This window comes from Osmerus mordax, chromosome 4 (assembly GCF_038355195.1).
Source record: "Osmerus mordax isolate fOsmMor3 chromosome 4, fOsmMor3.pri, whole genome shotgun sequence".
NCBI lineage: Eukaryota > Metazoa > Chordata > Actinopteri > Osmeriformes > Osmeridae > Osmerus > Osmerus mordax.
In genome coordinates this window covers 17,449,659-17,586,651 of record NC_090053.1, presented here as the reverse complement: position 1 = coordinate 17,586,651, position 136,993 = coordinate 17,449,659, and the positions used below count along the sequence as shown (strand labels likewise).

At 50.0% G+C, this 136,993-nt stretch overlaps 7 protein-coding genes across 14 annotated transcripts in view; 1 reads left to right on the top strand and 6 right to left on the bottom strand.

Moving 5' to 3' along the window:
• bcar1 (BCAR1 scaffold protein, Cas family member) overlaps positions 1 to 25,651 on the bottom strand; it is a 53,275-nt gene extending 27,624 nt beyond the window's left edge. The window contains 1 exon segment of the mRNA XM_067235427.1: positions 25,314 to 25,651. Coding sequence (XP_067091528.1) covers positions 25,314 to 25,325 — 12 coding nt within the window. The 5' untranslated portion in view covers positions 25,326 to 25,651.
• Positions 25,652 to 27,098: 1,447 nt separating this feature from the next.
• On the bottom strand, positions 27,099 to 39,103 carry cfdp1 (craniofacial development protein 1). Of its 2 annotated transcripts, XM_067235172.1 has the most exons (8): positions 38,852 to 39,103; positions 38,707 to 38,798; positions 38,214 to 38,340; positions 37,652 to 37,886; positions 37,355 to 37,485; positions 36,748 to 36,879; positions 29,126 to 29,284; positions 27,099 to 27,541 (listed from the first exon to the last, which is right to left on the bottom strand). In XM_067235172.1, exons 2-8 carry the CDS (start codon positions 38,771 to 38,773, stop codon positions 27,451 to 27,453), a joined length of 942 nt encoding a protein of 313 aa, XP_067091273.1. In that variant the 5' UTR covers positions 38,774 to 38,798; positions 38,852 to 39,103; the 3' UTR covers positions 27,099 to 27,450. The 2 variants fall into 2 exon arrangements, with proteins under 2 accessions (XP_067091273.1, XP_067091272.1); XM_067235171.1 differs by having other exon boundaries at positions 38,707 to 39,102.
• Positions 39,104 to 39,532: 429 nt separating this feature from the next.
• tmem170a (transmembrane protein 170A) lies at positions 39,533 to 41,215 on the top strand. The gene is made up of 3 exons (XM_067234862.1): positions 39,533 to 39,738; positions 40,326 to 40,496; positions 40,595 to 41,215. Exons 1-3 carry the CDS (start codon positions 39,597 to 39,599, stop codon positions 40,723 to 40,725), a joined length of 444 nt encoding a protein of 147 aa, XP_067090963.1. The 5' UTR covers positions 39,533 to 39,596; the 3' UTR covers positions 40,726 to 41,215.
• A 2,248-nt stretch (positions 41,216 to 43,463) lies between these two features.
• carmil2 (capping protein regulator and myosin 1 linker 2) lies at positions 43,464 to 67,259 on the bottom strand. The gene is given in 40 exon segments (XM_067235561.1): positions 43,464 to 43,908; positions 44,047 to 44,151; positions 44,498 to 44,602; positions 44,976 to 45,338; positions 45,416 to 45,487; positions 45,970 to 46,006; positions 46,386 to 46,490; positions 46,815 to 47,571; positions 48,445 to 48,545; positions 51,315 to 51,368; positions 51,370 to 51,734; positions 54,034 to 54,100; positions 54,217 to 54,306; positions 54,424 to 54,511; positions 54,829 to 55,004; positions 55,205 to 55,318; positions 55,472 to 55,600; positions 55,705 to 55,797; positions 55,979 to 56,072; positions 56,322 to 56,390; positions 56,481 to 56,653; positions 57,244 to 57,298; positions 57,407 to 57,503; positions 57,921 to 58,002; positions 58,174 to 58,243; positions 58,386 to 58,490; positions 58,686 to 58,762; positions 59,026 to 59,103; positions 59,358 to 59,467; positions 59,561 to 59,647; positions 60,045 to 60,139; positions 60,847 to 60,935; positions 62,889 to 63,038; positions 63,559 to 63,629; positions 63,758 to 63,855; positions 63,996 to 64,117; positions 65,472 to 65,531; positions 66,332 to 66,382; positions 66,853 to 66,947; positions 67,176 to 67,259. Coding segments are annotated over 40 exon segments (5,115 nt in total). The 5' UTR covers positions 67,213 to 67,259; the 3' UTR covers positions 43,464 to 43,579.
• Positions 67,260 to 67,715: 456 nt separating this feature from the next.
• Positions 67,716 to 77,950, bottom strand: ctcf (CCCTC-binding factor (zinc finger protein)). 3 transcript variants are annotated; one of them, XM_067235571.1, is made up of 13 exons: positions 77,833 to 77,950; positions 75,670 to 76,050; positions 75,342 to 75,536; positions 74,878 to 75,214; positions 74,536 to 74,706; positions 74,191 to 74,324; positions 73,679 to 73,799; positions 72,239 to 72,388; positions 71,942 to 72,102; positions 70,832 to 71,014; positions 70,527 to 70,671; positions 70,129 to 70,392; positions 67,716 to 69,996 (listed from the first exon to the last, which is right to left on the bottom strand). In XM_067235571.1, exons 2-13 carry the CDS (start codon positions 76,039 to 76,041, stop codon positions 69,770 to 69,772), a joined length of 2,460 nt encoding a protein of 819 aa, XP_067091672.1. In that variant the 5' UTR covers positions 76,042 to 76,050; positions 77,833 to 77,950; the 3' UTR covers positions 67,716 to 69,769. The 3 variants fall into 3 exon arrangements, with proteins under 3 accessions (XP_067091672.1, XP_067091673.1, XP_067091671.1); XM_067235572.1 differs by lacking the exon at positions 77,833 to 77,950 and adding an exon at positions 76,714 to 77,710; XM_067235570.1 differs by lacking the exon at positions 77,833 to 77,950 and adding an exon at positions 76,338 to 76,700.
• Positions 77,951 to 80,589: 2,639 nt separating this feature from the next.
• ripor1 (RHO family interacting cell polarization regulator 1) lies at positions 80,590 to 123,219 on the bottom strand. 5 transcript variants are annotated; one of them, XR_010876610.1, is made up of 23 exons: positions 101,054 to 101,175; positions 94,461 to 94,584; positions 93,796 to 93,945; positions 93,518 to 93,596; positions 93,288 to 93,311; positions 93,078 to 93,131; positions 90,379 to 90,531; positions 89,819 to 89,882; positions 89,461 to 89,504; positions 88,878 to 89,003; positions 88,602 to 88,750; positions 88,251 to 88,380; positions 85,372 to 86,340; positions 84,486 to 84,634; positions 84,066 to 84,231; positions 83,639 to 83,774; positions 82,834 to 82,995; positions 82,527 to 82,685; positions 82,013 to 82,209; positions 81,620 to 81,703; positions 81,313 to 81,403; positions 80,885 to 81,086; positions 80,590 to 80,782 (listed from the first exon to the last, which is right to left on the bottom strand). XR_010876610.1 is itself a non-coding variant. In XM_067235566.1 (22 exons), the coding sequence occupies exons 2-22, from the start codon at positions 94,556 to 94,558 to the stop codon at positions 80,989 to 80,991; spliced, it is 3,282 nt and encodes a 1,093-aa protein (XP_067091667.1). In that variant the 5' UTR covers positions 94,559 to 94,584; positions 123,116 to 123,219; the 3' UTR covers positions 80,590 to 80,988. The 5 variants fall into 5 exon arrangements, 4 of the variants coding, with proteins under 4 accessions (XP_067091667.1, XP_067091666.1, XP_067091665.1 ...); XM_067235566.1 differs by lacking the exon at positions 101,054 to 101,175 and adding an exon at positions 123,116 to 123,219 and having other exon boundaries at positions 80,590 to 81,086; XM_067235565.1 differs by lacking the exon at positions 101,054 to 101,175 and adding an exon at positions 110,316 to 110,522 and having other exon boundaries at positions 80,590 to 81,086.
• A 943-nt stretch (positions 123,220 to 124,162) lies between these two features.
• On the bottom strand, positions 124,163 to 128,219 carry zgc:158868. The gene is made up of 6 exons (XM_067235578.1): positions 127,726 to 128,219; positions 126,905 to 126,959; positions 125,938 to 126,131; positions 125,061 to 125,222; positions 124,795 to 124,905; positions 124,163 to 124,414 (listed from the first exon to the last, which is right to left on the bottom strand). The coding sequence occupies exons 1-6, from the start codon at positions 127,864 to 127,866 to the stop codon at positions 124,301 to 124,303; spliced, it is 777 nt and encodes a 258-aa protein (XP_067091679.1). The 5' UTR covers positions 127,867 to 128,219; the 3' UTR covers positions 124,163 to 124,300.
• Positions 128,220 to 136,993: the final 8,774 nt, after the last annotated feature.

Here is a 136,993-nt window from a genome sequence, read left to right as displayed (position 1 = left end):
AGTCAGTCAGTGAGTCAGTCAGCAAGTAGAGTAGTGTGTTTAGTTACTGTAATGATCTTGTTTTGAATCTGAATTTTGGTAGTCAGACATTCAGTCAGTGATTCAGTCAGTGATTCAGTCAGTGATTCAGTCAGTGATTCAGTCAGTGATTCAGTCAGTGATTCAGTCCTGTTTCATGGCCCATCATGAGGCATTTCAAAAAGCTTATGACAATCCTTAAGCAACACAAAAAATGCACCACATACACACAAACATACACACCCATATTCTCAGCACGCAGTTTCTTTCAGACTGACTTGGCTTTGTCCCTAAGGGAAAGCTTAAAACCCACACAAATACACACACAGACAAACACATACAAACACACACACATACTGTATATTCATCTTGTAGAGGATAAGACTGCTATCTGTAATTTTCAGGAAACCCCCTTATGGGACAACTGTAATCCAGGAAAAGCACACACAACACACACCTATACACACACACACACTATACACACACACACACTATACACACACACACACACACACGTGTACCTCCCTTCCACCCAGGGGTAACAGGGTTGATCTGTTCAGACTTCCTATTCATTTCCATAGATAATTGCATTTGTTTATTGTGTGATTTTGAATATTTCATTTTCTATTTGTTAGTCTTATCTGCAAAGCTTGTTAATTCTGCGGGATGATTAAAAACCACAGAGTGAATAGCCTAATCAGTGCTAGCTCACAAAGCCCTCGGTCTCTGTTGGGGTCCTCAGCTACACACTCCTCCTGTTGGTCTCTTCTCCACCTGTCTGTCTGTCTCTCTCTCCCCCTGTCTGTCTCTCTCTCCACCTGTATTCTGTCTCTCTCTCCACCTGTCAGTCTCTTTCTCCACCTGTCTGTCTGTTTGTCTCTCTCTCTCCGCCTGTCTGTATGTCTCTCTCTCAACCTGTCTGTCTGTCTCTCTCTCTACCTGTCTGTCTGTCTGTCTCTCCACCTGTCCTGTCTGTCTGTCTGTCTGTCTGTCTGTCTCTCTCTCTCTCTGCCTGTCTGTCTGTCTCTCCACCTGTCTGTCTGTCTCTCTCTCCGCCTGTCTGTCTCTCCACCTGTCTGTCTGTCTGTCTCTCTCTCCACCTGTCTGTCTGTCTGTCTGTCTCTCTCTCCGCCTGTCTGTCTCTCTCTCCACCTGTCTGTCTGTCTCTCTCTCCGCCTGTCTGTCTCTCTCTCCACCTGTCTGTCTGGTCTGTCTCTCTTTCCGCCTGTCTGTCTCTCTCTCGACCTGTCTGTCTGTCTCTCTCTCCACCTGTCGGTCTCTCTCTCCACTTGAGACAGGTATTAGAGGGTTGAGATTAGACAGGTAGGAGAGGGTGGTGGGGTGAGACAGGTATGAAAGGGTGGAGGTTAGACAGGTAGGAGTGACCGGGGGTGAGCCAGGAAGGAGAGACTGGGGGTGAGCCAGGTAGGAGAGACTGGGGGTGAGGTAGAAAGAGGGGGCTCCAACTCTGATTCTACATTGTAAAGGGTTCTAGAAAGATCTGCAGCCACACTGCAAAAACTGCTATAGTGACAATGACATCACATCTCTCTCTCTCTTTCTCTCTCTCTCTCTCTCTCTCTCTCTCTCTCTCTCTCTCTCTCTCTCTCTCTCTCCCTTCTCTCTCTCTCCTTCTGTCCCTCTCTCTACTTCTATCTCTCGCAATTCAATTCAATTCAGCTTTATTAGCAGGACAGTCACTACAACCATATTGCCAAAGCACAATAACAGATAACTATACATCAACAAATTGTAATTTGTAAGACAGTGAAAACAAAATCAAAACTAGATCAAAACAAAATCAAAACAAAAATAACTAAAGTGAATAGTACATAGTGAAATGGACAATACATATAATTAAATAGAAGGTAAAATGTTAAGGCCCTCGTTTATGGCACTCTTTAAGAAATCGTTCCAGATAGGGAGGCTTTGTCCCTCCCCTAAGAGTACTTTAATCTTTTCATCATCGGGCAGTGTGGTGAACGATCGTATAAGGGTTTCAAATGTATTATAAAGAAATGCTGACTGGTATTTCTGTAATGTTGGCAGTGTAGTAGAAAGTGCATCTCTGTCTCTACCTCACCTGTCGTACAGTGACCACATACTCTGGATTCTTTTGGTAACCAGGTTTTTTTGTGTCTGCCTTTTTCAATGGCTAGACTGTGGTCACTGATCCTGTACTTGGTCAGGATATGTCTCTGTTTTATATCTTTGACAGTATAAAGATATTTAGCCTATTCATAATCTCTGTTTAGGACCCGATAGCAACTTAGTTTGTTTTGTGTTTTGGTTTGGTTGTTCCAATGTTCCAGATAAGCCTTTTTGGTTTGTTGAACAATTACTCTCCTTCTGTCTCTCTCTCCTTCTTTCTCTCTCTCCTTCTCTTTCCAGTGTTTCCCCTACCATTATATTAGGGGGGCCCTAATATACTATAACTCCTGAATATATATACCCTGGTTTTTCTATCACGTACCAGAGCATACCCTAGAAAGCTGCCGGCCCTACATCAATCATGAACACTGTACACACTCGTTCCACACCCAGATATGGATCTGTGACAACAACAAAAAACTCGAAAGCGTTCTACATGATGGATAACTCATCGGCTTCCAAGCGACACATGAACCCGGCTCGTACCAGGAGCCTGCCGTAGCCATGACAACAGATTACGGGGACTAATGAGAGAGCGAGAAGGGAGGGCTGAAGGGGAAAGGTCAAAGGTCGCAGACACATAATGAGATGTGCTGCGATGGTTGCTGCATTTCAAAGGCCTCCTTCTCCACTGACAGAACGTCAGTGTCAACAGTTCCCAGTCTTCAGGGAGACAGGAGAGAGGAGATGAGAACAGCCTGCAGGTCACTCTCTACACTGACTACATCCCATCAGACGGAGCGACACTCGACAATCTACAGCATGGTTGGCTTGAATACTTCAAATATTTGGAGGATGTACGCACAATTAGTCTGATAACGACTTCTGTTCTGGAAAACCAGAACCAGAACAGAAGTTCCGGAGATGTTCACCAGAGTTGTGGAGATGTTCACCAGAGTTGTGGAGATGTTCACCAGAGTTGTGGAGTGAGTGAATGTGGCTCACGCTCTCAGCCTCTGTCAGAAACCAGGCAACCCAGCACCCCAACCCTACCTCCTGTCCCAGCTCCTCCAGAGACACATTCATCAACCGGAATATGTGTGGAAGAGGTCCGTTTCAGAAGATATGTCATGAGTTCAGACTGAGGGGTCGGAGTGAAAGAGGTCTTCCCTCTTCTCTGCACTCCCCACCCTCTCTCTTCTTCTCTTCCTCCTCCATCCCCCTCCACCTCCAATGACCTCCACAGGAAGAAATAGCATGAGTTGAAGATGTCAATCAGAACGCAGTGGCGCCTCCCTGTGGTGGGCAGTGGGATGGGCAGTTTGTTCGCTCCCAGTGAGACAATGATTGTTGGGAAGATGGTGAGGGCAGCAGAAGAATAGAGAGAGAGTGGGAGAGGGAGAGAAAGAGAGAGAGTGGTCTGATTTACACCAGACTCAGAGAAGATATCGATGTACCAGGTCCAATATTTCGTCACCACTGTAAACATACTCACTCAAACAAACAATATACACACATTTACATTTAGCAGACGCTCTTATCCAGAGCGACTTACAGTAAGTACAGGGACATTCCCCCGAGGCAAGTAGGGTGAAGTGCCTTGCCCAAGGACACAACGTCATTTTGACACAGCCAGGAATCGAACCGGCGACCTTCTGATTACTAGCCCGACCCCTCACTGCTCAGCCACCTGACTCCCTGCCCACACACACGTGCAATCGTAATCACTTTAAAACCACCCACAAAACATGCATCGGTCGAGGAGGCCAGGCCGGAACGTGAGTCAAGCAAGTTATCCTACATCTACACACTCTTCTCCTGGACATCAAAGTTACCCTACTGTTATTATGGGATGCTTAATGTTGCTATGGGCTTCACACCATGCTTTATCTAGAACCCTCTCTTGAGCCAGCACTCCACTCCATGCTGTGGGTCACCTACCTCTGCTGGCACCCCCTGCAGGCAGTCAAAGATCTTACAGAACACCTGGAGGAGGGGGAGGGTCACGGTGAGATCACAAAGACATCAGAACCTAGCACAGAGAAGCACCCTGCCAGCTTGTAGCAGCCCTGAGAGGTGTGTGTGCATGTCTGTGTGTACTTGTGAGTGATTGAGTGTGTGTGTGTGTGTGTGAGTGTCAGGGTGTGTGTGTGTTAGTATGTCTGTTTTCCCCTCAGTGTCTCACTCAGGTAGTCCTCTGGTGGTGGCTGCCGTGGTAACGCGGTCTTCAGAGCACGTTGAGGCAGGTCTCTCTGGTTCCACACAAAACTACTGCTGTTGACACAGCTGCTGTTGTGTCTTCCTCCTTCCTCCTTCCCCTCTCCCTCTCTTTCCCCCCCCTCTCCCCCTCTCCCTCTCTGTCCCCCCCCTCTCTCTCTCACTGTCTCTCTCACTGTCTCTCTCACTGTCTCTCTCTCTCTCTCTCTTGCTCTCTCTGTCTCTCTCTCTCTCTCTCTCTCTCTCTCTCTGTCTCTCTCACTGTCCCTCTCTCTCTCACTGTCTCTCTTTCTCTCCGTCTCCAAGACTTGCTGTAGGCCCTTCGCCCAAAGATATCCGTAATTTCTCTCTCTCTCTCTCTCTCTCTCTCTCTCTCTCTCTCTCTCTCTACTCTCTCTCTCTCTCTCTCTCTCTCTCTCTCTCTCTCTCTCTCTTCACTGTCTCTCTTTCGCTTTCTCACTCTCTCTCTCACTGTCTCTCTCTCTCTCCTTCTCTCTCTCTCTTTCTCTCTCACTGTCTCTCTTTCGCCCCCTGTCTGTCTGTCTCTCTCTCTCTCTCTCTCTCTCTGTCTTTCTCTCTCTCTCTGTCTCTCTCTCTCTCCCCTCTCTCACTCCCACTCTCTCTCACTGTCTCACTCTCTCTTATAATGTATTCTATTTTGTTATTCATTCATATATTTGTATCCGCCTGATTGAATAACAGACATCTGTTGGGCTGTATATTATCTTTGTTTTGTCCCTATTTCACTGTAAACATCGTCCTCTGACCTTCATACCTCAGAGATCTCTCTCGGTGCCACTAAACCGTGTGTCTAAACCGGTCATCGAGTATTTGGAGACTCTCTTCCAATCCGCTGGTGGCTTGATACTTCGAAAACCAGAAGCTGAAACTGATAGTCATATCGTTCAAGCGGAGACACAGAACTTTCTCCCACATCCTTACAAGGGATTCTCACCACACAGACTATGTAATCTACAGACCAACTCTAAATGCTCTTCAGCCTGACAAACACACTGTGTGAGTGTGTATGTGTGTGTGTCTGTGCTGTGTGTATGTGTGTGTGTGTTGTGTCTGCAGCCAGCCAGTTTGCACCACAGTGGTGTTTGGAGCTCCAGCCCTGCAGGTAATAGAACTCAGCTCTGTCCAATCAACATCACCCTGGAGAGAGGGAGGGAGGTGGGGGAGGGAGGAATACACAGAGGGAGGGATAGAGGGAGGGAGACAGAGAGGGAGATTATAGAGAGAGAGAGAGAGAGGGGGGGGGGGGGGGGGGGGGGAATATGTATAGATACAGGAGAGGAGAGGCAGAGGGCCAGAGGCAGGAAGCAGTAGGTGGAGTTAAAACTCAGGAGCATTGAAGCCTCTGCAGTCCTGTGGAACCACAAAATCACAACCATCAGCAGTCTGTAGATGGTATCAGACACCTGGCAGCAGCTAGCCATCCATACCTCTACTGTTGAGCGCCACCTCCAACTGCTGCACATCTCCAACAGACCCTGATCCTACGCAACTCTCTTACCACTGACTGACCAATGACATTTCACACATATTCCTTTATCTTTCAGTCTGCTCTTTATCTCTAGCTCTTCCTCTCTCTCTTTCTTTTTCTCTCCCTCTCCCCCTAACTCGTTCTGTCATCCTGTTTCTTTCCCTTCGCACGCGCCTTGTCTCTGATTCTCTTACCCGCCATTCCTATAAACACTGCCCCCCCCCCTTTTCTCTATCTCTCTCTTGAGATACCGACATCTCAGACACTGCTCAGTGATTTGTCCAGCTAGCTCGACAGCATAGCGCCTGGGCAGGGTCAGCCAGTGCATACACACATTGAACACGCACACTACATCCCAGAGTACAAACATGCACCAACCCCTAGGAATAAAGTCATGCAGGCACACAATGACACATATCGTTCTGAATCAGCATCAAACAGGAGAGGAGAGGAGTGGGGAGGGAGGGAGGGGGAGGAGAGGATAGGAGAGGAGGGGAGGAGAGGAAGGGAGAGAAGGGGAGGAGAGGAGGGGAGGGGAGAGAAGGGGAGGAGGGGAGGGGAGGGAGGGGAGGAGGGGAGATGGGGAGGAGGGGAGATGGGGAGGAGGGGAGGGGAAGAGAGGAGAGGAGAGGAGGGAAGGGGAGAGGAAGGGAGGGAGGGAGGGAGGGAGGGAAAGGAGAGAGGAGAGGAGGGTAGAGAGAAGAGGGGAGGAGAGAGGAGAGTTTCTCCCTGGAGTAGAAAGCAGACCGGGACTCTTTTTATATCCTCCGAAGTAGAGTAGGCTAATTAGAACACCAGTTCTACTTTGCACCATCGCTCCCGTCACAACCCAGACTAGCCTCACACAGCCTGGACTGTCTCAGTGCTATACAGCCTCAGATCCCATCCACACTGAAGAAACAGACAGGAAAACACCGACTCTCAAGAGAGGAGGGGTAGACAGGAGAGGAGGAGAGGAGGGCTGGAGATGAGGAAAGGAGAGATGGAGAGGAGCAGAGATGGACAGGAGAGGGGAGAGAGAAGGGCTGGATGGGGGAGGAGGAGAGGAGAGTTGGAGAGGAGGAGAGGAGGAGAGATGGAGAGGAGGAGAGGAGAGATAGAAAGGAGGAGAGGAGGAGAGATGGACAGGAGGAGAGGAGAGATGGATAGGAGAGGGTACAGATGCTGCAGAGGGGTGCAGGAGGGAGTGCTGGAATAATATTAGTGATCGCACTCCCCACACTGTCAATCAGCTGTCAATTCCAGCCCTCATTGGGACCTGGGGCCTGGGGGAGGGGCATGGAGAGATAGGGGGGCTGACAGAACCATGGGTGTGAGGTCACAGATAACACCAAGGTCACCTATTCTCAGAGGAGGACAGTGGAGACATCCATCAGTGTGTGTGTGTGTGTGTGTGTGTGTGTGTGTGTGTGTGTGTGTGTGTGTGTGTGTGTGTGTGTGTGTGTGTGTGTGTGTGTGTGTGAGAGAGAGAGAGTGTGTCAGCCTTAGAAGTAAATAAACTGTGACAGCTGTGGGGGCACATAGCTAGAGGCAAAAAAGGAGGGGTTAAATACCTCTATGGGTGGTCATAACATACACCATCTGACTGACACACACTTGGGTATTGAGGATTAGATGAGTGTGTGTGTGTGTGTGCTTTAGATCAGTCATGGTAGAAACATCTGATCCCACAGCCCCCTATAGCCAATCATTACCACCCGTGGCTAATCAAGCAATCAGGATCTGAGAGTAGCAATGGGGTGTGAAAATCCGACCTGCTTTCAAAATCCTAACACATCCTCAATTACATTCCAGAGCATCGCTCTTCCTCTAATGTCTATTACTGCTATTCTCCTTTCCTCTCTCTCTCCCACTCTTCCTCTCTCTCTCTCCTTCCCTCTCTCTCTCCCACTCTTCCTCTCTCTCTCCTTTCCTCTCTCTCTCTCCCACTCTTCCTCTCTCTCTCTCCTTCCCTCTCTCTCTCCCACTCTTCCTCTCTCTCTCTCCTTCCCTCTCTCTCTCTCTCTCTCCCACTCTTCCTCTCTCTCTCTCCTTCCCTCTCAAGTCAATTCAGTTCTAGAATGCTTTATGGGCATGAATGAGTTACATATGAAAACATATGAATTATGATACACTTACATTTGGGAAAAAACACATGTATATGTATATATCTACCAAGAACTGTATAATGCGTAGATGACACCAGGGGGCATTAGTGAATTACTATACCCCTCGATACCCATCAAGACCCTTCCTACTATATCCATCCCTGCCCGAAGCCCAGACTCCCCATACACCCCTGACCTGTTCATGTACTTGAATCCAGTCATTTCAGGTCAGCTCTAACCTCGTTCCACCAGCACACACACACACACACACACACACACATACCCTCACACAGCAGTAAAGCAGGATGACTTGATCGTGGAGACGGAGCATTAGAGGGTTGCTGGTGAATTGAAGCCTAATCTGGTGTGAGACATGAGAGACCGGAGCATCTAGTTGCCTCCTAGCTGCTGCAGCCATGCTCCACCAACTATCTCTCTCTCTCTCTCTCTCTCTCTCTCTCTCTCTCTCTCTCTCTCTCTCTCTCTCTCTCTCTCTCTCTCTCTCTCTGTCTCTCTCTCTCTCTCTCTGTCTCTCTCTCTCTCTCTCTCTCTCTGTCTCTCTCTCTCTCTCTCTGTCTCTCTCTCTCTCACTCTCTTTCTCTCTCTCTCTCTCTCCTCTCTCTCTGTCTCTCTCTCTCTCTCTCTCTCTCTGTCTCTCTCTCTCTCTCTCTCTCTCTCTCTCTCTCTCTCTCTCTCTCTCTCACTCTCTTTCTCTCTCTCTCTCTCTCTCTCTCTCTGTCACTCACCTTTTCTCTCTTTCTCTCTCTTTCTCGCTCACACACACTGTGCTCTCCCTTAGTAAACGTGCATTCCAGTGTGCTGTGACCTTTACACAGATAACATTCTGCTACACCCTATTTCCACAGCGATTAGCTTGTTACAGTTTTTCACAATTGCTAAAACACATTCTTGAAACAGTCACCCATTTTCTCAAAACTGTAAACACAAAACCTCATCTTCAAGCACTATTTACAAAACCTCTGAATCCTCTTGCAAAATGAAAATTTCGCCTCAAAACAGTTTTACCTGTCCTCAAAATCAAACTTTTGCCTCAAAACAGATTTACCTGTGCTCAAAATCAAACTTTTGCCTCAAAACAGATTTACCTGTCCTCAAAATCAAACTTTCGCCTCAAAACAGATTTGATGAACGAAAACATGTTCTATCATAGTAGCTCAACATTTATCAGAAATTACTACTCTGCTTTGCTCTTTGCAATTTTTCTTGTTCTTTCTCCTCCTCGTACCCCTATACAGTACTGTACCCTGCATCTCACTACTCACAACTCACTCTTGTTCTTTGTTGATATGAACCTGCAACCAGTCTAAATCTATTGAGCAGTCAGTACTGTTACTGTAACAAATGGAAAGTACAATGTTCAGGGCCATACCATGTGTTCATTGTACAGTATAGAGCCTACAATGTACTGTACTACAGTATACAATACTATACAGTAAAAGGGACAAAAATCAAAGGAGTAAACATGTGATCAATGTGCTTCTTCTTGTCTTTGGGCTGGGTCAGGCCAGAGCACTTTGTCGACATCACAAGCAAAATATTCTCCCACCTTCAACAACCTGTTTGCTCTCTGAACTGGCTTATATTGGTTGTGTCACATCATTTGAAACAAGTTAAATCAATTTTGAGTGGTTGTGTTTTGTCAATGACATGTTTTCTCTATTTGTATTTGATTGTTGCCATTTGTGTTTACCAGTATGGATGACATGTGCATTAGAGTGCAGAATGTGTTTTGAGAATGAGAATGTGTTTAGAGTGTTGCTGAAAAGTCTAAGTGAGATCTGCAAATTGTGTTTTACCATTTGAAATGGTTTAAGGTATTGACAACAGACTGCACAATTAGCTACATGAGTTCAGGCAACTGAAAACCATGTTTAGCCAATGGGTTTTAGTGTTTTAGCAATTGAGAAAAACTGTAATGTGTGAACTGAGATCTGATAGAACTATTAGCTCCCATGGTAAATTGATACTATGTGCGTTCATGTGATGTCGTGTATTTGTATTATGTGTGTGTGTGTGTGTGTGTGTGTGAGAGCTAGGAGTTCATAGTAGCCTATCACACCATGACTGGCACCATTGTTGCCACAACCCTAAAACCAGCCTACATGCTAATCCAGATTACCATGTTTAGACCTGGCTCTCTGGAGCACACACACACTCTCTTTCCCTCACTTTCTATGTATCTCTCTGTATCTCTCTTTCTCTCTCTGTCCCCCCCCCCTATCTCTCTCTCTCTCTGCCCTTGCACCGTTCACCCTCCCAGGCTTGCAGAGGAAGACTCCGTTCTCCTGTGAGCCGACCTCTGCCCAGTCTAGATTTCCTCCAACAGGACGGCTCCAACAGGCCAGGCCGAGCCGAGCCGGGCCAGGCCGAGCCGGGCCAGGCCGAGCCAGGCCGGGCCAGGCCCTCTAGTTAGTTCATCCCCTGCTCTCCCGACGTGCATCCCTGCCTGGCGCGGGGCAGCGAGGGCTCTCGTGCCACTGAGAGGCCCGCTCAGCAGACATGTCACAGCACATAAGACTGCTCCGAACACGCGTGACCTACATTCACTTAATGGACCTGAGGGCTGTGCGTGAGCACTCATACAGGCTGCAGCACACACACAAACACACGCAAATTAAGTTAAACACACACATGAACACACACGCACACACACAGAATAGTTTTCCTCAGAATGTATGTCAGGGACCTAACTGTTCAAAATGTTTCAATGGGTTCGTCCAAAAAAAGCTTTGAATTATTTTGGGCTGTTTGCTTTTTGACGCTTGTGCTTTGTCTTTTATATTTATATACTTTTGTCCTTTTTATGCCACTACTTAGCTGTAGTTGCCATGACACCAGAATGTCATGTTCCAGAACGGCCCGGTGTTGTACTCGTCACATGACAAGAAATCTCTTTCACTTGACTTTGACGCGGAAACTAGCTATCACACAGCATGGCGACAGACAAGCAGAAAGAGAACTATTATTATAGCGAGAGAGACCATTATTATACATATGTAATATACATATACGTATATCAGTTATCATAATGGTATGGTATATGTAACTTGGCATTACTATAATAGTTTGGGATTGATGATAATTCAGTTCTATGATGTGTACATGTGCTTCACCTTCACTGTGGACTGCTTTGGCAACCTGAACATTCGTGCCAATAAAGCTTGTTGAACTGAACTGAATAGAGAGCTGTTGTCGTCCAGTCTGCCTCTATGGAGGCAGGACGTCTACCTCAGAGTCAGGTCTCTGGTGTGGCAAGGTTCACGTGCTGCTGACGCCATGGAGGATAAATCAACAAAAGATTTCAACACCATTCAGCTCTCTCTCACTAACACACAAGAGCGCCGCACACAGTCTCTCTCTCTCTAACCTGCTCACACACACTGTCTCTCTCTCTCTCTCAAACCTGCTCACACACATAGTCTCTCTCTCTTTCTGTCTCTCTGTCTCTCTCAAACTTGCTCACACACACAGTATTGCTCTCTCTAACCTGCTCACACACACTGACTCTCCCTTAAATGTGCATTCCAGTGTGCTGTGACCTTTACACAGATAACATTCTGCTACACCCTATTTCCACGGCGATTAGCTTGTTAATGTGTGAACTGAGATCTGATAGATCTATTAGCTCCCATGGTAAATTGGTACTATGTGCGTTCATGTGATTTTCTGTATTTGTATTATGTGTGTGTGTGTGTGTGAGAGCTAGGAGTTCATAGCAGCCTATCACACCATGACTGGCACCATTGTTGCTACAACCATAAAACCAGCCTACATGCTAATCCAGATTACCATGTTTAGACCTGGCTCTCTGGAGCACACACACACGCACACACTTACACACACACGCACACATGCAAACACACACACACACTCTGCTTGTTGCACCTCCAGTATAACCCTCCTACTGGGCTCTCTGGTCTGTCTCCAGAGACCCTGTTCAGCCTGGGTTCTGGAATGTTCCATGGTTTCCTGAGTGTTCTGGGCAGGGACAGCCTGGCCCCAGTGTGTTCCTATGGGGATCAGCAGAGATGCTCGAGACAAGACAGGAAGTGGAGATCACAACACTGGTTCTTCATCCTGACTCTTACATTACCTGCCCAGTGAATATACTGTTCAAGCTCAAACCACTGCTACTGTATCTACAGTCAAACCAGGCCCTGTTATTGTTACCAAATGAACCTCCAGCCCCCTCCTCCAGTTCTGACTGGAGCTACTGTAGATGAACAGTGACTGGACTAGAACAACTGTGTGTCTAGCCTCCTGCTACTGCTGAGAATGTTCCTACACAGAGAACCAAACATCCCAGTGGTTATTTAACAATGGGGATGAAGACAGGAGTCAGGGAGTGTGTGTGTGTGTCTCTCTCTCTGTGCATGTGTGTGTGTGTGCTGCTGGAGGAAGATTTCCCAGAGGAGACACCGTGGAGATTGCAGCTCGGCGGGGCTGTCTTATCTGCTCCGATCCCCACTGACTGGCAGGTGAGACCAGATAACACACACACCACACACACACACACAACACACACACAACACATGACTGATCAATGCAGATGTCTGGTATTAGTCTAGTTAGGCAGTGATGGGAAAGGCCAGGCTAGCACAGCATGCAGGGCCAGGAAACACAACTCTCTTCTCACACACACACACACACACACACACCTTCAACACATCTGTCCATCCACACACACACATTAAGCCCCGACCACTCAGTCATCATACGCAGACAGGAAAGATCGTGAATCTGCTAGCATAGCCCTGCGCATAACCACATCACACACACAACCACAACACACGCACACAACACACACACACAACCACAACACACCCACCGTCAGCAGAAATCACACACCCAGGCTGAGGTGTCAGCACAAACACACGTGATATCATTGAGGAGGTCACGGTTAGCGTTACAGCCATCCACCCTGGCTCAGACCGTGTCCACTTTACAGTCTCATCACATTAGCAATGTGCTCTGGGTAACACTTGAATTTTTTCATGTTATTGATTTGCAGACGCTTTCATCCAAAGCGACGTACAAATAGTGCACGTGGAAAGTACAGCAGTAGATCAAGGATCTGAAGCACTTCGAGTCTTCGAGATGATGTAGAGTGGAGGCGATGTCTGTCTCTCTGTCTCTGTCTCTCTCTGTCTCTCTCTCTCTGTCTCTCTCTCTCTCTCTCTCTCTCTCTCGCTCTCTGATGTCAACACGGCAGTTCGTTAGACTACAGTACCTTCACAGTGAGTGCATCCAGTTGTTTGAGAGTGCCTTCCTTGTTCGGGGGAGATCAGCCCTCACATACATACATCTCTGAGAGATCTTGACCCTGCCATCCAGACAGGTACATCTCTGAGAGATCTTGACCCTGCCATCCAGACAGGTACAACCCTGAGAGATCCTGACCCTGCCATCCAGACAGGTACAACCCTGAGAGATCTTGACCCTGCCATCCAGACAGGTACAACTCTGAGAGATCTTGACCCTGTCATCCAGACAGGTACAACCCTGAGAGATCTTGACCCTGCCATCCAGACAGGTACAACCCTGAGAGATCTTGACCCTGCCATCCAGACAGGTACAACTCTGAGAGATCTTGACCCTGCCATCCAGACACATATATCTCGGAGAGATCTTGACCCTGTCATCCAGACACATATCTCGGAGAGATCTTGACCCTGTCATCCAGACACATATATCTCTGAGAGGTCTTGACCCTGCCATTCAGGCACATATATCTCTGAGAGATCCTGAGTCTCCCATCCAGACAGCCAGGCCTCCCAGGACTCTTTATTTCCTGTTGATCCTTTCATCTCCTAATGGAGGGAATCTACTGGGATTCTACTGGGATTCTACTGGGATTCTAGAGAGATTCTACTGAGATTCTATCGATATTCTACCGATATTCTACCGATATTCTACTGGGATTCAAGAGAGATTCTAGTGCGATTCTACTGTCATTCCACAGGGATTATACTGGGATAATATTGGGATTCTACTGAGATTCTACCCATTAAGAAGATGCTTTGTGAGAACAGGCGCGGCTACAGTTCCCCTGTTCCTCCGGTCTGGATAAGGACAGAGACAGGAACCACTATAGAAGTATTATAACAGTATCATAACCGTATCGTAACACACATGTGGCCTTCGAACAGACCGACACCTCAGGCGCGTGTGTCTGATACTTCGATACTTCACTGGGCCATGACAGGTTTCTCACGTCCGTGTTGAACGACCTGCTGAGAAAACGCTCCAGGCAAAAACAACCATGGAGCCGTTTATTTTGAGCCTGCCGTCCCCAGTTTTCAGACAGGGCTTTAGAAGGGACAGCGACATGAGCACCCATGCAGGTAGGTGTGTAACCAGAGAGACCCAGAGACAGAGGGGCTACTGTCTGACCTTTGACCCCACCTACAGACACGGACTGAGGTAAAAATACCCCCACCGTCCCTGCTCCAGCCTCCCACCCTGTCCCTCAAGGCTAAAGAGGATATTTAAGGAGCTGTTGCCCGGAGACTGCCACCTCCCTTACCCACACCACCACACACACACACACACACCCACACCAACCCCCCCCACACACACACACACCCACACACACACACACACACACCCACACACACACACACAGCTGAAGAGAGACGGGAGTTGAAACAAATTCAAACTAATGCAGTTGCTTGAATACACACACCGCAGCAAAACCTTCAAACCGATCCAGTTTCAGGGCTGTCTATTCTTGTCGAGGCTAACGTGTTCACATATCCCATCCCATAGTGACTGTTATGGTAACGGTTGCGTAACATCTGCTGTGGTGTGTGTGGTGTTATCTGGGATAAGTCAGCACTCTCTGTGTACTCTACGGCAGTTACACCATCTAAGGACCCTGAGTGTGTCTCAAGCGTGAACTAGAAAAAGGGAAACAGGCGCTCAAAGATGGTGTGGTTGGCTGGGTTCTCAGGCAGCGCTGAGGGGCTGGAAGCTTCGTAAAACAGAGCTGGTTGTAGAGCCTGAGGCCTGGGGCTTGGCTGGAGGTAGGGTTGGGTAGGGGCTGGAGGTAGGACAGGGTAGGGGCTGGAGGTAGGGTAGGGTAGGGGCTGGAGGTAGGGTAGGGTAGGGGCTGGAGGTAGGATAGGGTAGGGGCTGGAGGTAGGGTAGGGGCTGGAGGTAGGGTAGGGGCTGGAGGTAGGATAGGGTAGGGGCCGGAGGTAGGGTAGGGGCTGGAGGTAGGGTAGGGGCTGGAGGTAGGGTAGGGGCTGGAGGTAGGATAGGGTAGGGGCCGGAGGTAGGGTAGGGGCTGGAGGTATGGTAGGGGCTGGAGGTAGGGTTAGGGTAGGGGCTGGAGGTGGGGTAGGGTAGGGGCTGGAGGTAGGCTAGGGCCTGGGGCTAGACTAGCACTAGCAGGCTAAGATGGGAGGAGGGTCATTGATGACAGGAAATCAATATACTGCAGACTGTTTCAGTTTAGCCCAGAATGGCCCAGATTCATCTGGTTTAGTAGTCTGTGTTTTCAACCCCTGCTGGAAACATACCCTTCTAGAAAACTCTCCATTCCTGGATGAGAGAAGTCCAACCAGACAACCCCCTACTGTGACACACAGCCTTCTCTCAACTTACCTGCGCTGTTCAGGGAGGTGTGTGTGGAGATGTATTGTTGGGCATACGTTGGGTCCAGGAATCCTGTGAGTTTCCATTTCCTACATTTTTAGAACACGGCTTCACTCAGAAGCAGCATTCCGTCTACACTACACTACAGACATGTCGCCGCGGTGATGCCATGGTAACAGACTTTTAGACTGAGAGCGCCATGGTAACAGACATTGTTTACGTCTCCTCAGAAGCTGAGAAAAAAAAAAAAACCCAGAAGCCATCACAGTGTCAGCTAAGGAACGTTGAGTGTTCACGGTCTCTCTCCACTGAGCTAGTCTCTCTCACTGCTTCAATGTCTCTCTCCATCTCTCACCCACCCAGCTCCCCTCCCCACACAGAATCTTCCAGTAAATAGGGGTATCACACTTTTCTACTCATTTTCTTCCCTCTCATTTCCTTTTATGCTTTCATCTCGCTCCCTCCCTCCCCCCAGCCCCTCAGCACCTCTCCATGTGGAATGACCTCTGGATGAGGAGTAAATTGCTTGGCCTCTCGGTTCAAAACCAATCCAGAGGAGGTTTTGAAGGTGGCAGCTGGACAGATTAAGCCAGAGGGGGGCGAGGTGGCGGCGGTGAGAAGGTGGGAGAGGGCACTGGTGGGGTGGGGGTAGGGGTCTGTCCGTTAGTCAGTCAGTCAATCTGTCTGTCTGTCTGTCCTCTGACCAGGCTTCTAGCCTCGTCCCAGGAGAGCCCGAACCCTCTACCTGCCTGCCTGACCCCTGAACCCTCTCAGGTACCAGCTTGTTCCAGTGACCCCAGACCTGTCGGATCACTGAAGCATGTGGAATGTTTGACTCATACAGCTTCAGCATGGGTGAAAACCCAAGCCAAAGGTTCCACTTTGTGGAACAACAAATATCATCTTGATTCTTGATTCTTGAATCTAGTACTGTATAATAGGAGAGCTGGTTGTTAGACTGAATCTGGTCTTCATGTCAGGCTGCTCATCTGCAGTTGGGATTTAGGGTTAGGGTTAACCCTCTAATCCCGGCTTGAACCCGGCATTAACCAATATGTTCTAGATGCTGCAGTAATCCTAGTGGTTTTTAAAGAGTGTTAAAGAAGATCTTAAAGACTGAATTAAACAACCGCAGTTAAAGCTAGAGACCATCCAGACATCCTAACATCCTAAGAGTGTGTAGCGTAGAATATGATATTTTGTGAGCGTGATGTAAAGCTAGTGCACAAACTGTTTGTATGTGTGTTTATTGGTGTGTTTGTGTGTGAGAGTGTGATCTTGAAACTTCCAGATGAAAAACATTAATGTTTACTGATGAGCCGTGTGGTCTCCCTGGAGACGCGCGCTAACACACCCACCTGCCCCACAGAGACATGCTCTGCTGTTTACGGTGCATGTGTGGCTGCAGTCGTGGGGGTCACTCATAATGTTCCTCGCCTGACAATCTCGCAGAAAAGCGGATTCTCATGGTGGAATCGGTGTTGACGCGAGGCTCTGGAGCGTAGTACCGCAGCAGAAGTGGAAAACCCAGTTTCTAAATCGATTTTCCCCCAGATCAAGCCTCTTTGTTGTGGCTAAACGACTTTCTTCCTTCCAAAGCCGCAGTAATGATGCGAGGAGTCCTTTCATAACCCCTCCCGGCCCAGCGTATAATCAACCCTGCCACTGGCCGCTCGCTCTCGGAACGCTCTGGAAATCATCTGACGTTGGGATAACGTCGAGGCAGGCTCAAGGGGTGAGGCAGCAGGGGCGAGGCAGGCTCAAGAGGTGAGACAGCAGGGGCGAGGCAGGCTCAAGAGGTGAGGCAGCAGGGGCGAGGCAGGCTCAAGAGGTGAGGCAGCAGGGGCCAGCCAGGCTCAAGGGGTGAGGCAGCAGGGGCGAGGCAGGCTCAAGGGGTGAGGCAGCAGGGGCGAGGCAGGCTCAAGGGGTGAGGCAGCAGGGGCGAGGCAGGCTCAAGTGGTGAGGCAGCAGGGGCGAGGGAGGCGGGGGGGAGGAGGAGGAGGCGGGGGAGGCGGGGGGGGAAGAGGAGGAGGCGGGGGAGGCGGGGGGGAAGAGGAGGAGGCGGGGGAGGGGAGGAAGGGAGGTCTGACTAAAGGTCAGTCCACTTCTGCCCTCGCTGAAATAGACTCTCCATTAAGGAAATATTGTTCTCTCTCTGTTGCCCTCTCCTCCTCCTCCTCCCCCTCCTTGCACTCTTCCTCCTCCCCCTCCTCCTCCCCCTCCTCCTCCTCCTCCTCCTTGCACTCTTCCTACTCCTCCCCCTCCGAGAGAAAGAGAGAGGGAGAGAGGGAGTGATGGAGAGAGAGACAGACAGCGATTAAGAGATCCTCTGTCTAACTGTCCATCTCTAATTGCAGGGCCAAAACATAATAAGACTGCCATGACATGTCTATCACCATTAAATTCATGACGTCCTCACCCATTATCATAAGTGCTGCAATCTGAACCCCTAACTGCATTCCTTCCCCAGGACAGTACTAGAGCACCTAGCCCAGACTGAGACAAGCGCTTACCCTTACAACCTTCACAGGATGCTCTAAACTGTTATAGGCTTCTATAAATCGTTATAATCTGTCATAATCCTCCAATCTCCTGATCGTTCCCACATGGCTGATGCATGTTAATCTATTATTCATGGGCAAGGCGCTCTGGGAGATGTAGTGTTAGTAGGAGCAGCATCTGTAACCTTCACGCCAGAAGCTGATCAAAATGTGCCTATACACACAGGGCTAGAATGCAGCAAGACCACGGCTAGACTAAGGCTAGTGCACAGCTACAACATAGCTAGAACGTGGTAAGAACACAGCTGGAACATAGCAAAAACATGGCAAGAACACAGCTGGAAAGTACATTACAGGCTTTTCACCAGAGATTACAGTCTGGTGTGATTACTGACTAGCATGACGGTATTGGCGTCTGGGTTGGTCTGTGTGTGTGTGTGCGGGTGTGTGTGTGTGTGCGGGTGTGTGTGGGTGTGTGTGCGGGTGTGTGTGTGCCCTCCTGTTGAGGGTCATCAGAGGGGTTTAGAGCCGGGCAGATTAGGACCGTACCAAGATCAGTGTGAGGGCTTCCTGATAAACAGCACACAGCTGAGAGTACTGGGATGCTGTTCTCCCCTCCTTCCACCCTCCCTCCCTCCCTCCATTCCCCCCCCAGTCTCTCATTTACATCCTTCCACATTCTTCTCTGTCATTCCCTGATCCCCCTCCATCTCATTCTCCTCCCCACTCATCCTCCTTCCCCATCCCCCCTTTATCCTTCCTCTCCCTGTCCTACACCCTCCCCCCCCTCCCTCGCTCTCTGGTTGACCCTGTCACCAGCGATCCCTCGTCATCCTGCCAACCGCTTTGCAATTCAGATGATGATCAATCCAGCCGAATCGACTGGCCAACCGGGAGCTAGTGTCCACGCAGGCCCACCCCCAGCCATCCCCACCCCCAGCCATCCCCACCCCCAGTCCCACCCGCCGAGCACTGGCGGCGAGGCGGAGGCAGTAAGTCTCCCGCCACCGAGATCGATGGGCGGCCATTAACGCTGCAACATCGCAGATCAGACGGCTGATTTAGAAGGGCTGGGACAGTCTGGCACAGGGGAGAGACCAGACACATGCCTTCAAACACACATGCACACACTCACACTTACACACACACACACACACTGGGGACATGGAACAATACGCCTTCACACCCACATACACAGCGGACACAGACATACGCACCTTCACACACACACACACACACACACATGTACACACTCAGACATACACACAGGGGACATGGAACAACACACCTTCACACACACACACACACACACACAACAGACACACACCTTCACACACACGTACACCCACTGGGGACATGGCCAGACGCATACCTTTACACACTCCTTCACACACGCACATATCAATTTCAAAATGTGTCTCGATTCCACTACATCACCCCAGGAAGGTTTCGACCAGGGTATTCAACCATGCGTTTCCCTGTTAGCTGACTCAAGCCGCTACTGTAGCACAGGGACGCCGCGAGAACCGAGGGCCATGTAAACAGCCTGCATACCTGGGATCTATTCCAGAGTAGTGTTAGTGATCCGGAGGATGGATTTCAGCCACTCCATCTCCGTAGCACACAGCAGCTAGATCCTGTATGTTGCGTCTGGTGTGAATATCTACCGTGTATACATACTATACGTACGTGTATGTATCCATAGCGTAGTATATGTGTTTATACACTAGGTGTGAAACCCGACAGAAAGACAAGCCGTCTCACGAAGTGGCAGATAGAAAAAAAGTTGCGAAGGAAAGGAAAGGGCTGAAGAAGGGACAGGAGAGAAGGAGGTGTAAGAATGAAAGAGTTGGCAAGTAAGACAGGATGGGAGCGAAAAGGAAAAACAAGACATCCAGAGATGGAGGGAGGGAGAGAGAGAGAGAGAGAGCCGCCAGAGAAGACTGTGTGTGCAGTCACCAGAGAGAGCCGAGAGAATAAATAAGAACAACACAATCCCGGCTGCTGCTGCGCAGTCGCACACACACACGCATGTTGTACGCAGGCAGGCACACGCACACACAGGCGGGCACGCACTTGCATTCACACATAAACACACGCGCACACAAACACTCATGCACGCACACACACTTGAAACTAGGAGAACATTCGAGTACAGTACAGTGACATAGAGATTGATGGAAGCACAGCAAAGGAATGCAGGGTTATCCTGTCCTAGCTCCATGACTCCCAATTATCATAGCTCACATAGCACTGACCCTCCCACACACACACACACACACACACAGCACATCAACATGCTTCTTCTTCTAGAACACACGTACGCACCCCATCCAACACTCCATCTTCCTTCAGGACAAACTCCTCTCTTTATCTCCTTCTCTCTTGTCTCTCAGACACATACACACACACACGCACACACAAACACATACACACACATGAACACACATACATACACACACACAAATGTCTACACACATACACAGAAATCTACACACACAGTCTCTAGGCAGAAGCAGCAGAATGAATGAGCAGATTCTTGTGGGACCATTACAGCAGGAATGTTCTGGCATGCAGAGACAGCTCTCCTACTCTGTGTTCTGGGAGAGGGAGGACGAGGAGCGGTGTACATGAACACACACACACACAGTTTAAACGCCCAAAATCCATAGAACCACATGATTGACAAAAAGCAATCAATGCGTTGGTATAGCTTAAGATGGGAGGAGGAGGGTGTGACAGGCTCAAACATCATATCAACGGCCTGTCTTTGGTCGGGATAGCTGTCAGTCTAGGTCGCTCACTGACTGACTGACTGATTTGTTGTCTGACTGGGACCTGATGGTCTACTCTATAAGGAATGAGACACACTGAGGTATAAATATTAATGCCTACATTGATATTCATATTTCTACCTGCCGCTGTTTGTAGTGCAAATATTATCACTTTTGCTGAGCTGTCTGCTGCAAACAAATGGAGCTGTCATCCAACTGCTGGATTAAGATGCTGCCGTGTGTGTGTACGTGTGTGTGTACAAGGTGTTACGCGTTGACTGTATGCGTGTGTACGAGGTGTGTGTGTTTGTGTCTGTGTGTATGTGGCACGGTGGTGCTTTCCCTCTAAACACTGATAAAGAAAGCCTGAAATCTTCTGATAGCAGTCACAAGGGAGTATTGCGTGTGTGTGCGTGTATGTGTGCGTGCCTGTATGTCGGCGTGTGTGTGCCTGTATGTGTGTGTATGTGTGTGTGTGTATGTGTGTGTGTGGAAGTTAATTTGTGTTGCTGTGAGTGACTTGTGTGCCTGGTCAACAGACTGTAACACCGGCCTGATGGACAGGTGGATGGCCTCCTGTTGCCCAGGCAACCCTCCGAGGCAACAGCGGTGTGAGAGGGGGATTCTGGGATGCAGGAGAGAGGGAGGTAGAAGGGAGGGAGGGGGTCACCGGTCTGCATGCATGTATGTATAAGGCTCACGTGCACTCATGGAATATTACATGCATGAGTTGCCGACTGTACATGGAAATCGTAGGCGTGCATGCGGGTAACTGCACGCCCTTGTGAACCACACATAACGACCCATGTATATTTAAATACATGCATGATCACAATTTAAATGCATGCATTATTTAAGAGCTCACCCTAGGCTGTTTATGTTCTAGTTTGGTCTTTTCAACTGTGTTTACTGTGCTCCCCAGCTGTGTGTTCAGGACTGAGAATGGAGCTGACCTTGACATCCACCAGGGTGACTTCCACAGATCAAACTTGACGGATAACCTGCATGACAGCAGGAACACCGCAAACTGTTGAACTGAGGGATTTGTGAACATTCTTTCTTTCAAAATTTGAATCCAATAACCACAACATTAAAACCGTAGATATACAACATGGCCTTAGAAAGGGTTTGGCCTTTGGTGTCCAATAAACCGAGGCCAGAGCAGATCCCTAAATACACACACTCAACGTGACTGGAGAAAGAGATGGATCATCTGTATTGATCTGCGTGCTACAGTAAATCTCAGGACAATGTCAGATGGAGGACTGAGATTGACAGTAGGATGGGGTAGGACCCTCCAGAGTAGATCAGGATGGGGGTAGGACCCTCCAGAGTAGATCAGGATGGGGTAGGACCCTCCAGAGTAGATCAGGATGGGGTAGGACCCTCCAGAGTAGATCAGGATGGGGGTAGGACCCTCTAGAGTAGATCAGGATGGGGGTAGGACCCTCCAGAGTAGATCAGGATGGGGGTAGGACCCTCCAAAGTAGATCAGGATGGGGGTAGGACCCTCCAGAGTAGATCAGGATGGGGTAGGACCCTCCAGAGTAGATCAGGAGGACAACAGCAGGTTTCTCGTCCCAGGTCTGCTGCTCAAATTGCTGTCAGAGATCTACTGTGTCCACCAACCCTCTCCTCCTGAGAGACAGCTGCTGTCAGATATCTACTGTGTCCACCAACCCTCTCCTCCTGAGAGACAGCTGCTGTCAGAGATCTACTGTTTCCACCAACCCTGTCCTCCTGAGAGACAGCTGCTGTCAGAGATCTACTGTTTCCACCAACCCTCTCCTCCTGAGAGACAGCTGCTGTCAGAGATCTACTGTGTCCACCAACCCTGTCCTCCTGAGAGACAGCTGCTGTAAGAGATCTACTGTTTCCACCAACCCTGTCCTCCTGAGAGACAGCTGCTGTCAGAGATCTACTGTGTCCACCAACCCTGTCCTCCTGAGAGACAGCTGCTGTCAGAGATCTACTGTTTCCAACAACCCTGTCCTCCTGAGAGACAGCTGCTGTCAGAGATCTACTGTTTCCACCAACCCTGTCCTCCTGAGAGACAGCTGCTGTCAGAGATCTACTGTTTCCACCAACCCTGTCCTCCTGAGAGACAGCTGCTGTCAGAGATCTACTGTGTCCACCAACCCTGTCCTCCTGAGAGACAGCTGCTGTCAGAGATCTACTGTTTCCACCAACCCTGTCCTCCTGAGAGACAGCTATTTGTGTCCCCTGTAGTGGACCGGTTGGTTTGGGTCTGGTAACTCTGCAACCTTACCTCCCTTTGTATTTATTTATTTTGTCCAACTGAGACAACCTGGGCTTTCAGATGATGTCATACGTGTGAAGGACCTCATTCTAGTTACGGTAGTTTTGTTGTTGTTGTTAACTTTTAATTTCTATAAGTTAAAGATGTGTAATCGATGTGTAATAAAAACAAATTAGAAATATATGTTGTTGCGACATTTATTTTCCATCTTGTGTTCTAGCCAAATATCCAAACACGTCAGTCATGTGAAACGTTAACATGTTTTCATGGGTATCAGGTGCCTAGACTGTTCCTGGTCTTGTTTGCAGGACGTTTCTCTGGAGACCTCCCCCCCTCCGCTGGACGAACCACTTCCTGGACGTCTCAGTCTGACGTCCGTCTGACGCCAGTGGCAACCAGGTGAGAGGTATCAGAGAGCGTCGCCATAGCGACAAGGGCCGGTGCGGGCCGACCGAAGCTGATGATGATGCTCGTCATCCAGAGGACAGCTGTCGCCATGGAGCATCATGGGAACGCCAGTCTGCCAGCAGTTTCTCTCTCTTTCCCTCTCTCTCTCTTTCTCCCTCTTTCTCCCTCTCTCTCTCTTTCTCCCTCTCTACCTTTATCCCTCTCTTTTCGGTAAACTGCTCAGCTGGAAATCTGGCCCTATGAACAAACTGTACACACACACACACACATACACACATACACACACGATATCTACACATTCAAACAGCCCAAGACAAACATAAAGGTGAAGCCACAGCCGGCAGGCTGTGAGGGACTGATTAAACATTCACACCTGTTCATGGGGACAGGCAGTACAGCTGGCCAGCCACAACATACACACAGGACTAGAACTCTACACACACACACACAAACATACACTAGACACACAGCACTACAACTCTACACACACACACATACATACAGCACTAGAACTAGACACACATACAGTCACAGCAGTAGACACACACCACACTACAACTCTAGATAGCCACAACACACAGACAGACAGACACACAGAATAACTGACTGACTGAAATATGTTTTGTTTATATCATAAAGGGAACAATTTTGCAATCTTAATATCCATCTCTCTGCGTCTCTCCAGCTCCCTCACACACACACACACCATACATGTTCCAGCCTGTTTCTCCAGATAGCTTTGAGCAGGAGTCAGGATGGTGGAGCATGCCAGCATTAACAGAACATAGCCTGTCCAAGGTCTCAGTCTGCTGGATTCTGCTTCTCCACACACACACACACAACACACACAGCCCAGCACACACACACTCCAACACAAACAACCCACACACACACTCCAACACACTCAACCCACACACACTCCAACACATTTAACCCTATACACACAACCCACACACGCTCCAATACACACAATCCAACACATGAACCAAACACACAATCCGACGCACACTGCTCAACACACACTGCAACTAACATACGCGGTTTATCACACAACACCCAGTACCAGATCACTACAGAATTAGAGCAGGCTATTCAACTTCAGCCCCATGAGTGTCAAATGGCTCATCTGACACACCCTAACATTTTGATTGTTAACTATGTATGATATAAGTAACATTACAGACCATTTAAAGCTGGCTCTGTAATAAGCAGTAGGCAGTTGTAACAATGTTGTGATACATGTCACTCAGCAGTATCCTAATTTAGTCATGGTTTTATAATTGTAGGGCCACAAGAGGACTTTTTACATTCAAATTATACTGTAGCCAACTATGCCTTTGGCTATGATTACTGGGTGTTCTATTTTGTGTGACTATTTCACAGACAAACAAAGTTGTTTTTCAACGCAAGTCTGTTTTTCACAAATCAAATAAACAAAGTTACATACAAGATATAATAAGTTCAGCGTCCTGGTACAGCTGGCGGCTTCAGTGCTGCATGTCACAGTCTCGAGAGCCCTGCATGTGCGCGTCAGAGCGCGTTCACGGAGCGGGAACGATTTTTCTTTTTTTAAGCACCATCGATTTAAATGTAGAATGTTAAATTGAGATCAATCGGAGTGTCACTGAACCTAACGTTCCGAATCAGGGTTCACCGCCTTATATTTCCAATTTCACGGGCACCGAAAGACAACGGTTGGGTGGCCGAGAGAATGGGTTATGCTGCATCCTCGACCACACACTGCTGTTCAATGACTCCAAAGTTTATATCTGAAAATCACGCACACCTGGCGATATGGCTGCATTAACCTACATTATGGAAGTAACGTAATCTTTAAATCACACTTACCGGGACTGACATCTTGTTCTATGACTGAGCAAGCGAGCTGTCCTATAGGCTACGCTTCCTGGCAATGAAGCTCCGAGTTACAGTAGCCGTTCTCTGGATCACAGGGCTACTTCTGTCACCAGGAAAAAACAACGTTTCTCTTCTTTTTTTCCTCGGTGTCTTTACTCCATGCTGAAGCTTTCCCGATAGAATTCCTCTCCGTCCTTGTCCGTTGTCCGATCAGGGGGCTGTGGGCTGGTACTGCTGAATGTTGCGAATATGGTGGGGTTTTCCAAGCTAGGAGTAGCCCACCAAAAGCGACGCAGTCCACCTCATATGAGCGGCCACCGCTCCGAGTCTTCTATATTGCTGTCAACCTACCCTCCTCTCCTCTCTTTCTCTCCTTCACAGCAAATATAAAACCTCTCCCAGTAGCCTACTCTAACGTATGGGAAACCAGTAAATGTGTATTTAAGAATCTATCAACGACTCGGAAAGAGAATGTTTCGCATTGAGCGCCAATAAGAATAAAAAATCTTTCCTCTCTAGTCTTGCGGCTGCGCGTGCGGCTGCTGCTAGACCTCTGCTCGCTCTGCCGTTCTAACGGAATCATCAAGTTTGGCTTAAAGGGATGGTCTCCGTTCCTTCGTCCTAAGATGACGAGTGTGTAACATACAGATGTTTTCTCGACAATCTGTTTGTTTTCGGATCAAACTTGTCAACGGATGCGTTCCACTCACTTCAAAGGGATGAAGTGTTTTTGAAATTGTGATTTGGTGACGGTTCCTAAAGATTGCAGTTTAAAGGGGATGTCAGGAATTCGTGTCGGATGGATCGCCTACATGACTGCCCTCTGCACATGCTCCCACAGTCCACAGAATCGATGGAATCGAAAAGAAAACGGTCAAGTTACTCTGAGCCGGGACTGTGTGAAGTTTGACAGATTGTGTGGGTCTTGATATTGTCCCTGAGGTGCGCAGTGGTAGAGGAGGTGAGAGGGGATTATGGAGGGAGTAGGGAAGTAGAGATTAAATGAGAGGGCGTTATATATATGCACCAGGCAGGGGAGAGGTATGAACGGTATTTGTTGCTTCTGAGGGGCTCAGTGTGAGATTGTTTATAATTATCCTGCCAACCTTTGGGGCTATATCCTACACACACACACATGCCATACACACGCATACACACACACAGGCTCCAGCTTAGTGTGAAGGCTTCAGGACAGATGACAGACAGCTCCAAATGCCTAAGAGTAACAAAGTCAGACAGACAGACAGACAGACAGACAGACAGGCAGACAGGCAGGCAGGCAGGCAGGCAGGCAGGCAGGCAGGCAGGCAGGCAGGCAGGCAGACACACACAGACATGTCAGTTCATCAGGTCACCTACACAGAAGATGAAATACTAATATTAACGAGTGTCTGAATATAAAGCAGATCCTCTACATAGTTCAAGTGTGTATGAGGTTTTATGCTATATATAGAGACACAGAGGGAGAGGGATAGAGAGAGGGAGAGACAGAGGGAGAGAGAGGGATAGAGAGAGAGTGCAGGAGTGCAGAAGCAGTTGAATAAAGATGAGGATGACTAGTCCTCCGAGTCCTTGTGAGCACCCTGAGTGTGTGAATGAGTGAGACTAAGTGCCTGAGAGCGGCTGCGTGTGTGTGTCAGCGTGTGTGTGTGTCAGCGTGTGTGTGTGTGGGCTAAGAATAGCAGGTCAGCATCAACTGCTCCATACATCAACAACAGCTTGTCTCCATTCTTGCACAGAGAAGATGTGCAACAACAAAGCAAAAAACACAGTAAGTACAAAACACAGGGAGTTTATTCAACGTATTCCAGAATCTCCTGTCACTGAAACAGTCAGGGGCCAGCATGACATCAACAAAATAACAGAAAGAAACTCCTTGCTGCGACGTTATAATAACTCACACAAGCCAGGAGGCCTTTCATTAGAAAACCACCACTAAAAATACAGCTCCACAAATCGCCTGCCCAGTCATGAATGAGTGTGTGGGTGTGTGTGAAAGATTGAGTGTGTGAGTTTATGTGAAAGATTGAGTGAGTGTGTGAATGTATGAAAGATTGAGTGTGTGAGTGTGTGTAAAAGATTGTGTGAGAGTATAAGTGTGTGAGTGATGCTCCCATCTGTCGACTGGTCATCGTTTCATGTTGCCGAGTCGTACTTTCTTCTCCTGCTCAAACTGGCGTTGGTCCACTCTCTCCAGGAAATTCTTCCTCTCCACGTAGCTGAAGACACACACAGGAATAACGATCAGTAACATCACACACACACTGAACATAAACACACACACGGTTCTGCATTCGTTCCCTGTACTGTTGGGTGTACTGGGTGAGAATATCCATGGCTGGTCCTAGTCTCTTTCTGTCTGGAAAGAAATTGTCTCTCTGTGTACGTGTTTTGTTTGCGCGTGTGTGTGGGGGGGTACTGACTATGTTTCAGTGCCCCCCCCCCCCCCCCCCCCACCACCACCACCACCAGGTGTTACAGGCTGCAGACATACTAGACAGTTCTTTACCACCATGTTACACAACCTTCTGCTTTAGTGTCAAGGTGCAGGTATCCAGTTCAGGTTAAACACCGCATCACCTCTCCCTCCTCCAACGCCACCATCAGCCCTTTCTCCCCCTCCTCCCTCCCTCCCCATCTCTACCTCCTCCTCCCTCTCCATCTCCCTCCCTCCCCCTCCACCCTCCCTCAGCCCAGGCCCTCCTCCCCTGTGGGAGCCTAGATCCTGGGTAGAGCCTCCGGGCGTGGTCCCTCTCTGGTCTGAGGGCTCTGCGGCTCCATGTGTGGCCCAGCCAACCTCAGCCAACCCCAGCCCGGCTCTCCTCCTTCTCCACCCAGCCCAGCCCAACCCAACCTAGGCCTGGCTGCCTCCTTCAATCCTCCTCACAGTGAAGATGTAGTAGACTCTCCCAGGCCCCAGGGCTACTGCACCAACACTCTCCCATCCCTCCCTCCCTCCTTCCCTCCCACCAATTAGTTAGCCGCATTTCTCCTCGTCTTAGAAAGATAGATACAGGCACAGGGAGATAGTTAAAAAGGAAGAGAGAGAGAGAGAGAGAGAGAGAGAGTGAGTGAGAGAGGATAGAGAGAGAGAGGTTAGAGAGACATAGAGAGAGAGATGTGATGGTAGCTGGGAGGTTCAGTGAGACAGTCCCCCAGATTTCCAGCAGATCCTTGATCTCCAGTCTGTAATCTGGTAGCTATATTCTACTGGGCCCTCACCACACATCCTTTATGTCGAACAAACATGACCACGTTACACTGGCTTCTGTGTGTGTGTGTGTACGTGCGTGTGATATCGCTTTCTGTCAGGAGGCCCTCAGCACTCTGCAATGACGGGGTTAATTAATCAGTCGAACATTACCGGGGTTGCCCCTAGCGACGGGCAATGATGTCACACTAGATTAGAATCTTCTGGGGAGTGTGACCCCCCCCCCCCTTTTCCTCTACCCCTTCTCCTCCTCCTCCTCCTCTCCCCTCCTCTCTCACCTCCTCCTCCCTAAACCTACCAGTTTTTCCATTCCAATTTCTTCTCCATATAATTGTGCTCCTCCATAGTCTCCCCTCTCCTTCCTCAGAAGCCAGGGTTTATGATCCACTTTACAGCACTCCCACATCTTTCATCTCCCCCCTCTCCTCCCTCCTCTACCCCTCTCCTCCTTTTACTCCCCCCTCTCCCTCCTTCTCACCCCCTCAACAAATCGGAGTCACACACACACAGAGATGAACACGCACACACACACAGAGATTAACACACACACACACAAAGAGATAAACACACACACACAGCCACCCATTCTCACCCCTCCTTTCCCCGGTTGTGTATGGCCAGCTCGTCTCCGATGCCCTCCTCGGTCTTGAACGAATCCCAGTCCATCTTGGACTTCTCCAGGGTGGACATCTTCTGCTTCTTGGCCCCCAGGCGGTTCAGGATGCTGCCCATGCCCACGGGGCGCTTTGCACTGTGGGGATAAACAGATAGAGCTGTTACCCTGGGGGACAGATAGAACGGTTACCCTGGGAAACAGATAGAGCTGTTACCCTGGGGGACAGATAGAACGGTTACCCTGGGAAACAGATAGAGGTGTTGCCTAGAGGACAGATAGAGCTGTTGCCCTCGAGGACACAGAGCTGTTCCCCTGAGGGACATCAACAAACGTCACCCTCCGGTGGAGGTGGATAGCCAGGCTATGTAGGGGTGGAGCGTCAAGCTGGGTAATGGGTGTGTGTGTGTGTGTGGGGGTGGGGGGTTGGGGGAGGGGGCAGTCCTGGGGTGGTGGGGTGTGTCGGGGGTCCAAGGACAGCACTTTCACGCTCAGGTGAGTCATGGTGCTGCTCCCCTCAAGAGGAACACTCTCCAAATGTGTTTCACAATCACCTCCCGCTCTTTCAGAGTGTGTGTTTGGACATGCACTCTTTTTTCGCAATTGGGGGAGGGATCGTGTGTGTGTGTGTACCAGTTGGGGAGGGATTGTGTGTGTGTGTGTGTGTGTGAGGAACAGAGGAAGGGTGTGTTTAACGAGGGCGTCTCCTATATCAAGGTTTCTGTGGATCTCCAGGAAAAGGAAGTGACACAGAAACCAAGGTCAGGAAAAGACAAGGAACACACCCTTCTACACACACACACACACCGACACATCCTTCTACACACACACATCCTTCTACACACACACAGACACATCCTTCTACACACACACATACTTCTACACGCACACACACAGACATGCATGCATACACACAGACACCCACATAGACACATGCAGACTTACACCCTTCTACACACACACACACACACACACACACCATCTCCTGGAGCAGTCTCATAACGAGCCTGTTTATATTGAGTTCTAGACCATTGAGAATGTGTTACAACAAGCTGCTGCTAATCTAATGTTCCGTAACAGACTGACTATAAAACACACACACACCAATCCTGCTGTAGCTACCAGACATTACTTACTACTGGGGTGTTTGGAAATTGTGTGTTTAGATGCCCCTCGGAATAATTTCTGATAATTTTACAATTTTCTCTCTACACAAACACACCAGTTTGTCTCCTGTCCCATTAGCCACAGGCACATACAGTCACACACAGCCCTGATAACTATTATACACTCATAATCTTGTTCGCACACACACACACACACACACATATATATAAATAGTGCCAGTACCAATTAAGAGGGCTGTTAAAGCACCAGACTGACAGTGTAAAGCCTAACAGCGGGTCTTGGCAGGCTGCGAGGCGAACAACCTTTGCCCAGGTTAGAGCTCAGCCCTCTGGTCAGGAGATCACCCGCTGCCCAGGCTGCACGGCCTACCCTGGGAACTCCCAGCACACTCTTCCTCACAGATGCCACCTGGTCCGTATGGACAGTGTGTGTATTGTTAATGCTGGATTGGTTTATTTGCTGGTTCATGTCTCCCATGACGACAGCCATGTATGGCTACACGCATGCAGACTGGCTGCTAACACACCATGGAACGGCACACACATACACCAGGGTTTCCCGCAGCACTTTTCAGTTAAGGCGGCCGCCTAAGCAACACACGCCTGCCGCCTTAACTACGTCGTCCCAAAAAATAAATGGAAAAATAGCGGAAAAGAAAACAGTGATATCTGCGGTTGTCCTGTTTTCTCCCTTCCATTCCAAACCGTGACCAGTCTCCCTTCTCTGCAGAACGTATTAGTCTATCGCACAAACTAGCCCCCCCCCGGTCTGATGGCAAACCCCACCCTACCGCCTTCACTAACACATTTTCTGCGGGAAACGCTGCACGCACACAAAACATGCAATACAGTAGAGATTCTGTGTGGAAGTCGAGTTCTAGTTCTACCGCACAGACACAAGCAGATTATGACGACTCCCTCCTGTCCCATCTTCACTCCATCTCTCCTTCTCTCTCTCCATCCAACCCCGTCTCCCCCACCTTCTCTCCATCCAGTCCTGCCCCCCCCCCCCCTGCCCTCTCCCTCCCCTCTTCCTCCTCATCCTCCCTCTCTGTAGTCCAGAAGCAGGACAGTCTCAGGTGACTGAAGTGATGCCAAGATGACCTCTGCCAAGCCTCCCTGGCTTGCAGGCCAGGATGTCTCTATCCATCAACACTCCTCCCTTTCTCTGCCCTGCATCTCCGTCCATCTCTCCATCTGTCCTCCCTCTGCCCTCTTCTTCAAAGCCTGGCCCAGCCCAGCCCCAGCCAGCCCAGCCAGGAATGTTCGCCCAGGGGGCGGGTACCCCAGCACCACGGCCACGCCCCCAACCGCCTGACTGACAGCAGGGTGGGAGGAGTATACCGACAGCACCTGGAGAGAAGCTGAGGCAAACTGCTAGGGGGCCTGGGTTTGAATCCTGCTCAGGCCGTTTCTCGATTGCCCCCCCCCCCCGCTCTCCCTCCATTCCTGTCTCTCCAACTGTCCCATCAATGAAAAAAAGATTTAAAAAAAAATCTTGACAAACATTTGGGGATTCATCTGATCTCAGTCGGATGACTGGAGCTCAGAGGAACCCTAGATTTTTTGGGGTACTTTCTACATGCACTATTTGTTATAATGTCGCTATGTATGGATAAAATCATCTGTTAAATGAATTAAATGTTGGTAACTGTACTAGACCTAGCCATGGGTCCCAGTGTGCAGCTGCACCAGGGGGCCTGGTCTGGTTATACCAGGCCAAACAACAACCCTTTAATCTGTCCATCTCTCCTCTCTTCCATTTCTCCTTTCCTCCAATCCATCTCTTTTCATGGTCTGTGAAACCACACACACACACGCGGTTACCACAGAGATGTCCAAACACACCAACTTAACATGAAGAGTAAAACAGTCGGTAAATCCCAGGTGTGTGTGTGTGTGTGTGTACTGTACATGCGTGTGTGTGTGTGTATACCGTACATGTGTGTGTGTGTGTTAGAGAGACTATAACCCATCTAAGATGGCTGACCCAGCAGAGCAGCTGGTTGAGTGTTCCTGTGTTTGAGTGTGTAATGAATAGCAATGTGTAAATGAACCATTCTGCTCCATCCAGACTATGTGTGAGAGAGAGTGTGTGTGTGTGTGTGTGTGTGTGTGGGTTTTGTGTGTACATAGTATGTCACACGTGTGTGTGAGCAGTGGGAAAGTTCTCAGTGTCCCTGGGGAGAGTGAAGGGGCTCCAGATGTCTATCACTGGCAGGACGCACACGCACGCGCACGCACGCGCACACTCACACACAGCTGTTCCCATACAGTCTGAGTGTACACTCTGTGCTAATGACCAATAGAAAAGCACACTGCTCCCAACAGCTATGCCAACACATACACTCTGACACACACAGACACACACTAACTTGACTGGATGCCCCAGTTATTGAAAAAGACTGTAGGGAAATGTTCTGAATAGGGTGCAGAATGTTCCGGTCGAACTGTACCTCTCCATCTCTCTCACACAGACACACACAGTGGTGGCTGCTGGTCTTTCAAATAGGGTAAGCTCCATTTCGGCTTGCATTTATTTTGCTAGTTCACTGGCTAGTTCACCCCTACGACACTAGCCTAGCCTACTGTATGAATGAATGAATGGATGAACAATCTAACGAGACAATATTAAACTTGAAGGAAATAAGGGAATTAGGTTAAACTGAAACAAGGAATGTGGTGTATAATTGTATGAAATGTATGATGAAAATTGGCTAGCAATTTCGCAAAGCAAATACCAAGAACTAGGTTGCAGCAGTTTGTCTTTCGACTACACTTGCAAAATCCGCGATGGGACTGATTCTAAACGAACTCGTCTTAGAGATGAACGTGTTGTAATGCACTTAAAATGTTAACACAATAGTAAATTATATATATTAATAGTATATTTGACCATTAATCTTTTTGACATTTTAGGGGAAGCCGAGCTTCCCTTGCAGTCTTAAAGAGATCGTTACTGCCACACACACCATGAATGAAATGAGATATTAGATGCACCTCCTTCATTCAAGAGGCCCACAGAGGTTAACATGCATCACCTACCAAAACCCTTTCACACACTGTCATGCTCGGGCTTGCGTCCGAGCGCAAGAATACATGCAGACCTGGGAGTCTGACCTGTGTGGGTGGGAATGTGTGCGTACTTCTGTGTAACAACGCAGCAGGGTTATTTTTAGGCTCAAGAGGAGGGCTTTATAATTAGAGCGGCAGAAACAGGCCTCTGGGTTACACACATATGGAAACTATTAGCCTCCATGGACACACTGCCCTAGCCCTCTCCACCTCTCTCTCTCTCTCTTCCCCTCTTTCATTCCCTCCTTCGACCTCTTCCTTACGTCCTCTTTCGCTGCTCTCTCCATCTGCCTCTTGGTCTGTCTCCTTCTCTAAACATCCTCCTCCCTCTCTCCCAATTTTCCTCCCAATCTCCTTGTCGCTCTCTCCCCCCCTCTCCCTCCCTCCCCCTTTGTCTCTCTCCCTTCCTCTCACCCCCCCCCCGCTTCCTTCCTCTCTTTGCTGGCCTCAGCCTCCGTCTCAGCTTCTCTCCATCCTTCTGATTCTGTGCCCCGTTCTTATCCCCCTCAGAAAGGTGGAATGAGGTCCCATAAATAAAGGAGGAGACTAGCGGGAGAGTGCTGCCCCATATTTCCCCGCTCCCCCCTGTCCTCCTCAAACTGACACAGAGGAACATCTAAACGCGCTCATCCTGCCTGCAGCACGCCACAGCAGAGAGCTGCTCTTTGTCTGATGTCTACACGCACATGCCACAAGTTCAAAGGGTTTATGAAGTCTGGGTGAGAAGTCTTACTCACAGATGCCCTCTGGAGGCGACCAGCTGGTGGTGCACACTCACAATTAAAAAGACAAATATTTGATCGATTAAATGACTGTCTTGTGTAAATGTCGGTGTGTGTAATATTATTTAGCATGTTGTGTTTGTTTTGTAGATATATGATATGTTGTGTGTGTTCTCTACGGGGCAGTGAGGTAACACCACAGAGACAGAGAGGAATCAATCCACCAATCAGCAGCAGCTGTGGCCCTCCCTGGTCTAATAACACTTAGCCTGGATCAGTACCCCCCCCCCCCCCACACACACACACACACACACACGGTTGCTCCATGTGTGGATAACTGTCATTTACACCAGAGAGAGAGTGAAAGGGTGTGAAAGGAAAAGAGAGAAAGATAGACAGACAGGTGAGTAGAGATAGACAGACAGACAGACGAGGAGAGAGAGATAGACAGACAGGTGAGTAGAGATAGACAGACAGACAGACAGACAGACAGACAAGGAGAGAGAAATAGACAGACAGGTGAGTAGAGATAGACAGACAGACGAGGAGAGAGATAGACAGACAGGTGAGTAGAGATAGACAGACAGACGGACGAGGAGAGAGAGATAGAGATAGACAGACAGGTGAGTAGAGATAGACCGACAGGGTGAAAGAGAGAGAGAGATAGACAGACAGGGTAAGGGAGGGAGAGGGATTGGAATGAGAATCTAGCCTTTTCAGTCGGCAGTAATAAGAGTCAGCAGGTCCACATTAGGCTACAGAACAAGTGACTCTACATTAGCCTGGCAGAGCACAACGGATAGGTAGGTGTGTGTGTGTCTAAGAGTGGCTTCTGTTCTGTTACTGCCAGCTGTACTCAGTGTACAACAGCCTTTGGAGGGGGGAGGGGTAGGGGGGGGACTAGACAAAAAAAAAGTAGGGACACCAATAAAACCAAACAATGAGAGAGATGGGTAATGAACGAGGGAGGGGAAATAAAGTGGGGGGGGATTTGCAGAGAGAGAGAGAGGTGAACAGGATAGACTGAGGCAGCGAGGGAGAGAGATGGAAAGAGAGAACAGTGAGAACATGAAGGAGGGAGGATTGAGGAGGGCCACTGGAACGGTTCGAAGGCGGGAAATTCCTGACTGAAGATCTTCCCATAACTACCGTGGGCCTCTCTCAGAATATCAGTATTCACGCACGTACGTAACACGCACACACATAAACTAACTCACACACACAAATAAACAAAAGTATCAGTAGGCAGAGTCTCTCAAATCTGATGGAAGTAAGAAAGTTAATGACCATAATGACTCAGAGTGTGTGTGTGTGTGTGTGTGTGTGTGTGTGTGTGTGTGTGTGTGTGTGTGTGTGTGTGTGTGAGATGAGGGAGCGCTGCTGATGGCTCCTTCCTGTTGTTGTGGGATATCCCCTCCCCCCATTCTCTGTCTGCCCCTGAGGAAATGTCTCGGGATGCACAGTGCTTCCTGTGAGGGAAAGATGACTTCCTGTCCGGGAACAAGCTTCAGAGAAGGATGCGCTCGTCCTGCCGCCATTTAACACCATGGCAACAGAAACAAGACAGAAAAGCACACAGAGCTGTCACACACGCACGGGAACACGGACACACTCACGTCCAACAGCTACAACACAACCAGGGCTACTGAACACAGACACACTCACGCCCACCAGCTACAACACAACCAGGACTACTGAACACAGACACACTCACCAGCTACAACACAACCAGAACTACTGAACACAGACACACTCACGCCCACCAGCTACAACACAACCAGAACTACTGAACACAGACACACTCACACCCACCAGCTACAACACAACCAGGACTACTGAACACAGACACACTCACGCCCACCAGCTACAACACAACCAGGACTACTGAACACAGACACACTCACGCCCACCAGCTACAACACAACCAGGACTACTGAACAGTCCTGTGGCAGATGTGGCAGAGGGATCCCAGGAAGACTTGTCCAACCAGCAGGCTGAACAACACATGGCACCCTCACGCTGGCAGGCATGGCCCGCACACAGACCTGGATTCACACACACACACAAGCATCCCGTTGCGAGTGTGTGTGTTTGTGTTTGTGTGTGGAGGGGAGAGTGGAAAGACAGGATCAAAGTGTCTGTGATGTAGGAGTCGTCAGAGAATCAATGAAGACAGACACCGCAGGATTACCCTCATGTCCTACATACAGCCTCTCTCTCTCTCCCCACACACACTCTCTCTACCCACATACACACACACACACACACACACACACACACACACACACTCTATACATTTACATTTACATTTAGTCATTTAGCAGACGCTCTTATCCAGAGCGACTTACAGTAAGTACAGGGACATTCCTCTGAGGCAAGTAGGGTGAAGTGCCTTGCCCAAGGACACAACATCAGTTGGCATGACCGGGAATCGAACTGGCAACCTTCGGATTACTAGCCCGATTCCCTCACCGCTCAGCCACCTGACTCCCCACACACACACACACACACACTCTCTCTTTCCACACACACTCTCTCCCCACACACACACATTCTCTGAACACTACACAAAAATGCCCTCTATGCACGCATACACTACGCATATGAGTGAGTGAATAAGCGTGTGTTTGTGAGAGAATGTGCGTGTGTGAGTGGTTGTGTGTGTGTGTGCAGGCACCTAGGTCCAGGAGCTGGGGGTCCAGGCAGTAGTCTGCTGGGGGGGGTGTCTTCCTCTGGGGAAGTCTCACTCTCCTGGGCCTTCAGAAAGCTCCTGGCCTCCTTGGAGTCTGCTGACACCTCTTTAGTCACCCTGGGGAGGGGAAAAGAGTGAGAAGGGGGAGGGGAGGGAGGGAGGGAGGGAGGGAGGGAGGGAGGGAGGGAGGGAGGGAGGGAGGGAGGGAGGGAGGGAGGGAGGGAGGGAGGGAGGGAGGGAGGGAGGGAGGGAGGGAGGGAGGGAGGGAGGGAGGGAGGGAGGGAGGGAGGGAGGGAGGGAGGGAGGGGTAAGAGGGAACACTGTCAGCCATGTTAACCTGACACTTGATGGATTATAACTGAAACATATCTTCATGTCCAGACAGATTCATCCACTACCGTGCTAGGCTAGTCCCACTTTTGTGGTTCCCATTTTTGTCGTTTCCAGTCTGATGCAGTGGAGACCAACACAATATCAGTGGAGTACTGCTGCCCTCTCATGGCTAGAGATGGTATGTCTGGATGGAGCCGGTGTGAGTGTGTGTGTGTGTGTGCGTGTGTGTGCGTGTGGGTGCGTGCGTGTGTGTGCCTACCTGACTTCCTCTCCGGCAAAATCAAACACCTTGGTGATGGTGACCTTTGAAGCGACCTCTGGGGCTTTTAGCTCGGGTCGTTTCAGCCCTTCCGAGGTGGCAGTGGGCTGCTTCTCTTCGGAGGGAGAAGCCTTAGGGACACATGGTGACATTTTAACATTACCATTATGAATCTGTACTACCGTATTCCCTGGTGAATCCTGAGTTATTGTATTGTTTATTAACACACTTTTAAACATGGTTGGTAGGTTTGAACAACTACTAGCAGCCAGAAGGACAGGGGATTTGACCTGCTACCTTTAGTATGTTGGAACTCTGGATTGCCGCAACTGGCGGTTTGGGTTTGGAACCCACGTCACTCAGGAAACTAGCCCACAGGTCATCAGATTTCTTCTGCTGCTTATCTTCCTCTGGTTCCTGATTGGCCCGGGCGGCCGGATGTCCAACCCCCTCCTCCTGCGATTCTCCCTCCTCCTCTGCTAGGCCAGCCTCCTCTCCCTCCTCTAACTTGAGACCTCCTTTCTTCCTCTTCCTAGCAGGGAGAGGGGGAAGAGGAGAGAGGTGGAGGGGAGGAGAGATCATCATTGGTCACACACATCCGGTCCTTTGCATAAATGACAGATACTAAAGTTGGCTAGATTGTGGGGTTATCTGATGACCAAGCCTGGTCACATCGTCATCCACCATCACATACCTGTGGTGACGGAACAGGAAGAGGGTCAGTCCAGCTCTGGACTGTACTGCAGCACCGCCTACCTCACACCCTCTTATGTAAGAGCTACCACAGCTAAGGTACTAGGCTAGTAGGCTACTAGCTGGGACAGGGGGAAACCTAGAACAGCCACACGTCACTACCCACCTCACTCCCAGCTCTTTTCCCTTCTTCTTCTTCCCTTTCCTCTTCGTGATGTCATCCGACGCTTCGCCCCCCTCGAGCCCTTCCTCTTTAACACACTCGTTCATGTCATCCTCGCTCAGGTTATCGTCTGTCAGTTAAACATAATACACGCCAGGATGAGGTGCGGGGACTCTGTGCAGCCAACTCGTGACATCCCTGGACCCCCGTTTAAATACCCCAGATAAATATACTGGTTGGGATGTTAGTGTGTTCGTACATAACTTAACAACAAAAAAGGCATTGTTCAAGTACATTCTGTGAGGGTTACACAAAATAAAAGACAAATGTTCATACATCATTCAAAAACCTGAACTGATGATGAGATATGGATAAGGAGGCATATCAGTTCCTGGCTCCACGTGAGCTTCTTCATGTATTGCATTAAATTCCCTCCCATCAGCAAAGGTACTCCTCTTTTGAGAGCTGACTGTGTTGTCCAGGTGCATACTCTTACCTGACGGAACATAGTCCGCGTCTTCATTGGAAGAATAACCGTCAGAATCATAATCTGAGTAGCTCATCTTCTTTCTCGAACAATGTAGCTAGCTACACCTACTTACAAACTGAGAATTTAATAGAGTAGCTAGCTAGCGAGCTACCTAACTAACATCACACAACACGCCGGTGTCGTTGACAGTCCAAGGTTTGTCTTGCTAGCAGTCGCGTGGCAATTATTTCTCAGCAAAGCAGGCACGTAATCTCTACAAAATTAAAATTATTACGATGATATTCTATTGATATGTCCAATGTTGTAAATTTGAGCATACACACACTCGATGATAATGAAAATGCGTGTGGAATAGTAAGGCAGCGAGATATGTTTCGTTAACCTGGTTTGTTACAATGGGTAGTCCCAGTGGACGGGTTTCACTATTAAATCAATTGAATGGTCTAAGAGGACAAATCATCTCCGCCCATGTCAACGGATCTTCTAGTATAATTCGAGCGTATCCAATCTGACCTATTGTATGCTTTCGCTTCCTCCTCCTATTGGCTACGGTAAGCCCGCAAGTACATACTACAAAACTAGTATGGTAGTTGGTACGAAGAAAACGCATAAAATGAAAATTGTATTTAACCCTATACAACAGTATATTTGCAGTCATATAATAAAATATGATACGTTGACCTATTTACTAGTACGGTTAATATAAAGGTTAGTTTTTACATATTATTATGGCCCTCTGAAATCCTCCGTACGTCGTGACGTCAAGCCAAGTTGTGTTGACAGTTAGCTTCAGGCTAGCTAGTTATTCTGGTAGCTAGCTTTAGCCCCCAACAGGCTTGAAAGATCTCACATCCGTGTTCTGATGCTTTCATACGAATATTCGCGGTCTCTCCGTCATGCTCTTGTTATTCCATGAACAAGACATGCAGAACGGATATAGCGAGATAGGTTTTGTTCAGCAAATTCTCAGTTTGAATTTGGTCCCGAGGACAAATGGCACTAATCGTGGCAACGATACATCTCTCAGCGACTTCTCAGGTGAGCCAGCCAGCTAGCAACGTTAGCTAGCTATGCTTTATCTAGCCTGTACATATTTGGACTAAGGCTGATACCTCTAGTTGATAGCAGGAAACATAGTCAGTAAACTTGGAGCTAACTAACTTCTTCATTTGTCAAAATAATAGTTAATGCTTTTCTAATGTGGTGTGTTATGTACCTTAAGTTAGCCGGATAGCTAGTCAAGCTAACTGCTAATGGCCAGGTAACGATACCATAGGTACCTACTTAACCTTTTAGTAAGCTAACGTGATATAGGGTTAGTTTTGATACCGATATACATTTTCGGTTTCCATTTAGACCTAGTAACGTTAACTCTTATTCTCAGACCAACCCTTACTAGTACAAAGTGGTCTTTTAGAGCTAGTCCTGGTGACGTGTCTTGTGCAAAAGATTATTTCCCAGATCAGTGTGGGTGTTTGTGTGAGGGAGCTTTGTTTGTATAAAAATGTGCTAATCATTCGCAGGCCTGTTGGATTATAGTTGCGGGTTTATCTTTTACATAACACAGAGAAACTAGTTCGAAACTCTTGGTCTCAGTACAGTGTTGACTGTTCTTCTTCCCCCAGAGATGTGGTATGGCGTGTTTCTGTGGGCAGCCGTGTCCTCCCTGATGTTTCACCTCCCTGCTGCCCTCCTTGCCCTGGCCACGCTCAGGCAGCACAAGATGGCGCGCTTCATACCCATCGCCATCCTCCTCATGGGCATAGTAGGGCCATTGTGTGGTGGCGTTCTTACCAGTGAGTTGACACACACACAGACGCATGACAGGATCGCTTTCTCTGCACCATCCACGCTAACCCATTTCCCTGTGTGTCTGCTCTTTCTCTGTGCGTAGGTGCAGCCATCGCTGGGGTGTACAAGGTGGCAGGGAAGAGGATGATCTCGCTGGAGGCCCTGGTGTTTGGGGTGGGACAGTCCTTCTTGGTTCTCATCATCTCCTTCCTTAGGATACTGGCCACCCTCTAGCACTGGGCCCCCCTGGGATCGAGTCCCAGTCCCTGACCACACTCCAGCACAGGGGCGACATGTCTGTCCTGGCTACAGGCTACACTCCAAGCACTTGGACCCCAGGCCTTCCCTGGGACAGTCCTTCTCTCCGGGGGGAACCAAGACACCCAGCTCTGGACTAGGACACCTACACCCTATGAGGGAGGACGACTGTGTGTGTGGCGTTTGGTCTCATAACCAGAACCACCATCCAAGTCCTCTGTCCTCAGCTCTCCCCTACTGTAGGACATCAGGATTGGGGGTTGCCTGCTCTGTGTTCCCTGCTCCCTGGAGGATTATGACAGAATATGCAAGATTCTTCCCCTCCCACAGAGGCCTTGTTTTCTACAGCTGGACCACACCCCACTCGGTCCCACCACTCGGTTCCCTCACACAGTTCCTGTCTGAAGGGGTGTATTTCAGGACAGGCCAGGGCTCCTCGTTCTAGCTGTCCTCTACCACGGCCTCTCTGTTTCTCTTTGGCTCTGTGTTTACGCAGAGTATACTGTTTTATTTTTGCACCCTGGACTGGCCTTGTTTGTGTGCGTGCGTGTGAGAGATTGTCTTATATGTGTGTGTGTGTGTGTGTGTGAACATTCCAACCTATAGATTAGCAGTAAGCTTGGTTCATAGCCTTCATGTGCGGTTAGAAAGTTGACTTTTCACAGCCAGCTAGTCTGAACATGCAAGCGTTCCCTGCATTCTGCAGCACCCTGGTCCAAGCGACGGGGGTTTGACTGGAGAGAGGGATCCAATCGCCCTGAGACGCCCGGAAGACACGGTCACACCGAACTCGACGATATCTACATGTATGATCATCCCTGCCAGGTTTCCCCCCCCCTGAAGCTTGTCGATGTCACATTCCTCCCCTGGGTGGAAGAACGGAGAGAGGCTGTGCATACCTGAGCCCATTCCTGCCTCTCCGACGCGGGCGGGAGGAGAAACGGCCCCCTCGGTCTCCCTGCATACTACTGAACAAGCCCTGCACGACAGAGATCAATCCTCAGACGTGATTTGTATTTGTCCTTTTCCTCGCTCCATATTTTTCAGTCGTGTTATTTATGCTCTGAATGGTGGCGAACACTGTGAATGAGAGAGGTCTTTAGCTGTGGTAGTGTGTTGGCTCCACGTGGCCACGCCGTCTAACTGATCTACAGATGTGTAGGGGCCGGTGATTTAGTATGACAGTGGGTTTTGTAGATCAGTCAGGCGAACCAGCTCACGCCTCCTGTGTTGTAGTGACTTGCAAACAAGGCCTTCGTCTCTGGGAGAGAACTCCAAACTATAAACGTTCCAGTCTGCTACTGGCTTGCTGGTAACAGGATTCCTTAATGTTGATTTCAAGTCTCTTATATTTTGTTGTTATTTAGTTTTTAAATTCCTAAGATGTTTTTTTGCCTTTGTGGTGTCCTGGGTGTATAATAGGTGTTGTAAAGGGGAATAGTGAATCATAGTATATATATATATATAGATATACTGTTGCATTGATGACTCGACTGCAGCAGACAGGCAACCATGAATGTGATTTAGACTTTCTCTTGATCTTCTGAGGAATGTCTCTCCTGAACCAAAGAGAACCCAGCTAACATAATCCCCGTGGCCCAGCCCCCCTAGCTTATCCCCCAGTTCAGCCACCTAGCCCAGGCCAACTCCCCAGTCCTAAACCCCTAGTGCACCAGTCAGGCTGGCTGGGAGAGTGGGAGGGTGTTAGAGCATCAAGTGTAAGATCCAACCCCAATGCCTCACTTGGATAAACCAACCAGAGCAGAGATCAATCTTAAAAACCTTATTCCACTTAGATGTAGATCATCACTGTACCTGCTGCTAGCCAGGACTCCAGACATCACATATCTACCAGAAGATCTCTACTTATATTCCAGCATTGCTGTACACTATCTGTCCCGTTTTCAGGTGGGTGTCACCGGTAAAGCTCCCACTGTCTCCATCCATCGTACACACAGGTAGACGGTAACCGACACTGTTGATGTAGTTGAACTCAATATTTATTGGCCATTCTGTAGAAAGCCATTCTCTCCACATTGGCCCTGTGTTCACTGGGCCTGCTGTATCCTGAACTAACCTGGGCCTTGGACCTGCTATATTCAGAGAATGTTTTATTTTTCTAAGCTTCCGTAACTCTTCTTATCGTAGCATGACTGACTGCACACTACTGTTCTGTTCGTTAGGTGATTGTTCCTGGGTTTCGATTGTCTGTGATGTGTCTTTACCATGGGACGTGATTGGATCCATAGAATCTGCTTTGGTTTTTACTGTTTGGTTTTACTACAGTAAATTAAGTGCCAATTGTTAATATTTTAATGTAATAAAAACTGTTTTACAAGATGGGAAATCCCGAGTTGTGGTGATGGATCTTTCTGTCAAGCCGTCTGTCCTTCTGTCCTCTCATTCTCACAGAAAACCTCTCATGGTCACTCACTCATTCTGACACACACACACACACCTGGCTTTCCCCTCTGACACACAGATGGTCCTCATGTGACCATCCTGTCCTCCTCCTGCCAGCTCAGCATCCTGGGGGCTTGGAAGGAGTCGTTACCATGGAGACAGGACACGTCCGGTCCTGTGTAAAAGTCCTGTGTGTGTGTGTGTGTCAGACCCATCACCACATTCCGTTTTATTATCTATGACGTCAAACAGAAACACGAGTTGTCGACTCTCCTCAATCAACATTTTAATCATTATTAACAAGTATAGGTATGGATTTACACTCTTTTTTTAAAACATTTTGTTCATAATTGTTTGCTTTTGTTTTTGTACATCATGTGGCGTGCAAGGCAAAGGTAGACATGGTAGAAAATAGACTCTGGGCAGGTCAGTCCATGTGTGTGTCAGAAAGGTGGGGCTCAGTTCTTTGGTCTGATGGTTCTGACTTCACCGTGTGCTGTTGTGAGACCGTCACCCCTTTTTCCTCTGTGCTCTTTCCAGGGTCCTCCTGGACCCCTGTTGGGCCTTGGCCTGTGCCTAGACCTGGGCCTGTGCCTGGGGCCGGGGCTGGAGACGGGCCAGTTTTGAGCCCTGGATCCAGGCCAGGGCCCGGGTCAACTTCTGGAACTGGCTTACAGTCTGTTGTCATTCCTCCTCCAGTTCTCTTCTCTGCCTTCTTCTCCTCCACCTTTTCTTCCTTCGCATCCTTCCTCTCTCCTGCGGTTTCAATGAGTGAAGCAGAAAGTGTGTTAGAAATGAAAGGCAAGCGTATGTTATAAACTCTTTCATGTTACTCCCTGCTCTTTCCCTTAACCCCCCTCCCTGAACCCCCTCGTTCCCTCCCCTCCTACTCACCCCCCTCCCCCTCAGGGGCATCTTCACTGCAGGGGGGCAACTCCCCCAGGGTGACATGCTTACGCACAGGGGACCTCTGTAGGCGAGGCAGGACCGCCTTCAGTTCTGAGGAGAGAGAGAGAGCGAGCGAGGGAGAGAGAGAAAGAGAGGGAGGGAATGAGAAAGGGGAGAGAGGGAGACAGAGAGTAATGTTCCATTACGGATGACGTCAAGACTCTACACCAGACTTCACTTCCCCCGAGATACAGCTAGGCTCCCAATCGCCAAGGTGATTCGATGGTTGTAAACAAAGCACATGTCACTGATACTGCCTCAGAGGTGGAGCAGAAGAGTAGGAGATAAGAGGGTGGACAACATCAGACCAGAGGAGCACGAGGTAGAGGAGAGGGGGGAGAGAGGACGAGGCCAGGGAAACCGGGCTGCCCCTGATTGGCCGAGCCGCAGACCTCACCTTCAGCGAGCAGGGGGGCGTGGTCACGGAGGGCGTCCTCGTGCACGGACACAGCTCGCCGCTGGGGGAGGGGCTTCATGCGGGGGCGGGGCTTAGGAAGGCTCTCTGGGAGGATCAGAGACAGACACACACACACACACGGACACACATAGACAGTCTTAGCGGTGTGAGAGAAAAACACAACAAACAACAAAGTGGAGGAGAGTCTAGACCCTTCTACCTCAGTGTGTACTGTCATTAGAGAACTGTACAATCATTTGTATGTGTGCATGTCTGTAAGCTGGGGCATAGGTTTGTTATCAAATGTGGATGGGACATGTAGATGTGTTTCCTAACTGTTACAGAACCAATATCCTTTTTTCAATAAAAAGTGTGGGGGGGACGGTCAGATTAGCAGTTTTCAAAATGTGTCATGTATAATGAAACCTACGCGCCTGTGTATGTGTGTGTATGTATGTGTGTGTGTGTGTGTGTGTACCCTCAGTGACTGATTGTGCTCTCTCGGAGCGCTCCCTGCTCTCCAGGCTGCTGAAGCGGCGAGGTGAGGGCGCCGGGGGGGGCTCCCTCCTGGGGGAGGGGCAGGGGGAGTGGTCCGTGGGCGTGGCCTGGTGGGGCGCGGGGGCCGGCCCGCTGTCCAGGACCGGGCTGGGCTCGGCCGGGGGGGTGCGGGGGGGGACGGCGGAGGCTGGGAGGGGGCTTGTGGAGGGGCGCGGGGCAGGGGTGGGGAGCGGGGGCTTGGCTGCGATGGTGGGTTTGGGCGGGAGGGGGCCGGCCGGGCGGCCAGAGAGGGGCGGTCTGTCGGGTCGGAGGGGGTCCAGGGTGGCGACGGGCCTGCGGGAGTCTGGTGAGAGAGGGAGGATCCAGTCAGTCAAGCAGGCAGAGAAGCAGTCATCCAGCCAGTCAGAGATGTGGAGGTACCTGATGATGTGGACATGGTCCGAGGCTTCATAAAAGTGGGAGGAGGCTCGGGTTTTCTGTCCAGGATAGCACCTGGGGGACAGGGGCAGGTTAGGACTCACACACACACATATACACACACACACATACTAGGCACATTGACGTGAGTGATGCAGGCTGATGTGTATGATTGAACCCATTCACTACAGACATCTGCTGAGACAGTCACACACACACACATCATGAAATGACCTGGAGTGTGACCTCTGCTTGAGAGGAGTCCCATGATGCTCTTTGTTCTGCCCTCATCAGGGTCAAGACCACAGTGCTGAGTAGGCCAAATGGAACAAACACACAAACTAATACACACAAACACAGTAACACACACACACACAAAGTAACACACACAAAGTAACACACACACACACAAAGTAGCACACACACAGTAACACAAACTAAGACACACACACAGTAACACACACACACACACACACAAAGTAACACACACACAGTAACACAAACTAAGACACACACACAGTAACACACACACACACTAACACACACACCAGTCTTACCCTCGGAGTTGGCCTTCCTAAGCTCCTCCTCTTTGTTCTAGAAGCAGACCAGATAGATGTTAACATTCCTCTCTCTCTCTCTTGCTCTCTTGCTCTCTCTCTCTCTCTCTCTCTTGCTCTCTTGCTCTCTCTCTCTCTCTCTCTCTCTCTCTCTCACATGCGCACGTACACTCACACACGCTCCTACCTGGACTGATAAGTAAGGCTTCTATGGTCTTGACAAGTTAATTCCCCTCTATTCTATTCTCAGGCACCATAGATAGTGAACAGTAATATTAATTTAAACTGCAGAGAGAAGGTGGGAGCTAATCCTGCATGAAACCTTCCAACTCTCAGAGCTCAGAACATGAGAGAGAGCAGGACACCACACACACACACACACACACTCAAACACACTCACTCACTCCCAACCCTACCTGGCAGGTCTTGGGGTCTGCAGGGGGGGTCTTGGCCACGCCCATGCGGTGCAGCATGACATGGAGCCTCTGTTCAAAACTAGAGGAGGTCTCTGAGGCGTGCTTCTGAAACACAGCAACAGCACCCACACTTTAGTGTTCACCATGGGTGATTGAGTGTGTGTGAGCATGAGTGGGTTTGTTTGTGTGAGTGTGTGTGTGTGTGTGTCAGTGAGTGTGTGTGTGAGTTTGAGAGTGTGTGTGTGTGAGTGAGCTTGAGAGTGTGTGTGAGTAAGTGAGTGTGTGAGCTTGAGAGTGTGTGTGTGTGCGTGTGTCAGTGAGTGTGTGGGTGAGCTTGAGAGAGTGTGTGTGTGTGAGTGAGCTTGAGAGTGTGTGTGAGTGAGTGAGTGTGTGAGCTTGAGAGTATGTGTGTGTGTGTGTGTGTCTTACCCTCCCGTGGATGCTGGCTGGGTCCTCCAGGCCGGTCAGCAGGATGAGGGACTGGGACTTCCCCTCCCTCAGCGACCTCCGTGCGACCTTTACCCTCCGACCCTCATCTGGCGTGCGGCTCTTCTCCCAACCTGAAGGCGTGGCCACATCGGGGGCGGGGCCCGCGGGGGCGGAGCCCAGCTCGGTGAGGGCGGGAGCGGGAGAGATGGGGGTCGGCGGGGTGGCGGGGGGGGCAGAGGGGGCGGGGCCATCAGGGGAAGGGGCGGCGGGGGCCATCTTGTCCTCGGAAGCTCCTCCTTCTGTGACGGTGGCATCAGAATGGTTAACACCGGCCTCCTCCGCCTTCCCTCTCTCCCTCTCTTTCTCCTTCTCCCTCTCTTTCTCGGCCCGGGCCGCCTCTCTTAGGGGCCGTATCAGGTCGGCGATGGAGGTCTTCTTGGCCTTGACCTCCGACCCTCCATCGCCCTTTGCCCCCCTCCCCGCCCGAACCTTCTTAAAGGCAAAGAAGTCGCCGAACTTCTTCTTGATGTTTTTGGAGGGGGCGGTGCTGAGAGGGGTGGAGCCGGGGAAGGCAGGAGGGGGGGTGGGGGTGGAGGAGGGCGGGGCGGGCGTGGAAGGGAGGGCCGGTGTAGAGGTGGGAGGGGCTTCACATGTGGTAGAGGTGGGAGGGTCTGTAGAAGTGATGGGCAGGGCTGGGGAGGCGGAGCTTGGCTCTGTGGGCGGAGCTTGGTCAGGGAGCTCCTCCCCCTTGGCCTTTCTGCAGCAGAAACAGCAGAAACACTGCTCAGTGTCCGACCAATCAGATACTCTTATCTGTCACTGGCAGGAAGTGTATCTGAAGCTGAGAGGAAGTGAGCAGAGTGTGTTTGCGGCCATGTCTGAATGTGTTCCTCCATCTCTGACCTAGCATGGTTGGTGTTGTGGAGGTGTTCCTGCATACTGACACCCTTCAACCATGTTAGGCAAGTGATAACTCTGAAGCCCCTTTTATACAGATATATAATATCGCAATATTTCCCTGAAAGAAGACCCATCATAATGAAGGTTTGTTCACACCAAACCAAACAACGGCGTCAGAACGCTGTCCTGTGTGTGATTTTAGGTAGCATGCCGGCGTTCCAGAATCAGAGGCGTGACGTTAGCGTCGTAGCTAGTGTGTGTAGTCCCACCCTGACGCCTCTCCTTTTTACACAGACCTGATTCGGCTCTGTGACCACCTCCACTGCCGGCTTAATGTCGCTACAACAATGACCCCCTATTCCGCGTTCATACCTTTTGTACAGAAATACGCAGCGGCATAAAGGCACCATATTCCTGCCCTGAGCAGGCTGTGTAAACGGGGCTGGAGAGAGGGAGGAAGGATGGTGAGGATCTGTAAAGGGCTGTGTGAGTTCAATGGGAGTGTGTGAGCATGCGTGTGAGTAGGGGTGTGGGTAGGCCGTGTGAGATTGCGTTGACGCACAGGGGGTGTAAGGGGTGAGTGGGATGTGAGGGTTGCAGGTGCGTGGGTGAGGAGAGATTTCCATGGCTCCATCCCTTGGGCTCTCTGTGTCTATGCAAGGTGTTCACGTGTGTTTACTCACAGGGAGTGTGTGTGTGTGTGTGCGTGAGTGTGTGTGTGTTTACTCACAGGGGGTCATCGGGAAGGATCTTCTTGGTGAAGAACTCTTCTACTCCCTCATCCACCCTGCCCATCGTCTCACTGGCCTCATTCTCGGTGTCTGCCCCCTCCTGCACACACACACACACACAGGATGGACATGAGTCAGGAGGCCCTGTAACAGCTCACCCACAGTGATTATACCTCACAGGTACACCCTTCACCAGGACTGCCCCCTCTCTCTCTCTCTCTCTCTCTCTCTCTCTCTCTCTCTCTCTCTCTCTCTCTCTCTCTCTCTCTCTCTCACTCTCCCTCTCTCCCTCTCTCCCTCTCTCCCTCTCTTCCAACCTGACAGATTTGTGACCTGTGACCTTCAATCCATTTCTTACAGCTTTGAACTGAGACTACAGTCAAGGACTGTCTTCTTGGCATCTTTCATTTTTTATCTCTAACACACACCAACAGACACACACTAGCACACACACACACACCAACACACACGCGGGGCTCCAGGCGGTGTATTTCCAGTGTGTAGGAGAGCCGCTGCAGAGATACAGCTACCGTAGCAACCATATGCAAATGACCCACCATGCTGCATGGGAAATTGATTATAAATCATTTAGCACCTTTCACCCAATCACAGAGCTCCAACACATATCACTCCATTCCATCTTCAGGAAGCACCATAAAAACACACTTACTCCTCTATGAGATGCTCTCTTCCTGAATAGTGTGGTCTGTTGGGCTTGTCTCCTTTTGCCGTTGGACGTGAGACACTGAAAGGCTGAGGTTAGGGCTGGGGTTAGGCCATGGGTTGGAGATGGGGCTGGGGCTATGGCTGGTGCTGGGGGTAGAACTAGGGCTATGGTTGGTGCTGGGGTTAGGGTTGGTTCTGGTACTGATGCTAAGCTTGGTCAGAACACCCTCTGTCACACTACACAAATAACAGGTATAATTTGGAAACTACCACCAAAAAACAGACAACTGAATCACCATCAGCTAGAGGGTTGCCGTGTGCAACGGTCCTTCTGTTGCCACGGTGGCAGCAGCACCACCAGCCACCACCTGTTCCCTTGGTCTGCCAGCCAAGACTTCATCTTACACACATGACGAACACACACACACACACACACATCCTTACTCACAATATGGCACATGGTCAACATGAAGGGCACAACATATTTGACATTAGTTAACTAAGTGTGTGTGTGCTAATGCTAGCAAAATAAGCAGCTGAGCGTAGAATCATAAAGAGAGACTCCGAGGTGTACAAGCAGACAGTGCAGACACTGGTGTGTGTGACTGTGTGCGAGCCGCTGACGTCACGTGTCCTCTGTGGGTTCTGGGGGAGGGGACAGGCAGACTGTCTGTTCCTGGAGCCCGTCAGGTGTGACTGTCCTTGCGGATCCATGGTTACCAAGTCCCTACCACCCCAAACGTCACAGAACTGTCGGACGGCACACTGACCCCCCCTTCACCACACACACACGCGCGCGCGCGCACACGCACTCTCGCATTCCGGCACGTTCCAAATGACCACCTACACACAAGCGCAAACATGTCCATGTACCTGGCAAGTGTTTCAGAGCTGTGAGTTCTCTGTTTGAGCAGTGCTCTCCGTGCTGCTGCAACCAAGAGAGATATCCCATCACAGAACACACAGGAACATGCCCAGAACCAGGAGGCACAGCCCCAAGCATCCCTGCGCTACACAGCACACATTCATCTTACACACACTCACTGCAGAGCTGATATAGATGTCACACACACAGCTTCCATTCAGACAATCCATGTTAAAGAGGGATCCTCCTATCCCCAAGAGTTTTGATGAGAGGAAGAGAGAGAGAGAGAGAGGGAGAGGGAGAGAGATACACAGAGAGAGAGAGAGAGATACACAGAGAGAGAGACACACAGAGAGAGACAGAGATAGAGATACAGAGAGAGAGAGAGACAGAGACAGAGAGAGAGCAAGATACAGAGAGAGAGGGAGAGACCCTTCTTTATGTGAAAGATGAATTATTAAGGGGTTGAACCATCTGAATCTTGGTGGGCAGAGTAGAGCTATTTCACCACGGAGATGACAGAGAGATAGACCGAAGCTGGACCGACACACACGCATGCATGCACACACACACACGCATGCACGCACACACACACACATTATCTAGCACACCCAAAGAATACACATCAACACAAGAGAAACCATCTCAGAAAAATTGACTCGAGGATAGAGGCTCGACCCTGCCCTGAGGACAGCTGCACACACACACACACACACACACACACACAACCAGCAGAACAGATGAGCTGCTATACTGCGACAGGAGAATAACACACACACAGCTGAAAGAACAGCCTCCATCACAACAACAGTCATTCTGACATGATAAAAACAGAGATGAACAGGGAGCGACAGAACGAGGGTGCCAGAAAAAGGGAGAGGGGGGGGTGGAGGGGGACGAGAGAGGGAAAGGGGGGAGGGAGAAAGCAGGATGGAGGGAGGGAAGAAGGAAGAGAGGAGAGAGCTGTTTGCTACAGACACCGTTCTCTCCGCTACTGCAATAACCTGAGCAATATACCGTCATCAGAGAACAGCTCCCTCCCCCATATCTCCATCTCTCCATCTCTCCGCCTCTCCGCTTCTCCCTCTCCGCGGTTTCCTCTGCTCTGATCAGCCGTTCCCCCTCCTTCATTTTTCTCCATCCCTCTCCCCCATCCCTCGCTCACACGGAACACATATCTCTTCCAATAATTAGCTTCCCTCTGCACCCCCCTCCTCGCCCATCGCTCTCTCTCTCTCTCTCTCTCTCTCTCTCTCTCTCTCTCTCTCGCGCTCTCTCTCTCTCTCTCTCTCTCCGTGTCTTCCTTTCTCCCCCCGTCCCTCCGTACTGCTGTCTTACCTGGGGCTGCGAGGCAGGCTTGCTGGGGGGCTGTGTGTGTGAGCGCTGGGGGGGGTCTCGGTCTGGACCGGGTGTAGTGCCTGAGCGTCTGGCCGGCCGTGGGCAGGTCCATAGGGGTTGCCGGGGCGGCAGACGATGGTTGCCGGGGCTTGGTGTTGCTAGGAGCCGCGGAGCGAGCAGGAGCCTGGGCTGCAGCACCCGCCTCCCTGCCTGGATGGGCGGGGCCAACAGCCCGACGCTGGCCTGACGCGCTGACTGACAGCAGCGTCGCCGACGACGACCGGGCCCGCCCACTCCCTCCCTCAGCCCCTGAGAGATCCCCTCCTCCCCCCCATCCCCAGGCTCCTCCATGCTGATGGTGCATGCTCCACTCTCTCTCTTTCTCTCTCGCCGGCTGCTCCCAGTCCACATCCAACAGACCTGCAGACGGAGAGAGGGGGATGGGGGGGCAGGGACAGAGAGGAAGGGGGCAGGTAGAGAGAGAAGCGGGGCAGGGAGAGAGAGAGAGAGAGAGGTGGGGGGGGGGTGTTGGTACAACCCACACAGTTGAAAGATGTATGGTAGAATGTACAGTATGTGAAATACAGGAGAATACTGTTATAACAACGGAGGAGGGGGAGAGAGAGGAACTGAAAGAGAGAGAGAGAGAACAGGAGAGGGAGAAAGGAAGGGAGATAGAGAGGAGAGAGAGAAAAGAGGGGGAGGAGCTAGAAACTGAGCAGGAGGAGAGAACTGATGAAGACAGAAAGAGAGAAGGAGGAGAAGACCAGAGGACAAATAAATCAGCAGAGATAGAGATAGAGATAGAGATAGAGACAGAGACAGAGACAGAGAGAGAGAGAGAGAGGGAGAGAGGGGGAGAGAGAGAGAGAGAGAGGGAGAGAGGGGGAGAGAGGGGGAGAGAGAGAGGGAAAGGGAGAGGGAGAGGGAGAGGGAGAGAGGAGAGAGAGAGAGAGAGAGAGAGAGAGAGAGAGAGAGAGAGAGAGAGAGAGAGAGAGAGAGAGAGAGAGAGAGAAATTACGGATATCTCTGGGCGAAGGGCCTACAGCAAGTCTTGCCGCTAGATATGTATCTCAATGTCACAACCTGAGGGAAAGTGAATCAACCTTGTATGATTCTTAAAACCTTTTGGTATCTTAACATGCATTTATCTGTTACTTTTCTACAGTCTCCAACTCACTGTGCTACTGCTATTTTGTCATATTATTATTGTTAGACTCCTTGTTATATGTTAGGATATTCATGTTAAAATGTCCCTTCAATGTGGACTGCTTTGGCAATGCTGCTCAACCCGAACTGTCATGCCAATAAAGCATTCTGAACTGAACTGAGAAAGAGAGAGAGACAGAGAGACAGGCTACAGGCAGACAATAATTCAGATGAGAGGGGAGATGGATGGAATGATCAGAGTAGATGGACAGATGGATGGATGCTGTAATTACAGACTCAGCTGCATACTGAATAATCTCTACCTAGAACCTAAACTATCCAGGGAGAGATAGAGAGAAGTGAGAGATAGAGAGAGAGAGGAGGGAGAGATAGAGGGAGGGAGAGGGGTTAGGGAGTTTAAGGGGCTGAGGGAGGGGGTAGGGAGAGGGGGATGAGGGAGGGGGTAGGGAGAGGGGGATGAGGGAGGGGGTAGGGAGAGGGGGATGAGGGAGGGGGGTAGGGAGAGGGTGATGAGGGAGGGGGGTAGGGAGCAGCTGTGTAATGGCTGTACGTCTGTGACCCCAAAACTCATCCCCTCCCACCACTGGCCCCCCTCAACTCCATCCTCTACCTCTCCCTCCTCATCCCCCTCTTCACCTCTTCCCCCTCATCCCTCTCTCCTCATCCCCCCTCCACCTCTTCCCCCTCATCCCCCTCTCCTCATCCCTCTCTCCTCCTCACCCCCACCCCCCCACCTCTCCCTCCTCATTCCCCCCTCCCCCCTCCCTTGGTGAGGTTCAGTGGTCTGAAAGTAAGCGGGCCATGCTCCAGTTAGCCACAGCACTGTCTCCAGTCAGCAGGACACACACACACACAGCACTGTCTCCAGTCAGCAGGACACACACACACGCACAGCACTGTTTTCTATCAGCAGGGCACACGGGCATGCACACACACGCGCACACACACACACACACACACACACACAGCACTGCCTCCTGTCAGCACACACACACACACACACACACACACCCTGTCTCCTGCCAGCAGACCAGCAGCTGTGGTCAGTAGAGCAGTACCCCAGTGTGACCTCCTCTCCTCCCTGTTCACAATGACAGAGTCCCACTGGAGCTGCTGTCTTTAGCAGACAAGGGGTTAACCATACCGAGTCAGCCTCTGACACATATTCATGTAAACACACGCGCACACACACACACACGTGCACGAACACACACGAACACACATGCACGAACACACACACACGAACACACGAACACGAACACACGCACGAACACACACGCACGAACACACACACACGCCCGCATATATAGATCAGCAGAACAGTGGAACATTGACACACATCGTCCTGGTTCTAAATGTATGTAATGCTGTACTTAAGCCTCTTCTCTCTCCCAGTGGGACTCCTGGGGGACAGCACAATATCATAGCGTGCTCTGGGTGATCTGTGTGTGTGAGAGTGTGTGTGTGTGTTTCATGAGGAGGAGGAGTAAAAGAAGGAGTGGGAGGAGGAAGAGGAGGAACAGGAGGAGTAGGAGGAGCAGGTTGTTACTCTTCACGGAGGGGGCGGGCCGGATGCTCCTGGAGAGGAAGCTGTTCCTCCACGTCACTGGAACATACTGAGGAGGAGGAGGTGGAGGAGGTGGAGGAGGAGGTGGAGAAAAGAGAGTTAGTTCTAATGTGACCTGCAGTCCTGTAAAGGTGATTGGTCTGTGAGTATTCTAATGCCTCTGACCTCATCAGTAGGGAACTGTTCCACCAATCTCAGCTGGGGAACATTGTTGGTTCTAGGGGCGGAGCCTGTATGCTCACGCATATGCTGGTCCTGAGATCAGAGAAGGTGGATAACTTTAACTTACAACTACTACACACACACACACCACTCAACCATGCACACACACACACACACACACACACACACCACACAGACACACACTCTCACCATTGAGTTCTGGGACAGAGCTAGGTTCTTCAGAATGTGTTCTATGATAGTCTCCACCAGAGAGAGACTGACTGCTTGTTTCACCTCGCTGATGGAGAGACAGAGAAGAGAGAGAAAGAGAGAGAAAGGGAGAGCAAGAGAAAGCAGACAAACACTTGTCATAGTTCAGTCGTTTAGTTATGATCCGTGGGTCTGTTTTGTCTTGTCAGAGCACTAATGGAGAATCTGGGCCCATGAAGATTAGCTTCTTCTATTCTTCTTAATTTTTTTATATCAGTGCAATGATTTATTCAGCTGCTCTCACTGAAATATATTACTCTAGGTAATTGTCTTATTTTAAGTGTAACATGTTTAGTCTAGAAATGGGCCAGATCTCCTATGTGTGAGCAGGACTGAGCGGTGCACCTCAGCTTGCTGCTGATGGTGCGTGTCGCGTGCTGCAGCAGCGCTTCCTGGATGAACATCTCAGTCTGCCTGCTCTTCCTCCTCACACACGCCTCCAGAGCTTCTACGACCTCCGACCTCAGGGCCACGCCAGGACACTCCGCCTGGGCTGCAGAGAGCAGGGCCTCGGACAGCTCCTACACACACACACACACACACACACACACACAATTACGCACATACACAAGCAATGTCACCAAAACAGAGCCACAACAAACATAGAAATGGCCACACACACAAACACAATGACAGCAATTGAACAAAACCAGAATCATAACACACACTCACATTGGGATCAACACACACAGGTCCAAGCTGTGTGTTTAGCACTGTTTACCTGGATGTCCTTGCAGGCCTCATGACTCAGAGCAGTGGTGGCGTAGCTGAGGATGTGCTGCTGGGCCTCACCACCAGAGGGCGCCCTGCCCAGCTCCCACAGACAGGGCAGCAACTGCACACAACACTCAGTCTCTCACCATCACGGAAACACACACGGTAATCGGTTTTGATCAACTTTTGACTTATAAAAACAAAGCTTATGACCAGATTCAGAGCATCTGATGCCAGTTCTATCTGTCACGTGACCACAGGGTGTCTGTCCTACCCTGATGGAGCTGCGGGCGTCGCAGAGCACCTCCTCTGCAGACAGGATGTCTTCCTCCACTTCCTGTATGCTGCAAGGGGTCAGAGGTCGCAGGCTGTCCTGGAGGCGTTGACAGAGACCGTAGACCATCTAAGGGAAGGACACAGACAGAAACACACACCTGTCCTCAAAATCACCTTCTAAAGAAGTCATGAAGGATTTGATGCACTTTGTGATTGTCCATGGAGGCTGACCTGTTCAGACTGGACGGTCTTCAGGCCCTGGTGGAGAATCTGGTCTGGACATTCAGACCTGTTCTGGTTGTTCCTCAACAGACACGCCTGGATCTGTACATACACACACACACACCCACACATTTACACACAGAGACAGATATAGCAGAACAGCTCCTCATACAAGGCAGATTTGACATAGTAGTGAGGCTCCTGGGAGATAGTGTTTTTCAGTCAGGCGTGTGGCTGGCCGGCCGGCCGGCCGGGCGACCGGGCGGGCGGGCGTGTGTCCTACCTGCTGCAAGGCCTGCTCCGTCCTGACAGGGGCGCTGCGGCAGCTCTGAGTCACGTCTGACAGCGGCAGGGACATGTGCTGCAGGGTGAAGTTCCTACACACGACATGAATATACACACACGCATGAAAATACACACACACACACAGAGATAGATATTCTTTATCACATACACGTATTATAAAAATGTTGTTGACATTATGACATCAAACCCACATCTTTCTTAGTGTATCTTTTCTTATTGTTTCGGGTATCACTGTCTGTGTGTGTGTGTGTGCGTGAGTGCACGCATGTGTGTATGTATGTGTCTCTGTATGTGTGTGTGTGTGTGTGTGTGTGTCTAACCTCTCCATGGCATTGGCTACATCCTGGAAGCCCCTGGCTGTAATGTTATTTCTATCCCACACCAGAGACCTGAGGACACACACACACACACTGATGAGCAGGGCAGAGGAACAGGGTTTGTTTGTTTACAGCTGTGTCTGTGTTAGGTTGTGTCTGGACCTCAGAGTGGTGTTGATGAGCAGGGCCTTGGCCACCATCTTGGCGCCGGTGTCTCCGATGGCGTTGCCACTAAGATCTATGCGGCGCAGGCACACATTGCTCGCCAGGGCGTTGATCAGGATGGTGGTGGCCGTCTTCAGTTTGGAGTCACACACCGACAGAGATTCCAGGGGCTGCACACACACACATTCAGTCACACACACACAGTCACAAACACACAGTCACAAACAAACAAACAAATGCACATACAAACACACACACGCGCGCCTATAGACACACACACACACACAGCTGTGTTCAGACTGTTTTAATAGTCTCAGCTGCTCTGTGTGTAATTACAGAGGCGGGGCGTGTCTACCAGGAGAGGATTCTGGGTAATTAAGCCCTTGTGGATGTCCCTGTGGACTCGTCCTCCTCTCAAGCCTCCATCTAAAGAGAGCCACGCCCCGGCAGGCATCCTGCTCTTATCAGAGCTGTGGAGAGATCAGCCAGAGGGCAGGGCTCTGGGCCTTCACACACACACACAACACATACTCACACACACACCAGCTCACACACACATACACACACACCAGCTCACACACACATACACACACTCCAGCTCACACACACACACCAGCTCACACACACACGCACACACTCACGACAATTCTTTGCCTTTTCACACACACACACACACACACACACACACGCACGCACGCGCGCACTCACACCACTAATGACAGTGCACTCTCTTTCAGTAGTAGGTGTGGTCTCCACTCACACAGTCTTCCTCCTGGATGAGCTGAACGATGCGCTGCAGGACGTCTGTCAGAGCTCTGGAGGACAGATACAACGCACGGGGAGCGTGAGACATGACATAGCATGTGTGTGTGGTGTGTGTGTGAGTGTGTAGGTGTGTGTGAGTGTGTGTGTCTGTGTCCGACCTGGACTTCATGGTGAAGTTACGTCCCAGAGCTAGGTGCCTGATGGAGGGACTACGACCCAGAGACAACACCAGGGTCACCATGTCACTCTCCAGACCTGACACAGAAAGAGAGAGAGAGAGAGAGAGAGAGAGAGAGAGAGAGAGAGAGAGAGAGAGAGAGAGAGAGAGAGAGAGAGAGAGAGAGAGGGAGAGGGAGAGAGAGAGAGGGAGAGAGAGAGAGAGAGAGAGAGAGAGAGAGAGAGAGAGAGAGAGAGAGAGAGAGAGAGAGAGAGGGAGGGAGAGGAAGAGAGAGAGAGAGAGAGAGAGAGAGAGAGAGGGGGAGAGGAGAGAGAGAGAGAGAGAGAGAGAGAGAGAGAGAGAGAGAGAGAGAGAGAGAGAGAGAGAGAGGGAGAGAGAGAGAGAGGGAGGGAGAGGAAGGTTTGGATGTATCAGAGGATTATTTGAATGACTTGTGTCCTTGTCTGTGTGATGGAGGGATCCAGGAGGGAGGAGTAGGAGAGGTTTCTCTGTACCGTTGTCTGAAAGGTCCAGATTGCTGATGGCCTTGGGTTCAAAGATGTGCTCCTGGATCACCTGGGCCCCACAGGACCTCAGCTGCACACACACACACAAACAGACAGACACACAAATACACACACATGCACATATACACACACACATATACACACACGCCACAGTACTCAAAATACAGGATCTGTCTCTAAAAGGTAAATTGATGTGTGTGTGTATGTGTGTGTTTATATGTGTGTGTGTGTGTGTGTGTACCTCACAGCTGCTAATGTCCAGCTTCAGCCCACTTAGGTCAGGGTTTGTAGCCAGACCCTGCAGCAACAACCTGACAGCAACAACAACCACAAACAGCTCACAACAGTACACCCTATCACAACACACCGACTATATATGACATCATGCTACTGTATATCACATGATTCGAGTCGGGTGCACTTGGTATATCTTCCCTGTAGAGGTGGACTCACCTGAGAGCCTGAGCAGGGAGCCTGGTTTGGGACAGACCACAGTACTGCAGTTTCACACACTGACTGAAGAACTCTCTCACACTCCTGGTCACTTCACGTACCTTCCTGTAGACAAAGAAGCATTCACACACACACACACACAGTCACACACATACAGTCACACACACACAGTCACACGGTCACACACATACACAGACACACAGTCACACACACATGCACAAACACTTGTGTGATAGATGAGGGTGTGAATGAGGGTAGAGGGGTGTGAGGATGTGGCCTGATGTGAACAGGGTTTCCCACCGGTAAGTGAAGGGGTTCCTGGCCAGGTTGATGTGAGCCAGTCTGGAGCAGCAGCCAGCAGATAGAGACACAAACAGCTGGGGGGCAGACAATAATGATGAGAAGAGAGGAGGAGGAGGACAGGGAGAGGAGGAGGAGAGGATGAAAGGAAGAGAGGAGAGGATGAAAGGAAGATAGGATGAGATGAGAGAATGAGAGGACAGGATTAGAGGAACAGAGGAGAGGATGAGGGGACAGGATGAGTGGAGAGGGTGAGAGGAGAGGGGTGTGGAACAAGCAAAGGAAAGAGGACGAGGATAAGGTCCCAGGTGAGATGAGGACGAGGTCCCAGGTGACTCACAGTGTCCAAGGGACAGTCAGTTCCACTCAGGTCCAGGTAGGACACACAGTTGGTCCGAGACAGGAACAGGAACAGACTCTGACAGAAGACACACACGGCAGGTCAGCAGTATACACACACACACTCAGCATGTCAGGAGTATAGACCGACACACACACACACACACAAGGCAGGTCAGGAGTATACACACACACACACACGGCAGGTCAGGAGTATAGACCGACACACACACACACGGCATATCAGGAGTATAGACTGACACACACACACGGCAGGTCAGGGGTATACACACACACACACACACAGGGGTATAGACTGACACACACACACACCATAGCATCATCAGTGGCCAGAATCCCTGGGTTGTCTGACAAGTCCAGGTGGGTGAGACAGCTGGCGAACACCTGGTTGGAGGAGAAGACCTGGGACAGAACACCTACACCTGGAAGAGGTCAACGAACAAATAAATGAAAGACTGAATGAATGAATGAACAAATAAACAAATTGACGAATGAATGAATCAGTTGTGCAGTACCTTTGGGAGACACACTGGTCCTAGAAAGAGACAAGTGAGTAAGACCTCTGGACAGGCTGTCCAGCTGCAGACTCAGAGCCATCACACCTGGAGACAGGAGACAGGAGACAGAAAACAGACAGCACATCCTCAGAACCCTGGAGAACGCCCAGGAGAACCAGCCAACAACACAGCAGAACTCCTTTTAGGGTTCAAAAGGACTTAGGACTCTTTGGAGGTTCGCTAAAATTCCTCAGAAAAGTTCTTTGAATTTTTTATTTTGAACAATAACTGTAAATAATCTGATATTCACTCCTGAAAATTATATCAAGCCCTACTGACGTGTTACATTTGTAAGATGCCAATTATGAATCCTGAACCAATTCCTTCATCTTAGGAAGGTGGATAGCCTGGTTAGGTGTACCTGACTGAGGAAGCAACAATATTCCCTCCTGTCGGCATCAGCACCAGAACAACCGATTGGCTCAACTTACACAGTGCCTACCTTTATCTTCAATATGATTGGCTGACAGGTTTATGGTGTGGAGATTAGAGGAGGTGTTGTCTCTCAAGGCAGCTGCCATCTTGACTGCAAAATCCCTAGAGAACGAGTCAGACCCAGGATGGAGGTCAGGTACTGGGAGAACAGATGGTCAGATAATAAAAGAATAAACAGGGAATGAAATGGTGCAAAGGGGGGGGGCAAACATGAGGAGCAGGAGGAGGAGAGGAAAGAAGGGGAGGAGGAGGAGAGGAAAGAAGGGGAGGAGGAGGAGAGGAAAGGAAAGAAAAGGAGGAGGAGGAAAGGAAAGAAGGGGAGGAGGAGAGGAAAGAAGAGGAGGAGGAGAGGAAAGAAGGGGAGGAGGAGAGGAAAGAAGAGGAGGAGAAGAAGGAGAGGAAAGAAAAGGAGGAGGAGAGGAAAGAAGGGGAGGAGGAGAGGAAAGAAGAGGAGGGGGAGGAGAGGAAAGAAGGGGGGAGGAGGAGGAGGAGAGGAAAGAAGAGGAGGAGGAGGAGGAGAGGAAAAAAGAGGAGGAGGAGGAGGAGGAGGAGGAAAGAAGAGGAGGAGGAGGAGAGGAAAGAAGGGCAGGAGGAGGAGAGGAAAGAAGAGGAGGAGGAGGAGGAGAGGAAAGAAGAGGAGGAGGAGAGGAAAGAAGAGGAGGAGAGGAAAGAAGGGGAGGAGGAGGAGGAGGAGAGGAAAGAAGAGGAAGAGGAGGAGAGGAAAGAAGGGGAGGAGGAGGAGAGGAAAGAAGGGGAGGAGGAGGAGAGAAAAGAAGAGGAGGAGGAGGAGGAGAGAGAAAATCACTCACTGCTTGAGCCCACTGGCCTCCAGAGACAGCTCCTCCAGGCTGGGAGACCTGTGGATCATGAAGAGCACCTGCTGCTGCACGTCTGGAGTCTGGAGGGAGGAGCAGGAGGAGGGGGAGGAGGAGCAGGCAGAGGAGCAGGAGGGGGATGAGGAGGAGCAGGCAGAGGAGCAGGAGGAGGTACAGGGGGAAAGCACATCACCTGTATAAGCTGAAGGTTTCCTCCATGGTCAACACGACAGAAAACAAGGTCAACTAGAGAGGGTACAATTTCTGGGGAAATTGTAGGGTGTGCTTGCTTGCGTCGGTTGCACAGGGGTCCGTTTTTGAATGACATTTTTACAACTGATTTATGTATATTTTATATGAAAATGCATACTTATTATTTATAAAGATTAAATAGATTTAAAGGCTTTTTTTTTTTGCTGCTCATTTACAACTGAAAATACGAGTGAAGTGTAGAATGAAATAGATGTCTTCTCATTTCCCCTGCAAGAGGCAGCCTCATCGTTGAATCAAAACGAATACATTTGGCAGACCGGTGTAAAAATGGACCTAATCTCTATGACTTAAACGTCATTTTAAGTTTTTCCCTTCTCGTGATATTTTCAGGCATGTAGCCTACTCATTGCATTCATTCATTAATAAAGAACCCCCTTTGAAGATTATTCTACGACGTTACCCGGCAGTAGAAGATGGAATCGCGATTCAGACAGTCCCATCTGCTAACTGAAAATATGCCCCCCAAAACGTAAATAAGCTTGACATTTATTTAGTGGAAAATCGCTCATTCATAAAAAGCTCACTGGTAGCGATCATTGTCAGTAACAACGCAACATGCGATATAGCCCTGTGTGGAGAAGCTGCCCCGGTAAATTGTACTACTACGGTACAGTACTAGTAGACTACTGCTGTGTTCGTCTTGGTAGCGATTGCGTTGGTTGAATTGGATTTAACGTTCCGTTGTACGGTTTAGGCTGAAATTAATTATTTTCATGAACAGATTGGCAACGTTTAGGCTGTGGCAATGAAGTTCAGGTTAGTAGTTAGATAGACTTTTGATTAAGTAAGGGGAGTGCCGAACATGTTCTGTCGCCGTTTGACTTCCTACAGCTGTGTAGATGTTTTTGTAGTGTCTCGCGTAGGCTACAGCATTGCAGTGAGCAACACTGGTTTGAAACCACAGGTAATGATAATTTCACCCACAAATCGTTTACTTGTAATGTAATGTCATAATAAATCCTACAACGAAAATGTATTTGTGAGGAATGTTTATTTTAAAGATTGAAAACAGATGCATCATAGACCACTGTAGTATGTGTTGCCCGGGCAACAGAGGCTAATGTCATGATGCTAATGCTTCAGTGAAATAGTAGACTACCGTTTCCAAAAGTAGATGTGGGCCTACTTCCTTAATAATATCAGCTAATATTGTACATTACATTTCATAATTGTGTTTCACATCACAAAGTAAAATAGTTATCACCCTGGCCTCTTTGCTTGTGGCGTTCCTGCAGCTGCCTTGCAGTAAAGCTATAGTTAGCCTAGCTATCCCCCAAGTTAACAGATGTGAAACGAATGTTCTGCTACAGGTAGTCACGCGTTTTCGTGACGTTAGTGACGTAGTGACGTTAGTAACGTCAGTGACTGTGGCTAGCAAATTAGCCACCGTTAGCTTCACTTTTCACCACAAAAACGCAATTTCTACTTAAACCATGCAACGGAACGTAAACAAAAATACAACCAACGCAATTGCTATCAAGACGAACCTTTTGACACCGCCGTTGTGTATGTAGTCCAAATATTGACTGATCCTTAGGGGGGCGAAAATAAATAATAAATAAATAAATATATATGTGAGAGAACAAAGGTTGTGCTCTCGCCGAAGCACACCCAATCAGGAGACATGTCACAAGGACCGACCGAGCTAAAGAAACAGTCACTTCATAGCCAGTCAGAAAGGTCTTGATCTAATCCAGCCGTTCCCTAAGAGATGGTCCTGACAGAGCCCATCCAAGCCTCCGGAGCGGAGGAGAAGCCCGTACCAGTTTGAAGTGTCTGCTGGAGAACCTAGTGAACCACTGGTTGAAGGAGAGAGCAGCCACAACCAGGGCCAGGTCCTGGCTGTCCAGGTGACTGAAGTCCAGCAGACTGAACTCCCGACAGCTGCGGACGTGGTAGATGTTGTTGACATCCTGGAGATGAGCGACAAAAACAAACAAACAAACCACCTACGTGTTTCATAGATGGAGGAAGAGACAGGATGTGATGTCTTGTTGCTTGTTTTGCCTTCCTTTACAGGTATATTCATTGTCATTTTATTTATTATGTCATATAGCGCTTTGAGATGCAACTTTTAAAGATGCTGTAAAGCAAATTCCATGATTTGCTTCTCAGTACATTATGTATGTGTGAAATTAGTTGCTGAAAGCATGTGCAAAGCGTGCACTGAAATGTGGATTTAGACCGTTGAACAGTTTCTCACCCGTTTTCAGCTCAGGTTTTGTACAGGCGGGTCAAAGCCTAATTAAACATTCTTGTCTGTGTTTTTTTCCCATTTGAATTTGGATGGGTAGTTAACAACACATTCTTCTGTGGTGTGATGAACTTAAAACTCATTTTCATTTTTGCTTTACAGCATCTTTAAAGGCGCTATAGAAAATAACGTTTTATTATCATGATAGGATGTGATGCCATCGGCGTGCGTGCACCGACCCACTGGACTTCCTCCCTGCAGCGGAAGTCGTTGAAGTCACAGAGAGCAGCGTAGGTGTCAGAGAACCCTCCTGTACCAGAAACACACACACACAGTGACTGCTCTATCCAGGCTTGAGGTCATTACATCATCGTTCTAGGATTCTGTGGTTCTACAGTTCTAAGAATCTGTGGTTCTACGGTTTTAAGCAGTACTGACCACAGGGTCCCGGCGTTCCCTCCAGCTGTTCCTCCACATGAGAGGTCAGGTTCCTTAGGCGTTCCTGCAGATCTGGAGGGATATTTTTTAGGATCTTCCTAAAGATCAGCAAGGAGACAGACAAACGCACACCTGTTATACACAGAACAATCGGTCGTTATGATCATTCTAATGCAATGTCTCCAGGGTTAGAACTCGGTTGAGAAGAGCTGGTTTAGAACATGTGAATGAGGCTGACCCTGGGGAGGAATCAGGGAAGATCTTCTTCAGAGACGCAGTCACGTGACTGATCATGGCTTCTAGGTCCTCCACAAACGTCAGGCTGAGTAAGAACACCTCTGTGTCTGTCTCGATCACCACCTGGAAGGGCAAACACACACACTCTGGATCTCCTCACACACCTCAGACTTCCTGGAAACCTTTGTGTTGCCATGGGAGAGCACACAGAGGCTCTGATAGGGTCCGCACATGCTCAGTCTGCCCCCCCTGACGGACACTCGACCAATAGGTGTCCTATTACAATATCTGTATTGAGCTAGGTGGAACCATCCAGTGCCCAGACAGAGGCAAGCTGTTTGGTCTGATGTTGGGTATGGATGTCATGTTAGCCATTAAGGAGCCACTGTAAGCTGACTGTCTGGCTCCTGTCTGTGGGTGGGCAGGGTGGAGATGACTGGATGGAAACTAACAATCACCCACTAATCTCTCTCAGAAAATATCACAGTGAACTGCTGAATAACCACGACTGTTTCCAACAACACAAGTTACCCTATCCCTGCTAACTGGAAGAACAACACAGCTACACCCATGTCATACAGCTACAAACAATTCACACAGCTACACAACACCTCATTACATTCAAGCCATAAGAAAGTACGACTGTTCAGTCCAGACATGGATATTACAACAGATTTGCTGGTTGACGGTGTTAAAGTCGTGTAAAGCAAATTCCATTATTTGTTTCTCAGTACATTATATACGTGTGAAATTAGTTGCTGAAAGCATGTGCAAAGCTCTAAAAAAAATGAAATTTTACTGAATTAGACCAGTGAACAGTTTCTCACCCGTTTTCAGCTCAGGTGTTGTTTGGGTGGGGCAAAACCCAACCTATCTACGTCACAGCCATCTAACTACGTCAGATCACAGACGGTCTATAGAACCTGCATTCTGTTACTCAGCTGGTACCATGCAATGACAAAGTAATTAACACATAAAACAGTCAGAGACTGCAGGTCTCTGAGTGCAGACTAGGTTATGTTCTGATATCTGCAATTGATTTAGCTAGTTGTTGCTGTTGTTGCTAAATTCAATAAATTCGAGGGGGTGGAGCTTCAGCTCCTTCAGGCGACACACCACACACCACACCCCCCCCCCTCCCCCCCCTCCCCCTGTGGTGTGATGAACTTATAACTCATTTTCAGTTCTGCTTTACAGCATCTTTAAGCTATTGCATGACATCAGATGGTGTGGTCTGATACAGCACACAGCAGGACAACAGTTAAGTCTAGATGGCCTGACATATACAGCTTCAAATGAAAAAGTTTTCCACTTGTATGACAGAACAAGCTTCACAGAAAAGGTCCTGAACCCAAACCACACATCCTGCCGCATGAATACAACAAAATAAGATTAAGACGAGACATTTACACATGATTATGCAAAACAGGAAAAACAATATGATGTACAAAAGATGGATAAGAAGACTGACTGTTACCTGATTGAGGCTGTGGATAGCGATGGAGCAGATCTCAAGGTAGTTGAAAGAACCCTCTACCTGCAGGTAGACCACACACACACACTGGTCAGACTAACTACATAGTGCTAGCATGCTGACTGAGAACAGCAACTGACTCACATCGGTTAATGAATGTGTGTGTGTGTGTGGTGGTGGTGGGGGGAGCTGAAGTCGAGAAAGGAGGGTGAGAGAGCGAGAGGGACAGAAAGAGGTAGCGTGACAAGTGGCAACTGATTCAACCTGACCACAGCAAGATAGAGTTCCCAAGAAGACTGCTGTGTGTGTGTGTGTGTGTGTCTGTGTGTGTGTATGTTCCGTTTCTTCAGACGAAAACTTCCAGACGAGCCTTCATTGAAACTTCAAGCTTGGTGAGATGAGTTGAGATGACAATAGCCTAATGTCTCCTACCTGGATGCGTATTGAGATTACAGACCGTTTGCTAACACCTACCTGCACTTCATTTGTCCTCTGAGGTGAAGTTCACAACAGCAGCAGAAACCCATCTCTCTTTCATCTCTCTCCTTTCCTTTTCTATTACTCTGTCTGTTTCCAACCCCAAAACCCTACTTTCCTTTCCTTTCCTGCCCTCCCAATCTCAGTTTTTTTTGGAAGTTAATCAGTTACTTTCCCTGACCCTGAGCTTTTGCCTTTGCAGAGGAAGATAGAGAGATATGTGGACCTAAACTTGACCGGTGCTGATAGGTGCCTTTTATACAGCATTTCCTGTTTCCTTCACTGGTTCTCTGCTCCTAGCTTTGTGATGTAATGATGGCCGACCGGAATGCACGCACACACACACACACTCTGAAGCTGTGTGTGTGTGTGGGTCAGTCCTTTACCGTGACAGGTTGTTTAGTGTTGACCAGGTAGGCTCTCCACAGACTCATAACCTGCAGTTCAGAACACACAACGAACAAACAACAATAACAGTCAACTCCTTGTCAGTCAACATCAGAACCATCCCAGCAAGACAGTGATGCCCAACGTGTTTTTAGAACTGGCGCCATCTAGGGGGGGAACACGGTAATTACCGTCATCCCAGGTAAACATTTCACAACCGAACCACAGTCTCATTTATTTTACATTTAGTCATTTTAGCAGATGCTCTTATCCGACTTACAGTAAGTACAGGGACATTCTCCCCAAGGCAAGTAGGGTGAAGTGCCTTGCCCAAGGACACAACGTCATTTGGCAGAGCCGGGGATCGAACCAGCAACCTTCTGATTACAAGCCCGATTCCCTTACCGCTCAGCCACCTGACTCCTCATTCAAATACATTTCCTTCTACGTAGAACCATTTCCAGATCCGTGCATGGTTTACAGTCAGGGTCCATACCACAGATGAACGATTCAAACTCACCAGTATCCTTGGCTCTGCCCTGCTCCTAGCCTGGTGCTGTTTCACCTGCCTCATCAGACAAACCTTCTGGTGCTTCAGCAGCTCACAGACCTGCTCTGCTGCCCAGAACCACACGCAGAGGAGAAGGGACACCAACAGAACACGATCAGCCAGAACCACAGGAGAGAGAAGGGACTGCATGAAATAACCCGCCTGCTTCATGACCAAGCCGTGGCTGCGTCAACAGCTTGGATTCGCGTGCCTCCACACATCTCACACTCAGCTGAGGAGAGGTTTCACGAGAAGTTCATGTTCGGTCGCGAGAGACGGGCACCACACTGTACCTTGCAGGTTGAGGGAGATCCCTGGATAGGAGGCCATGATGCAGAGAAGCCAGGAGCAAGTGAGCTGCTATGAGCACAACACCGGCTCCTGAGGTGTGGTGAGGAGGTAGGTAGGCAAGGAAATAAGAGGCGCACACACACACACACATCCTGCTTTGGTGTACAAGTCAGAATGAAACTACAGACAGGAGCGAGATCAGACAGGAAGTCACAACCCTCCACGTCACCTTGGCAACATCCGTCTCACCTACACCTACATTGTTCAGTTGCTGGATAACGGGTTTAACCCTCTCACTGCTGCGCCGACATGGTCCACTCACACTGGTTATACACTCGCTACCATGGAAACCTGAAACGCACTACATTTCTCACTGTACTTTAATGACTGTGCTGTTAGTGTTGTCACCAAGTGTCTAATGTGGATGTAAGACAACAAAAAACACCAAAACATGCTAATGCAAGGTAGGATTTGCAACATGCTAGTGGTGGTCCTGGTATTGGTGGTTTTCAGATGGGAAAGAAAGCAGGAGGAACCGCAGATTTTAGGCCAGTATGTTTTATTACCTGTACAGTGACACATCCTCAGAACCAGCATGTCTACCAGCTCAGCCCGCAGCCCTGACCCGACCCTCTCTAAACAGGCCATGCTCCTCCCTCCCCTCCTCGGGAACCCTCTGATCTCTGTCAGGATTGGCTAGATCTCTAGAGACGCTCATGGCCTCCACCTGAACAGCCTGGTATGATCAGAGATGACCTCACGAAAGGAAGGAAAGAGCAGACCCATTTGTTGAGCAGTCAGTCAGTTTGACTCCGGCTGTGTGCTGGTCTCAGAATTCGAAAAGTACAGTCAGGTACAAAAATGCATCAACCTAGTATTGTATCGTAAGAGCTTGACAAAAAGCAGTTTAATTGTAATCATTTCTTACAAGAGGGAACGTCATTCAGTCAGCATTTAATCTGTGAAAGGGCATAGTTCTCTTCAAACAAGTTTTAACAAACTTTATACAAAAACATCCGTTTTATTCTCTTCTCATTCCTCTCTCAACACATCCCTTAATCTCTTTCTAGTGTGGCAAAAAGAGATGGACAATGACATTATAGGAACCTACTCTCATTCGGCAAGGTCCGTCCAACACCTTCACAGCCTCACTGATCTCTCTCCAGAGCTGCTGGGCGCATCATGTTGCACATCCATGTGCGCTGCTCTGGAGCCCTGAACATACACGGGGGGATCGCCATCATCTTCTCCTGGAGGCGGCACAGACTGCTACGGGCGAGGGTGGGGCGGGACTGGGAGGACGATAGAATCACGTGATCCTGCCGCCAGCCAGGAGGCTTCCGGGGTGGAGAGGTCACGCAATGGAGGTGAGAGTCTGCTGGGAGGTCAGTCTTCTGGTCTGGAGGACGGGGTTTCTCCAGGCCAGCCTGCTCCCTGAGGAGCAGGAGGTGGCTTCTCTCCCAGAGCTTCTACCTTCACCTCTGGTCCTGGTCTCTACCAGGAATACACCATACCAGGCGAGCGCGCGCACGCACACACACACACTCCTGTTCCATATATAGCACACCCTGCCTCACAGCTCTTCACATTGCTAGAAAAAAGATTAAAATGTTCATAAAAGAAAAAATAAAAATTATTTACAAGCAAAACAAGCCAAGATTACCTTTTATACAACAAAAACCTCTGTCTCTCAAACATAAATTCGAATGAATAGATCGATGGATGGATGAATGTTCCCCTAGGTAGTCCCTAGCCAAATAATCATTTGATTGTTAATAGGAAAACCTTACATCAACTTCATAATCAGAGATTAGTAAAGAAGTCAGTACACAATGCAATAATCAATGAATCAAAACAGGAATTGGTTCTTTAGAACTCTCGAGAACATTCTAGCGCTCTAGATTTAAAAGCCTACAGAAAAAAAAAGAATGTTCTAGAATCTAGAGACAAATTCTAGAGGTTCTAGAACACAAGGCGGAGACGGGCAGGCGAGGGCAGCCCTGGAAAGGACCCCTGTAGACGGGTTCATCACGGGTCGGCTGACAGGGAACAGCTAGAATGAAGAAGCCAGCACCCCATGCATCAGGCCCAGACGGCTGCTTGGAGAAAGACTGACCACAGTCTGTCTGGTTTACAAAGCTACATTTCTCTCTACAGCCTGCACACAGAGGAAGCAGGCTAGGATACAGGCAGGAAGTGGGTTTGGGTAGATAGAAAAAAATAAAACAACAACTAAAGAAACACAGTAATTGATGTAGTCAGAATACGACAGGCAGGGATGAAGAGTGAGTGACAGAGCAGTCAGCAGAGAGGGGAGAATCAGTTGTCATGGGGGTGGGTGGGGTGGGGGGAGTTACTGAGCCTATGTGCTTCAGAAAGGGATGTCACAATGGGCCGGGCGGAGCTGTAGGGGGGAGATAAGGGGGAGGGGCGAAGTGAGGTAAGGGGGGGTGAGGGGTGTGGGTCGAGGTAATGGGTGCGGGGTCAGGTAAAGGGGGGAGGGGTGAGGTAAAGGGGGGAGGTAAAGGGGGTCAAAGGGGGGAGGGGTGAGGATAAGGGGGAGGTAAAGGGGGGAGGCTGTCGTTCCGTCCTCCCCTCACCGGTCCATCATGCTGAGGATCATCTCCGGGGTGAGGTCTCCGTTCGCCGCAGACTCCTCCCCCGCCACGGCCAGCTCCACCGTCTCCACGACGACCTCCTCTGGCCCCGCTTCCTGCTCTGGGGCTGCGGCAGCGGCGGCCGGCTCTGGCCCCGCCTCCTTCTTAACGATGATGTTCTCCACCGTGCCTGTGCTCTCATCCTCCACCTGGATGATGGCTGTGGCTGGGGGGGGAGGAGAGAGTGTTTAGGTGCAGTTCTCTGGGCGTAGATGGAGCCCTCTGTGACACTGCTTGTAAAAAGGGCTATACAGACACAATGTGATCTCCAGCACCCCCTACAGGTCAGGACACTCACTGCGGTTGGCTCTGGTGGACGCCCGGCCAGGCTTGGTGGGGGTGCTGGGTTTGGGGGGCGGGGTGGGCTTGGGGGCGTTCTTGGGGGGGCGTCCCCGTTTCCTCTTGACCGGGGGCTCCTCGGGGGCGGGGACAGGCACGGTGGGCGGTGCCTGGTCCACCTCCATCTCCTCCTCTTCCTCCTCCTCCTCCTGCAGCGCCGCAGCCTCGTCGTCATCCACATCCTCCTCGTCGTCGTCGTCCAGCTCCACCTCAGCATGTTCGTCTGGGGGTGCAGGGTGGGTGTTAGAAGAGGGAATAGTAAACATGGCCCCTCTAATCCCAGCCTCAGCCTCGAATCCAGCCCTAGTCCCGGCCACTAGTCCAGCCCTAGTCCCAGCCAATCAGAGGGTGTCTTACCACTATCCTCCTCCTCGTCTCTCCTGGAACGCATCTTCCTCTTCCTGCCGCGCCCCCGTCCTCTCCTGGGGGGTGGGGGCGAGCCGTTCTCCCCCTCCTCACCTGGATCCCCGTTGCAGTTCTCAGAATGTTTCACCATGGTGTTCTGCAGGAAGAACACAGAACAGCACACACACACACACACGAGCACGAGTCAGGAACCTTCCGTGTACCCGCTTGACACGGGTGTAGGCTTCATGGTATCCCACAACAACCCCCCCCCCCCCCCGGCCCACGTGTGAACATGCGTGTTTGTGCGTGCGTACCCTGCGGGTGAAGGTCTTGCTGCACTTGGGGCAAACAAAGGCGGTGGGGATGAAGTTGGGGTCGTGGTAGCGTTTGAAGTGCATGTCCAGCAGCTGCTTCTGCCTGAAGGTCTTGTCGCACTGGCTGCAGGCGTACGGCTTCTCCCCGGTGTGGGTGCGCTTGTGCATCACCATGTGGCGCTCCTGGTCAACAACCACAACCACAGGATCACAAACACAGCGGGCACGCTGGCACACACACACACAACCTGTCCACGCACACACACACACACAAACCCTAAGTGTCTGCCCGCACACATACACACTAGGGGTGTCACAATACCAAAAATTCAGTAGTCGGTGCCAATACCAGTAAAATAACACGATTCTCGATGCCACGTTAAAAAAGGGTTTTCTAAGATGCCATGTACTTGAACTTCTTTATTAACCCGTAAAGGAGTAGCGTCACACATATGTGATCGTTCGAATGCGGGTCTCACATATGCGATTTCGAACATTCGAACTGAATATTTTCCGATAGGCAAAAACTATGCAACAAACGCTTTAGTATGGCTTCAAAATGTACTAACGAGAAGGATAATTCAACCAATCCGTCTGAGTCCGTCCGTAACGGAGTCGGAGAAATATAATTCGGCCTTAACAAGTAACACTAGCATGGTAGTAGAATTGCTAGGAGTATTATGCTAGCTAATTTAGCCAGGAAGCTAATGAAAGCTAGCTAGCTACTATACCGTTTCAGATAAATAACTTGCGCTGTGTGGACCGTCGGAAATATTTAGAACTCACACGTCTAAAATACTTGAAAAATATCTAAATGTCATAACAATACATCAAAACATGTTCAATATAGCATATAACAACATAATAAAGTGCAATTAATGCTTATAGTGCAACAAATACTGGAACACTGAAGCGTATGCTGCCCCAATCAGTTCCGAAACCGATGCTGCTAACACTGGCATCGTCGCTAACGGTGCCTACGGTGCTTCAAAAAAATGGGCATCGTCTGTGTTTTGACATTTTAGAACCGGAAGGTATCGGTAGTATCGGTTCTCGTGACATCCCTAATACACACACACACACACACACACACACTCTCTCTCTCTTTACCTGTCTGCAGCAGTAGTCACACATGTCGCATTTGAAGCGTTTCTCGTTCTTGTGGGACTTCTGGTGCTGGATGAGGGCGTAGCGCTCGTGGAACGTGGCATCGCAGTAGCGACACTTCCTGCCCTGCTCGATGAACGAGTGCTGCTTCCTCAGGTGAACACCTGGGGGGACGAGAGACACAGGGAGACATGAAGGGCAGGGAGAGAGGAACAGGAAGTGAGGAGCAGGGATGTCAAGTCTGACATCCGTGCTCGTGGCTGTGCTCGCTTCAGAGAGGGGTGCTGGTGGGCTCCTTACCCAGGTCGCTCTTGCGGGCGATGACCGTGTCGCAGTGCGGGCAGTGGAACTTGGCCACGTTCTCCGTGTGCTTCTGCAGGATGTGCATCTTCATGGTTCCGCTCTGGGTGAAGCGGGCGTGGCAGATGTAGCACTCGTACGGCTTCTCGCCTGGGACACAGAGCGGAGGAGGTAAGGGAGGGAGACACGCCCTGCTACCAGTCCACAGGTGTGGAGGTGAGACAGATACTAGATGGTTCAACTCTGGACACGTGTAACTGTGTCTGTTTGGTGTTATGGGAGGTCAAATGAAGCACAAATCAGAGGCCTGCTCGATAAAGGCCGCTCAAAAAAGCTCAGTCAGTCAGTCGGGGTTAAAGCGGTTCCATAAAGGCCAATTCTAGTTCACGCAATCTGAATAACTCAAGAAGTCAAGATAATTGCGCGTGCACCCTATTCTTAAGCAGCCTGAGAGGTAGAACATGAACCATATCGATCCACCACGGATAAGTAAATAAAAAAGCAATCATACGGCCATGTGACTTCTTCCAGAGAGAACGTTCCCTTTAAGCCGTGTACTATGACAGCTCCCTCATCCACCGCTTCATCAAAATAAAGTAATCCAGTAGTCTAACTTTTTACCATGGTTTTTGTGTTGGGAAAATGGAGGATAGCCTAGATGTATGGATTTAGGTTTGTTTTGCCATTTTGGCTACTTTTGACAATTATGTATCTATGATAATTATACTGGGATCATTTAGATTGAGATATAGGCCTATGCCTGATGCCTAAACATTTGAAATCACAAACTACCATATGGCCATACGTTTAACGTACGATGGTTTGTATCATTCTGAAACCATTGTTCATCATTGTTTAATGCATTAGGCTAAATGTTGTAGCCTATGTATTCAAGTTGATTTTCTATAAATGTAGCTGACATATAAAAATGATGAGAATTAGAAAATGAGAATGTTTGTGTAAATCATTTCCCGTTGGGTCAGTGTTACAGGAACGTCTGGTTAAGCAACAACACGGGCTAAGCCTGACAGCCTGCCCCTGACCAGGCTAGTTTCGAAGCATAAGTTGCCATAGTAACTGAGTTCGAACTACGGCTTTATGGAACCGAATGAACTAGAAAGAAGTCCGACTAACTGACATAAGCCTGACTTATTCGGTAAACTTTCGCTTTATGGAACAGGCCTCAGGTTTATTCCACTTCAAAGCTATTAACAGGGACGTTGGTTTGTTTGCAAATTTGGATGGGATTGGATGAGTTATGGTTGTGGTGGTGCTTAGAATTATCATTCTTCTGACACTTTGTAAAAACCACAACTTGCCAATAAAACTTTGGCAAATTTGGTTGTTATTAGACTCCACACAGAACAGACCGAGCCAGCTGTACTCCGGTTCTGCCCGGTTTCTCAACCCTGAGATTAGAGAAGGTAGAGAGCTGTTTACCAGAGTGGGTCCTCATGTGTCTCTTCAGCTTGTAGGTGTCTCTGCTGGCGTAGGAACACAGGCTGCACTGGAACGGACGCTCGCCAGTGTGAGACCGGATGTGGCGCTTCAGCTTGCTCACCTGACACACACACACGGGCAGACACACACACGGGCAGACACACACACGGGCAGACACACACACGGGCAGACACACACACGGGCAGACACACACACGGGCAGACACACACACGGGCAGACACACACAAGGGCAGACACACACAAGGGCAGACACACACACGGGCAGACACACACACGGGCAGACACACACACGGGCAGACACACACACGGGCAGACACACACACGGGCAGACACACACACGGGCAGACACACACACGGGCAGACACACACACGGGCAGACACACACACGGGCAGACACACACACGGGCAGACACACACATTTTAGAGTCAGATCAAGAGCATTACACCTGGTCAACCCCCCCAAATTAGCTCCATCCAGGGCTGCCACCCACCTCCACGCTGGCGTAGTCACACATGGAGCATTTGAAGGGCTTCTCGTGGGTGTGTTTGTAGCGCCGATGTCGCACCAGCTCCCCGCTGGTCACAAACGCCATGTCACAATCCTGACACTTGTGAGGCCTGGTTCCTATGGAGACCGGAGGGATTAGAAGGCTGCCCACAGTGCTGTCTCTTTGTATGCGTTTAGGTGTGTGTAAACGTCTGTGTGTGCGCGACAGACTGTGTGTATGTGTGTTTAGGTGTGTGTAGACGTCAGTGTGTACCCATGTGTGTGCGACAGACTGTGTGTGTGTTTCTGTGTGACCTGTGTGTAAGAGAGTGGGACTGTGTTTGTGTACCTGTGTGTGTGTTGAGGTGGTTCCTCAGCAGGGTCACCGTCCTGAAGGCGCGGCCACACAGGTGACACTTGTGTGGCCTCTCGTCCGTGTGGCTCTTCATGTGGCGGTCCAGGTTGGAGCGCCGGGGGCAAGTGTAGCTGCACAGCTCACACTGGAACGTCTTCTTCACGCCTGAACAACACACACACACACAGAGTCAGACAGTGTCTTTAGGGAGGGAGAATACATTTCCAGGCCGATTCTTCCCTTTGCATCTAATAATCAAGTTTGATTTCTCTTGACCCAAAGCACTAGCCACCTGGAGCAGCAGCAGGCGTAGGGAGAACTTGTTTCGTCTCTCACCTTTCTTCTTGATCTTGGTGGGCTTGGGGGGCTTCATGTTTCCCACCACCTTCTCAGCGTTGACCTCAGACAGCAGCCCCTCCTGCTGCTCCTCCTCAAAGTCGTACACGGACACGTCCATGTCCCTCTCCCCCTCTGTGTAGCGCAGCCGGCTCTTTTTGCCCTTCTTGCCCTTCTTGGCGGAGTGGGGCTGGTAGTCGGGGTCCTTGGCCCAGGACGGGTCCTCTCCCTGGGCCTCGGAGGGCTCCTCGTCCCCATGGAGCACCTGGTCCTCCTGTTGGAGACCCTCTTCCTGCTCCACTGTCTCCACCATGCCATTGGCTCCAACCTTCACCACCTGGACACACACACACACAAGTTAGGCCCTTAGCTTCACCACCTGGACACACATGCAGGCAGGGTGTGGGGCATCATGGGTAGTGTAGTTTTACTTGGCAGGGGCATTATGGGTAGTGTAGTTTTACCTGGAAGCCATCAGGCAGGGGCAGGGTGTGGCAGATGACAGGATCTCCATCTTTGGGCATGGAGACAGAGTCAACGTAGCTTCCTTGAAGAGCCTCCACGGTTGCCTGGGAGACGGGCACCTGCACGGTGGAGACTGGTACCTGGACTAACTGCAGCTCCCCAAGACCTATCTGCTGTTCCTCCATGTTCACCACCTGGTAACACAGTTACTGCTAGTTACACAGCCTGTTCCTCCATGTTCACCTCCTGATAACACAGTTACTGCTAGTCATACAAGCTAGTCAGTGTGTTGTGTATGGAGAGAGAGAAAGAGAAGATGCCAGGCACCTGCAGGGTGATGATCTGAGTCTGGTCCACGGTCGTCACGGTAGCCTGGTGGGCGGCGCCCGACACGGCCCCGCCCACGGCCGCCTCCATCCCCTCCGTCTTCAGCTGCAGGAGCGACGGGTCCAGGGACTCCATCACCATCACCTCCACCCCCCCGCCGCTCACCATCCCCTCCACCCCGGCCCCCATCAGCTGGGCCTCCTCCTGCTGCTCCCCAGGCCCCTCCACCACCCCTCCAGCCTCGGCCGCCTGCTGGAGCAGGTCAGCCACCACCATGGACTCCTCCTCCCCGGGGAAGGAGCTGAGGTCCTTGGCCTTGTAGGCCTCGCCAGCCCCTTCGTCCACCACCGAGTCTGTCGGTCCCCCGTCCATGGGTAACGCCTGGGGGGCGACAAGGAAAGACGATCACAAGACCAGAAATGGAGACCATCGCAAAGGCACAGCGCAAGACGATCTACCTGCATGTTGTATATTCATCAGTTTGGCTGAATCTTTAAATTAACTTGCTAATTCCTTTTTTGGCCACTGTGATTTGATGGGGTGTCACAAAGATGAATACAACCAGATTACAGGATGCTATCGAGTATGTCAAGTAAACTGTCAGTGGGACGTCTCAGAATATCACTTTGGAACATGAGGCGGTGTGTTACGCCTGTCTCTGTGGTTACCTGAAACAGGTACATGAACTTCATCTCTCTACACCTGTGTCTTCCTCAGCGCCTGCCTCAGGTAGGTGTCACACACTTGCCTCAACTCTCCTGATTTTCCACCTGATTATCCTCCCTACACAACCTGGAAAAGGCCACTTTACAACTGTGACAAACACACAACAGTACTGTACACACGAAAGCTGGGCTCACATTTGACAGTGTTTACAGACATATTTGGGTAGTAGTTGGCCCAGCCTAACCTGCAGGTTGATGTCTGGTGACAGATACTACCTTTAGCAAGCTGCCTATAAGTGTCTGTCATCAGGACGAGGATAAGTTTTGACTGTTGACATGGAGCACTAGTAAACGCCGCTGTTTATGTACCGCTACCAACCGAGTTGTAGAGGGAGCTCTCCTCTTGTTCTCTGCCTTCTGCCGCTGGAACTCAAGGTGGGCTCAGAACGAGACAGCGGGCAATGGAAGCATACAGCAACACGACCGGCGGGGAGCTGGGAGCGTGGATAACGTTAATAATATAACTATTCCTGAGGATATGGTATTAATGCGAAATGGAGAGGAGAGTTCTTGGAGCACGCGGGGCTATGTTAGCCCACTAGCTAACAACGTTAGGCGCCCGGGTCATTCTGCCTTCCTGACATCGTCTAATTTTTGAGTGCGCAACACTGTAGCTAGCGTGGGCTACACTTCGGCTGTTCACAAATCCAGTAATTGCCAGAATAAGATGCCGAGGCAAATTTTGATAATCAGATCAAAACGAGTTTTACACAACTTGCAAGCGATACAAATGGTGCTTGGTTTGAGCGGATGTCAGCGAGCGCATTTTCACAGGCCAGGGCTAGCCCCGAAGCATGAAGGTGGGGCGAGGACGAAAGTTGTTGGTTAGCCAGATATATTTGAATGCTGACGTTGGCTAGGCTAACGTTGGCTAACCTACTAATACGGCTAATGCCATGCATTGCAGTTTTTACATGCGTGCTACGATTAAACACATGATGGAGATCAAGACATTTAAAAAACATGCTTTGCTGGAAAGTTGCTATTTAATTATACATGCAGTTGTCTAGCTAGTTAGAGCATTTTCGATTTTATCCGATATTTTTTAGCCAGCAGAAAGGCTAAGTAATTAAGCTAGCTTGCTATCCCGCCTAGTTTCCATTTCGACGTTATCGCTTTCTAGCTTGCTAGCTAAAATGACAGGAAACAAAGAAGAAAGAAAATGGACGCCTGGCCTAAACAGTCGACCAAAACGATCAACTCTAGAATAACCCAACCTCGACGATATACCAGATAATATATGTTTTAGAGGCCCGTTATATGTGCATTTCGTTGAACTTCTGGGTTATAACAGTTTTTTGATGATTTTTTCAATAACGATAGAGGGAGACAAACACCCCCCGTAAGCAGCCTGGACCGGGAGCCCCATCGTGACACCTAGAGGCCGAATAAAGCTCCTGCAAAACTCCCCCTGCTCTGGAAAGTAGCGTTAGTTTACCTGTTCCACTCTGTTTATCTTCGGGTTGAACTCGACAGAAAGCCCAGAGTCTGTTCTTCAATTTGGCCGAGACAGTTTAGGAATGTAACCTTCTCCGTCCGTTTTAATCCTCTCCCGCTTTTGCAGAGTAGACTCCGCACAAAATGGTGGCCTTGTGGCGGCAGTGCGCCTGTGCAGCGCTGGGGGGTGGTGTTGAAGTGGGTGTAGGCACTGCGATTGGCCATATGGGGCGCCCCGTTTGAATGCATGGTTTGGAGACAACGCAGATAATTTCTCATTGAGATGAGATACACAACTGTTCGTGACCTGGGGCCTGTTCCATAAAGCGAGTTTACCGAAAAAGTCTGGAGGTCCATGACCTTACAGTATGCCCTAGTTATTTAAATAATGCGGGATACGGTAGCCTATATATGTAATACATTTATTTACGCAATATAGTAATAATGATTAACCAATGTTTTCAAAGGTTGCACATAAATACACGGTTTTTGATTTGTTTATCAAAAATGACATCCTACACAAATTTGATAAAAGTTAAGTAAATAAACCGAGAACTATGTATCTAAAACTCCCTATACCACCTAAAATGAAAGAAACACGTTTAAAAATTATGAACTACATATATCCCTCCAAAGAATTAGGCTTCGTTTTAATATTAATGATAAAATCTGCTCATTCTGTTAATGTGACGTGGAGACCACAAACCATATATTTTTCTAATGCAGGTTAATACAAAAATGTTGGCTCAACATCCACAAATGGATAAAACAAAATGTCTCACTGTTCCCAACTTCTATCTCAAGAGACTATTTTAAATTTGGTATATACTGCAAAACAGAAATGATGAATTGTTGCAATGTTAAGTATGGTAAAGTTTTTTTCTCCATAAAAATAGTCTTGAAATCCTCCCCCAATTTTTATTTTTTCTTCAATGAATTTAAATTATACCGTGAGTCCTTAAAATTGGTAAACGGAAGAAAAGCACAAGAATTGTATGATATGCTGAAACACTTTCCCACGATGTCAACGAACCATAATTGAACTGAATTTCCCCTTATATGTTATATTATTTAATTGATATTATATATATATATTCCTTTTCACTTCCTTTGTAATACATTATTAATCCTGTATTATAAAATGTGTATTTTGATTACAATGTTATTATGCCATTTGGCAAATGTGCTGTACCTTTCAGGTACTAAAAGAGTATCAATGTTGCAATGTATGGTTTGTACATTTTCAATAAAACAAAAACAGAAAAAAGGTTTGTATTTGTTTATTTACCGCCTTCCTAAAGACATCACAGGAAACGTCATTTGAAACAAATTTTATTATTAATTTGTTTACATTTGATGCCAGGCAACAAATTACCAGACAATAAACTTTATAGAAAAAAAAATCTAAGGAAATCAGTTGTTTTATTGCTAAACAATCAGTGAATCTTAAGGAAAATATACTTTGCAGCAGTGTTTATATGTGTATGCACTGCATTTATTCATTCTTAAATAAAGATATGTCCTCTGTCTTTACGTCTCATTAAATGGTTCTCCACCAGAGCTTGAGGCACTTAGACACTGAAGAAACCCATTCAGAGCTGTGCTGCGTTAACATTCAGGAAACAGCCACATCCAGCGCTTCCAGCTGAACTGGTCTGCCACTCTGAGCCGGTAGTGAGGGGGGGTGACTGAAGAGGTGGCTTTTATTTTGAAACGGTACAGTTTATCCAACGTCTAGGTGAGGGGAAGAAACCAAAAAGCAAGTTCTTTAACATCCAACTAGTGAAACCAGTCAGTGTGCTGTGTTCTTCTCCGTTAAACTACATCACTGCTGTGAAGACCTAGAGACTACAGGTGATGAAAGCAGCAGGTGGGATCCACAGGGGTAGATTCAGCAGGCTCTCACCCCAGCCTGGGGTCACACACCATGGACAACCCCCCCCCCCCCCCCCCCACACACACACACACACGGACACCACCTCACTGATCAGTCACCCCACCTCTTCCCTCAGAGCACTTTAGTCGGTTCCTCTGAAAGGAGAGAACGATGGGAGCCTGGTGCCCTATAACGTTCCATCGACCCCTGGTTCACCTCACTCGTTAGAGTAATCACAACAGGGAAATCCCCCCAGCCCCCAGCCTCACTATCTTCAGCAGGCTATATCATCACTACCAGAAAGGAGTGTCGTCACTCAAAAACATAAGTACATATACTCCGATTGTCCTGACAGTGCCAACTGAAATACAATACAATGATATAACATGTACACTTCCAGTGGAGTATATAAGAATATAGAGTGATGGTATAGAATTATGGCACTGATTGGTCTGGCCAGACCCTGTGTCATGGCAACATAAACCTCAAGAAAGCTTCTCCACCAATCACAGTCCACGGAGGACAGTCCTCCAGCAGTGCTCCTCCAATCACAGTCTGTCTTCAGCTCTGTCACTGGTGTCTGATTGGTCCCCTTCAGTCGCACTCCCAATCACTCTCACTCAGACATCAGGCTCTTCACAAGCTGAGCAGATCAAAAGTGGGTTTGCCTGTTCAACATTTGTTCAATTCGTGTTATATAGAATATGACCTTCCAAAAGGGATGTTGACCCCCATCCTCTCTCCCTGTCTATACCTTCCTCCCTTCCTCTGTCTAAACATCCCTTCTTCTCTCCCCCTGCCTCTATTTATACCTCCCTCCCTCCCATATCTCCCTTCCTCCCTCTCTTTCCCTTTCTATATCTCCCTTCCTCCCTCTCTCTCTCTCCCTCCCTCCGTCTGTCTATACCTCCCTCTCCCTCTGTCTCCCTCCCTCTGTCTATACCTCCCTCCGTCTCTCTCTCCCAGTCCGTCAGTTCATGGTGGGTTTAGAAGGTCTAGGCGTGATGTAAGGCAGATCGATCTTCTTCAACTTCCTGTCTCCTTGTCCCACGGCTCAGCGAGAGACTTCCTCATGCTGCAGGTCACAGTGTGTGAGACAACAGTGTGTTCAGCAGGTTTGTGTGTTCAGTAGGGTGGTCATACATGTGTGTGTGTGTGTGTGCTGTTGGGAGCGTACAGTAAGAGTGTGTGTGGTTCACGATCATGGTAGGGTAGCAGTGTGGAGACCAGGTGTGGTGCGTGCGTGTGTGTGTGTGTGCCTGGCGTGCCGTGGCGGGGAGGTTAGAAGGCGGTGCTGGCCATACTGCCAGGGGTGAAGAGACGAGGAACGCCGCCCTGAGATGTCTCCACGTGACGGTGGGCCATCTTTCCCTCCTCACCTGTGGGAAACACACAAAAAACACGTATCGGTATACTGGAACAAATATCACCTCCATACCTCATCCTCTCACACACACACACACACACTTTGCTCTCCTCTCAGGTGATGTTTAGTTTTTTTTGTCATTATCCTGAATGACCACACACTCCTCCTCACACATGTAATGTACACAAATAGTCGTTTTAATTCCTCAAATGAAGCATTAAAACATAGAAGTCTCTTACCCAGCACCAGCAGAGCCTGTTTGGCTGCATCTCTCACATCCTCCTTGTCTGTTCGACACAGGTACACCAGCTGGTCTATACTTTCTTTGGCCTGGGGGACAGAAGAGGAGGGGAACATGTTTACGTGTGTGGGGATGTTCCTTTACTGTGTGCTTCACTAGGGGAGGTGGTGTGTTCCTGTACTGTGTGCTTCACTAGGGGAGGTGGTGTGTTCCTGTACTGTGTGCTTCACTAGGGGAGGTGGTGTGTTCCTGTACTGTGTGCTTCACTAGGGGAGGTGGTTAGGGGTCAGGCTGTTCAGACCCACCTTGAGGCAGGCCAAGGCCTTGCAGCCACACACTCTGGTCTCCACACTCTCCTCCTCCAGGAGCTCCAGACAGCTGACCAGGGCCTGGGGGGGAGGGGGACACACATGCATGGAGACAGTTTCATCTGAACGCACTCTCTGTCTCTCTCTCACACACACACACACACACACACACACACACACACACACACACACATAAACACGCACAGACACCTTTGCCTCTCTATGGTTCTGGGGGAGGACAGAGACATACATACACACAGTTATTTCTAAACACACGCCCACACGCACGCACACACTTCCTCACCCTCTCTCTAGGCCTGGCAGTGGACAACAGGGACACGAATACATGTACCCAGTTAGATCTAAACACACACACACACGCTTCCTCACCCTCTCTCTGTGTCGGGGCTGGTCGGCCAGGCTGCGGAGCAGGGAGCTGGCCGAGGTGGAGACCTTGGCCCTGGGGTCCCTGAGCAGCCGGGCCACGGCGTGGATCCCCTCCCTCTTCAGACTGCTCTCTGGAGGCCTCCGCAGCGCCCTCACCAGGGCTTCCTGTTCACACGCCTGCAGGCTCTGGACCAACCACACTAGAGGAGGGGGAGGAAGAGGAGGAGCTTATGGAACCATGGGGTGACGGAGGCCACTTTCTGTTTCTGTTTTAAGGGGACAGATGCAGTGAAGAGAGACAGGAAATGTAAGGAATATGAAGAGACATGCGGGATGCATGCATGGATTTGAACCCGGGCGTCTGTGGTGAGGCTTTAGCCAACGTGGTACGCGCATTAAGCGGTGAGGCCAAAGTCCGAAGTTTCTGAGGGAACAACGTGTGCGTGCCACCCTCATCTTCCAGCTCACAGATGTGTGTGTGTGTGTGTGTGTGTGTCAGCGTGTATGTGTGTCTCACCCTCCTCCGCCAGCTCACAGATGTGCGTGTCCATCTCGCTGACCCCCTCAGCCTCCAAGTAGCTCCAGAACTGGAACAACGTCAACATGTCCACGGAGGCTCCGCCCCCTCGCCGTGGCAACCGTCGCTCTAGGATCCTCTCCACCAACTGCAAAAACACTAGACCCACACACACACACAAAGTAAGTACACACACACACACAAGAGCCCCCAGGGAGTCCCCATGCAACATTCTTTCAACATAATATATATATATATATATCTTTACTAGGATTTAACAAAGTCAGCATCGAGCAAACATGCTCACCTGTGTCGGCCATGCCTGAGGCTCTGTCCGGCAGTTTGCAGGCGTAGGTCTTCGCCAGGGCTGCCAGAAAGGTCTCTGTGGAAACGCTGTACACCCAGCCCTGCTCTGTGCACTGCTGCCATAGCAACGCCGCCCCTTGGCACTGTTCAAGCTGGGGAACCACTGCTCCACAGATACAGGGGCAAAACACAGGGATGGATGTTTATGTTAGTTTAAGAGCCATGGGTTTCATTATACATAGGTGAGAGATGTCCCCCTCTCCAACACACCTTTTTATTAATAAAGTTATATTTCACAGCCACATCCTCAGTTAGTAAAATATCTGTCCCACCCACATTTGAAAACACACTTAGGCCCCTGACATGAGCACTTTATTTTATCACTTCATAATCACGTAATATCCTCGTGTCCATCATGTAAATGTGCCTCATTTAACTATGGAGGCCAATTTTCTGTAAGCTGTTCCAGGACTGTTCCAGCTAACTCTGAGAGGACGTCTTATCGGCCCTGACCACTCAGAGGTCAGGTTGACCAGACTGTCCTTGCATGCCTGTTGGGTTTCAGATACAGTCAGTCTTTGGGAGTGGTTGAGGTCTGCAAGTCCACACAAGGTGATGCCAGCTAAACCAAGAGATGGTAGCAGGCATCAAATTGTAGACACAAACCAGTCTACAATTTGCTGATGTGTCCTGACTGTTTTCTAACACCTCAAGACTGGTGTATGATATTGGGATCTCTCCTGAATTTCAAATTCAATCAATCATCTAACCCTCTATGTGGAGTTGAGACCGGTCGAGGACCTCACCTTCCTCTGATTGGGTGACGGCCCCAGGCGTTTCCTTGGCGACGCGCCGTATGAGCTCGAGGACACGGGCCTCTCTCAGGAGACGGTCCAGAGCGTACATCTCACCACAACGCAGAGGGCCAAACGTCCCCAGACGCTACACACACACACACACACACATCATAACACACCATCACTCAGAATCATGACACACATACAGCACCATAACACACAGGTCCACACAAGTGGAATAATGGGACAGTTATATGAACCATGTTTCTGACCAGTCTCTAAACCTTTCCTTGTATCTGTTTATTCAATTCCGTGTTAGAACAGCTAAACCTCAAGATAGGGAGGGAGGAGTGCATGTGTGTGGGGTGTGTGAGTGTTGTGTACAATCCGTGCGAGCGTAAGTGTAGTGTGTGTGTTGGAGTGCGTGTGGTCTCACCAGCAGCTGTGCGCTGCAGTTCTTCAGGTGCACCACCAGGGTGCGGTCTAGAGCAGGGCAGCCTGTAGTCAGGGGGGAGGAGGGGGCGTCCCAGCCTCTCTCCTCACACCCCTCGTCTTCCCCTCCACTCTCCTCCCCAGGACCGCAGGGGGCGCTGTGGCCAGCACTGCACACAACAACAACAACAACCACATCCGACCCCATCAGAGCCTTAAACATCCATATCACCTCTCAGCAAATGTTCTCCAAGCCTTGGTACCGTTCACAACTCTGGCATGGAGATGTGTTGCTGAAACTCTCCACCAGGTGGCGGTATAACACACTGGCTGCGTCGATTTGCTCGTTGGCTTCCACAATGTTTTGGTGGACACCCGAGGGATCAGGGTGAGTGTATTAACAGATGAGCCTGGAGACACTGACCTGTCAGTCCTGTTCCTCTTCCCTCCGCCCTCTTCCTCCTCTTCCTCCTCCTCCTCCTCCTCCAGGTCGGAGGTGTTGAGGAAGTCAAAGCTGCCCAGAGCCGTCTCCACCGTCAGACTCACGCTCGAGGTACGGCTCTGACTACGACCCTGCTCTCACAAACACACACACGCACGCACACACACACTCTTGTTATGGAGTTGATTTATCTCACTGTTTGAGTATGTGTGTGTGTGTGTGTGTGTAGGCAGATGCCCAGTGATAACACTGATCTCCCTCACATCTACCAGTGCATTGTGGGACGTAAACTTTAAACCTGAGGGACAGGAAGTCCCCACTGGTCCCTCCTCCAACGCCCGGGGAGATGGTGTATTCTGGGAAGACTGAAATCTAGCTAACCCCTCCTTCTCTCTCCCTCACTTTCTCTCCTTCTCTCTCTCCCTCTTTCCCTCCTCTCTCTCACTGACTTTTCTCCTCTCTCTTTCTCTCTCTACCTCACTGACTCTCTCTTCCCCTCCTTCTCTCTCTCTCTCTCTCCCTCACTTTCTCTCTTTCTCTCTTTCCCTCTTTCCCTCCTCTCTCTCAGACTTTTCTCCTCTCTTTCTTTCTCTCTCTCTCTACCTCACTGACTCTCTCTCTTCCCCTCCTTCTCTCTCTCTCTCCTTCATTAACTCTTTCCCTCTCCTCTTCCTTCTCTCGCTCCCTTTTTCTCTCTCTTATCAACTGGAGCTTGCACTGGGTGGTGCTCATTGCACAGAATACCCTGGCAGCTGTTTAACTGAGGAAAGGAAAACAAATTAAAGCAAATCTCTTACAACATTACAAGCAAACACACACAAACACAGAGCCAAGCACACAGAAACAGAAGGACAGAACTGTTACTCACAGTCAGCATGTTCTCCAATAGTCGTAGTTCTTGTTCCAGCAACTGCAGCTCAGGGAACTGTCCTCTGTAGTCATCCAGGGAGGAAACCACAGCCCCCAGGGCCTCTTCAACCCCACTGTCAACAGCCTGCTGACCCTCACCATGGCTGGACACAGTCTCTACTCCAGCCCCAGGCTTTTCCACGGCCTCCACCAACACCAGATGGGCCCTGTACGTCTGGGCTCCCTCCTCTGGTTGCTGGCCCGGGGCCTGACAGTCGCCCTGGGCATGTTGGGGCGTCTGTGTTGGTGGCTGTGTTGGTGTGTGTGTGTCTGAGTGTGTGTGTGAGTCTAGCTTGGCCTCCACAGGCCCAGTCCTGCTGGGAGAGGGGTTTGGCTCTCTCTTCTCTCCCCTGGGCGGTGTGTTTTTCCTCAGCCCCTCCGTGGCTGGAGACCCTGAGCCCTGCAAACTAGTCTCTGCTGCCGGCGTCCTTCCCTCCCTGGGGGGAACGGCCATCTTAACCGGCATCAGCTCCGACCTGGCTGGCATCTCCATCTCAATGTCGTTGACGGAGATCCCGGACAGCAGCGACGTCACCTCCGACGGCTCCACCGATTCGCCGGCCGCCCTGTCCGTCAAGGCCCCGTCCGCGCTGCTCTCGCTGATGTGGCTGAGCGAGCGCGAGTAGCGGGCGTGGCCGTTCGGCACCGCCCCCTTCCCGGCGTCCTCCTCGCCGCCGCCCGCCACGGCGTCCAGCTCCTCCCCCCGGTCTTCCGATTGGGCGGGGGTGGGGGTGGAGCAGGCAGAGTCTCGCGGGGAGAAGGCAATGTGGATGGAGGGGGCGGCGGCCTGCAGCTCGGGGGCCACCAGCGTCTTGTGGGCGTGTCTCGTGCCCAGCGACGGCTGCGGGGAGGAGGAGTCGTCCGAGGACTCGGAGGAGTTGGACCACGCCGTGCCGCCTTCCGCCTCCTCGTGGCGACGCAGCATGTTCTAGAGGGGGAGGAGGAGGGTGGGGAGGTGAGGTGAGGTGAGGGGGTGGGAGGGAGGGAGGGTGGTGAGGGGGAGGGAGGGAGGGTGGAAGGGGAGGTGAGGGGGAGGGAGGGAGGGTGGGTGGGGAAGGGAGGGTGTATGGGTGGGGAAGTGAGGTGAGGTGAGGGGGTGGAAGGAGAAAGAGATCATGTCAATAGACTTTAACATTGCACGCTATTAGAGAAGGTGAGAGGTTTGACAGATCTGGGATTACAATTGTGAGAATAGGAGACTGGGCAGACAGAAAGATCCTTTCCCTTATCCTGGTCTGGATGGAAACTGATGCTTCTCATGTAACTGAGACACTGTTGAATTTAGATGTGATGCCCAGAGGAGGCCAGGCCAGGCAGAAGCAGGGAACTGTGTTCCAGAACAGACCTACATCCTGGCCCGAGGGCCAGGCCTGTCTAACACACTCCCTTATCAGAAGCAAACCTGTCTCACATACTCCCTAATCAGAATCCAAACCAAATCACATGTTTATTTGTACAGCCCTTTTTTTTACAAGCTTTACAAGAGGGTTTTACACATGTCCACAGAACCACGCCTAACCCAGCCTCCTCCTCTCCCCTGACCATGTCTGCTCTGGAGCATTCAGGCCGACTGGTCCACAGCAGCCACACCACCTCCCAGAGGTAGGCTGGCCAGGGTCCAGCAGCACCAGGACACAACCTACAACAGGCCTACTGTTCTGTACACGCTAATCACTGCTTCAGCTACTGCTGCGTCACCAACACAACAAGAACAATCGTCTTACTGGGTTGTCTTGTCAACCCTTATCCAGCACACCTGGTACTATTAATGAGCTGATTAACAAGCCGGATCATGTTTGATGCGACCGGGGTTGGAATGAAAACTTACAGGATGGTGTTCCTCCAGGAACAGGGTTGGGCTTCCCTGTTCGAGACTATATCTTCCATGGCAGGATTCCTGCTGTGTTCCAGAACTTCTACAGGGTGAGGTTCTATGTTCTTTGTATTCTACTAGGTTCTATGTTCCCTGTATTCTACCCACAGGGTTCTACAGGAACTACAGGGATGTGGACCTGCTCTACAAACTCTACCTGGGGTTCTAGCCAGGCCTAGAACCCCAGAGTTGTGACTTACGGAGTAGGTCATGTTCCCGGGCCGCGTGGACGAGACGTCGCTGCAGGAGCAGCTCTGAGACAGGCGCTCTGCCAGCGTGTCACGAAACACGTCTAGCAGGGACCAGCGCTGCTTAGACGACATGCTCCGCAGGGACGGCTGTGAGGGGGGTCACAGTCCCACGGGCAGCAGGGACAGAGACGGAGACACGTCAGAACCAAGAGGATCACATGAGACCGGCTCAGACTGGACGACTCACACTGTCTACAACCACACACACACACTGTCTACAACTACACACACACACACAAACACACACTATACAAACACACACTGTCTACAACTACGCACACACACACTATACACACACTGTCTACAACTACTATACAAACATACACACTATCTACAACTACACACCCACTCGTTGAAAACTATACCACAAACACTGCTAGACAACACCACATTCACTCCCCACACACATATCTACAACTACACACTAGACAACTAGACAGCCCCTGTATAAATCCTCCTCCTGTCATCTCCATGACCTGTGGGTCTGTTCACACCTGTCCTGAAGACACTATGACAACACTGATCTAGAGATTACTGGACAAGGAATGAGGCTGGTGTGAAGGGGGGGAATCTAAACAGGATACATATGTCCATATATGGGTATGGGTAGATCTATATATGGACATGGATGTGCGGACATATCCATTTATGTAATTCCATGTATGGGCATGGACAGATCCGTCCGTATATATGGCTGTGGGGTGTGAGACTCACATAGAAGGCCTGTTCCCGTAGCGACGGGGTGTCAGGCGGACTCTGGTTGTAGGTAGAGAAACGCTTGTTTACAGTTGGAGGCTTGTTGACCGTGCTCGCTGCCGACACCAGGTCATCCTTCTCAAACGGACTGAGAGAGAGAGAGAGAGAGAGAGAGACAAAGAGAAAGAGAAAGAGAAAAGAAAGAGAAGGGAAGGGGCGATACATAAATATTTTCTGCTGTGAGGGACCAGTACATATATCAAGAATCGAAGGTCTCACGCATTGACTAGCTGACTGGTTGACTGACTGGCTGACTGTTTGGCTGGCTGACTGACTGACTCAATTGGCTTGGCTGGTTGTGTGACTCACCTCCAGGTGACCTCCAGGCTCAGCTTGATGGTGCCCAGGTCGTTGATGTCCACAGCCACCGTCTGAGGGAGAGCAGCAAACAGATCCTTGGTCTCACAGGAAACGCTTCCTACCACCACGTGATTGGCTAGGCTCTTCAGCTCCGTCACCTAAGAGACCGGGAAAGCATCCGTCAGGAGTCGGCGGGATCGCCGCTGCGCTGTTCTGTGGTTGGTGTGTGTGCGTGTGCGTGTGTGTGTGTGTGTGTGTGTACACACACGTCTCCCTCCTCCCTACCTTGATGGACAGGAAGTCCGTGATGAGCGGCAGGAAGACCATGTCCTCGCTGTCCCACACCTGCTTGGCGTTGATCTCGATCCTGCCCCGCAGCTTCCAGCGCTGCCGCCCGTACTTCATGAAGATCTGCAACCCAGCAGGAGTCAAAGGCAGCCTCACGACACGGGGCGCCCAACTGTTCACCTCAGTCTCCACCCGTTTCACCTGCATTCTGTTGTTAGTACATTTGGGACTGTACCCTGTGTTACTCCGTTTAAAGCCCTTTTTTGTATTTTTCTTTTTGTGTATTTTTCCTGTACATTTTATTTTATTTATTTTTTTCTCTTGTCTGCTGTAACGCAGCAATTTCCCATCTGGGATGTACACAGTACCTACTACTGTCTGCTACTATTAACACTACATATTACAAGTCCAGCTCAGCTGTGTGTTACCCTACATAAAGCTGTCTTTGTCATCGACTCTAATTGAAAATACCCAAGGAGTTTCCCACGGGATAAGGCAGTTTAGGGCACAGGACAGGTGAGACAATAATAGAGAGACAGAGAGAAGGGGGGAGGGAGATGAAAGAAATAAAACAGCTCACCTCATACTGGTCTCCAGCACAAAGTCTTGCAAATCCTGCCAAGCCTGCAACACAGAGACACCTGTTATCCACACACAAACCCCACACACACACTCACACACACACTCACACACACACTCACACACACACACACTCACACACACACACACACACACACACACACACACACACACACAAACCCCCCACACACACACACACACACACACACACACACACACACACACACTCACACACCAAACAGGCCCCACGACAAACCTGTAGTCTCTTAGAGGACAGGTGGAGGGCAAAGGGAGGGGATGAGAAGGGGATGAGAGGGGGATGAGAGGATGAGGAGGGTAAGGAGAGAGAATCTTCTCACCCTTCATCTTGACATGGAACTCCCCCAACTGGTTCTCGAGCTCACTCTCCAGCATGCACATGTTCTAGAAGGAAGGAGGGACAGAGGGAGAGTTGTGAGACATACTTAACAAGCCAAACACAATGTTCTAAACACAGCTGTTATTGTATTTTATTACAGAGACGGGCAGAGAGAGGGAGAGAGAGAGAGAGGGGGGAGGGAGGGAGAGAGAGGGGGGGGAGGGAGGGAGAGAGAGAGGGGGGGAGGGAGGGAGAGAGAGAGGGGGGGCGAGATCTCGAACAGAGAACATGTCCTCTCCTCCCCTCCTCACCTTCCCCTCCTCTCCTCCTCCTCTCCTCTCCCCTCACCTCACCCCTTCTAGGCACTCCTTGTACATTTACATGTAGTCATTTAGCAGACGCTCTTATCCAGAGCGACTTACAGGAAGTACAGGGACATTCCCCTGAGGCAAGTAGGGTGAAGTGCCTTGCCCAAGGACACAGTAGGCCTCAGAGAGACCCTCCTCCCCTCTTCTCCCCTTCTCCCCTCCTCCCCTCTTCTCCCCCTCCTCCCCCCCTCACCTCGGTGTACTCCTTGTAGCCCTTGTTGGCCTCAGACAAGCTCTCCCTGGCCTCCTTGCTGCTGGGGGAGGAGGAGGTGTAGGCCTTCACCATCTTGTTGGCTCCATCCCTCAGACGACGCTGGAGACAGTAGGCCTCGTACAGCTCTTCGATCTGACCACACACACACAAACACACAGACACACATTAGCCAAACGAGGCAACTGCAATGCAGTTCAACACTAAATGGCTGTATGCCACTTCCTTCTTGTTAACCTCTCCATCGCTGTCTCCCTCTCTCCCCCCCCCTCCCCACTCTCTCTGTCATACACGCCACCTCAGTCGTTGACATGCAGACCACCTCCCTCTCCCCCTCCCCCGACACTCTAAGACACCCCAGACACATGAGAACACTGTCTACATCCTCCTATTAAACTTTCATTCACCTCCTCCACAACATGCGCCAGTCTATCCAGGTCAGAGAGGTGTGTGTTGTCCCGTTTTTTCTGAATCAGCGCACAACAACATGGCTCTAAGTCAAGATTCATTCACCGAAAAAAAAAACTCTCCACCTCTCTCTCTCTCCTCCCCCTCCATCAGTTCCTCCATCACACCTTAAGACACAACTCGCACTATGACCCACTTCTCACCACAACACTCTCTGCTCCTGCCCTCCAGTCCTCCACTGTACCCCCCCCCCCCCCCCCCGAGCGGGTGCCCTAGGTCCAGTTTACACACAAAGAAACCACACACTCACGAACACACACAACGGCAATCCAGGATCAAGTCCCGCAAACGCCCTCGGCGGGGTACCAAGACTGAACGACTGAACAATTCCTCTTTAATGAACCAGCGACCCCTCTCCTCCACTCCTCCAGGTTAGGAGGTAACCGAATTGAGGGATCAGCACTTACAAGTATTTAAGTCAGGGCAAGGTCAGAGGTCAAATTCTGACCAGGACGTTGAGCAGAGCTCAGCAGATCTCCAACTGAGCCTGCTATTCCCAGAATGCATTTCCACCGGGACACGCTGATTAAAGCAGAACTAACTAGACCCCTGTGGAGCGAGGGGGGGAGGGAGGGGGGCAGAGAGGGAGGGGGGCAGGGAAGGAGAGGACAGGGAGAGGTGGATAGAACAGGGAGAGGGGGAGAACAGAGAGAGAGGGAGAACAGAGAGAGAGGGAGGACAGAGAGAGAGGGAGGACAGGGAGAGGGGCAGAGGAGGAGAAGGGAACGACAGAGAGGAAGGTACCAAATCCTCTGCAATGCAGAAGAGAGCAGCCTGAGGGTTTTTTACAGTCTCATTTCTAAAGCTCACACACACACATTCATATGCCAAGATACACAGATATACACTCACAAACTGCATTCTATAACACTCATATTGTATATAAACTGGCACATGTGAATGTAAACATAAACACATGTGGCTGTATTCAAGCATGCACACACACATACACTCGCACACACACAAACATGTACAGACATGTACACAGACACACACATGTACACACACACTGGCCACAGAGACGCCGTTGCTCCCCAGGGGGTAGAAAGAAACATAAACAAAATCCAGCCTTTTAAAGTTTTACTGCAGCAGGAGGAGGAGGGGGGGGAAGAGGAGGGGGGGAGGGGGGTAGAGAGAGTCAGAGCTGTAATGTGAAGATAATACCTACCTCCTCTAAGCACTAATACTGTACTATAAGCACTAGTACTGTACTATAAGCACTAGTACTGTACTATAAGTACTATTAGAACTATAAGTACTAGTATTGTACTATAAGCACTAGTACTGTACAATAAGTACTATCAGAACTATAAGTACTAGGACACTTCTGTTAGCAGGAAGGGTCAGGGGCCGGGCAGTGAAGTTGTGTTTATCATCACATTTGATACAAATGTTGTATCAAATGCTGAGGTACCGTTGTACCTCAGCTCAGAGAAAGATAGAGAGGTCAAGAGGGGGAGGAGGGGTGGGGGAGACAGAGGGGGGAGACAGAGGAGGGGAGACAGAGGGGGGGAGACAGAGGGGGGAGACAGAGGAGGGGAGACAGAGGGGGGGAGACAGAGGGGGGAGACAGAGGGGGGGGAGACAGAGGAGGGGGAGACAGAGGAGGGGGAGACAGAGGAGGGAGACAGAGGAGGGAGACAGAGGAGGGGAGAGACAGAGGAGGGGAGACAGAGGAGGGGAGACAGAGAGGGGAGACAGAGAGGGGAGACAGAGGAGGGGAGACAGAGGGGGGGAGACAGAGGGGGGAGACAGAGGAGGGGGAGACAGAGGGGGGGAGACAGAGGGGGGAGACAGAGGAGGGGGAGACAGAGGGGAGGAGACAGAGGGGAGGAGACAGAGGGGAGGAGACAGAGGGGAGGAGACAGAGGGGGGGAGACAGAGGGGGGGAGACAGAGGAGGGGAGACCGAGGGGGGAGACAGAGGGGGAGGAGGTAAATAAGAGAAGTGACACCAGCCGAGTAAGGGCTAACTAAAGGGTCTGGAATGTCAAACTAGCCTGAGGCCAAACCCCCGCCACTGAACCACGACAAAACACACTGTGCGTGTGTGTGTGTGTGTGTGTGAAAACAGGCCTCCACATGTCTTGTTTTGAGAACTCAGAGCTGTAATGTCAGTGGTCACTCCCACTGCAGTGTGTATTTAGCTGCTGAACCCCAAACCAGTGTGTCTCTGTCTGGAGACACACACACACACCCATAAAGGAGACATACCTTGCTGAGATGAAACTCAAGTTTTCTCATGAACCTCTCGATCACCTTGACTTGCTGTAGAGGACACACACACACATCAGGTCAGAGGCTGTTATTATCGTATCTATTGACTGCGTTTGTTTTGAACAGTCCTGAGGGTTATACTGTGGTTCTATTGTGGTTCTACTGTGGTTTTGTAGTGGGTTCTACAGATGAGTGGGTCCTACTCACCTTGTCCAGCTCATACAGGAAGCCCTGAGAGGACAAACAAGGACATGGTTATTATTTTAATAACCTTTTAATAATCTTTTTATGACATTTCTGCTTTAATTTGGACAGAGACAGTGTAGAGACAGGGAATGTAAGGAAGAGAGAGAGAGGAGGGAAGGGCACACAGGGAAATGGCCCGGGCCGGATTCGAACCCTGGTCCCTGCGGTGAGGCGTTGTCGTGGTGACCTACCAGCCTGGAGTTCCTCTTGGACTCCCTCATCTGTCTGCTCAGTCCTTCCAGCTCCAGCTGGTGCACCTGCAGGTATGACCTGGACACACACACACACACACAACTATCATACGTGTCTGTGTGTGTGGACTCACTGCAGGCCTCTCTTCAGAGTTTAAATATATATATGTGTGTGCGTGTGTATATAGGTGTGTGTGTGGACTCACTGCAGGCCTCTCTTCAGAGTTTAAATATATATATGTGTGTGCGTGTGTATATAGGTGTGTGTGTGGACTCACTGCAGGCCTCTCTTCAGAGCCTCGTAGACCTCGTCCAGCCTCTCAGGCTGGGGCACCTTAGGGGGCGGGGACTTGGTGGACAGGGTGAACATCCTGCTGGCTCTGGACGGCTTCCTGCTCAGGCCCGGGGTGCTGAACACTGATAGGTTCCTGAAACAGAATCATCAGCATCATCACCTGATCAGATCTGTCTGTCTGTCATCTTGAGTTCTCCTGGTTCGTCCCCACTGAGAACACTGCACCCACACACACACATGGACGTACTGTACATACACATATACACACACAGGAACAAATACAGACACACACACACAGACACATACACTGATATAGGGACACTCATGCACGCGCAGAGACACAGAAACACACGCGGGGAAAAACACAGACACAGACAATAACAGCATGTCTGTATGAGGCGTGGCAGTGACAACCATGTTTGAAGCACGGCTGAGACGTCAACAGTAACAGACAGGAAGTGCAGATCAGAGTACATCCTGTCAGGTGGAGCCGCTGAGCACACACTCCATCTGAGTTTGGATCTGTGTGCTGTGTGTACGTGTGTGAGTCTGTGTGTGTCTGTCTTCCTGCAATGTGTGTATGTGTCTCTGTGTGTGTGTGTGTCTGTCTGTCTGTCTGTATGAGTGTGTGTGTGTGTGTGTTCTTACCGGTAGGACTTGTCGTAGGAGTTGACCCCAGCGAAGGACTGGCTCCTAGTGATGGAGCGCGTGAGCACCCTGCGAGAAGGCCGCACGGACAGCGACATGGTGGATACCGCCCTCGAGGGACTCCCTGGGAGACAGGAGGGGGAGGAAGCACACCGTTACACTCCTGGGAGTACGGGGGGGGGGGGGGGGGGGGGGGGGGCTTTAGCGGTCGCGCACACAGCCAGGGGCCGCTTCTAAGCCCCCGGAGCTCCTTCAGCTGGTGTAATCTGACCCCTGACCCCCCCCCCCCCTCGGCCGGGGAAACCACTCAGGAGACAGATCAGCACCGTCAACCAATGAGCACAGCTGACTTCTGGACTGTGTCTCATGATGAAGACGTCGCTCCTCATAACTAGTCATTTACCAGTGATTATGTTGCCGTTGTGTTGTGGGTGAGCCATGTCGGCACTTTCAGTGGTGTTCCTCTCCTAACTGATCATTAAAGCATGATCTCCTGGATCCGCATGCATGTTTGTCAGATGCCAGCTAAGCGGCTGTGTGTTGCGTGTGAGAGAGCTCTGAGGTCAGCCCCTCTCCGGTGTCACGTCCCGGTCGCAGACCGTTGGTGGAGGGGGGCGGATGGTTCCAGTCTCCAGGTCTAACAGAAACCCCCTGGACACATCCGCTTCAGCTAATCTAGCCTGCCCATCGCCCTGTCTTCCTGTGCAGAGATCAGGACAGGGGAAGAAAGTGTGTGTCACGGCTTCCAAACTTGCCTGGAAAGACCCGGCACAGAGACACACACACACACACAAACTCAACACAACAATACCAAGTTACTGCTGTCTCTCTATCTCGCCCTCCTACACTCTTCCTGTGGCTAGCATGACACTGCTGACCATGTCTCAGAGAGAGAGAGAGAGAGAGAGAGAGAGAGAGAGAGAGAGAGAGAGAGAGAGAGAGAGAGAGAGAGACCAAGAACAGACAGAGACAGAGACCCCAGGTCAGCGGGAGGGAGAGAGAGGGGAAAACACACTGAAAGAAAAAGAGAAGACAGAGGGGAAAAAGCAACGAGAAAGAGATGAAGGGAAAACTGGAAAGTGAAAGAGAAAAAGAGAGAGGCCTGAGGATGGACAGAGTGACTCAGTGTCTGAGTTGATTATCAGTAATCTGCATTGGCATGGAGAGCAGGGTGGTGACACAGGGTACTTTGTCCCAGCATTAGTGACATCCCTCTCTCTCTCTCTCTCCACTTCCTCTGCCTTCCCCTTCCCTCGCTCCCTCCTCTTTGATGAGGGGAGAAAGACTAGATTAAACACACACCAGTCCCTGGGGACCAAGCCAGGCCCAGACACACACACCATACCCGGGGACCAGGCCAGGCCCAGACACACACACCATACCCGGGGACCAGGCCAGGCCCAGACACACACACCATACCCGGGGACCAGGCCAGGCCCAGACACACACACCATACCCGGGGACCAGGCCAGGCCCAGACACACACACCATACCCGGGGACCAGGCCAGGCCCAGACACACACACCATACCCGGGGACCAGGCCAGGCCCAGACACACACACCATACCCGGGGACCAGGCCAGGCCCAAACACACACACCATACCCGGGGACCAGGCCAGGCCCAGACACACACACCATACCCGGGGACCAGGTCAGGCCCAGACACACACACCATACCCGGGGACCAGGCCAGGCCCAGACACACACACCATACCCGGGGACCAGGCCAGGCCCAGACACACAGGCCAGTGCAGAGACAGACAGTATCAGTAAATGTGGTGGCCGTTGTGGTCAGTGTGGTTGTAGATAACAACCACACTGACCACTGCAGTTCTAGAGAGGGTATTTCTGGTCAGTGGATTTCTAGTGAGAGTATAGTTCCTCACAGGGGATTATTAGGGCTTGAGTGTTAATCAAAGTAAACAGGTTATCTGCCTGCTCTGTGAAGATGACTGATGTCTGCTTACAGAGAAAGTAAACAGCTCCAGCATTAGAGGCTTGGCTCCTATCCATGCTACCACACTGCTCAGTACCGGACCCGCTGGGGTGAGCTGTACCAGACCTGCTGGGGTGAGCTGTATCGGACCCGCTGGGGTGAGCTGTACCAGACCTGCTGGGTGAGCTGTACCAGACCCGCTGGGTGAGCTGTACCAGACCTGCTGGGGTGAGCTGTACCAGACCTGCTGGGTGAGCTGTACCAGACCTGCTGGGGTGAGCTGTACCAGACCCGCTGGGGTGAGCTGTACCAGACCTGCTGGGTGAGCTGTACCGGACCTGCTGGGTGAGCTGTACCAGACCTGCTGGGTGAGCTGTACCAGACCCACTGGGGTGAGCTGTACCAGACCTGCTGGGGTGAGCTGTACCAGACCTGCTGGGTGAGCTGTACCAGACCTGCTGGGTGAGCTGTACCAGACCTGCTGGGATGAGCTGTACCAGACCTGCTGGGTGAGCTGTACCAGACCGTGATAACAGCAGCCTTCTACAGACCCCAGTAGCCTTCTACAGACCCCAACAGCCTTCTACAGACCCCAGCAGCCTTCTACAGACCCCAGCAGATCTCTACAGACCCCAGTAGCCTTCTACAGACCCCAGTAGCCTTCTACAGACCCCAGCAGATCTCTACAGACCCCAGCAGCCTTCTACAGACCCCAGCAGCCTTCTACAGACCCCAGCAGCCTTCTACAGACCCCAGCAGCCTTCTACAGACCCCAGCAGACGTCTACAGACCCCAGCAGCCTTCTACAGACCCCAGCAGACGTCTACAGACCCCAGCAGACGTCTACAGACCCCAGCACAGGAAGTTTTAGGCTAATGGTTCTCCCAACAGGGAAACCTGTCAAGGAAGAAAGTTCATATTTCTTAGTCTGGGTTACGACCACACAGAAATACAGCCTTCTTTCCAACCCCTCCTCCACCCCTTCCTCCCTCCCTTCCCCCACTCCCTCCCCCCCTCCCTCTCTCCGCCATGTTGACACAACCCACTTTGACTAATAACAAACCGAAGCTGACAGTGTTGAAAAGAGGAAATAGAGTATCATGCAGTGTGAGAGAGAGAGAGAGAGAGAGAGAGGGAGAGAGAGAGAGGGCTGGCCAGGCTACACATCTTACTGAACCAGTCTGAAGCTTAGTTCCCGGTCTGTCTGCTGGTGTCAGCATGCTACTGCTGGGGCTGCCTCTATCTGGCCTGGACACACACACACACACACACACACACACACACAGGCATCACACTCTGGCAAACAGCAAGTCAACAGTAACAAAATACCTACGAAAAGTGTGTTTTCGGAGGACACACACACACACACCTCCACTGCTACACACACCTGTACTGGTTGAATCCTTGACTTTGTGTGTGTCTAGAGGCAGACAGGACACAGGTAAGCGACACATCGTCCGAGCGTCTCTCTCCTCTCGCCCCCTCCTTTCTGGAGTCCCCAATGGACCAGGACCACACTCACAACCCCCAGTACAGACTACTGGGAACCAGTGTCAGACACCAGTCCCAATCCTGTCAGCCAGTCCAATATCGATCTCAGGACTGCCTCCCTGCCCATACCTTTCATTCGGTCTGCGCATGCGAGTGTGTTTGTGTGTGTGAATGTGTGTGAGTGCATGTGTGTGTGTGTGTCCTACCTGTCCCCAGAAGGCAGACCCACACCAGTCCAGAGATAATACAGTAGGATCAGGCCATACAGACAGCCAGTGGTGGGCTTCTCCAAACATAACACATCATCCCCCTGGCCCCCTCCCTGGCCCCACACACACACACCCTCACGCTCTGCCCTGACCTTCCACAGCCTTCCATGATGACTGGGTAGCTACGGCCAAACACACACACACACACTCACATCCTCACCATGTCTATTGTTCTTTTGACTGGCTCTTCCCTCCAGGACAATTCTAGAATACAAAGCCATGGGGCCACATGTCGCCATACACACACACACACACACATTTTCACTCCCTAACATGCCTCACCCACCCTCAACATCAGGCCACACATAACACGTTTAACATACAGTGCCTGCATGTGTGATCCGCACACACACACACCCCTCCTCTCCTCTCGCAGACAGACAGCCAAGCAAGCCAATAGACAGAGCCCTGCTCAGCCGGCCCCGCCCCCATCTGTCTCCCTGTGACATTCCAGACATGACACAGTCGCAGGGTCTCCCGCCCCCTGGGCCAGGAGCAGAGACCAGCCCCACGGAGACAGCCAGGAAAGAGGAGGGAGACAGGAGGGAGGAGGAGATGAGGGAGCGAGGGAGGGAGGGATGTCCCTAACCAAACACAGAGACAGACATGGCTGCTTGCTAACCCAACACAGGGACCAGACAAGTCAGGTTGCCTCCAGAAACAACACCAGAACGCAGACAGACTATGTAGTACAGAGGCTGTGAGACTAGAGCTCAGGAAACACACAGAAAGTGTCCAGCTCCCACCTGTAGAGTACACTGGTCTTATCAGGACAGGTGCACACCTTCTGCAATCATGCAAAATAGGCTAGATGTGAGTTCCAACTACTGTTGGAATTATTATACTTATTATAATCAAAAACTAGAATGTGTTAGCGTGTGTTAGTGTGTGTAGTGTGTTTGTGTGTGACCTGAGGAACAGATCGTTGAACAAAGAAATATAAATAAAAATTGGGTCAGGTGGTCATGTGACTTTCTGACCCTCACCGGACACACGAGCATCCTCTTCCTTCCTGTTCATTCTCCTGCTAGGTTCTAAAAAAGCCCCCTGTCACCGCCTCCCCTCCTTCTCTCTTCCCCCCTACTCCTCCTCTCCCCCTTCTCTCTTCCCCCCTACTCCTCCTCTCCCCCTTCTCTCTTCCCCCCTACTCCTCCTCTCCCCCTTCTCTCTTCCCCCCTACTCCTCCTCTCCCCCTTCTCTCTTCCCCCCTACTCCTCCTCTCCCCCTTCTGTCTTCCCCCCTACTCCTCCTCTCCGACTTCTCTCTTCCCCCCTCCTCTTCACCTTCTCCTCCCATTCCCCCCCACACCTTCCCTCCCCTCCTCCTCCCATTCACCCCCCACCCCCCCCTCCACCTCTCCCCCCCCCTCCTCCCCTGCCTCTGAGAGCTGAGTCTCAACACACAGCAGACTAAAACACTGACACTGGCTAGTGGATTGTTATGGAGAAACTGAACACAACCATGGTCTTTTAAACTGAGCAACAACAGTCAGGAACCAAATCACAACCAGACCGCAACCATTAGACCCTTACCGCTGAAACCACTAGGGTTGAAGTGACCACAAACTTAATACCCCCTCCCCTCTCCCCTGTAACCCGGACCACAGACTTGCCCCTGTAACACCACCCCCCCCCCCCCCACCCCTCCCCCCACACACACACACAACTCAATCTCTCTCTGTTTGTATTGCTCCTCTGTACCAGTGGCTTTTTGTTTCTCTCTCCTCTCCCCCTCCAGGAGCAGGAAGTGGAGGAGGGGTCCTTCCTGTTCTAAGAGAAGTGCCAGGAAGGGCCCACTTGCAGGCTTAAATAACAACCAGGCTGTGCCTTCCTCTGCCCTATAGCCCACCCTGTCCAATCAGGCTGTGCCTTCCTCTGCCCTACAGCTCACCCTGTCCAATCAGGTACCTTCTTCTGGCCCTACAGCCTACCCTGTCCAATCAGGTACCTTCCTCTGCCCTACAGCTTACCCTGTCCAATCAGGCTGTGCTTTCTTCTGCCCTACGGCCTACCCTGTCCAATCAGGTACCTTCCTCTGCCCTACAGCCCACCCTGTCCAATCAGATACCTTCTTAGGTCCTACAGCCCACCCTGTCCAGTCAGGTACCTTCCTTTGCCCTACAGCCCACCCTGTCCAATCAGGTACCTTCCTAGGTCCTACAGCCCACCCTGTCCAGTCAGGTACCTTCCTCTGCCCTACAGCTCACCCTGTCCAATCAGGTACCTTCTTCTGCCCTACAGCCCACCCTGTCCAATCAGATACCTTCTTAGGTCCTACAGCCCACCCTGTCCAGTCAGGTACCTTATTCTGCCCTACAGCCTACCGTCTCCATGGTCACAGCCCCGGCCCACCAGCTCAGCCATGAGAACACTGGAGCTGGACTGAACCAGCACTGAGCCCAGCAGGCTAAACCACTCTGATGCTGATACTGGAGACACACAGCAGGACAGAATGAAAGAGAGATTAAGGCGGACAGAGAGAAAGAAAGACAGGGGGAGAGAGAGAGAGAGAGAGAGAGAGAGAGAGTAGATGAGATCTGGAAGGAACAGGTGGGCAGAGTATAAAAGCAGAAAACACCGAGGGTGATGAACTACTGGAGGACAACTGAACATCACACTAAACCCACAGAGACGCACACAGGCTGAACATGAGAGCTAATGGGGGGTTGGAACCCCATACCAGGTCAGATATGTGAAAAACCACACAGAGAAGCAAACCGATAGTGACAACCCATCCAATTTCAATCCAGCCCAGCTTTAACACACACACACTGTTCCAGCCACAGTACCAGAGAACTGTTTCTGTGAACTTCCGACAGAAACACAAGTACAGAATTGGTAAAACTTTGAAAATACGAGTGCCAGTCGGACGACAAGTTAGCGCCAGAGAGCAGTACCTCCATATCCGCTGTACATGGTAGCAGGTGGGGCGGATCCAAGCCAAGCTTTCCCCAGTAGACCAGACCCACGGTCCTGTTTTAATACGCTCTGGATAAGAGCGTCTGCTAAATGACTAAATGTTTTCAACCTCCTCCCGGGAAGACAGACAGCTCTATCCTGGGAGAATCCTGGTCAACTCTCTGGCCCTCTCTGTTTCACTCAGAGACAGGGAGGAGAAGCGAGGGAGGAGAGGAAGCGAGGGAGGAGAGGAGGGCGCAGGCAGGCGCTGCCAGGAAACGGGAAGGCAGTCCCCCTCCCAGGACCCCCCTCGCCCCCCCGCCCCCTCTTCCCTGTGTGACATCACAGCCTTCCTGTCTCTCCCTCTCCCTGCTCCACCAGGCATTGTTCCCCTCCTCAGACTTCCAGGAGACTCCTCCCTCATAGCAGTGTGTGTTGGTGTGTTAGTGTGTGTGTGTGTGTTGGTGTCTGTGTGTTGGTGTCTGTGTGTTGGTGTGCATCATGTTGTAAGATAATTAAAGGGACCTTGAAGACTACAACACAGCTGGATGTGCTTCTTGTCTCTGGGGACCAGTGTCATTCAGTCTCAATTGCACACTGCGGTTGTCACATAATGCTGAGATTTGTGTTGACGATGTGTATATTTTTCTATAGTGTGAACAAGGAACAAAGCTAAAATAGAAGTTGTAAGTCGCAAAGTAAAGATCTCTGATTTCACACCTTTACTGAAATGGAAAACTAGATTTGTTATGGTGGAACTTAACAATCAAGTACTTCTGGTACAAATCTGTGTTTTTGCAAGAACACCACCACAATATCCCAATATGTAGGTTTAGTGTAATACAATAATGATGTATTCATTTTCCAGAAACTTTCATCCAAAGTGGTTGACCAGCTGACCTAGCAACGTACAACATGGGGAATTTGAACCTGCAATTACTTGATCAGCGGTCAAGCGCTCTAACCACTGAGCGATACCCTCCCCTACAAATTAAACTGACACAATTACATATCTGAGTAATCGAGTGGCTTGCTGGCTGGTTGACTGGCCGATAAGCTCGTTTTTGCGGTTAGGGTTAACTATCTGTACCTCTCCACTCTGTGGAGGGTTAGCTGTGTACCTCTCCACTCTGTGGAGGGTTAGCTGTGTACCTCTCCACTCTGTGGAGGGTTAGCTGTGTACCTCTCCACTCTGTGGAGGGTTAGCTATGTACCTCTCCACTCTGTGTAGGGTTAGCTGTGTGTACCTCTCCACTCTGTGTAGGGTTAGCTGTGTGTACCTCTCCACTCTGTGGAGGGTTAGCTGTGTACCTCTCCACTCTGTGGAGGGTTAGCTGTGTACCTCTCCACTCTGTGGAGGGTTAGCTGTGTACCTCTCCACTCTGTGGAGGGTTAGCTGTGTACCTCTCCACTCTGTGGAGGGTTAGCTGTGTACCTCTCCACTCTGTGTAGGGTTAGCTGTGTGTACCTCTCCACTCTGTGTAGGGTTAGCTGTGTACCTCTCCACTCTGTGGAGGGTTAGCTGTGTACCTCTCCACTCTGTGTAGGGTTAGCTGTGTGTACCTCTCCACTCTGTGTAGGGTTAGCTGTGTACCTCTCCACTCTGTGGAGGGTTAGCTATGTACCTCTCCACTCTGTGGAGGGTTAGCTGTGTACCTCTCCACTCTGTGGAGGGTTAGCTGTGTACCTCTCCACTCTGTGTAGGGTTAGCTGTGTGTACCTCTCCACTCTGTGTAGGGTTAGCTGTGTGTACCTCTCCACTCTGTGGAGGGTTAGCTGTGTACCTCTCCACTCTGTGGAGGGTTAGCTGTGTACCTCTCCACTCTGTGGAGGGTTAGCTGTGTACCTCTCCACTCTGTGGAGGGTTAGCTGTGTACCTCTCCACTCTGTGGAGGGTTAGCTGTGTACCTCTCCACTCTGTGGAGGGTTAGGGTTAGCTATGTGTACCTCTACAATGTGGAATGGCAGTGATGCCACCTTGAAGAGCCGTGGGGCGGATGGTGACGAAACATCCAGGAACCTTCCTTCCGCACCTGGCCTGGTGCTCAGTTGCAGAGAAAACAGAATGACATGCTTGAGGCTGGTAGCTGGAGGCTGCGTCACTGACAGGAACAGCACACAGGAAATTAACTTGTCAGCTGGCTGACACACACACACACACACACACACACACACACACACAATGAAGATATAAATCATTGTGGTGGTTGTCTTTGAAGCATCAGGAGAGAGGATGGCCTGGTGGACAGGTTTAAACTAGCCCAGCCACTGATTGGCTCTTCCATCATTACACACTAACCCATAACACCCACACCCACACCCACACCCACACCCACACACAGTCCTGTGCTCAGTAAACCTAATGTAATGGTTTCAACGTGATACACACAACACACACGCACCACACATTGACACATACATAAAGTATGTTTGTTTTTCTATCCTAGTTGGCACGCACACACATGCAGACACGCACACACACACACACGCACACACACGCACACACACGTCTCAGTCTCGGCTCTGTCTAGCTGGACACACTGTAACAGAAGAGAAGGGATCAGCCTTCATTCTGTACACAGACTAAAGTCCAGCACTTTACTCTCCAACACATACAATGGACCAACTGTAGCTCTTACCATTCCTGCTCTCTGTTACAGTAGCTGCAGACAGACACACACTAACACACATGCACACAAACCCACACGTACGCACACTCACGCGCACACACAAACCCCCCCTACACACACACTCACACGCACACACAAACCCCCCCTACACACGCACACAAACGAAACACACACACTCAAATACATGGACATACACCCACTAACACACAGCGTCATTCACACAAGCGTCATTCACCAGACTCATTTGCCTTCATGCAAATCTTCCAGGCAGCTCGCAGGCCATTTGCCTCATCCCGGTGAGTCCTGGGGGGAACCCCGGGGAGAGGGAAGGAGGGGGGTGGGGAGTCGTGAGATTAGGAGAGCGGTCGTCTCCCTCTGAGCTCATCTCTTATCTCTCCACAGACAGCTGCCTGGAGACATGAACCAGACAGGCCCAGCCTGACCTACAGCACACCTGGGAGAAGGAGGAGAGGGAGGAGAGGAACACACACACACACACACAGACGTACAAACGCCCACGCCTGTGTGTGCGTGCGTGTAACTACAAGGCAGGAGGGGGGTTGCTAGGCCACCCTGGGGCTGGAACAGAAACATCCGGGGACACGGAGTGCTTGTCACCTGGGTCACACGCTGAGATAAGGACCACAGCCACACAGTGATCAGACAGAGCTGGCACCTGCATCCTGCATCCTGAGCTGCGTGTCTGAGGGGCAGTTCCAACAGCCTCGTCTGATGTGCATCCTTTCTAAAACACCCTCGCTCAGCACTGCCTTTTATACATGTGTGTGTGTGTGTGTGTGTGCGTGCGTGGGTATGACTAAGTGTGTCTCCCCTACACCCCCAAACACACACCCTACCACGTATCTCTCCGCCTCCCTCTCTCCATCTACAGCCTTGTCAGCCAGAGGAAACATTCCTCCCATTCTCTCATTCCTCTGCGGGTCACACAACAGGTAGGCTTGTTCTGCACCCCTTTCCTCTCCCGCTCTCTCTCCCTTTATTCTCTCTTTCGCCCCATACCCACCTCAGTCCTTCCTCACCCTCGTCCCCCATCCTCTCTCCCTCACTCCATTTTTCTCCCTGCCTACTCCTTTGCCATTCCCTCGCCCTCTCCCCCCCATCCTCTCTCCATCCTCAGCTCTCTTGCTGGTTTCTCCTCCTCACCAACCCTCCTCATAAAGCTCTTTATGAGCTCGGTACTGGTTCCTGTGAACATCCGCCAGGGAATGTCGTAAAGCCAGCTAGACCTTTACTCCTGTGTTCGTCGGGAGGCCTGGAAGTCTGCAGCTACACACACACCTACAGACGCAGAACACACACACCGAGCGTGCCTCCCGGAGAGATGGTGAAATAGATAGTGAGAGAGAGAGAGGAGGAGAGTGAAAGTGAGAAAGAGAGCGAAAGAAAGAAAGAGAAAGAGAGAGAGAGAGAGAGAGCAAAGGGGAAAGAAAAAAGGCCCAAATAAATACTGTTCCTAATTTACGGGCTCTTAAACCCTGTTGAGAGGTAAGGGCTCAGAGCTGTGGAGCGGTAATCATTCCCTGGTCTAACCTCACCACGCCTCCCCCTGCTCACACCCAACCAGCTGCATCACCAAGCGCCTGAAGATCTCACAAGAGATCCCATCACCAGGACGCTGGACCTGCTGGGCTCTGAGGGCATAGAGAACTATCAACAGGTGCCTGTCTGTCGGCCTGTCTGTCGGCCTGTCTGTCGGCCTGTCTGTCGGCCTGTCTCTCGGCCTGTCTGTCGGCCTGTCTGTCTGTCGGCCTGTCTGTCTGTCGGCCTGTCTGTCTGTCGGCCTGTCTGTCTGTCGGCCTGTCTGTCTGTCGGCCTGTCTGTCTGTCGGCCTGTCTGTCGGCCTGTCTGTCTGTCGGCCTGTCTGTCTGTCGGCCTGTCTGTCGGCCTACACTGCATGAGGCTGTTAGTAAGTAAGTCTATGACGTATGACATCTGGTGGGATCATAGCGGTGTTGATACATTCAGAGTCAAATCTATCAGAGCCGTTACACTACAGAGGGTTATCTCTGTGTTGCCGTGGCGATGGCAGATCCCAGCTGACGAGCTCCTGAGCGCCTGTGAACCCAGCACTTCCTGGTAATCCCCAGCTGGCCAATAAGAGGCTTAACTGTCACTGAACTCCACCACGCCGCTAGCTAGCATATGCTACAGCCTAAAGCTAGCTAGTTACTGTGTTCTACATATAGCCTACAGTCATCTAGCTAGTTTACATACGCTTGAAACCCGGAGCTAGTAAGTCTATCTAAACACGATGTAATCAGCTCATTACTACATCAATTACCTTACTGCTGCTACTTGTTGACCATACAGCGGACATGAAGACGTATCTCAGATCAGGGTGTAACTCACCAGTCACAATCTCTATGACCTTAGTTAAGACTCTCTATCAGGCTTAACAAAGGGTTAGAAATGGTCTTTTCAACACAACTTTGAGATATGGTTGATGTGAGATTCTTTTCGAATTGTTGATTGGGAAATCACAGGTCTCAAGTTCCTGTGTGTGTGTACAGACCTGTCTTTATCTTCTCCCCTTTCTCCCCTGCATTCTAGTTGCGCTCATCTCTGTGTGGTCGAACAGGTTTAGACAGTCGGCTGGAGCACACAGTTGAATCACATCCCTAGTCCCCCGGTATACACACACACACACTGGTCCCCCCCCCCTTCTCATACTCTCTCTTATCTCTTACTCTGTCATCCTCTCCTTAGTCTCACTGTCAGAGGAAAAACTAACCCTAATCTCCCAGATTATCAAAAGGTTGGACCTGCAAGGTAGGGGTACAGAGACATACTTCCTGTTTAGAGGAGAGAGGACACTAAGCTATGTCCAGCAGAGGGCCAGTGGATGACCATCATGGATGACCATCTACAGTCCAGTCCTACTGAGGAAGGAGGAGAGGAAAGGACAGCAGGAGAGGAGGAGGTGCTAGTTTTCCCTGTGAGGTATAAACACATGCCTGTGACTCACTGTCCAACTGAAACTGTCAACACAGCGGTGAAGTTACCAGAACAGCAGCACAACATCCTCACAGCAGACACACTAGGATGTCTGAGGGAGTGTGTCACTGAGGGTTATGACCTCAGAGAGTGACAGGGTGTTGAGCCTGCCTTTCCTACCTCTCTCCTCACCCTCCATCCGCTCTTACTCTGCCTGCCCTCACCTCTCAGGTGACTCACATGAGGAGACGCTAAGCTGATTATCTGCTGAAGCTGCTACTCAGCTCATCTCGCTCCAGCCTGGGTCCAGCTACAGCCCCTGCCGACCCCCTAGCTACAGCCCCTGCTGACCCCCTAGCTACAGCCCCTACCTGCCCCTTCCCAGCCTGGGTCCAGCTACAGCCCCTACCTGCCCTCCTAGCTACAGCCCCTACCTGCCCTCTACCTGCCTGTGTCCAGCTACAGCCCCTACCTGCCCTCCTAGCTACAGCCCCTACCTGCCCTCCTAGCTACAGCCCCTACCTGCCCTCTACCTGCCTGGATCCAGCTACAGCCCCTACCTGCCCCCTCCCATACTGGGTCCAGCTACAGCCCCTACCTGCCCTCCTTGCAACAGCCCCTACCTGCCCTCCTTGCAACAGCCCCTACCTGCCCCCCTAGCTCATTCCACTGAGACCCGCAGAGCAGTGAGGGGAGCTGACAATGCTGATGCTATCCTTGTCAGTGTGTGCACGTGCATGTGTGTGTGTGGGTGTTTCCTAGCGGTGTTCTGTCAGAGTGAGTCACCCAGAGCAGCTGCTCAGTAATAACCGACTTCTACAACAGTGTAATGATACAGTCAACTTCTGCTCTCCTGACACACAAAACACACAGTCAAACACACACACCCACTCAAACAACCACAGCTTGTACTGGTGAATCACAAGAACACTCACTGGATCCGATCTGGCCTTCGCCTAAGGCTACTAAGGTGCCATCAGACAGCTTCAGATGGCCAGGCCCCCCAACAGCAGTACCTCACCCATGCTTCAGATGGACAGGCCCCCAACAGCAGTACCTCACCCATGCTTCAGATGGCCAGGCCCCCCAACAGCAGCACCTCACCCATGCTTCAGATGGACAGGCCCCCAACAGCAGTACCTCACCCATGCCACCATGTTTATGAGCCTGTTTAGCTGACCAGAGCTGCTCTGCAGAGCGAAGGTTAGAATTCCAGTTGCTGAGAAGACTGGAGTCAAAGGTCAAATTTAGACCAATTCAACAGGGCTAACGATAGGGTAAACGAAAGGTTAAGATTAGGATTGAGATGAGCTGGTGGGACCTACAGCAGTTGTTGTGTGTAAAACAGTCGTCAATTCTCATATACATGTCCCTGATGTCATACAGTCATGCTGGTCCATGATTACTTGACCATAGAGTTGAATTACAAGTTTAGAGTTCAAGATAGAAAGGAAATTTAAATTAACACAAATTATTTTGAAGTACTGACAATAAAAGACAGCACTCAACAACTCAGAAAAGAACTGCACAAGAAAGCCAAATTATTTTCAACACTTTCAATTGAGTGTGTGTGGGGGGGAGTGTGTGTGTGTGTGTCAGAGCGATGGCAGTTAATTGACTGTTTGTCCAGCTCCAGGAACTCCAGACATCCACAGGAAGTCGTTAAGCAGGGAGGCCCGTGGCGGTCAGGACCAGAGAGCATGCTGGGAGAAGAATGTCAGGCCAGTCGCCCCCTACAGAGCCTGGCAGGCCAGAGGTCCCTTTACAGTCAGGACGGAGTGTGTGTGTGTCTGTTTGTGTGTGTCTGTGAGCTTGTGTGTGTGTGTGTGTGTACGTCTGTATGTCTGTGAGTTTGTGTGTGTGTGTGTGTGTGTGTATGTGTGTGTCTGTGTGTGTCTGTGAGCTTGTGTGTGTGTGTGTGTATGTCTGTGAGTTTGTGTGTGTGTGTGTGTGTGTGTGTCTGTGTGTCTGTGAATCTGTGTCTGTGAGTGTCTACGCCTGTGTGTGAGTACTCTTGGCATGGTTTCTCGTTACAGAGTCACAGTCAACAGAAAACAGGTGTGAAGCTCTGGACTGGGACTCCAGTCGTCTTCTCCCTGTGATCTTAGAATCTGTGGGGCGTCATGCTCCCTGCTCACTCTATGCTGAGACCAGTGTGTGCTGTGTAGAGGAACAGGCCAACTCAGTGACATGGAAAACCACCATGCTGTTCACAACACAAACACGTCTGCATGCGTGTGTGCTTGAGAGAGACAGAGGGAAACACAGAAACGGAGGAAAATGTAGACAGAAAGAGAGAGAGAGAGGGGGGGGGGAACTGCAATAGAAATATGAAGAGAGAGAGAGCGAGAGAAAGAGGGAACTAAATTTGAATACAAAGAGAGAGCCTACTTCTCCTCTATGTGTATCTCTTTCCTTATGATTGTAGCTGATGACTGGATCATTAGCTGAATCATGTCGTCTGACATCGCCATGCTCTCAGGACAAACAAAGGGCAGATTGTGCCACCCTGGGCCCTGGCCCCCTGGCCCCCCTGGGCCCCCCAGCTGGGACAGGTTCCCACACTCTGCTGGGGGCAGCGTGGAGCGTTCCGATCCACAATCCGATCACCCAGCTGCCTAAACCACTCTGGTGCCCAGCGCTCCAGGGTGGCACCGCACCACCTCCACTACCAACTCTTGAGTGAATGTCAAGCTAGGTGAAGAGTCTAGGTTGAGGCTTGCCCAATGTTCTAGGGTATAGAACATAAAGCACAGACTACCTTCGACCTTGAAATAACAGGACTATAACAGGACTCGGCAATATAATTTCTAATCAATTCTCAATACTTTTTTGTGGCTCATCGAGAGATATAAACAGAGAGAGGAGGGACGGAGGGAGATGGAAAGAGAGAGAGAAAGAGGTGGGGGGGGGGGGCAAGGGTTGCATTCCCCTGTAGAACGTAAAAAAGTCAACAGAGGGATTAGAATGTAGGGATTAACCCGCGAGGACACTGGCCACAGGACCTGAGAGGCCGACACAGAGAAATTAGAAATGTTCAATCACGTTGCTGAAAAAGCTGGTCACTGTTTGGCTGTTGAAACGTTGAGAAACGCACTAGTAACCATAACATTATCAAATCAAATCTCTGGCGAACCCTCAGCAACACCACACTGAACAACTGAATCAGAGCGCGCTATACAGTTTGCCAGTTCAGAAACACACATTGCACATTAAAAAAACACTAGATTTTTCTTTCCCGCGGCTTGTGTTATTAATACCCGTGGATGCCCGGTATTTCTCTCGCATTCATTTCACTATCAGACAAAGCCGTTCTTGCAGACAACGCTGTCTTTGTCACCGTGAAACGGAGAAATAGCCTATACGGAATCTTCCGCCGGTTTCTAGATCACCATTAAGCACTGTTCTGTCAGCTGGTCACACTCGTTTCCAATCCGCTAATATCGGCTAACATCTAATAATGCTTCATAAGTGAAGCAGTATGGCAGAAACTAAGACTACAAACTGCAGGCAGTGATGGTGCACAGAAAAAATGGTCCCTGGATCATCACAATCCATAACAATTTAGATATTAGGTTTTAAATAATCGTGGTTTACAATTTCACACATATAAATTCAATAAACACTACAGCCTACTTGAAACAGAGTTAACTAAAAGACGAACTGTCCTACGTACATGTCTGCTGTCGGAGTCTACCCCAGACGAGGTCAGTGAATCACTCCAAATATTCAAATCGCAGTTCCGGTTGTAACTGTCTCAAGAATGTGAACGCCGTCTAATTCCGTGTGCTCATCTTCTATAAGAAATTAAACGTATGCATCTGAAACGTATTTAATATCGCCCGGCTACGTCTGTTCAATTGTCCTCTGGTACTCCCGAGTGTCACTTTCTCCCTCTAGTGCATGCGCGCGGGGCTGAAGGCTCGGTCCCGTCCTTATCTCAGAAGGGGTGTGGACAAAACACCGAGGATGAAAAGAACGGCCATGCCGCGCGGGTCCGTCCAAGCTCTCCGCTGTGGTTCCACAGCAACAGACCACGCGCCTTATATTTGTGACTTTCTGAACGACTCTGTCTCAAGTGCCTGCCCCGACCGACTTGTTTATAGCGCTTGAGTTTTCCTTCAGCAAACACACACAGTCTTGCAAGCACACACACACACACACACACACACACACACACACACACACACACACACACACACACTAGTAGCATGGAATGGCAGCTCGGTTGTTTGGGTTCCTTAAACTTACAAACCTAGTTACAATCAAGTGACCAAATCATAATCAAAAGTACTTCTTCAAGGGTACTTTTTCCTGGACCATGTTTCTGCTGCCCTGGCTCTGCCAGTCAGGGTCAGTAAGGCAGGTGAACAGATGGCTTGTTGGTTTGTTTTCTTTCCAACAGTTTATTTCTAACACTCATCCAATGGGAGTTTGATTACAGGAACATGCGAACTGTGCAGTCATCAAAATGTTTAATTGAGTGTGTGTCAAGAGTGTGTGTGGGAGAAAGGAGTCAGTGATGTGTGTGTATGAGCACGTGCGTTTGTGTGTGTGCTTTCTCTCAAACACACATTCTTTCTGACCACTCTTTCTCTCCCTTCCCCACAGTATATTTTTCACTCTCACACAAACTCTTTCTGGCACACACACACTTTCTCTCTCTCTCTCTCACACACACACTCACACATTCATCAGAATAAGTGTGTGTGACAGTGACAAAGGCCCCTTGCCCCTCCCCGACCACGCCAAGACGAACGACCCCTCTCTTTCCCCGGGTAGCCATCACCAAGGCAACAAGGGGTGATGTCATGCGTTGGGGAGAGAGTGCGTCTGTTCAACCTCCTGCCTGCCTGTGTGGGAGAGATAGGGCCAAGACTGGTCACACGCACACACACACACACACACACACACACACACACACACACACACACACCAATAGAACTCTGCCTTTCACTTACAATACCCCTCCACCCCCTCCACCCTCCATTGAGACCCACCAGGCCATTCTCCACCTCTCTGAATGCCCCCATCTTCTTGAATCACAGCCAGTGGTACTCGTACCCCCCCCCCCCCACCTCAGCAGCCCTGCCCCCCGCGTTACCCCCCTTCCCAGCACACTCCTTTCACCCCTCTCCCCCTCTGCCCAGTGTCTCTAAATCTGTTATTACTACTTATGCAGCATATTGTGTTTCAGTCTGCTTCATTATTAATTAGGCTGATTGTTACATCATTATCAACCACCTGGACTTTCCACAACACACACACACCAGAATCAGAATTTGGTTTTATTCGCCATGTAGGTTTACACAAACACGGAATTTACTGTGGCCGGTAGGTGCAAACAATAAACATATACGGATCTTACAGTTTTTCCCCATTGCTTTGGCTCATTTCACGAAACAGAAATGACATTCTCAAAACAACACGTGCAAACCTCCAAACCACTGGGCAGTTGTTCACAAACGATTGGAATTTTTCATTCCTTTAATCAAATTGCAATTGTATTAGCACATCCTCGTAAATGACAAGTGCAATTGCCTACAGTTTGCACACATTTCAAATGATTTAGCACATCTTTGAAATGGTTAAGTACAATTGCCTTCAGTTAGGCCAATTACCAATTGAATATATCTTGCTGGTCTAAACTGACTGTTGCTTCTCAGTCAAGTGGTTATTCGCTGCAAAACATATTGGCATAATTTCCTTGTGTACATCATCACCTGCACAATAGTTCACTCCACTGTCAAAATCTTTCAGGCACATAATACCATGAAAAACATCATGGTATATACTGTAATATGGATCTCTTGGATCAACTGGTTACAGTCATTGTCAGGTGCAACTAGAACTTTACTAAACAAGGGGACACATCCGATCACCAATCACACAGTAAGTTTAGTTAGCTGACAGGAGCTATCCAGGAGTATAAATGCTTCCATCAAATATATAGAGCTTGTCCCAGGCCAGCTCAGGGGCAACATCACCATGTGTGCTGACATTTCAGAGAATGGTGTAGTCACCCACATTCCCAGTCTTGGCCCATACAATACCCAGAAGCACCTGGTGTTCTTGGACCACCTGCACTCCGATCTTATCCCTCTACATGAGAGCGGTTTGGTAGGGCCTCACTTGCTTACATTTGTCATTGTGTGGGACAATGTAAGCTTCCACCGTGGCCCACTCATCAAGGTTCACTGCCCATCCAAGAATGCTTATGGTGCTCATCACCTTACTCCCCATTCCTCAATCCTATCGAGGAGTTTTTTTCTGCATGTAGGTGGAGGGTCTATGAGCATTGGGCTCAAAACCAGAGGTCCCTGCTCCAGGCAATGGATGCTGCTTGTGATCATGTCACAGCAGATCAGTGTAGGGGATGGTTGCGGCATGCACAATGATTCTTCTCCTGTTGCATCGCAAGGGAGAACATCAGATGTGATGTCGATGAAATCTGTGGCCAGACAGACAGGAGCGTGAGGATGAGCAGGAAAGTGAGGACGACAACTAGTGAAACTCCAGCTTTGCTTTACTTTCTTACTGTATGTGTTGGTAGTGTAGGTTATACATAATGTTATGTTATGTTATGTTTTGATGTGCTTATTGTATGACATTATATTGTGCTGTACACATTTCATGTTACAGTAACCACAATGTATGGCAATTACAGTAACAATTTCCAAAGCAGTGTGAGTGCAGTATGTGATGTGAAACCTTGTAGGCTACTTTGAATTACTGTCATGTTTTTTCTGTTAGATACACATTTACATTTTACATTTATTCATTTAGCAGACGCTTTTATCCAAAGCGACTTCCAAGAGAGAACTTTACAAAAGTGCATAAGGTCAATGATCATAAACAATGAGGTAGCCCCAAAAACATTGTGGGTAGCCAAAACATGAAGCATACATTGTGAAAAGCAAATAAGTGCCAATGGGAAGAAACATAGTTCTTGAAGGTGGAGGTGGGGAGGTGATTCCACCATTGGGCGGCCAGACAGGAGAAGAGCTTGGGTTGGGAGCGGGCACTCTTGAGAGGTGGGACCACCAGACGGTTGTCAGAAGAAGACCGTAGGTGGTGGGTGGGGGTGTAAGGCTGGAGGAGAGACTTGATGTTGTCGGGTGCAGTCCCATTCACCACTCGGAAGGTCAGTACCAGGGTCTTGAATCTGATACGGGCCGTGATGGGAAGCCAGTGGAGGGAGATGAGGAGCGGGGTAACATGGGAGCGTCTGGGTAGATTGAAGACACATAGTATTCTGGAAAGAAAACATCTACTACAGTAACTGTAACACAGTGCACATGAGGGATATTTTTAAGGTCCACTGCCATACTGACAAAACATCTAATCATTTTGACCTGCAGTGTTTACACAATGCCAAAGGGACTTTTCATTTTGGGGTCACTGACTATTTGTATGAGAAAAGGATTTAGTTTTGACTGATGAGTTGTCTGTTTTAGGAGAAAGATGACCCTTTGCAGGTGTGCCATGGTGTTTTGCTGAACCATCTAGGTTATTTTGGCAAATGTATTTAAAGCTTTGAGAATGTCCACTTTTTTCTCGAGAGATGGGCCAAATCAATCGAGAAGGAACTTTTCATTTTGGGGGCACTGACTATTTATATGAGAAAATGATTTGGTTTTGAAGCATGAGTTAACTGTTTTGGGTGAGATATGACCTTTTGAAGGTGATCTATGTATTTGTGCTGAACCATATAGGCTATTTTGTCAAATGCACTTAGAGCTTTGAGAATGTCATTTCTGTTTCAAGAATTGAGCCAAAGCAATGGAGAAAAACTGTAAATCAAAAGTAGAAAAGTAATCAGCACCCCCACCTCCCCCTCCCCAGGATCCCCTCCACCCCCAGCACTCCTGTCCCAGCAGGCCCAGCCCAGGATCTGGGGGTGACCCAGCATGTCGGAGCAGAGCCCTGCTGATGCTGGCAGTCCTGTAAACCTCCAGCCCTCGTTCAGACACCCTGGTCCCTGCCTCCAGCATGCTGCTGCCTGCTGTAATCTGGCCTGAGCTGCTCCCCCCTGCCTGCTGCCCTGGAGATTACACTGCCATCACCCCTCCGGCTGGGAGGGCCACCTCTTGCAGCTCTGCTGGGACTCTAGTGCTGCGCTCTACTGGGACTCTAGTGCTGCTTCAGTCTCTACTGGGACTCTACTGCGGCGCTCTACTGGGACTCTAGTGCTGCGCTCAACTGGGACTCTAATGCTGCGCTCTACTGGGACTCTAGTGCTGCGCTCTATACTGGGACTCTAGTGCTGCACTCTACTGGGACTCTAGTACTGCGCTCTACTGGAACTCTAGTGCTGCGCTCTACTGGGACTTTAGTGCTGCGCTCTACTGGGACTCTAGTACTGCGCTCTATACTGGGACTCTAGTGCTGCGCTCTACTGGGACTACTTCTGCTTGAGTCTCTACTGAGACTCTAGTGCTGCTTGAGTCTCTACTGAGACTCTAGTGCTGCTTGAGTCTCTACTGAGACTCTAGTGCTGCGCTCTACTGGGTCTCTACTGCAGCGCTCTACTCGGACTCTAGAGCTGCGCTCTACTGGGACTCTACTGAGGGAGTCAGTTGGCTGAGCGGTGAGGGAATCGGGTTAATAATCCGAAGGTTGCCAGTTCAATTCCCGGTCATGCCAACTGACGTTGTGTCCTTGGGCAAGGCACTTCACCCTACTTGCCTCGGGGGGGAATGTCCCTGTACTTACTGTAAGTCGCTCTGGATAAGAGTGTCTGCTAAATGACTAAATGTAAATGTAAATGTACTTCTGCTTGAGTCTCTATTGAGACTTTAGTGCTCTTCTCTCCTGGTGGTAACCCTTGACCCTCCAGCAGTACACCAGCACGCTGCAGCCTCTCTATATAACTCTATCTCTAATCTAAGACATCCTCCCGTCTACTCCACTGCAGGGCTGTATGCTGGAGGAACAATTACAGTTGAGACCCTGACGCAATTAAAGAAAGATTTCAAAGTATGTGTGTGCGTGTGTCGTTCCACGGGCCAGGGTAAAGTAGGCCAAGAAGACTCTGGGGGGGATCTGTGGAGGAGGGGGGGGGGCAGGTGAATGAGATGTCTGACTGACTCGGAGGCGGCAGACACATGGAGATGTTCATTCATAAATACTGAATCTCATCTTTTTGTCTCCCCTCCCCCTGTGTGTGTGGGGGTGTATGTATTTGTGTACATGCATGTGTGTGTGTTTGTTCCTCTCCAGGCAGCAGACCCAGATATATGGGTCACTCTAGTAAACCCAGACTGTTCCAGAATACAATAACATCATCGCCTTTACGACATCCGACACCCAAGTGTTACCCAGCCCTATGTCCTGAGCATGGCTGTTCTACCAGGCCACCTCCTGACCCCTGACCCCTGACCCTCAGAGTTTAGGACCCCGCCTGGGGGTCCCAGAGGAGCTGTAGGCCAATCTGGGCTGGGTAGAAGAGTTCTTTGATCTGAATTGAACAAACACACACTCGGCCCCTCTCTCTCTCTCTCTCTGGGGGTATCTAGCATGTGTAACCGCTCAGCCACCCCTCCCTCATCGCAGAACCAGTGTCCCACAGGAACAGGGGCGGGACCCAGAAACCATGAATGTATTTATAAACATACTCTCTCTCTGCTCCTCCTTCCTCTTTGATTCATTTCCTGTCAGGAGAAGAGGAAAACATGGGAGTTGGCAAAGAGAGAGAGAGAGAAGGAGTGAGAGAGGACTGAGAGGGAGAGTGTGTGTGTGTGTGTGTGTGTAAGACACAGACACTGTGTTGGGGACACAGAGACAGGACTGGTGGTGGGGACAGAGACAGGGGACAGGGAGAGAGAAATTTTGTTTTCTTCCTCAGCAACAGACGGGTTCCGTTTATGTTACGTAAGCTCATCTGAGAAGACGTGCTGGAACGTTCCCGAGGAGGGAGGGGGGAGGAGAAGTGAGAGAAAGATGGACAGAGAGAGGGAGGGAGGGACAGAGAGAAAGAGAAAAGCGGAAAGACCAAAAAAGTTATGTAAGCTATCATTAGCTATGCATTGACCTTGGACATAACTGGCACCCACACTAACACAATGTCCACTTGAACGTCCACTAGCGCAGGCTGATACCCATGGGTGAACAGACAGTCACAAACACACACTCGACCTCCACACCTGCACAGCACCACCTGTTAGCTCCGTCTGCTGTGCCATCTACGCCTAAAACAAAACCTCTCTCTGAGCACGCCGAAAACCCACTCTATCCGACTGCTCCTCTCCTTGGGCCCTGGTTAGTCCTTGTCTTTTGTTCTCCCTCTCCACAGCCTCACCCTAGCTGATGCTGGGCCTGGAAGGGGGGAGGAGGGGGGGGGGGGTTCTGGAGGCCCCCTGGGATACAATAGTCCACCGTTTAGTTCCAGGAGACTGGATGTTTAGTAACAATCGCTGACTGTACAGCTGACCCACCGCAGGGGAGAAGGTGGGTATGAGACAGAGGCCAAGGGGATGAGAGAGAGGCCAAGGGGATGAGAGAGAGGCCAAGGGGATGAGAGAGAGGCCAAGGGGATGAGACAGAGGCCAAGGGGATGAGAGAGAGGCCAAGGGGATGAGAGAGAGGCCAAGGGGATGAGACAGAGGCCAAGGGGATGAGAGAGAGGCCAAGGGGATGAGAGAGAGGCCAAGGGGATGAGAGAGAGGCCAAGGGGATGAGAGAGAGGCCAAGGAGATGAGAGAGAGGCCAAGGGGATGAGAGAGAGGCCAAGGGGATGAGAGAGAGGCCAAGGGGATGAGAGAGAGGCCAAGGGGATGAGAGAGAGGCCAAGGGGATGTGAGAGAGGCCAAGGAGATGAGAGAGAGGCCAAGGGGATGAGAGAGAGGCCAAGGGGATGAGAGAGAGGCCAAGGGGATGAGAGAGAGGCCAAGGGGATGAGAGAGAGGCCAAGGGGATGTGAGAGAGGCCAAGGAGATGAGAGAGAGGCCAAGGGGACGAGAGAGAGGCCAAGGGGACGAGAGAGAGGCCAAGTGGACGAGAGAGGCCAAGGGGACGAGAGAGAGGCCAAGGGGACGTGAGAGAGGCCAAGGAGATGAGAGAGAGGCCAAGGGGATGAGAGAGAGGCCAAGGGGACGAGAGAGAGGCCAAGTGGACGAGAGAGGCCAAGGGGACGAGAGAGAGGCCAAGGGGATGTGAGAGAGGCCAAGGAGAGGAGAGAGAGGCCAAGGGGATGAGAGAGAGGCCAAGGGGATGAGAGAGAGGCCAAGTGGACGAGAGAGAGGCCAAGTGGACGAGAGAGAGGCCAAGGGGATGAGAGAGAGGCCAAGTGGACGAGAGAGAGGCCAATGGGATGAGAGAGAGGCCAAGGGGATGAGAGAGAGGCCAAGGGGATAACACTTAAGCTTCGGGCTCAGGTTTTTGTCCTCCGATGTTTGACAGTTGCTGTGTGGACCTGACAGCAGCCATCAGGACCGTGACAGTCTGGCCTGGCAGTGGTCTGATCCCATCATGCCATTCACAGAAACTGCAACCCCCCCCCTTTCCACTCCTCCCCCCTGCTAATCCTCCCTCGTCCTCCCTCCTCCTCCCCCATCCTCCCCCACCCCCCCGTCTTCTCCATACAGCCATTAGACCAGGGTGGGACCGTATGGTTTGGGTACTGATCTCCCGATTAACACATACACACACACGCACATACATTTACACACAAATGCATGCATGCACTAACACGACCACTGCACTTGGTCATACAAATATTTGTACTTCGACAATCTCCCAGGCACACATGTAATTACCCTAAATAAAGCATAGAAGAGATCATGTTAGAGTACTTGGTGTTTTCCCACTACATGGTAGCGGCTCAACTCGACTCGCTAGGTTCAGTTTTCCACTGCAGGTAGCAGGCTACCCCCTCTATGTAGCTAGTCCTCCTCTAGATTTGCCATTTTCAAAAACTGCCATTTCATATATAATGGAACGTACTCCCTGTCTCTGACTCTCTGACCCGGGGGGCGGGTCTGTGGTTGAGGTGAGCTACAGGCCATGTTAGTGTTTAGCATCAGGCCTGAGTCCAGTCTGGCCTCCAGCCCTCCTGCCAGGCCACAGAACCAGCCTTCAGCTCCCCAAACAATGGAGCTACTCCAGAACACCTACTCCCTTGCTGCCACAGGCCAGCCCAGCCCAGCCTGCTGTCTGACCAGACCAGGCTGCAGTAGTTCAAATGAGGCTGAACCTTCTATTTCTGTTTGGAGCTCTTCCCCAACCCAAAGACACACACCCACACACACACAGAGACACATACACACACACACATACAGAGAGACACACACACAGAGAGACACACACATGCAGAGAGACACACATACAGAGAGACACACACACAGAGAGACACATACATACACACACATACAGAGAGACACACACACAGAGAGACACACACATGCAGAGACACATACACTGACATACACACAGATACACACATCCCCCCACACACACACACACTCATACACATGCGCACACACACATACATCCCCCCCCACCCATCACACACAGCACATGACGGCGTGGCAGAGCCAGCAATAGAAGCTGATGCAGCAGGCAGCAGTAAACAGAGAAGCAGCACAAAGACGCGGCTGGCTGTCAGAATGCTAACTTCCTGCCTCTGCTGCAGCTTGCGGCGACGTGCTTCCTGTTTAAAAACTCAGACCGTAGTCACCATTCAGTCTGTCTGTGTTTCTCCCCCAACCAGACAGAGCCACAGAAGTTGCTTCAGCACAGCAGATTACAGACATTGCACTGTCTCTGAAGGCCTAAAGGAGGGTGAAGCCGGATAATAAATAATAAAGTGTTACATTTTACATTTACATTTTACATTTAGTCATTTAGCAGACGCTCTTATACAGAGCGACTTACAGTAAGTACAGGGACATTACCCCCGAAGCAAGTAGGGTGAAGTGCCTTGCCCAAGGACACAACGTCATGTGACACGGCTGGGAATCGAACTGGTAACCTTCAGATTACTAGCCTGACTCCCTCACCACTCAGCCATCTGACTCCCTGTTACCATGCACAGTCGGCATGGGTGGGGTATAACAGGGTGGAGTACAGAAGCCTATAGTGTCAATGTGATATTTATAGTTACAGTACAAATACTGTACTGGTGTAAGTGCAACATTCCTAATATCTGAACTACAGTGGAACAATAACATCTACAACATGACATAGTAAAGTGCAGCACAAACAACATGGTATCACACATCAAGCAATTCCGTGGGCACAGACATTTATCGATTATATAGTAGGTGAAGGGGGAGTGGGGGGGGGGGGCAGGGTTAGATGTGACCTGGACCTGTAATGGAAACAAGCTACAATACTTGAATAATGGACAAACTAACTTTCATACTAGTTAAGACTAAATGAAGGAGGGGGGCTTTTAAGAGTTTGAGATGATCATGAACCACAAGACTAGTTAGAGCAAAGATTCCAGTTCAACACTGCCCTCTTCTGGATGTAGTGCAGTACTACAAGGAAGGTGACTAATGTGTTGACTAGACTAGACAACCAAAAAACATAGCAGAGAAACTGGGAGTTTTCCTTAGTCTTCCTGCTTAGTCTTCCTTGAGGGTTTAGGTTGGTTTAGGTTGGTTTAGGTGCAGTTATATTGGCGTTTTTGAAGCCCTCTGTGACATCGCTTTTAAAAAGGGCTATATGGATTTGAATGATTTGAAACTAGGCGGTCTCTGTTTGGACGCACCACAAAGATTAAGACATGAATGAACACAAGCAAAAGGTTTACTTCAGTTGTGTTGTTTCCAAGCTATTTATGCACACAGGATGAGCTGTCACATTTATAATCCTTGGCACAATGAAGGAGTACGGGGGGCAGTGATTGGTTCACGTGTGGACCTACAGCAGCCCTGTTACTGAGTGAAATCCAGCCAATCCCTCAAACATTCTGGACCCTGGAGTGGGACAGCAGCCTGGTGAATTAATAAAGAGATCTGTCTCTTCACCTCTGGCTGTCTGACCCGATCACCAGACACCTGGATGTGAATCACACCCATCCAGGTCTGAGTGGGTGTCCAGGGGTGTAAAGGGTTTGCCTGCAGTGGTTTGCTGTGTCTTGTGCAGTTTGACATGGGGATCTTTAATACCTGGACAAGTCAGCTATCTCTCTGTAGAGGTCTGAGTCCACAGTCTGGAGTATTCTGCTTATTAAGAGGTTTTCCTTCGGACAGAAGTCTGCAGATGAGTTATTTATCTGACCGCATGATAGGTGTTTACAGGATGTAAGGACCAGACAGGACCCCAGGGACCCCTCAGTCATTAATACTTCATTACCCATAATACCCTCATCAATACTACATTACCCATGGCCACTCATTAATACTGCAGCAGTTCTAACGCTAGTCAGAGGGGAGAGCTGGGATCTATATTTACACACACATCTACCTCACACAAACACACACACACAGTGCTGAGCATTCACTAAGTGTGTGTGTGTGTGGTGTACTATTGCCACCTCTGTAGAACCAGGAAATTTCCTGCCTGTATAGATACACAGGCAGGAAATACTGACAATTCACTTCCTGCCATTGTCCTGTCATCAAAGTCCATCTCCATTCACACCATTCAGACTCACAACAAAATACATCATTATGCCATCGTACAACAACACGGTTTCACACCCCTCAACACAACATAGCATTACATACTGTACCACAAGACTAGCTTCACACAAGTCTAAATTGCAGGCTGGTTAGCCAACTAACGCCCAGTTATCTGAGGTGTCGCATAATCATAAATCTGTCAAACACACAAACACATTGTAGTTGCTCTGCCTCAGTCTTGCCGTTTGGAAAGGTCTCAGACAGGAAAAGGGTCATGTCTTTATCCATTACCCCAAAGCCCCGGCTCATCTGAACCAATAAACACATCCTGAATACCCTTGGACAGCTGCCTCTCTTTCTCCCACACAATAGACCAGCTCCTGCCAACTTTCCTCAAGACCGGCAGAGAAGAAGAGAGGCAGAGAAAGAGCGGTGGATGGGAAATGGGTGGGGAAAGAGGGCAGAGATGATTTGGATGCAGTTAACAGAGAAGGGTGAGCAGTGAGAAAAAGAAAGAAAGAGATTGATGGAGAGCGAGGGAGATTAGAGAATGAATAAAAAAGGCTTCATTCCAGGTCGGCCTGTTGTTATGGGTCAAGGGTCAACTAGTCACTCATTCAGACCAAGTCAACAATCATCCTTCGAAGGACACTGATTGACTCTGGTCACCATAACAACCAACACCAAACTCAAAGCCCAAGAAAACCACGACACAGGGAACATCTCATCTCAACGACCCCTACACCACCACATTCACTCAACGTCCACAACCAACCACCACCACAGCACCAGCTGCAGATGGACAGTTGTCTTTCTGTCTGTCAGCCTTATTTACCACGAACAAGGCAGCACGCTGTTACTGAAACACTGTCTGCTGTGTCTGCTGTACTATGGACCTAAGAGATCAGGCCAAGCTTTCTCTGACACAAACACATTCGTGTCATCAATACACAATATATCTTTTTTTCAAAACCACTGATCTACGTCCCAGTGTTTTTTTCACCCGTCCGGTATCCACCTATCTGGCTGTGCGTTAAACAAACATTCCAGCACTGACCCTTGGGTGCCCCTGGGAGAGGGGAGTGTGTTTGAGGAAGGAGGGTGGTTCTGGTTAGACAGGAGGTCTAAAACAGCCTTTTATTACACTGTACACTGTAAACCCTGGTTCGAATGTGGAGTAGTGTCACAAACACAACAAAAACTCCAGTTTCTCAGTGTCTTGGTCTTGATGTCAATGAGGGACTGAGAGTGGTTATGTGAGAGAGGAGGAGAGAGGGGGAGGGAAGGGGCAAAAGGAGAAAGGCGGAGGAGAAGGATGGGAAAGTACAGAAGGTCTGTGTGGAACGAGAAGGAGAGATGAGGGGGAGAGAGGATGGGAGTTGAGGAAATGTATCAGTAATCTATTCCACTGTGAAACTCCCAAACTGTCTGTACAGCCAGAACACAACAACACTGAGAGATAGAGAGAGAGAGAGAGAGAGAGAGAGAGAGAGAGAGAGAGAGAGAGAGAGAGAGAGAGAGAGAGAGAGAGAGAGAGAGAGAGAGAGAGAGAGAGAGAGAGAGAGAGAGAGAGAGAGAGAGAGAGAGAGAGAGAGAGAGAGAGAGAGAGAAGAAGGTGACGAAACCGAGAGTGAACCTCATCGATTGGTGTTTAACACACCTGGCAGTGACTCCCCTGCCCCCTTCCACTCCTACCCCGACACACACACACACACACACACACACAAACTGTAAACACACACACAGCCACATTGATACCGATACATCACGGGCAAAACCTAAAGATATTTTTCAGTGGATTTGGTAAGACCCAGTAAAAAATCAGCTTTGTAAGTGGAACTTTGATTCGAACTCGATTTTTTTTTACGTCATTTAGAGTAACAACATAATAGATCTTCTATCTTACCTTTATTGTAGTCCTACGAGCGAGAAAATGTTCCCCGTCAAAGAAAGGGAGAATCAAAAGAATGTTTCAAGTTCAGTTTAGCCCTCCATCCAAGTTCCAACCTGTTAATCATGCAAGAGCGAGCACTCGGTTCTCTGAAACGTCAGCGCGCTTGTGGTCACACCTCCTTCCTCGAGCGCGTGGATGATCTCTCCAGCCTCACAACTGACACCGATCTACCAGATCCCCGAAATCTCTACTCGAAAAAACACCTTCACTACCGTCTAGCTTAACTGTTCTATAGCAAGCGTACATGTAAAGCCTCAGGATAATTAAATCTCCCTTTTCTTTAGATAGCCGACTGCCCCTTGTGATTGATCCGCTCTAATTGGATTCATAGAAGTAAAATATGTAGGCCTAATCAATGCCATAACTACACATCTTTGAATGATTAACTGGAACACGGATACAAGAACAAAAGAAAAACGAATGACTATTTTCTTGGTCTGAAATGATTAAGCCGAGTATTCTTTAAAGTGAGAGGTGGTCTGGGATGGAAAAGAGAACACTCTGTCTTGCACTGCAGGATTAGAGCATGTTATTCAGTCTTTCATCCTCTCTGTTAATCAGCAGTTTTTCAAGACCCTTTCCTGTCAGCAGTCATCGCTGCCAGTAGGGCTGTCTCTCCTGCCCTGACCCCTAAAACACACACACACACGCACACGCACACACACACACACACACACACACACACACACACACACACACACACGCACACTCCGGACAGTCAGAGAACAGGGATATGGAGAAACACAGCGGAAAACTGCCTCTGTTCCACCACCCCTCTCTCACCCCTCCATCTCCACATCCTCCTCTCCTCCCTGCTTCCGTTGGTGCTCGTCGCCTCTCTGTTTTCCTTCTCTCCGTTCTGTTCGAGCGGGTCAGTCATCACGCTCCTCCACAAGCAGCAGACGGCCGAGAACACACACACACACTCCTTGAACTCGCGCAAACACACACAGCCTCCTGAACGGACACGGTTTTAAGGGACACGACAAAAAGACTACGTGTATTGAAGCTGGTTTTTATTCAGGGAAGACAGGCCCTGTCATGCCAGCAGAAAGCCTGGATGAGATCCCCACTGGAGCTTGACAGGGGAGAACAGACAGTGTTGGTCAGGCCTCTGTGTCTGGGTGGGTCCCTCTGCTACCAGGGGATGCTGTTACCCTTCCAGTCCAGCAGTGTCCCGCGGTGCTGCTCTGTGAGTGATGACATCACTCCCAGCATGCCCCGGACGCTGTCCTTCGTTGGCAGGGGAGCCTGTCAGCAACAGAGCGGATGTGATCATGGACGTGTTGAAGCCATACCGCTTTAATACATATCAACCTTGAGTCTTTCTTTCTCTTTCTTTCTCTACCTTTCTCTGTCTGTCTTTCTCTTTCTCTCTCTTTCTTTTTCTCTTTCAATTGAATTGAATTAAATGAATTCCAATCACATCTCTCTGTCTCTTTCTGTCTGTCTGTCTGTCTGTCTGTCTGTCTCTCTCTCTCTCTCTCTCTCTCTCTCTCTCTCTCTCTCTCTCTCTGTCTCTCTCTCTGTCTCTCTCTCTCTCTCTCTCTCTCTCTCTCTCTCTCTCTCTCTCTCTCTCTCTTTCTTTCATTGATTCTACCCCCCAATGCCTGTTCCCCCCCTCCGCTGACCTGTGACCCGCCCATGTCCGTCTGGACCCAGCCGGGGTGGATAGCCGTCACCAGGATGCCGTCCTTACACAGGTCCTCTGACAGGCAGCGAGTCAGCATGTTCAGCGCCACCTGGTGGACAGGAGGACAAACAGCACTGAGGACCATAAACAAGCAGGAAACACAGGGCAGTGATCTGCTTTAGTACTACCCTGCCCACTCCACCCCACCCCCATCCCCTTCTCCGATCCCCCTTGCTCTGTGCGGTAGTGCAGAAGGCGCAGTACCTTGCTTGTCCTGTAGGGGTACATGGGCGCCATACCAAAGCTCTCATAGCACTTCTCAATGGAGGAGATCAACGTGGAGATGTTGATGATGGCTGCCTTTCGACAGGACAACCCTGACTCTGAATCTTGAGCTGCTGCCCTCTGCAGCTGAGGCATCAACTCCTGTAAGAGAGACATGGATAGTTTACAGGGATGAGGATGCATGTTTCTGATTCCATAACCGACAGGAGAATACTGATGAGTCGGCTAGTACTTGTAACAGTGGGCCGGGTATAGCTCAGTGCAGTTCAAATGGTTACAGGTTCAAATCCCTCCCCTGTAAATCCCTTTTTCGCATACATGCTCATAACGTGCAAAAGTATAATCTATTAATCTATTACAGTGGTTAACTCTGGTGCTCCTCCTGTCTATGACGGCAGCACAACCCACGGGTCAGTAGGTGATATCTCGCCTCTCATGGTTGACAGCTTTAATGTATGGATGTGTGAACGCAGTGCGGACGGGCGGAGGGGCGTAGGGGCGTAGGGGCGGAGGGGTGTAGGGGAGTAGGGGCGCAGGGGCAGAGGGGTGCGTAGGGGTATAGGGGCGTAGGGGCCATGGGGCGGAGGGGCGTAGGGGCGTAGGGGCGGAGGGGCGTAGGGGCGGAGGGGTGTAGGGGAGTAGGGGCGCAGGGGCAGAGGGGCGTAGGGGTGTAGGGGCGTAGGGGCCATGGGGCGGAGGGGCGGAGGGGCGTAGGGGCGCAGGGGCGCAGGGGCGGAGGGGCGTAGGGGTGTAGGGGCGTAGGGGCCATGGGGCGGAGGGGCGTAGGGGCGCAGGGGCGGAGGGGCGTAGGGGCGCAGGGGCGGAGGGGCGCAGGGGCGGAGGGGCGGGCACCGACCTTGGTGAGCAGCATGGGTCCCACCACGTTGGTCCGGTAGACCTCCATCATGTCGTCGGCGCCCGTCTGAGCCAGGCTGCCGGGAATGGGACGGTTAACAGCAGCGTTGTTCACCAGTAGGTTCAGGCCTGCATCCCCCAGCCTGGTGGAGACCACCTGGCAGGCCGCCGACACACTGGCCGCATCCGACACGTCTGGGACACAGGATGTGACACGCGGGTGAGTTCACCAACAACAACATTACATCAAACGCAATCGCAGGTGAGTCGTTTTTCCTGTCAAAACACGCCATTTGCAGAACTGCGCAACATATCGGATCTTAGGCTCATCTCAGGAAAAACACCAGTGCTTAAAAGCAGAGCAGGATTACGGTATGTTATAGCAGAATATCTCAAAGATATTTCCAATTAGTCAATTAAAACTATTTGGATGAACACAGGACATGAGCCCTGATTCACACACTGAGCCAGAACAGGAACGAATGTTTACATTCAGGCACGCCTGTTGTAGACAGCTGGGATCATTCAGTGAGCAGCAGAGGCCTGACTTGACATTGACATTTTGTTCATTTAGCAGATGTTTTTCTCCAAAGCAATATGCAAATAGTGCTCGTAGAAACAACATGAAATCAAGGATCAAAAGTGCATGGTTGAACGGTCTGCATGTACCAGACACAAAATAACCACATTTCAGCCAGCAGGCACGAAGAACAATAACAGTATCTCAGCTACAGTGCTACAGTGAGATCTCAGCTATCGTGTTACATAGTACAGTGCAGAAAAACCAACATCCTATCTGAAGTGCAGCATCAAACACATGTATGGGTGGAGTTTCTTCTGCACGACTGGTCTGGATTACAAATAACATTAAGTTAAAGTAATTTGAAGCCTCCCTCCCTCCCATCTCCCCCCCCCCTCCTCCTCCTTTCCCCTTCAGCTCATCCTCCTCCATCACACACATCCCTTACCCAGTGGTACTATGATGACCATCTGCGGGTGCCTCTGGGACAGCTCTTGCAGGTCCTGCAGACAGGAAGATATACCAGAGGTCAGGGGGTCAAACAAACCATAATACTACAGCACCAGGGCAACCATAGCTATTGTACATCACAGGCTCTACTACCTCTAGTTGGACAGAGATGTATCCTGTAAATGTTTGACTAAATGAAGCTTAGCGCAAGTTCAGTCAGGCAAGACCGATCCCTGCACTCGGGCATACTGGTTAATGTTTCACAGCTTACTCCCCCGCTAAGAACGCTCTCTACATTCCCTCTTTCCTATGTCGGACTGTCATCTGGGTTTCAGTATTGATTAGCGCTCTCGTCTATCAATTAACACTGTCAAATCTTCCTCGTAGCTGTCAGCCTATCACAATGAGGCTGTGCCTTTAAATACGATTCTCTCCCTGTTGAGTTTGTCCATGCCATCAAGTGCGCGACCCTCCACCTCCCCGTCGCCACCCGGTGCCTTTGTCACTGTTCTTCGACTCCTCTGGCTGGGTTGTCGGCTGCCGCCACTGCCACTCCGTGGGGGATTCTTCTTCGGATGCTGGGCAGGTGCCCTTCGATCAATAATTCCCCATGGGGTCTAAGCTCCAAACACTTGTAGTACATTTACCATTCTGTAAATAAACATCACTTTTGTCATCCCAGTTCTCTCCTGATTGAATGACCTGTACTCATGTCAGACCTGGTCAGTCAGCAGCAGCACTGCTAGGTCCCACCAAGAGGGGGTTTTGCTCAACATGTCATGAAGTCCACATCAGAGACCTATGTACATGCATGGGTACCTTAGCTCTCTCTGGTTCTCGACAGCCAGCGAAGATCAGCTTAGGCGGGTTGGTGGACTCTGCAAGCTGCGTGACGAGCTCCAGACCGATGCCCCTGTTGGCCCCCGTCACCAGAACACTGCTCCCCACACCAGATGCCATGGGGCTGATGCTGTCACCCAGGAAATAGACCGGTCCCACCAGACCTGTTCACCCAGGAAATAGACCCGTCCCACCAGACCTGTTCACCCTGAAAATAGACCCGTCCCACCAGACCTGTTCACCCAGGAAATAGACCGGTCCCACCAGACCTGTTCACCCAGGAAATAGACCGGTCTCACCAAACCTGTTCACCCAGGAAATAGACCGGTCTCACCAGACCTGTTCACCCAGGAAATAGACCGGTCCCACCAGAAGTCGCCCAGAAGACACGTGCCACTGATCCTGCCACAGAGAGTACCCTCACCCCACTGAGACACCTCGGAGACACCACCTATAAGAAGAATGTCTGTCTATAGGTGTGTGCAGGAATGAGGAAGTACCAGCTTGTTGAGGGAGTGTTCGAGCGTCTCCTGGAGTCTAAAGTTTAACTAATGTACTTTGACACATGTGGCTGACGTTTTGTTTGACCTCCTCATCAAATAAACATATAGATTTCCCCGTTCTCTCAGCCTAACCCACGCCGGTCCCAAGCAGCCTACTGGGCCACGTTCATAGGTCTGACGAGTTGAGACAGGCTGATACTGTGTGCTAGTAATGCAAACAAATCAAATCAAACGTTATTTGTACGGCCACAGAGGTCATCCCACCCTAGTTCTCGATGTGCTACAGGATAATTTGATGATCAACAGGGTAAAAAGGCTGCACTCAGGTCCAGGACAACCAGGAGAACCAGGAGAACCATGAGAACCAGGAAAACCATGAGAACCAGGAGAACCAGGGGAACCAGGAGAACCATGAGAACCAGGGAAGCTGGCTAGTAATCTGAAGGTTGCGAGTTCGATTCCCGGCCATGCCAAATGACATTGTGTCCTTGGGCAAGGCACTGCACCCTACTTGCCTCGGGGAGAATGTCCCTGTACTTACTGTAAGTCGCTCTAGATAAGAGCGTCTGCTAAATGATTAAATGTAAATGTAACGAAATCCAGATTGGAGGAATTCATATATTTGGAGAGGTGTCCAGTGAGCTGTTTTTAAGATACATGTTTGGCTTCTGTTGCTTTACTGGGCAGAGACAATTAGCGGTAGACAGGAAATGTTTTGGAGAGAGAGAGAGAGAGACAGAGAGAGAGAGAGAGAGAGAGAGAGAGAGAGAGAGAGAGAGAGAGAGAGAGAGAGAGAGAGAGAGAGAGAGAGAGAGAGAGAGCACATGCAGACTCGGGTACACATGCAGAAATGTACCCGAGTCGGAATCTAACCCGGGCCTCTGTGTTAAGGGCGCCATCTGATTCAGACCTGTGACCTCTTGACCTTACTACCACTGATCCCCATCCACGACATCTTCGAACATGAGGATACTGTTGCTAGGCCAACAGGACATAATGACTACAGACCCGTCGCCCTGACCTCTGTGGTAATGAAGTCTTTCGAGCGCCTGGTGCTGGCACACCTTAAATCCATCACTGACCCTCTACTGGACCCCCTGCCTACAGAGCCAACAGGTCTGTGGACGATGCAGTTAACATGGCCCTCCACTTCACCCTACAGCACCTGGACTCCCCAGCATCCTATGCCAGGATCCTGTTTATGGACTTCAGCTCTGCCTTCAATACCATCATCCCCGCCCTGCTTCAGGACAAGCTCTCCCAGCTGAACGTGCCTGATTCCACCTGCAGGTGGATCACAGACTTCCTGTCTGACAGGAAGCAGTGCGTTAAGCTGGGAACACAAGTCTCTGACTCCCGGTCCATCAGCACCGGATCACCTCAGGGCTGCGTCCTTTCTCCTCTTCTCTTCTCCCTGTACACCAACAGTTGCACCTCCAGTCATCCGTCCGTCAAACTCCTGAAGTTTGCGGACGACACCACCCTTATTGGGCTCATCTCTGGTGGAGACGAGTCTGATTATAGGTGGGAAGCGGCCAACCTGGTGACCTGGTGCAGCCAGAACAACTTAGAGCTCAATGCTCTTAAGACAGTGGAGATGGTTGTGGACTTCAGGAGGAACACAGCACCACTCACCCCCATCACCCTGTGTGACTCCCCAGTCAACACTGTGGAGTCCTTCCGCTTCCTGGGCACTATCCTCTCCCAGGACCTCAAGTGGGAACTGAACATCAGCTCCCTCATCAAGAAAGCACAACAGAGGATGTACTTCCTTCGGCAGCTGAAGAAGTTCAACCTGCCAAAGACAATGATGGTGCACTTCTACTCAGCCATCATTGAGTCCATCCTCACCTCCTCCATCACCGTCTGGTACGCTGCTGCCACTGCCAAGGACAAGAGCAGACTGCAGCGTATCATCCGCACTGCTGAGAAGGTGATTGGCTGCAATCTGCCTACCCTCGAGGACCTGCAGACCTCGAGGACCCTGAGGCGAGCGAGGAAGATTGTGGCCGACTCCTCCCACCCTGGTGACTCCCTGTTTCAGTCACTCCCCTCCGGAAGAAGGCTGCGGTCCATCAGGACCAATACCTCACGCCACAAAAACAGTTTCTTCCCTTCCGCTGTTGGCCTCTTCAACAAGGCCAAGGGACCACACTGACTCTAATGACTTATTGCTTAAAACACACTGCTTTTTGCACTGCATTACAATAATGGTATCTTGTACATTTGTATTTTTTGTAATATTTGTATTTTTTGTAATATTTGTATTTTTGTATTTTTATATTGTAATTTACGGCAACTTATATTTTATTTTATTGTATATTTAATTCTATTCTAATCCCACTTAGTACTGCTAGTTTATGTACCCTTAGTATAGATAGTCCACATATTTAAATTTTAGGTATATGTTTATTGAATGCACCTTCCTGCCAAAGCAAATTCCTTGTCTGTGCAAACTTTCATGGCGAATAAATCCCATTCTGATTCTGATTCTGATTCTAACTCATGTCATTGTGGTCTAAGGTGGATGTTAAGATGTTTAGGAAACACTACACAGAATGATACACAGATCACCTGGTTCTTAATCCGGAATTTTTCACTTTTTGTCCACAGCAGCTGTTGCAGCATTCTCAGCAGAGCTGCAGTGATCATGGTGCAGTGCCACATTATGTCCACCAGGAGGAGCAGCTGATGTAGAGAGGAGGTGGAAACTGATGACTGATGTGGAGAGGGCATGCAAAGTTGCTACATGTCACAGACCAAGCACGTACCACGTTCGTTTGAAGACAGTAAGACATTTGAGGATCAGAGAGCTAGAATATGACTTGGCGGTTTTAGATGTGTAGATAAATCCAACCTTGTGTGTGTTGAGAGAACCAGCCATCACACGAGAACTGAGTCATGATTTAATACTTCTATTAGGAACAGAGTTGTTGTAAATAGATGTGTTTTATTCTATCCCAAGTCTCTCTCCCTCCTCTCTTCTCTCACCCCCCTCCAAACCTCAACCCCCCTCACCCCCCTTCGGGTACTGTAGGTAACGCCTGGAGGTAGCCTGTAGAGGTCTTGAGTCAAATCTTGTTGACATTTCAAACCAACTCACCCCTTCAGGACTTACTCAATGTCATGCATTTACATACAGGAATTTGCATGTGTATACACACATACATACACACACACACACACACATACAAACTCACACGCACACACTCGGAGGGAGAACAAAGAGCAGCTGTTGCAAACAGGTTTCCATGGTGACCAGGTGACGTTTTACATTCCGGCAGCAGAACTCAGATTTCAGGCTATTTGTTTCTCTCAGGACTCATAGCCAACTCTCAACTTCACCTGGAGCTTCTCACCACCTGTTCCCCCCCCCCCCCCAACACACACACACATACACACCTCCAGCTTCTGTAACAAACACAACTGAGTATTATTGTTACCAGTACGCCCCGCTATTTTGCTAATGCATACATACAGTATATCAGTTGACTATAGATATCATAGATATCTGTTCACTCTACGCCTGGTCAACAGAAGACCAGGAAACAGGAGACATACAGTCATTCCTTAGGGTCTTTTAGCTGCTTTGGTAACACTCAAGTCCTCGTCCATGTGATCTCAGTCAGGAGGAAGCACTGTAACACTCACCAGGTGGATATGAAAATGAGGAAGAACAACAGCCAATCACATGAGACGGTTACTTCCTGCAGTCAGCCAATCTGCTTCCCTTGTTGTCTGGCTGCCACTTGATCCTGTCATGCCGGAAGAGACAGAACAACAGAGGACAGGAATGTGTTCAAGCCTGTCAGTCTCCCGGGAGGCCAGGGGATACACCACACACACACACCACACACACACACCACACACACACACACACGCCTCACACACACACCACACACACACACACACACACACACACCTCACACACGCCTCACACACACACCACACACACACACCACACACACACACCACACACACACACCACACACACACACACACGCCTCACACACACACACCACACACACACACACACACCACACACACACACACACCACACACACACACACACACACACACACACGCCTCACACACACACACACGCCTCACACACACACACACGCCTCACACACACACACACGCCTCACACACACCTCACACACACGCCTCACACACACACACACGCCTCACACACACACACACGCCTCACACACACACACACGCCTCACACACACGCCTCACACACACACACACGCCTCACACACACGCCTCACACACACACACACGCCTCACACACACACACACGCCTCACACACACACACACGCCTCACACCACACACACACGCCTCACACACACACACATTGTACACCTGCCCTAGCTAAATAGCCAGCCAGCCCAACTGGCTCCGACTGCTTGCAGAAACACAGTGCTGGGTTTGTGTCTGACCGGTATAGATCCACATCTCCATATCTCTAGGTCATGGTCATACAATACATAGCCAAGCCCAGGGAGGGTATCACATTCTCTGTTGAAGTCCCTCCATTACATTCAGACAGTCATTAATCAACTGCAGATTGAGTTGTTAACAACCTGTCTCCTTGTTTTGTGTATCCAACACAAAAGACAGCAGGCTGGCCCAGTCAGCCAACCCCCGTGTGACGCGGAAAGGAACATGCCCGATGCCCTGTGGAATGCTGGGTAAACAGACTAAAACCGGAGGAATGCCGGTAGGTATCAGCAGGGTGCTGTGTCATGGGCAGGGAGGTGCATGTGTGGGGGGGGGGGGGGGGGGGGGGACTGGGAATGCAGGTGCCAGGGCAGACAGGCTGGTCTGACAGCATACTCAACCCCCACCCTTGCAATCCTCCAGCACATTCCACATAACATTTTCACAAGTCAGAGCCCTGCGCTGGTTCCCCTCATCTGTGTGCGTGTGTGGATGGAATGTGTGTGTGGATCTTTTGCTCGTGTGTGTGTGTGTACTGACATGTAACTATGCTGTACAGTATTCATGGAAGCATCTCTCCTCAGTTAAAACGGAGCAGCACTTCAGTCTCTCATGAATCATTGACGCCTGTCCTGGTGTGAGCCTCGCTGTGCTTCGTCACTGCTTCAATCTCTGGCTCTCTGAAGCTTCACTGCTTCAATCTCTGGCTCTCTGAAGCTTCACTGATTCTGTCTCTGGTTCTCTGAAGCTTCATCGAGGCTGCCAAGACTGCTAGTGCACATGCCCGTCACATGATGTGGCTGCGTGTGTTTGGACGTGTGAGCAAGCAGTGGTTCTTTACCTGACGACAACATTTTTCCTCATGACGATTACAATGAATGAATTTGAATGTTCTAAGATAGGAGAGACTGAAAGGTTTGGTGAGCAAACACTGAACTGAAGTACTTGATAAGACCGAGGGTCAGATACTAGAGTTGGAGGAGCAGGTCCAGCAGTGGAAACAGGCCTGTGTGTGTGTGTGTGTGTGGGGGGTCTGATGGCAGGATGTGAAGAGAGACACCAGAGGAAACACTGCCTGGCTGTCATCACCTGCCACGCTCATACTCACACCGTATACAGAACATAACCTACAAACCAGCACACAGAAATACCTACTCTATTTGGGTGTGCTCAAGCCTTCGGCGAGAGCACAACCTTTGTTCTCTCACATATTTATTTATTTATTTATTTATTATTTATTTTCGCCCCCCTAAGGATCAGTCAATATTTGGACTACATACACAACGGCGGTGTCAAAAGGTTCGTCTTGGTAGCGATTGCGTTGGTTGTATTTTTATTTACGTTCCGTTGCATGGTTTAAGTAGAAATTGCGTTTTTGTGGTGAAAAGTGAAGCTAACGGTGGCTAATTTGCTAGCCACAGTCACTGACGTTACTAACGTCACTACGTCACTAACGTCACGAAAACACGCGTGACTACCTGTAGCAGAACATTCGTTTCACATCTGTTAACTTGGGGGATAGCTAGGCTAACTATAGCTTTACTGCAAGGCAGCTGCAGGAACGCCACAAGCAAAGAGGTCAGGGTGATAACTATTTACTCATTTTACTTTGTGATGTGAAACACAATTATGAAATGTAATGTACAATATTAGCTGATATTATTAAGGAAGTAGGCCCACATCTACTTTTGGAAACGGTAGTCTACTATTTCACTGAAGCATTAGCATCATGACATTAGCCTCTGTTGCCCGGGCAACACATACTACAGTGGTCTATGATGCATCTGTTTTCAATCTTTAAAATAAACATTCCTCACAAATACATTTTCGTTGTAGGATTTATTATGACATTACATTACAAGTAAACGATTTGTGGGTGAAATTATCATTACCTGTGGTTTCAAACCAGTGTTGCTCACTGCAATGCTGTAGCCTACGCGAGACACTACAAAAACATCTACACAGCTGTAGGAAGTCAAACGGCGACAGAACATGTTCGGCACTCCCCTTACTTAATCAAAAGTCTATCTAACTACTAACCTGAACTTCATTGCCACAGCCTAAACGTTGCCAATCTGTTCATGAAAATAATGAAATTCAGCCTAAACCGTACAACGGAACGTTAAATCCAATTCAACCAACGCAATCGCTACCAAGACGAACACAGCAGTAGTCTACTAGTACTGTACCGTAGTAGTACAATTTACCGGGGCAGCTTCTCCACACAGGGCTATATCGCATTTTGCGTTGTTACTGACAATGATCGCTACCAGTGAGCTTTTTATGAATGAGCGATTTTCCTCTAAATAAATGTCAAGCTTATTTACGTTTTGGGGGGCATATTTTCAGTTAGCAGATGGGACTGTCTGAATCGCGATTCCATCTTCTACTGCCGGGTAACGTCGTAGAATAATCTTCAAAGGGGGTTATTTATTAATGAATGAATGCAATGAGTAGGCTACATGCCTGAAAATATCACGAGAAGGGAAAAACTTAAAATGACGTTTAAGTCATAGAGATTAGGTCCATTTTTACACCGGTCTGCCAAATTTATTCGTTTTGATTCAACGATGAGGCTGCCTCTTGCAGGGGAAATGAGAAGACATCTATTTCATTCTACACTTCACTCGTATTTTCAGTTGTAAATGAGCAGCAAAAAAAAATGCCGTTAAATCTATTTAATCTTTATAAATAATAAGTATGCATTTTCATATAAAATATACATAAATCAGTTGTAAAAATGTCATTCAAAAACGGACCCCTGTGCAACCGACGCAAGCAAGCACACCCTACAATTTCCCCAGAAATTGTACCCTCTCTAGTTACATTTACATTTAGTCATTTAGCAGACGCTCTTATCCAGAGCGACTTACAGTAAGTACAGGGACATTCCCCCGAGGCAAGTAGGGTGAAGTGTCTTGCCCAAGGACACAACATCAGTTGGCATGACCGGGAATCGAACTGGCAACGAGCCGCCTGACTCCCTAGAACCCAGTAGGTATCTAGCAGGTTGTAGGAGAGGCTGAACAATGAAGAGGAGTTGCGTTGCATGTTTATGTACGGGTATTCTGGAGAAGAGGGGAGATGAGAGGAGAGGAGAAGAGGAGAAGAGAAAAGAGGATGAGAGAGGTGAATACAGGAGAAGAGAGGAGTCGAGAGGAGAAGAGAGCCGAAGGAGAAGAGAGGAGAGGTGAGAGTTGAAGCTATCTTATCAGCAGCTCCACACAGCTTGCTTACATGACTGACTCGCATAGCTGACATTCCTGGGCTGCTGCAGATGGAAACTGGAATGGAAGCAGTTGTGGAAATTAATTAAGATGGGGTTAGTCTCTCCAGGGTGTGGCTGCAGGGATGTGGAGGTGAAACCGACTGTTACACAGTCTCTCCTCCACATATACCCTCTCTCTGTCCTGGCTGGGGAGAGGTGTTGAGGGTGGGGGGAGAGCAAGGAGGGAACAGGGACAGGAGTCAGAGGACAGCATAGTTAAGCATTTGTGTAACCTCTCGTAAATATGGGCGTGTGTTCAACGGGGAATCTTTTTTTGTCAAAAGCTATTTTGGTCAGCTGGTTGGTTGAGTGTCTTCAGTAGTCAGATGATGAAAGCCTTTCAGTCTCCAGGTGTTTGTACCTGCATGCTGACATGGCGTTGGCAGCCACAGGAAGCTCTCTCCGAGGGGAGCTCAGGATATTGCCTTCACCACCCCCCCCGCCTCCATCTCTCTCTCTCTCTCTGTCTGTCTTTCTCACACACACACACACCCACACACACAGGTAGCAGGGTTGTGAAGATCAAAGCATTGACCTGGTGTACAAAATTCACAGGCAGCAAGATTCATTTTCTCGCTCTCTCTCACTCTCTCTCTCTCTCTCTCTCTCGCTCGCTCTCTTTCGCTGTCTCACTCTGCATTCCTGCATTCCTAATCTCTCCATTGTCACAGACAGTTACATAGGCGGCCCAGGAACAAAGGAGGAGAGAGGTGAGGAGAGGAGAAATGTTTGGCCTGGGTCTCCTCTCTTCTCTCTCCAGAGCGCTGGTCTCCTTCTCCAGAGATGTGAGTCTCTTACGTAAGCCTGAGGCCCACCTCTAACACTCCATGTTCTCTTCAGAGAGAGGCTGACACAGTGTGGTACTGGACCGATTGCAACACACCAGCTTACTGAGCCCATGCCACGGTTGGCTGAGGTATTCAAATTGGAGAAGGGAGGGAGAGGAGGGGGGCTGGGCCTGGGGGCAGAGGGCAGGGTGGGTAGACATAGAACATAACTCTGAAGTCGTATCAAGGACTGTTTCCAAG

Bases quoted from the DNA above. Each gene is read 5' to 3' on its own strand.
- ctcf (XM_067235570.1), bottom strand. From the start codon at position 76,361: ATGAAGTTCATGTACCTGTTTCAG. The intron at 72,103-72,238 runs GTAAGGAGCCCA...TCGTCCCCCCAG, and splicing joins CGCCCGCAAGAGCGACCTGG to GTGTTCACCTGAGGAAGCAG. The intron at 70,672-70,831 runs GTACGCACGCAC...TTCTTCCTGCAG, and splicing joins GCAAGACCTTCACCCGCAGG to AACACCATGGTGAAACATTC.
- cfdp1 (XM_067235172.1), bottom strand. From the start codon at position 38,773: ATGAGCTACTCAGATTATGATTCTGACGGTTATTCTTCCAATGAAGAC. The intron at 37,486-37,651 runs GTAGCAGGTCAA...TGTGTCCCTAAG, and splicing joins AGAGTTCCAACATACTAAAG to GCTTCTCCCTCCGAAGAGAA. The intron at 27,542-29,125 runs GTGAGAATGGGT...GTGTGTCTTCAG, and splicing joins CACAACCGGGGAAAGGAGGG to CTACGTGGAGAGGAAGAATT.
- ripor1 (XM_067235564.1), bottom strand. The intron at 93,597-93,795 runs GTGAGTCCACAC...GTGTGTGTCCAG, and splicing joins GCTCTGAAGAGAGGCCTGCA to GTCATACCTGCAGGTGCACC. The intron at 82,210-82,526 runs GTGAGACACACA...CCCCTCCTCTAG, and splicing joins CTGTGAGCTGGCGGAGGAGG to TGTGGTTGGTCCAGAGCCTG.
- zgc:158868 (XM_067235578.1), bottom strand. From the start codon at position 127,866: ATGGCATCTGGTGTGGGGAGCAGTGTTCTGGTGACGGGGGCCAACAGG. The intron at 126,960-127,725 runs GTACCCATGCAT...TCCTGTCTGCAG, and splicing joins GAGAACCAGAGAGAGCTAAG to GACCTGCAAGAGCTGTCCCA. The intron at 126,132-126,904 runs GTAAGGGATGTG...CCTGTGTCCCAG, and splicing joins GGTCATCATAGTACCACTGG to ACGTGTCGGATGCGGCCAGT.
- tmem170a (XM_067234862.1), top strand. From the start codon at position 39,597: ATGCTCTTGTTATTCCATGAACAAGACATGCAGAACGGATATAGCGAG. The intron at 39,739-40,325 runs GTGAGCCAGCCA...TTCTTCCCCCAG, and splicing joins ATCTCTCAGCGACTTCTCAG to AGATGTGGTATGGCGTGTTT. The intron at 40,497-40,594 runs GTGAGTTGACAC...CTCTGTGCGTAG, and splicing joins GTGTGGTGGCGTTCTTACCA to GTGCAGCCATCGCTGGGGTG.